Source organism: Convolutriloba macropyga, chromosome 12, assembly GCF_964194025.1.
Source record: "Convolutriloba macropyga chromosome 12, txConMacr16.3, whole genome shotgun sequence".
Classification (NCBI taxonomy): Eukaryota; Metazoa; Xenacoelomorpha; order Acoela; family Convolutidae; genus Convolutriloba; species Convolutriloba macropyga.
Window position 1 is genome coordinate 15216529 of NC_134479.1, and position 144179 is coordinate 15360707.

General features: G+C 35.7%; 4 protein-coding genes across 5 annotated transcripts in view; 1 reads left to right on the plus strand and 3 right to left on the minus strand.

Annotated features, from left to right (window-relative positions):
* The window catches only part of LOC142350341 (uncharacterized), a 16291-nt gene extending 633 nt beyond the window's left edge, over positions 1-15658 (minus strand). The window contains exons 1-3 of the mRNA XM_075402173.1: positions 15526-15658; positions 14130-14303; positions 528-728 (exon numbers count right to left, since the gene is read on the minus strand). Of these exons, the coding sequence (XP_075258288.1) occupies positions 528-728; positions 14130-14303; positions 15526-15547 (397 nt within the window). The 5' untranslated portion in view covers positions 15548-15658. The remainder of the gene's footprint in view (positions 1-527; positions 729-14129; positions 14304-15525) is intronic.
* Positions 15659-20068: 4410 nt separating this feature from the next.
* Positions 20069-66217, plus strand: LOC142350326 (uncharacterized). The gene is made up of 11 exons (XM_075402155.1): positions 20069-20703; positions 31576-31754; positions 32135-32397; positions 35428-35596; positions 36024-36277; positions 36894-37002; positions 38132-38341; positions 43849-44031; positions 44478-44570; positions 48677-48862; positions 65947-66217. Exons 2-11 carry the CDS (start codon positions 31591-31593, stop codon positions 66197-66199), a joined length of 1884 nt encoding a protein of 627 aa, XP_075258270.1. The 5' UTR covers positions 20069-20703; positions 31576-31590; the 3' UTR covers positions 66200-66217.
* A 28727-nt stretch (positions 66218-94944) lies between these two features.
* LOC142351071 (uncharacterized) lies at positions 94945-100859 on the minus strand. 2 transcript variants are annotated; one of them, XM_075403153.1, is made up of 2 exons: positions 99900-100859; positions 94945-96953 (listed from the first exon to the last, which is right to left on the minus strand). In XM_075403153.1, the coding sequence occupies exons 1-2, from the start codon at positions 100849-100851 to the stop codon at positions 96010-96012; spliced, it is 1896 nt and encodes a 631-aa protein (XP_075259268.1). In that variant the 5' UTR covers positions 100852-100859; the 3' UTR covers positions 94945-96009. The 2 variants fall into 2 exon arrangements, with proteins under 2 accessions (XP_075259268.1, XP_075259267.1); XM_075403152.1 differs by having other exon boundaries at positions 94945-96980.
* An 11772-nt stretch (positions 100860-112631) lies between these two features.
* Positions 112632-116606, minus strand: LOC142351182 (interferon-induced GTP-binding protein Mx1-like). The gene is given in 4 exon segments (XM_075403304.1): positions 112632-113105; positions 114530-115097; positions 115100-115568; positions 115570-116606. Coding segments are annotated over 4 exon segments (2049 nt in total). The 5' UTR covers positions 116263-116606; the 3' UTR covers positions 112632-112786.
* Between the last annotated feature and the right edge of the window lie 27573 nt (positions 116607-144179).

A 144179-nucleotide genomic window follows, 5' to 3' on the forward strand; every position in this document is an offset into this window, starting at 1 on the left:
AATTATATGGCTTGGGCGAGCTCAAGAACTTTTTGAGCCACTTGGGTCCTAACAGAGGTCACTACTGTCTGGGACATTAGCCTGTGTCTTGAGCAACAACAAGCTCTTCTTAGTAAGCAGCTCTTTTTATGTCTTAAAGTAGTGCAATTTTACATTCTTTGGTATTTCTTACTATTGACCCTGGTTGATCAATATCAATAATTCTAACAGTTCTCAAAAAATGTAATAAGCGGATCTCCTGCTTGCGTGGATTCCTATATAACGTACTTAAGACCATACAAAAGAGAAATAGGGCCTGAATTGATGTCTTATTCAGCTCAAGTAACTTTACTCTTAAATCAAACTTAGGATCATGTATTTCGTCTTTAAAGCGATTGCGATCTTGAAATAAATTTCCCTCAGTCACGATTTGAAACAGATAAGGTGTTTGATATGTTATGTAAGAAAAGACTACCCGGACATCATAGGTTTGGATAGCTTTGTATTTTCTAAATAAAAACGTAATAAGTAATCTCAAGAATACGTACCTCCTCCCCCTGCCCCACCCCCGCCTCCTGATTTCGAGTATAAATCGTTCAGCTTAGTCTCCTCCTGGTACTCGTTGTACTGAATGTGTCTTTGGTCTGATGATTTGTCAGTTGGTGCCCTCAAAGATCCACCTCCTCCTCCTCCTGTACCACCTGCGCTCTTTCCACCTCTAGAACTTCGACTAACTGACACAGGTGAACCTGGAATGGGTAACCCTAATTGTTAGGGAAAACAGTTCAGCCTTGTTGAGGAAAACGGAAGAACCAGGAGGAGTAGAATTTCTATGAGAGTTTTGAATTAACTCCCGGACTGAACTGCAAGTCAAGATCAGTACTGAGCCAGTCTGAATGCCAGCTTACATTCTCATATTAGTACTGTGCACGTCTGAAAACAAGTCAGCAAGTCTGACAAGTCTGCCAAGACTTGGATTACACTTGCAAGTTGATTCTCAAGTCAAACCAAATTTTCAAAAAGTTCGTGTGAAAATTTCGAATTCCAAAAAATTTTGTAACATGCCACGATTTTTGCATTAATTTGTATGCAGTTTCTTGGAGCGCCTGATAACTAATACCAACTGATACCAATTGATACAAAGGGGCCTGGGATGGTCAAATGAGCCCACATTTGATCGTTTTCAGGTGTTTCTGAGCCGTTTTCAGCCGTTTTTCAGCTGTTTGGAGCCAAACTTTAGCCGAAACAAAATATTTCTTGATTTTTCAGATTTACCAAATGTCGAGCATTCATATCAGAGCAAAAATTGTGAACAGGGGTAGCCTTTCCTCGCCCTTTCTGGCTATTGTTTTTTTCGGCTACTTTTGACGTTCAATCAGCAATTTTTGACGGGGTTTTTTTGCTATTTTTGACGTTTTTGTTTTGGCTATTTTTGAATATTTTATCGACCATTTATGGCGTTCTTTAGACGTGCCAAGTCTGGGCAAAGACTTGTATCTAGACTTCAACGTCTTGGCCAAGACTTGCATATAAAATTGCACGTCTTGGCCAAGACTTGCATTTAGACTTGCACGTCTTGGCCAAGACTTGCATTTAAACTGACAAGTGTGAAAAGCGTTATAATCATAGCTCTGAATTATTACTGAAATAAGACTTGCTGTTAGACGTGCGCTGTCTTGATTTTGACTTGCCGTTCAGTCCGGTCTTGCTTTTCATGGACTCTTCAGTATCAATGCTTTTAAGCGTGGATCACTATAATGCATGTATTGTACTGAGATGATCTATAAAATCACATGTTTCTGTAGTAAAGCTGAGGAAATTGGAAAAAAGTTTCCCCTTTGGGTTTTTGATAGTTAACGGAGATTGAAAGTCAAAGAAAGTTGTGAGTTCTTTATATTTTGATGAAAATAAAATTTGTAAGATCAGAATAAATCGACAATCCATTATTTTTGGCAACCCCTTATTTTAAGGATTGCTTATAACGCTTGTTAAAACAATTTAAAAACTTGAAAAACATTATCAAATACAAAATGCATATTTTTCCTAAACTCATGAGTTTATCTCTTGAAAACCTTACAGGATGATACCTAATCTTGCATGATTATGGCAAGAATCTTGCAAGATCTTTCAAGATCATCAACCGATTATGATTGGGGCGACTACGAAAATTGGAATATAATCAGATCATAGAAAATTTAATATAAAGACAATTTACTCTGATATTTTAAGAGAACTTTCGACAATTTTACTAGAAAAATTTTAACGCAGTGATATCCAAAATACAACTGCTTATACTCAAAATTTTCTCTAGCATCAGTGCAAAACTACCTATTTTCCAATCCTCACTTTCAAGATTTTATGTAAAAGTTTCAAAGCTAAATGTGCATTCTGCTTTCTTCTTGATAACGAGTGATGATCGAATCATATAGAGAGACAAATAAAACGAGAAAGTTCGCTTCTTCTGTCCGTGACAGAGAAAATTCCCACTTTCGCATCTGACAAATAAATTATATCATGTCAGTGTATCTGAAAGAACAAGGTAGAGCCGTTTTTCCAGCACCAAACAATGTTCCCATCAGGCTGCTCCGCGAAAGGCGAATTATTTTTAGCTTAATTTTGAAAAACATTAAAGAAATTATCAGTTTTTTGGAGGTAATAAAAAGCCTGATTAAACTTCTAATTACAGAAGAACGAATGTTTGCACCTAAAACATTCATAAAAAGGTTAGTAAGGTGTCCTGAAACGTGTTCGTACTAGACAAAAGCCATCTATGTTTCATGGTATTTTGCATTATTCAAGTGAAAAAAAAAATTTAAAAAAAATAGGTTGAAAATGACGAATTCCAACCAGAAGTTGTTCTTTAATTATAAGATTGACAAAACAGTTTTCCCAATTGCGTTTCTGACAGCTAACAGAGACTTAAACTGGAGAAGGGTAATATTTATTAAAATTTGTGAGAAAATTTGGTTTGTAAGATCGGGGTAAATAGTCTCTGCATCCCCAAGACTTGCATTTAGACTGACAAGTGTAAAAACTGACATGATCATAGCTCTGAATCATTTTTGATATAACACTTGCAGTTAAACGTGGGCAGTATTGATTTTGATTTGCCGTTGAGCCCGGGCTTGCTTTTCATGGACTCTTCAGCATCAATGCTTTTAAGCGTTGAGCACTATAATGCATGTATTGTACTGAGATGATCCATAAAATCAAATGTTTCTTGAGTAAAGCTGAATATATTGAAAACAAGTTTTTATGTTCACTAAGACTTCTCTAAGATTGCATTTTATTGTGTAGCTCATGAATTTCGATATATTCCAAAATTATTATAAAGTCTATTAAAAATTGTTTTTAGGGAAAAGAACAATTACAACCATGTTTTGAACTGTTTTTGATTGAATTGTTAGATTTATATAATAACTTTTAAGAAATAGTTATGTTAGACATTTTTCACCAAAATAACAGAAAAACATATTTTTGCTGAGATTATTGAAGACAAACACATGTTCGAGGAAATCAATTCAAAAAAATGAAAAATTTTTAGCTTCGAAAACAATGATTTCCGACCAAAAGGTGGTCCTTATTTTTACTATTGAAAAAATAGTTTTCCCCACTTAGTTTTCTGATAGCTAAAAGAGACTAAAAACCAGAGAAAGGAACGATTTTTTTCATATTTGTGAGAAATTTTTGCTTGTGTCATCTGGGTAAATAGTTTCTCTGCATCTCATTTATTGAGAATTTTTTAATAACGTTTATCAGAAAAACATTATCAAAAAATTCACAATGAACAGATTTTTTGTTAAACTTGTGAGTTTATCTAAAACAATTTCTTGCAGGATGATGCGCAACCTTACAAGATTCTAGTAACGTAATTTTGCAAGACTCTGGCAAGAATCTTGTAAGGTCTGTCAAGACTATTGAACAAATATGATTGGGGCGACTACCAAATTCGGAAAAAAAGTAGATCAAAGAAAATTTAAGATAAAGGCAATTTACTCTGACATCCGAGAGAATTTTCATTATTTCAAGTAATAAGAATTATGCATAGTGATATCCAAAGTGGAAATACTTGTAACAAAAAATGTCTCTAGCATCAGTGCCAAACTACCAATTTTCCCATTCTCACGTTCAAGATTTTTTTGTAAATGAAACAAAGATAAAGAGTGGCGATAAAAAGTGGTGATCAAATACATTTATAGAGAGATATGTGTTAGTAAGGTTCGCTTCTTGTTTCCGTTACAGGGAGGATTCCCAATTGCGCAATTAAAAACAAAAATTTTATCATATCAATGTATCTGAAATGATATGGTAGAAACGTTTGTTCTAGCACCAAACAATGTTGCCAACAAGCTGTTCCGCAAAAGGCTACTCATTTTTGGCGGATATTTGAAATAGAAGATAAAAAATATCGGAGTTTTTCGAGAAAATAAAATGCCTTATTGACCTTTTAATCACGGAAAGAATGAATGTTTGCCACTAAAATATTGATTAAAGTTTTTAAAAAGGTTCTCCATGAACGAGTTTTCACTAGACATAAGCCAACTATATTTCAAAATCTATTAATTTTTGACGGCTTTTTTATTCTTTCTTTACCTGGTTTTTGCCTAAAATTATTTGCAGAAAATGAAGATTTTTAGCAATTCCAAAGTTAATTTGTTGGCTTCGAGTCAAATAACAATTTTTCTCCAACTCTCCATTTTTTCATGTGGAAAACATTTGCAAATGTGGCGGCAACCTTTAAAAAACTTCTAAAAAATTAGACTTTAGAGAAACACCAGATTCAATTCACACTTCACCTTCATCCAGTGAAACCCTTCTGAGTCCGAATGTTTTGTAGCCATAAAGTTTCGCGGCAAAAAAACTACAATACAGTAAACAAACAATTTTTTCGTCTTACTTTTCATATAAATTTTCAATGAATTATTTCACTACTGATATGTCATAATTATTATTTCATAAGTGTTTTGTCATAAATAAAAATTAATTGTGATAATTTGATCTAGGAACAAACATTATGTGTGTATTCACTAGAAATTTGAAACGAAATGGCACGTAGAAATCAAATTGAAATTGGGAAAGTGAAACGAAGAATCACAAATGCAGATCAATCTCTTTGGCAGATTGTTAAACCTGCCTGACAAGTCCTTGAATTTAGTTCCACAAAAATATGCAACGAATCCACAAATATACAACTATTCTGTCAAACTGTTTTTCTATTACATTTCTGCTTTTTTATCGATAGAGCAAATGAGTTTACTCCATTCAGAGAAAAATTCCGGTGCAAAATACGAATCAGATCAAATCAACCAACCCACTTAAGGTGAAGAAAACTTTTGAACCACACACAACTTTCATCTTGCCATTAAAACATTGTTTCTGGGGAAAAAAAGCAAAAAATTTGGCTTTTCAAAACAGTTGTCAGCCGGCTCTCTCAAACAGAACCAATTGTTTACTGAGATTTTTTAAAAAATGAAAAGATACAAAGCATACAAGGAAACGTATGGGGTAATCTGTGATAGAGCAGCAGTCAGGATTTTCGGGTCAAGTAAAAAGGAGCTCAATTACCTTCTCCACATTTTGAGAAACGTTCTTTTTTATGGAAACAATGATTTATTGAGTTAGTTTTAGTAGACTCAGCACATTAAAAATAAACTTTTTGTGTTGCAAAGAAAAGCTGTTTTTATTTATTGCGTTTGTTTGTTTTTCATACTCCAAGAGACCATTTTTTTCTATCAGATAAGCACCCAACATCTGAAATTTACAATTGATTCCCTGAACATAAACTCCAGATTGACGGAGTTGCACGCTACGTAGAGCAAGCGTGAAAAAATTAGAAAGCAAATGAGATCTTTTATTTGTTTTTGTTTTGTGCAGAAGGACAATATCATCAATATCGGCAAGCAATTAAAATGTCCATTTTTTAGAATATTGTTGGCTTCAAAGAAGACGTAAAATTTATAAAGTTGAAATCCTTTTTTTTATTTGATGACAAACAAATAGAAAAGAATTGTTTGCAACCAGACGAAAGAAGAAAAAAATAGAGATTGCGGATCTGAATAAAACTGAAATTTTTTTTAAAAAAATTTTAAGCGCACAATTTCCATGATTAAAAATCAAATTACTCAACACTTTGCAAAATCTTGTATTAAAATACATATTGTCGTCATCACCAATAAATGGACAATATAAACATAAATAGAAGAACGGGAACACAAATATACCGAAAGTTCTTTCAAAACTTTTGTTTTAGTCGAGCAGATATCACAATAAAAAAACAATTAACACAAGTGAAACAAAAATTGATGTGGAAAACAGGATTATAGTAAAAGAAGCAGTAAATTTACTTTAGTTCACCAAAATCTCTCAAAAATACGTTTTCTTTCTCTATACAACATTTGTCATTCGCCCTCTTAAGCTAAATAGCTTTTGCTATTCATTCTGACTGAATATGATTACAATGATTCCACAGAAATGCCCGCCAAATTTTATAGTAAAGTTGTAAATAAGGTGTTGCTTAAAAGAGTTTTAACTTGACATAAGCCAACTTGCCAGATATCACAATAAAAAAACAATTAACACAAGTGAAACAAAAATTGATGTGGAAAACAGGATTATAGTAAAAGAAGCAGTAAATTTACTTTAGTTCACCAAAATCTCTCAAAAATACGTTTTCTTTCTCTATACAACATTTGTCATTCGCCCTCTTAAGCTAAATAGCTTTTGCTATTCATTCTGACTGAATATGATTACAATGATTCCACAGAAATGCCCGCCAAATTTTATAGTAAAGTTGTAAATAAGGTGTTGCTTAAAAGAGTTTTAACTTGACATAAGCCAACTAAGCTTCAATTATTTATTCATTTTTGACGGCTTTTATTATTCCTTTTTAATCTATGCCTATATCTTATTGTTGAAAATGAAAATTTTTAGTAATTCACATGTCAAATCGATGTCTTCCGAGCCGAAAACCAATTTACTTAAACTCTCAAATTTTTTGGAAGTCGAAAACATTACCAAATGTGGCTGCAGCCTTAAAAAACTTCTTGAAAACCTAACAAAAATTAGATATCCAGAGGCATTATAGAAACGGCAGACTCACTTTACTTGCATCCAGCAAAACCCTTCTGAATTCAAAATTTTAGGAGCCTTGAAATTTTGTTTGAAAATGTTACAACACAGGAAACAAACAATTTTTTGTCATAAGTTAATTCCAATTAACTATGTCCCTAATGATTTGTCAAAAATAATTTTGTCACAACTGCATTTTTATAACAAAAACCTGCCATAATCTGATCTATCAACAATATTTACTTGAGTATTCACTAGAAATTTGAAAGGAAATGACACGTAGAAGTCACTTTGAGTTTTAGAAAAAAAACGCAAAAGCAGATAAACTGAATCAATTACTTTGACAAATCGTTAAACCCTGGCTCGACAAGTCCTTGAGTACAGTTCCATAAAGCGAACAATTATACAACTATTCTGTCAACCTTGTTTTTCTATTACATTTTTGCTTTGTTATCGATAAAGCAAATGAATTTACACCATTTTGGGGAAAATTCCGGTGCGAAATACGAATCAGATCAAATCAACCAACCTAAGAGTTGGGGCGCATTTAAGGTTAAAACAGTTTCAAATCACAAATTAGTTTTCATTACAAAATTGTTGCTACAAAAAAAACTGGGACTGGAAATGAAGGGAAAAAGCAAAAAATTTGGCTTTTCAAATCAGTTGTCGGCCGGCTCCTATATTGAGAAAACACTTTGCAAAATCTTGTATTAAAATACATATTGTCGTCATCACCAATAAATGGACAATATAAACATAAATAGAAGAACGGGAACACAATTATGTCGAAAGTTCTTTCAAAACTTTTGTTTTAGTCGAGCAGATATCACAATAAAAAAACAATTAACACCAGTGAAACAAAAATTGATGTGGAAAACAGGATTATAGTAAAAGAAGCAGTAAATTTACTTTTAGTTGTTTTTGAAAAACATGAAATGATTTAAAGTATACAAGGAGACGTATGAGAGTAAGGCTAATGAAATTTCACCGTTGAGAGAAACTTTCCATAGAAAAATACAAATCTAATCAAATCAACCAGCCTACTTGCTAAGGCACACTTAAGGTTGAGAATACTACAATCACATATGAGTTGTCATTAAAAATTGTTGCAACAAAAAATTAATGGTACTGGAAATGAGGGACAAAAAGAAATGCTTTGGCATTTCAAAAACAGATGTCGCCTCACATTTTGAGAAACATGTAAAATTTGATTTTTTTAAAGAAATTAAAAAAGATATAAAGCTTACAAGAAAACGTATCAGAGTAATTTTGGAGCAGCAATGAGGATTTTCAGGTTCAAGTAAAAAAGAAGAGCTCAATTGCCTTCTTCACATTTTGAGAAACGATCTTTTGTGGAAACAATGCTTTATTAAGTTATCTTTAGTAGACTAAGCACATTTAAAAAGTAACTTTTTGTGTTGCAATGAAAACTAACCTTTTATTTCAATTGTTTTCCAGAACATAAGTTCCAGATTGATGGAATCAGAGGCTACCTAGAGTGAGCGTTAAAAAATTTAGAAATCTCATGAGTTCTTTTTAATTATTTTTGCCTTGTGCACAAAGACAATATAATCAATATCAGCAAGCAATCGAGAGATCCATCTTTGAAATACAGTTCTGATACTTGTTGGCTTAAAAGAAGACGTAAATTTTACAACAATAATTTTTTTGCAACCAGACGAAAGGAAAATAAAATAGAGATTGCTTTAGTGAATTTTTTTTTAAAATGATTCTTAAGCACAAAATTTACACTATTAAAAAATTACCTAATACAAAATCTTGTATTAAAATACATATTGCCATCATTAGCGATAAGTGGACAATCAACAAATTGAGACATATATAGAAGAGCGAGAACTCAAAATTATCAAAATTACTTTCGAAAATTTTTTTTAAGTCAAACAGATATCAGAACCAAAAGATGTAATTAACACCATTGAAACCAGCATCGATGTGGAAAACAGGATAATAGTAAAAGCCGCAGCAAAATTGCTGCAGTTCACCAAAATCTCTCAAAATATGTTTTCTTTCTCTATACATCATTGGTCTTTCGCTGTCTTCTGCTAATAAAATTTTACTTTTAATTCTGTCTCATTATGATTGAAATGGTACGACAGAATTGACCGCCAGTATTTTGAGTAAAGTTGTTAAAAGGCGTTGCTTAAACGTATTTTTACTTGACATAAGCCAACTAAGCTTCAAAATAAATATTTTATGCATTTCTGACGGCTTTTTTTTCTTCTTTAACATATGTCTAAATTCATTGAAGAAAGGGAAGATTTTTAGTAATTCAAGTGTCAAATTGTTGGCTTCCGAGCCAAAAACCAATCTCTTTAAACTCACAATTTTTCTCAAATCAAGGAATTTGCAAATGTGGCTGCAGACTTAAAAAACTTCTAGAAATCCTAAGAAAATTTAGATATCCGGAGGCTTTCGAGAAACAGTGGACTCACTCTACCTGCATCTAGCCAAACCCTACTGAATTCAAATTTTAGTAGCCATGAATTTTCGTTCCAAAAATGTACAATACCGGAAACAAGCATTTTTTTGTCTTAATTGTCATAAACTAATTCTAATTAATTATTTCACTACTGATTTGTCATAATCAATTTCGTCAAACCTGCCTTGTCATAAAAAAACTTACTACAGTTCCATAAAAAGAACAACTATACCACTATTCTGTCAATCTGGTTTTCTATTGCATTAGTGCTTTGTTATCGATAAGGCTAATGAAATTTCACCGTTGAGAAAAACTTTCCATAGAAAAAAAACAAATCTAATCAAATCAACCAGCCTACTTGCTAAGGCACACTTAAGGTTGAGAATACTACAATCACATATGAGTTGTCATTAAAAATTGTTGCAACAAAAAATTAATGGTACTGGAAATGAGGGACAAAAAGAAATGCTTTGGCATTTCAAAAACAGATGTCGCCTCACATTTTGAGAAACATGTAAAATTTGATTTTTTTAAAGAAATTAAAAAAGATATAAAGCTTACAAGAAAACGTATCAGAGTAATTTTGGAGCAGCAATGAGGATTTTCAGGTTCAAGTAATAAAGAGCTCAATTACCTTCTTCAAATTTTGAGAGACGTTCCTTTTTGTGGAAACAATCAATCATTGAGTTAGTTTTACTAATTTAAATTGATAGTTTTTTGTGTCGAAAAGAAAATACTGCTCTTGTTTATTGTGTTTTTTGTTTTTATAATCCAAGAGAATGTTTTTTGTTTTTTACTTTCAGATAAGCCGCCAACATATGAAATTTGCAACTATTTCTTTGAACATATAATTATCAGTGATCGAATAACACGCTACGTTTTGTGAGGGTAAAAAACTTTTAATTCGTTTTCAGAAAGCACATGAGTTCTTTAATTTAATTTTTTTTGTACACAAGGACAAGCTAATCAATATCAGAAAGCAGTTAAAAGATGCATTTTTTGAAACACAGTAGTAAATTTCATTGGCTTAAAGAAGACATAGTTTTTTTAAGTCGAAATCCTAAGTTTCTGATTTGGTGACAAAAAACAGAAAAAGATTTGTTGCTGTCGGCAACAGAAGAAGGAAAAGCAAATTAGTAAAAGCAGGTCTGAACAAAATTGAAAAAGTATATAATTTTTTAATAAATATTTTTAAGCACACAAATTCCATGAGACAAAACAATCTACCGCAAAATTTTCCAAACCCGTATTTCAAAACACATATTGTCATCATTACTGATAAGTGCGCAATCAACAGAATAAAAACACAAATAGAAGAACGAGAACTCAAAAATATCGAAGGTCTTTCAATACATTTATTTTGGCCAAAAAATCATCAGAATCTTAAGAATCATCATCAGAATCTCAAAAAATCATCTTAAAAAACAATGGACACCAGTGACACGAGCACTATGAAATTGTACTTGCTAATTTTTAGTGAAAATCGTTAAAAACCTGACGTGGAAAACAGGATAATAGTAAAAGCAGCAGTAAAATTACTGCAGTTCACCAAAAACTCTCAAAAATTTGTTTTCTTTCTCTCTGCAGCATTGGCTATTCGTTCTCTTAAGCTAAATAGTTTTTGCTATCTATTTTGACTCAATGTGAATACAACGATACCACAAAATTGGCTTTCAGTTTTTTTACTTCAAAATCATTAATCTTTTCAAAGTATTCTACATAAAAGACCTCACCCATATGAAATCTAAACTATATGAAATGAGAGTTTTTGTAATCGGCGTAGTACATGAAGCAGCTCCTAACAACTTTTGGCTATTTTACTACACTTGGCACAAATATGAAACTACTTTTTCGACAATGACATTAAATGCCATCAAAATTTTAATAACAATGAAAAAAATTTTGTGATTTCTTTTTGAAATCGCTACGTAGCGCAAAAAGTACTGCTATGCTGAAAAAATGAATGCTGGACAAGGTTTAATTAATTAAAAAGTTATACCTAGCCGATCTAATACCTTTCTCAGTTTTTCAAGTTCTCTATGAAATATCTTTGTATTTTTTTCTATTTTCCTTCAAAATTTTTATTCAACAAAAATCCAACTATAGATAGATCTCAAACGATTTATCCTTTGCTTCCCAACACTTTGACACAAACAACACTTTGCAAAACACTGAATATTCGATTGAAAAGTAGCAGATGACAACGGTGAGAATTGTGTGAAATAATATTTAAAACGCTAGACAGTAGCTGAAAATTTTTCTGAATTTTTTCCTCTAAAACCGCAATTATTTCGAGATGTATAAAATGACAAGTCAATAAACTATTTGTCATTATAACCTTAGATACAATCAAAAATTGCTAGTTTTTGAAACTGATTGAATGTTGACAATGATTTATCTATAATTAATTGAAAAAAATTGGGTTATATTGCTCTAAATTTTGGGTAAAAACTGGTGCCAATTTATTTTTTTTTAATATATGCACCTCTGTGATTCCCTCAAAGAAGACAAAAATTGTCTGAACTAAAAAATAGGCCATCATAAAAGTTCTACCATTTTATTTTCAAAATTTGAGGGAACATCAAGGTAGATCCAAATCTAAGTTTGAAAACTTTAAAATCAAAGATGACATTAATTTGACACTGAATATTGAGAACTCATATATTTCTGACTAGTTAAAAATCAGAATTGAACCGGTTTTGGCAATTGAAAAATTATCCGCTCACAATACCTGAAAGTTGTAGATTTAAACTGACCCAGATCTGATAAAATAAAAGACAAGTTTTGGTCCCGTTTTGAAAATTTCAGAACAAGAATTGATTCCTAAGTCTGGCGATTTTAAAATGAGAAATGACCAAGATTGTGGCAATTCTAAAACCATAATCGACGCAAGTCGGACAATTAAGAATTAATAATTCACCCATTTCTTACAAACTCAGACTATACTCAAGTCGGACCATTTTGAAATGAAATTCGCCCGGGTCGAGGTTTTTTGGTGAATTTTTGTAAGAAATGCGGTGAATGCGGTGAATTTTCGTAAGAAATGCGGTGTTTGCGGTGAATGCGGTGAAAAAAAATAATTCACCGCTTTTCACCGCATTTCTTACAAAAATTCACCACCAAATCAAATTCACCGCATTTCTTACAAAAATTCACCGCAAAGACTATTATGGCAAATTAATGTAAGAAATGCGGTGATTGCGTTGAATGTGGTGAAAAAAAATAATTCACCACATTTCACTGCATTTCTTACAAAAAATTCACCGCATATGATTTCCAAAAGTTACTCAATCTGATTTAAATTCACAAGAAATTGCTAAGATGTAAGTGACAGTTGGCGCAGTGGACTGAGCAGTGGAAGGCATGCAGGTGGTCATAGGTTCTAACCCGTCTGGGGAATCTTCTTTTTTGTAAGAATACTGAGAACGCGGTGAAAATAATTAATTCACCGCGATTCACCGCATTCACCGCAAAAAGATGTAAGAAATACGAGGTAAAAATTTTTTTTTTCACCACATTTCACCGCATTTCTTACGAAAATTCAACGCTAAACCTCGACCCGGGCGGCACCAAACTTGACCTTTCTAAAATTAGAACTGGCTAAAGCATGACAATTTTAAAGTCTAAATGGACCTATGTCTGACAAACTGGGGTGAGCTGGTCCCGGGTCGAGGTTTGAAAATAATGTAATATTAGCGGTGAATAGCGGTGAAAAAAAAACTTTTTTCACCGCAAAACGCCCGCATCTTCTAGCGTTGAATGCGCTGAAAGCGGTGAGTTTTTGTAAGATTTGCGTTGAATTTAGCGGTGATAAAATTTTTTTCACCGCATTCACCGGATTTCTTACAAAAAAGAAACTGCCGTAGAAGGGTTCGAACCTCTACCTCATTCGTGTCAACAACGAAATTAGCGCGGTGAATATTTGTAAGATTTGCGATTTTAGCGGTGAAAAAATTTTTTACCGCATTCTGCTGGTAACGGTGAAAAAATTTTTTTCATCGCATCCTGCTTGTAGCGGTGAAAAATTTTCTTTCACCGCTTAAGCGCTGAAAAAAAATTTTTTCACCGCTTAAAAGTTTTTTTTACCGCATTCATCGCATTGAACGCAAATCTTACACTTTTACTCGAATTCACCGCAAATCTTACATCTTTTAGAGATTTTTAGCGGTGACACCTCGACCCGGGGTAGAATATGATGACATTTTTTTGTCTGGGGGTACCCCCACTCAGACGATAAAAACACGGTTTAGAACATATTTTGGGTCACACTAGTTTAAAAGTTGAATCAAAATTAATCCAGGTCTGACTATTGTAAAGCCTGAATCAATACCTTTTTCGGAGAATTGCAGAATCGCAAGTTATCCATATCTGACAATCAATAAAAAAAGCTTAAGCAGTGTCTGATTACTCTAGGAATTAGTTTCGATTACTAAGTCGATGTCCACTTTCCCAGTGCTGATGTCGATGACTTCAATCTTGTACGCGGGATATCAGCAAAATTTAAAAATGCAAATTTTTAGAGATCAGACATTTCTGGCCGATATGATTGCGATTTTTTAAATTAGGCATTGATGATTACTCGGCTTTAATTTTGACTAAGAAAACTGATATTCCATGAACAAAAAAAGTAACGAATACAAACCTCCCCCTGTTGATCCACCAGAACCAGACGATTTTCCACTGGCTCCATTTAGAGCACTGATCTGTTGGTTCTCCTGTGCCTCGTTGTATTGCAGCTTATCATCAGAGGGTGATTTCTGGCCCGGTTTTCTCAGGGTGCTTGCTTCAATTAAGGCCACACAAATCCAAACAGAACCTGTTGGGAAAACGATTTAAAGTTCCGAAACGAACAAAAAATTCTGATAAGTTAAATTGATTCTTGGTAAGAAATGTTCAATGCGAGGCTACATGATCGAGACCAAAATTAACCTCTTTTCATGTCTTCTCAAACGCAATATCGGACGGTCGACTTTGGTGTGTTCATAAGTCGGCACACGGTTTTTTCATTGATCATCTGGTCCAACGTCTTCTTACGGGTCTTTTTTTAATCTAACATTTTTTTCAGACTAGGGAACGCTTTGAAGGTAAAATTTAGGCAACTAAGGATGAAAAAAAACATTATTTGCACCACAAGTATATACAACAAATTAATTTGATAAACCCAGTTGGCATTGAATGATTATCTAGCACGATCTTATTGATTAGGACAGAATCTTGCACGACGATATATTGTTCTCCAAGATCTTGCAGGAGAACCATTCGTCTCGAAAGAATCTTGCAAGATAATCATTCCTCTTGCAAATATGCATTCCTCCTAGCTAGGGAAATGAACTAAACTACAAGGTTTTTAGATTTTGAAAATTGTTAATTTAAAATTAATTCATACCATACCATTTGGTTGATTGACAGTTTGGGTTCAGAAAACCTAATTTTTGCACCAGAAATTTCTACTGACTTTCCAGGATAGTGGTTAACAAAGTTTCAATTGGTTAGAAAAAAAACCTAATTGAACAAATCCTGAACACGGTAGCGCAATGATTATGCAATCGTAGGTGTTGCTCTCTATTATCTATCAATAATGGATGGTTTTAAATGGACCATAACTTAATGGTCAGAAATAGTATAACCCTTTTACTAGTCATCTAATCTCCTACTGTATTGTCTAATGAAAAATCTCATTCGCTTGTAAGATATACCAAAAGTTTAAAATTTCAGATCTCACACCCACTGACCCACTCAGCCATCAGCTTACATAATACCAGGAAAAATATAACTGTGATCTTTGAACAAGGTCTTTCAATATTCATACAAAGACTAACGCCTACTGCCTAAGATACCAGACAGCAACGGTTATGTTCTAACGTTCTTGCAACTAGCACGATTATCTCGCAAAATTCTTGCAAATCGGACAATGTTAGTGCAGGATCTTGAAAGGATCTCTCGTTTGTGAGGTGGGGATGATGAGTATGGGAACAAAAACTGTATCACCAAACACGCACGAAACAATGAAAGGGCGAAAAATATTGGAAATAACCTACCTAAAGCTAAGAACAACTGCATTCTGTACTTGTCATCAAAATGTTATCAACCAACAACCAGAACTCAGCAACCAACTTTCCCACAAAAAGTTGATAAAATGAACAGTTTTCTTCGTAAACCGGAAATTTTTGAAAACCGTTGTTCCGGAACATTTTTGGCCACATCTGTTCTGACAGTTACACTTTACGCCTTTTTGTGTTCAATTTTTCTGCTCAAGTGGTGAGATCGTTTAATGTCCTCTTTGTCCCTTTGATGTTCCGCTGAAACGATTCAATTGGAACTACCGGCCTTTGATTCCTTCACGCGTATTGCCCGAGATTACTTTGAACAAGATCATATATCACAGGGTTAAATGACGGTACTGTGGTCAATTCAGTTTGTGGTAGATGTATGGCGGAAATTAGTTTAAGTTCTTAAGAACGGTTATCCAATTAGTAAGATATTTTTTAAAATTGGTTAGGTGTTTTTATTAAAAAGCAATTGCACTTCGACAAGTTTTGTCACTAATTTTGAACGTTCAGAGCGGAAAAGTTTGTTCGCATCTAAAGATGTCTTTTGAGTGTTAACTAATGTTTTGTTTTTAGCTGATCTTCACTTTCAAAAAAAATTCGAATGGCAATTCAAACAATTCCAGAATGCAGACCTGAAATGAATTTCCATTTGCTTTAGAAATTTTTCCAGTACAATACAAAAACTTAAGCTTTACGAAAGTTCTGGAGATAAAAATTGTATTTTTATGGGGGAAAATTGGATTTTGGTAATTTACAAGTGTTCGATGAAAAAAATACGAAGAAAATTCTAAGAAATATGTATGAAGTTCTAAGAATCTTGTCAGATAGGTTTCCGACTTTGAAATATAAAACAAATTCACAAGCACACTGGGGCATGATCAGCTGATTTAAAGCATTATTACTGATAAGATTTTTTGGGATTAAGTGGAAATTTATAGTGTGAAAATCGGATAAGGTGAAACTTACTCAAGAATATTTAAGTAGACACAAGCATTATCTTAAAAAATGCCTTTTAAGAGTTTGATCTTATTGATTATTATGCAAATTTTAATAAATGGGGGAAATTGGATTTTGGTATTTTACAAGTGTTCGATGAAAAAAATACGAAGAAAATTGTGTACGTTTCAATTTATGTTTCCCTTCTGCAAATTTTTTCACTTCAGCCAAAAATCAAAATAACAGTAAACTTTTTTTATGTATTTGATGTTTTCAATTATGCCTAGCCAATCTTCGCTGTTTTCAGGAGATGTCATAAGATATATAACGGCAATGAATCAAATTTTGAAAGTTTTATTCAAGTAAAAAATGGTTTCATGATATCTTTTCCGACATAATTTTAATCCCATGGCAGATCCAAAGATTACCGTATTCAGAAGAATTAACTACCAACAGTCGCAATAGACAAAATAGATTCCACCTTTTATGTTATCAAAAAACTTGCATACAATTGTTTTCAAAAAATGTTCAAAAGGGGCTTAATTTTTCATCTGCCAATCAGAAAAATAAGCGTTTGACCATGTAAAAATCTCTGTTCAGTATTATTAACGGTTAGGTTACCAATCTGGCAAAAAATAGTCGACGAGAATCGTAGTTTATGATTTAATGGGAAACCTTTCTATGTTTTCTACTGTTTTAAATTTTTGCTGAATGCTACTTGGTTGTTGCCAGTGAATTTTTTGTTATCAGTACGATTGAGCAATATATAGCTGAAAAATTACACTGAAACTATCGTACTCAAAAACTGCGATTGGTAGAAGCAGAAAAAAAATTAGGAGAAAGGAAAAAAGTTGCTCTTTGCAGTGTTTGGATCGTTGGACAAAAAAATCAGGCACATTAAAAATTTTTACGATAATCAAAATAAATCTCTTGAGCAAAAACTATTAAACTTTATTCTGAGAGCAATGTTTTTTCCATTGCGTCAGAGCTTGCTTCTTGACAAGTGATCGGTAAGCAAAAAAATGAAAGTTTTGTGAAAGAAATAATAGTGGCCTCTAACTGAAGCTTTGATGCATTTTAACTGGAAAATAATGTTGAAAAACGTTTTTTCAGTAGGTAAGAAGTTATTTCCAAACCTAGCTAGAGTTAGTTTCAAATACTTCAGAATTCAGTTTTAAAAGATAATGTCATTACCGGACGTACCAAATTAACGCAATAAATGAAGTCAACCAAACGATGTTTAGCTGAGAAGCTCGAAATCTTTCGCATGAGCTGTACTTAAATAGTTTTTAAAAGCTGTAATTTATCTGACGTTGAATTTTTCCTAATACAAATGCTCTTATGGTTAGATTTCATGCAGAAAAGGAAATTTTTTCAACAAATATTTGGTCAGATAAAACATTATTTTTCTTGTCTTAATTCACAATTTGTGTAAATAATGGGCATGGTTGTTTTTCATAATTTTTTTTGAAATTAAAATCAATTTTTTGATCTATTAAAGAGATCTCTCATATAACACTGTGTTTCAAATTGGGAATATATTTTGTGCTTTCCTTCTTCGGAAAATTGTTTTTCTAATTTACGTAAAAACTTTTTTTATACCGCCAGCGAACGACCGGAGCCCAGCACAACAAATTATTCTAAACAAAAATAATGATAACTGCGCACAAATTGTTTTTGAAAACAAAAAGGGGTAACTTGAGGCACACATTTGATTTCACATAAAATTTACCATTGTACAGAAATAACATGGAGTCCCAAGATTTTTGAAAAAAAACAGTTCTGTGACAAAAAAATGAGAAAAACTGTTGACTAAATTTAAAATATGCGCTCAAACTTTGCAAAATGCGCAAGAAAAGGTTCAGGTAATGTAGAAAAATTTTTGAAAAATCTAGAATTGGAGGTTAGTAAAAAGCTCAATGAGCAGAGATATGGCATGGGAAACGGAAAATTGCAGGGACACAAAAACAGCAAAAATAAGAGTAATTGTTTACAATCAAGCTGAAAGTATAAAATTTTTGCACTAAAATTTGCGAAGAGGTGAAAAGAGTATACAAAGCTAGTGAAACTGTAGAAAAGAAGTAAGAAAACTGTTGAAAAGTACTGAAAGTAAGAAAAGTTAGCAGAGAAATGCGCTTTAAGTCGGAAGAAATGTTGATATGAGTCCTCTACGCTTGTTTTCTTTTTGATTACGCAATATTATTGATGCTCATTTTTTTCATTTTCATTACGTGGCCAATATCTGGAAGGACAGAACTCAAAAAATTGTGGAAACGAATGATTGCATTTGTTCTCATTTTTTAGGTTTCTTATACTATTTACACCGATGGAATTTAGTGACACAAAACAAGGAAATAAATGTCCTATATCTAACAGAAAAGGCCTAATATTTGTATCTAATTTTCACAGATATCTTAACCCATTTCGATCATATTGAGCAGTTGATAGACCTATCAAGTTTTTTATCCCAACGTTTTTAGAAAATCAAGGAGACGAGTTTCAAAGACTTACTAGATCTGGTGAACAGTGATGTGTTTAATTGCAGAACTGCCTACTGTCCTTTTTATCCATTGAGAGTAACGAGAGAGAAAGAGAGACATTTCTGATTTTAATCTCCAATTCGGCTTTCATTCACTTCGGTAATTAAAATCTGTAGCCATGGTATTGGGGTAACGTGGAAAAGAGTTACTTACAGTGTTGAATTTAGTGAAAAAATGATGCTGCAATTTTTTTACGCGAACTCGAAAATACGCATCGTGAAAAAAAATGCACATTTCTCAAATTTGAAGCAAATTGAACTAATTTCGCTTATTTTAAATAGTTTCCACAGACGCTTACAACTCTATTCTTAAAATATGGGCCGTAAAAATACTTGAAAATGTTCAGTATATATAAATTTAAAGTTTTTGCACATTGGCCAGGTAATGCAGAAATGATCGGATTTTTATTAAACTTTTTTTTAAAAAAACAAACACTAGAGTCATGCCATTTTTTGCTGTTTTTACAATGTGCCTTCCTTTCTTGTTCATGAAATCAGAGTGTGTGGTCGCAGATTAAACTATATTTGATTACATTTAGAGTTCTAAAAACACAAAACAATTTGGTACCATCATAAATTTAGGTTCATTGCACGCTGGTTTCACATATGACTTACAACCCTCACAAAATCCTTTCAATAAAAGAGGGTCACCAAAATTAGAACAAAAAGGCATGAAAAGCATTGAATTAAGACATCGAAAAATGTTATAGGTTCAAATTTCTCTGTATTCCCATTTTTGTTCAAACAATGGACTGTTTACTGTTATTTATATAAAAGGATCAACAAAAAATGTCATAAAAGTCAGTCACACGAACCAAATTTTCCCTCCGTTAGCATACATAATATCTTCGAGTATATGTTCACTACAAACAACAAATCGTTGATCAAAACAAAATTTGATCATTGTTTAATTCCAAAAAGCAACAATAAATTATATTGCCATGTCCAAACTGCATGATATACCAGGTAATGCGAAGCCAAGCATCGTTTCAGTTGTAATTTAACACGCGTATCAAAATATTATGGTTAAAAAACGCCATAGAAATGAATCAGCAATACAAAAATATTTGCATTTTTATTATCAAAGGATATTTTTAAAGCACCATTTAAATTCATTGTTTGCGCAAAAAAGAAAACGTAATACAATTTGAACGGTTTTGAAGCAAAACTAATGAATTTCACCTTTGCTGGCACCTTTTTAGAAAGACTACATTATTAATAGCAAAAAATTTTAACAACAAAAACTGTTTCTAAACGATCACACTCAAGTATTTATAATCTTAAAACGTCATGAATTATGAAATAATTTACGTTTGCTCAGATTTCGCTCTTCAAATGTCATAAAGGAACCATTCAAGTTCAAGCTGATCAGTTAATGATTTATCTTTTGCATTCGATTTAATGTACATACAGTCTTGTTGTTTTTTTACTTTGAAATGAAATCAAATGGTGATTATCCGTAATTACTGGCACATCATTCATTGATCTCGAATAAAGCCGGCAGATTTCAGCTATCTATTTATTGTCTTAATTAGTTTAAAACAGTTATAAAAGTGGCGCCAGCGAGTAAATTACAGTCCTTACTCCCTCCACCCTCTAACACTAGCAACCCGAGTACACCAGGAGGCAGTTCGCCAGTGTTGTCTCTATCTCCGGCTCTGTCCCCAAAACGATGCTTCAAACGGGACCAGGTGGGTGAAGATTTAGTCCTGTGCAGACAATACTGCGCCAGAATTTGTCAATTTTAAACCCGAGTTGAGGAAGTTTTAGAAACCCGGGTTGAGGGGGATCTTGAACGAAGGAACCTTCTCGTAATCGCTGCAAAAATGCTGTTTTAGCGCTGAATATGTTGAAAGCAGTGAAAATAAAACTTTCTCCACATAAAACCGCGTGTCCTACGTAAAAATCTTTAGTGATGAATTTTTGGAGATTTGCGGTTTTTCTTCTAGCGGTGAAATAAGTTTAATTTTCTTCTGTTGTTAGAGATGATTACATGAGTCGAAAACAAAAGTTAATCTTGCAGGACCCTGCACGATTTTGCAAGATTCTTACAGGACATTGTTAAGTCATACAAGCTTCTTTCAAGATTCGCAAAAGATCTTAAAAGATTAATTTTTCCTGACAAGAATCTTACAAGATACTAACAAGACAAAATTTTTTCTTAGAAGATTCTTACAAGATTAGTTTTTTTACAAGATTCTTAGGAGAACTTCTTCTTGCAAAATGTTTTGCAAAAAAAATATCCTAGAACCCTATGTAAAAAGCGAACAAGAGTAGCCCAAAGTGAACTATCCTACGTTGTAGGAACACGTATAACGAAAACAACTGCTCTGCTACGTCCTATACTACTGCGTGAAAAAAATTGTTGGCAAGATTAGAGAATTAAATTTAAAGAAAACCAAAAAAGAATCACAAGAAAAACGAGGGCATCGTATTGTCAATTTATCACAACAAGAAAACCAGAGAAGGCCCTTCGCGCTGTTGCCTTTTTTCAAACTTTCTCCTTTTTCTTTTTTTTGCTTTTTTCTTTGTTTCTTAAATCTTTTCCGTGATCCCAGATGAACTCTCATCTTCATCGTTGTGTTGAATATCTTTAACACAAAAATGAAGCAAAAAAGAACAGCAAGGAAACTTTTATGCACAAAGGTATGTGGATATCTCTCCCAAAGCAAGCCTATAAAGCCAAAGCAGAAAAGGGCAACAGCAAAGCCCAGCGAAGCAACACCTAAGGCCTGTGTGAAAAACCTCATTGGCAGGAAAAATCTAAAGTTCGATTTAAAAGAAAAAAATCCTAAGTTGGAGCAGGCAAAATGGGGCATAGCCAGGCTCCTGACAGAAAACCTATCAGCTTATAGAGAGCACACCAGAAAAGAAACAGCGTGCACTATATTTGTCCAAAAAGATACAACCAACGAAAAAAAGCAGAGATAAAAAAACATGCGCAAAATGTCGTTTTCGGGAACGGTTGGGCTCACGAAAGCGTTCAGATCTTGTTTCTTGTTCTCTGATCAGGTTATACTCATCTCTGGTTATAGTTTAATGTACTCGTTTGTGCTAAACTCCGCCTGAAACTTTTTGAATACAGGTTTTGCTCTCTTTCTTTTAGAGTCAAACATAAAATAAGAGCAAGAATCTTGCAAGATCTTACGAGATAAACTTTTATTATCGACTCGGGTAATTGTTAACAGATCATGCCAAAAAAATAAAATTCTCCACCGAAACAGTCTGGTTTTCCAAAAAAATTACAGACAAAAACCACAATACCTGCAAAAATTTAACGAGTATGGTTTCTATAAAGCTAATTGCATCTGATTTAAAAACCAAAAAGAATGCATACTCGGGTTGAGACAGAATGGTTAACTCATAGGAATTTGCAAGTTTCTCACAAGTTCCCATAAATTTATGCATCGCCATATAAGTTTTTCCTACAACTTCTTATAAAATCTCCAACGACCTCATAAAATCTTACAATTTCTTAGAAACTATTAATAGTTTACTAATTAACCTTTCCAAGTTCCTACAAGTCAATCATCCAACTTATAAATTCTTAAAAGTTTACAAGTTATCCTTTTGTCTTACCTAATCTCTGGAAAAATATGAGAACCTCCAAAAAGAATGTACACATTTGTTTTTCATTGATACATATTCTTGATGTTTTTATCAGACGGATCAATGACATAACAAGATTTTCAAAAGCTTAATGAGATAAAAACCAATATTTCTACCCTTATAGTGAAAAACTCACAAGATAACTATCAACCTTGTGAATTCTTTCAAGTTACAGGTCTGACTTATAAGTTCTTATAATTAAAACATCTGCCTTGCAAGTTATTACAAGTTAACTTTCCTTCGCAAGAAACTCGTAAGTTATTGTAACTTAGCCATCTTGTCTGGACCCGGAAAAAACGTGGCAAGTAGCGCAGTCGAACAAAATGTGGCTAACTTGTCGTTTTTTGAACTCGAGAACTGATGTTTTTTGGTAAGATTTCCTGTGAATTTGGTGACATAAGAATGATCACCGCTCAAAACCTCAAATCATACCAAAATCACGGCTTCCACCGCAATCATTGCCGAATTTTTGTAGATTTTTTTTGTACCTTTATTTGCTCAAACTATCAGGTACATTACCTTTTCGATAAAACCTTGTATCGCAAAGTAGTCTGTTTATTTGGTTGGATTTAGACAAAAACATAACCCTGTTTTTTTCAATATCCGCGGTGATAAACAATTCCGACAATCTTTTGATCATTTTTGTTCAGTCCTCTATGCAAAAGCATAAATACCTACATAATGACAGCACTGAACTAAAGAATTCATTCGTGGGCCTCAAGATATGCAATTATGCACTGACCTCTTAAACTCCTTCGATTTTGTTGACGACTAGAAACGGGACAATACGAATAGAGACGTTGCTTTACAGAGATTGAAACTAAACGCATCTAACAAGAACCAGCCACAGTCAACAAAAAGTAAAAAACAGCTGAAACTATCTCTAGAAGACATGTCAACATGTCAACATGTGCGTACAGATAATTTCAATAGATAAGCAATTCCGCTTATAAAAAAATGTTTTATAAGCAAAAGAGGATTAACAAAAGATTTTTGGCGTAGTTAACCAGTAAAGAACGTCCAGCTATCGCTACAGGAAGATGGACGGTTGACTTTTGCTTTCTGTTTGGGTTCAGTCCATCTCAACTTTTTCCTATCGTATTTTGAGGAGGGACTATACACTCAAATGAGGTTTTTTTGTTCAGTCAATTTTGACCGATTGATATATCCATTGTAGAGAGTTGTGAGTGCTATCATTGAAAAGCCCGTCCAGCGTAGAAAACGTAATCAAAAAGATTTTTATTATTTTAGTTTTCTAGAGCGAGTTATCGAGTTTGAAATTTTTGTGATTCTTTGGACTTTTTATAGCTGAGAGTAGCTAATTGAATTGTATTAGTGTTACGAATACGTTGTCTTAAATTTACAGTGGAATCGCGGAGCTTTACTGAATTTACTAAATGGAATCGCAAGGCGAATCCAGGCTAGTTTACCTGTGTAAATGAAGAGCGATTGCAGAGACAACTTGAATTCAGAAGATTAATCGAGATTATGATTACAAACATAAAAATAGTGTGAACAATCTATGAAATAATTTAGTAGACTAGCGTGAATATTTTTATGTGTGAATAATAAAAGTCATCATAACCTTAGTTATAAAATGCATGGTATAGATAATAAAAATAGAGGTTAATTTATAATCTAGTACACATAAGAGTTTCGATATATAATTATGTATCCATAGGTATCACATTTCTCCCTGACAGGAAAAATTGAAATGTATTTATAAGTCTTAAAAGAACAACACAATTAAATTAAACGTATGTGAGAGAAAGAACATTACTAATGACATAATCATTAGGTGGAAAAGCGCCGCAAATGTTAAATTGAATAATCGAAAATGCATAATTTTATGGATATGGAAAGCAAATACAGATTGATAAATTTGAACACACAAACATCGGATATGCTGCTGAATACTGTAGTACTTGATTTGAGAAACAAATGCAACAATTTAAAATGGAAAACACAACTAAACCTGGATTTGCAGAACCAATACATGAAAGAATTATGAATGTGGAAATTAGGAACAAATGTAACAAATAAATTAAAACACACACACACTAAAATGGATTCGCAGAGCGAATACATGAAGTGAATTAAATGAAGCACTTCTTGACAGTTTGTAAAATTTTAACAGTTTTTCATTAAATTTCATTCTCGGCATCCCATACTGACATTTCTCTCTTGCTCATAATCATAATATTGGATTCGGGAATCGTGTGGTGATACTTGTCCGATCTGTATATCGGGCCTTGGTGGAGATGAAATTCGGGATTGCTCTGCATTCTGAAATATTGCTACTACCGATTCTTCGGTTGCCGTACTTTTCTTGTCTTGCTTTTTAGCTTTTCGCTTCTTTGTCTTTGATGAGCTAGAAGAGGCCAATGAGCTGGTTGGCGAAATGTCTGCCTCCGAAAAAGCGTAAAATTGGGTCCGTTTGCGCTTTCGGCCTTCATTCTGTGCTTGAGAGTCGGATACCAATGACAATCCAAGTTGTTCGTGAGGTGTTTGTACTAGAGTAGCGGGTACCAATGAGGGTCCAGGTTGTTCATGGGGTGTAGGTTCGCTAGGTCCGTTCAGGGAGGCTGTAGTTCGACGACGTTTAGGTTGAGGTTTTGAAGGTTTTCGAACTGTTAGGGCACTGGTGACATTTGAATTGACAGAAGAGACTACTGACGTGGTGTCTCGCTAACAGATTTTAACTTCTCCTCTCTTCTGTTTTTTCAATTCATTACTGTGTTTTTCTATCTTAGTTTCTGTAGTTTGTACATAGGGTGCTGGCCGACCTTGCGCATATGTCCAAAGATTTGTTGCTCCTTCAGCTTTAGTGCCAAATTTTGCAAGGTCGCTGTCCCTAACTTTGACCAGTGATTGTCCAGGTTCGTTTATGATAGTTGTTGTTGGAGAGGATCTGGTGACGTTTGATCCAGGTTGAAGGACTTTATACAAACGAGCTAGCTGTTTCTTCGCTCTTTTCTTGTTCGGCAGCTTTCGGGCAAGTTAAACTTTCAATGATTCCTCAGTACTGGGAATGGGATTGGAGATTTTTGGGTGGATTATGAAACGCGATTCCTTGAAATCAGAGTCAAGATAGCGACGGCCTGCAATCTTGTTGTGCCTGACACATAGTTGTCTCAATTTCCAGGTCACTTTTATCGGGATTGATTCACGCAGCATCGTCAAGGAAGGCGTCTGCCGGAACCGTATCAGCGTCTAAATAGTGGTTAATAATTTTTTCATAGGTTAAATTTAAACTTGATGGAACAGTACTAATATTCTTTAAACGAGTATTTGCGAGACGACCAAAATGAGCTTCAAACGGTGTTATCTTTCTAGTTTTCTGTTTTTTTTTAATCGGAGATCTGAAATAATTAGTTTAATCGCTTTGGAAGTAGAAAATGTTTCTTTCTGTTCAGCTTTCATACAGGATAGGCGCCGTCTTTTTGTTTGAATCATTCGCTCCACTACTCCAATAGCTCTATGATCGCCTACCAAGAATGTTAATATTGTTTTTTTTGCATTAATTTGTGACTTGTTTACCTACTAGACAGGTTGCTCAGTCTAAGCGTATTGCTCGTGGAATTCCATGATTATATTCATATTCACGTAGATAATTATTTACATTTGTCCCATTAGCTTTTTCGAAAATCTCAACTGTAGGATATTTTGAATAACGATTGATACATATGAGAAAGTAAATTTCTTTATCTTTTTCATTCAATATCGGACCCCCAAAGTCAATTTGAATTTCCTCATTAGGTTCCTGACATAGTTTATGCGGATGCCATTTAGATTTAGGAATAACAGGTTTGAGATTCTGGCCGGTTTCAGTACATGGGAACAACCAGTAGTTTTAGCAAGGACAACATGCATATTGGGATAAGGAGATCAACCCCCAGCTACCAGGGTGCGTCATGTTGATCGACTCGAGTACGGCATCTTTAATCGAATTCGGAATCGCGACGCGTTCGTCGACGCAATGACAGCCGGATTTCACGTGGAGGTCCTTCCAGAATGAGTGAATAAATGTGCTGACCTTTTTTCATCTGGCCTCGTCATCTTGGATTACACAATCCCGGATTTCCCTTAGTACAGCATCCTTGCTGGTGAGGACTGCGAGGAAGGACTTCGTGAAGAGCTGATTTAAGTTCTTTTCAAGAACTTAAATCAGCTCTTCACGAAGATTTTCGATACATAATTATGTATCCATAGGTATCACAGGACTGATTTGCGTTTTTTTCTCTCATATTCAGGAAGTTTGGCCTTAAATGTAGTCAATTTCAAAGTATATGAAAAATTTGTTAGCAAAAGTGCTGATGATTTGATTTTCAAAGACATGGAAGTTTCGTTGTCTTTTTTGTTATAATTTTGTTGCTAAATTTTTGGCTTAATATTTCAAATTTTAGGCTTTCTCATCAAAAATTGAACAACTAAAGGTTCTTTGGTCCACTTTGATTAAATTTGCCTGCAGCATACACCCAAAACCACTAATACAATCTTTATAAACTACAAGGGCGCTAATCCTACTTCCATTTCGATTGAAAGGTCTCACATTTAAAATCTAGCCGTTTTTTGCAAATTTTCTTGATGATTATCGAAAACGCAGATTTTATTTTTAATTTAATTTACTGAAATTTTGAAAGTTTTGTTGTCTTTTTTGTTATAATTTTGTTGCTAAATTTTTGGCTTAATACTTCAAAATTCAGGCTTTTTAATCAAAAATTGAACGAAGAAAGGTTCTTTGGTCCACTTTGGTTAAATTTGCCTGCAGCATACACCCAAAACCACTAATACAATCTTTATAAACTACAAGGGGGCTAGTCCTACTTCCATTTCGATTGAAAGGTCTCACATTTAAAATCTAGCCGTTTTTTGCAAATTTTCTTGATGATTATCGAAAAAGCAGATTTTATTTTTAATTTATTTACTAACAAATTAGCTATATCTGTAACATTCGAAACAAATAAGTGTTTTATTGGACAAACTGCAATAGCAAAGCAAGTTTCAGTTCAATCTTAGACTGCTGCATTCACGAAATAAGTCGGATTGTAATCTGTCGGTCTTTTTAAAAAACATCGATTTCTTATAAAGTTAGTAAAAGAACAGAATAATTAAAATCAAAGCTCCCTGCTGAAAGGTCCAAGTGGCTAAGCAGTTTCAAATTAAAAGGTCGAGTTATTTACTCGAAAGCTTGTGATCTTTTTCTTTTTAAAATTGTTTGTTTTTTTTACATAAACAGGGGCTTTTGAACTTTGCCATTATCATTAAAATAATTCGGGTTGTAATCAGTCTGTTCTTAAATTTAAAAAATTTCATCTTTTCATGTTAATTGAAGAACAGAACAATTCAAATGAAAGTGATGGGTCCTGGTGATAGGTCCAGTTGGTTTCCAAAGCAGTTCCAAACTAGTGCATCCAGTTTTTAGCTCGTAAACTTGTGGTCGTTTTGTCTTTTATATTTTTTTGATTTTTAAAAAATTTTGGTTTTCGAAATTTGCTCTTAATTTTCTCCTAATAGGGTCAAGTTTTAGCTGAGAGTCACAAAAAAAACAAAACTTCGTCTTTCAACTGAATTAAATTTGAGTTTTTGTTGTTGTTTTACACGTTATGTTACTGTTTTCTGGCTTTGATACTACCAGATTTCTCAAAATTTTCCACACTTTTTTATCAATTTTCTAGCTTTATCACATTATTGGCAGTTCACGTAACGCATAGCTGGCAATCTAGATAAGGTACAATAGAAAAAAATCTTTAAAGGTTTAGATTACTGTATTAACGGCTTCGATACCACTTTCTCGAAGAGTTTAGTTGAGTTTTTTTAAACTTTTGTCCTTAACTGTCGTTTTCACGTTGTTTTTTAGTCGTATGAATATGAATTTTCCTTGAGAACTACAGACCTCATTGGTGTAATATGGTGGAATAGATGAGCCTATCTTCTGATTTGCGTAGATAGCTGACGGCTTTCATGACTTTGAAAACAATAGTTTTAAAAAAGTAGTTTTTAACGACATCGTTTTGTTCTTTTTGTGTGTATTTTTAAATAGTCTCGCAATAAAAGATCACATTTGATATTCTTGACGTCCAGAGTTGGCCTAAGTATACGAAATCTAAGGAAATCAAAGACTTCCTTATGAACTTACTGGCTTCCACTCGGGTTTATTGCAAAAAAAAGAGTAAATTAATTTTTTTGATTTCTGTCTATATTTTACGTTGTTTTAGTAAACGTGAGACAAATTCTGAATAAATACAGTTCTCCAGGGCTTCATAAACGAAATTTTTTAAGTTATTTCGTTTTGAAGCTAATGACTTTGATGACTTTGAAAATAATTGTTTTCGAAAACTACAAAAGAGTTTCTTATTTTTACCACTTTTTTCTTTTTTCGTCAAACTTTTACCCAGTCTCGCTAATAAGAGGTCACAAGCCACAATTTTAGCTTTTGAAGAATGCATGAGCAAACATGTTTTGATGGGCAAAACATGGCTCAACGGCTTCGATAGCGTTTTCGCGCAAGTTTCATTTGAATTTTGGTTTGTTGTATCTATTTGTTTTTCTTTTTGTAACCGCATAGAAATTTGAAAAGGGACAGGTCTTGATGCCCTCCTATATAGGCATCGCTTATAAAGAACATTTGGAGTCAAAAAACATTTGGAAACATTTGGTGGATATCTAATGGGTTTTATTAGTTCCATATGAATTGTTTTCAAAAAAAAGCTTAATATAGGTTTAATAACATTTCTGTTTTTGTTCTTTTTGTCTTATTGTAACCATACCTTATTATGGACTGGCCACATATCTTTTTTGTTAATTAAAATTTATTTTTGTTTGGTGTCAGTTTTATCTGACACTATCTTGACTTTGTTTTTAAGTTTTTTTAAGCTTTTCTAATTAATCTTTTTTGTTGTTGTTTTTCGATTTTGTTGTTCGTCTAAATGTTCGCCTCGCTTTCTTAATAGTGGCAGATTTCATCAATCTAGTGTGGCAGTTTTCTCCACTGGAGTATTTGCGTTGGAGGCAATATTTTTGTTCATACACCAACTCTTGAGAATTATTTTTATTTTTAGTGGATTTTCTGTCTGTTCCTTATTTGGTAGACGATTTTGCCAAAAATGGGGATGAGCGGGTTCAGAACTTTATGTGCAAAGGCACGTTACCGAGCCTCCTTATCGGCAAATGCGCTCGGATGAAGATTCAATATGAATGAAGTCACATAAACATCCTTTCATGACCAAAGTGTCATCTAAAGAACTGTACAACCTGTGTTGGAAAGACTGTGGTCTTTGATTATAGGTTTTCTGTAGTTTTGTAACTATGAAGTTTTGTATCTATTTTGCAAGTTTCCCCAGCGAAAACAAGGGCCGGGATTTCTATTAAAATAGACGTTATCCGCTAGATTATTGAAAAATCGTACACTATAGGCGTCGTAATTTGATACCGTTAGTACCATGAATTATTGTCTTAAAAAATTGTGTCAGCTCTTAAATGATTAAAATGCTGCCCGATGTGAAAAGGCTAGTTGACTGCCCGGGCGAAGTGCCAAGGTTAGAAATTGCTAAAAGATGTAAGATTTGCGGTGAATTTGAGTAAAAAAGGTAAGATTTGCGCTCAATTCGATCAATGCTGTGAAAAAAAATTAAGTGGCGAAAAAACTTTGCCGCTAAATTCACCGCTAATTTTACAAAACTTCATCATCGGAAAAGTTGTATTAAAAGCATGCAAGAATAGTGCTGAATTATCAGCAACCTCGTAATATTAAAAAGCTATAATACTATAATGTATGGTGAACATGCTGTCGATAGAGGATCAATTTCTGGATAGATAATAAAACAAAAAAAATATAGGGCATAGTTGGCCTCCGAAAAAAAGAAAAGGTTGTCATACGAAAATTTTTAAATTCGAATAAGTAATTTTTAAATTGTAATTTTTGCAAAAACGTTGAATAATCAAACTGTTAGTTCATTAAAAAACAAATCGAAATATTAGAACATGTCTACAGCTGTCTGGACTGTCATTGACAAAAAACCAGCGTGGGCGGTAGTCCAGGTAATAAAAAAAATTTATGTTGCTTTGAAGACCCCTAGTCGCAGATCATTAACGAACTAAGACGTTGAATAAGCAAAAAGTTTGGGTCATAAAATAAGTAAGACTGAAAGCATAGCAAATTTCTCTGTAGCTGTTTGAATAGTGGTTGACAAAAAACCACATGGGGGCTGGTTCAGGTAAAGTAAATATATGTTGCGGTGAATTTTCGTACGATCAGCGTTGAATTTTTCACCGCATTTGTTGATAGCTCTGATTTATTTTTTCACCGCATTCTGACGGTAGCACTGAAAAATTTTTTCTCGCCGCATTCTCAAGGTAGCGCTGAAAACTTATTTCACTGCATTCTGCTGGTAAGCGGTGAAAGAAAATTTTTCAACGCTACCAGCAGAATGCAGTGAAAAAGTTTTCAGCGCTACCACGAAAAAAAATTTTTTTACCGCTAAAGTCACAAATCTTACAAATATTCACCGCTAAATTCAGCGCTAATTTTACAAAAAATCACCGCTATCAAAAGATGCGGGCGCTTTGCGCTGAAAAAAGTTTTTTCACCGCTATTCACCGCTAATCTTACATTATTTTTTGACCGAACCTCGACCCGCCCGGGTGTTAATATCTCAATTTATAAGTTTCTTTTTTGCCAATTATTATTTTAGTTCATTGAAGAAAATATCAGGAACTGGAGCAGTCTCGCGAGAACTGTCATCTAGTCCCATTTATGTTTTTTCCGACAAATTATTCAAACTTTTAGAGATCTATTGTGTTGGGCCCACCCCTATTGGGTATTATACTCTTGCAATAATGACTTGGATGCTAAACTCAATTAATGGACTTATAATTTAATTTGGAAGCGTGTCAGTGATTGACCATGCCAGAGAAACTCAAAAAAGCTATAATGTTTCTCTTTTAATCTCTAGAACGCAATTGAGCCTATGTTCTGGTGGCAAGAGCCAATCCGTAGTTCGCAGTTCGTGACGTCACTGATGGGTAGCAAACAGGAAGATGGAAACAGTAGCACTAACAACTCTCAAATGCAACAGATACAGGTGCCAGACAGCAGCTGTGTTGCCTGCACAATGTTCTACAAGGCTCTCAGGTTAACCTCACAAGCAGATTCCAGATTTTTTATGTTTGTAAGAGCACCAAAACTCGTATGCTTTCACCTATTTGTTTCGTATGCAGCGAGCTGAACCTGCGATGAATTCTGATTAAAGAGCTAGTTAGCTGGTTAACTGCATTTTAGCACGCTCAGAGCTTTTTAAAGGCATTATGTATCTATTGTACCTCGCCCATGCACCAATTTTTTTAAATTTTTATCTGCCCACACAGCGCGATGGAGGGATGGGGGTAAACCGGAATAGAACCGGAAATATTCAGTTCATTGGACTTAATTTCCAAAATCATGTACCGAAATGCGCCTCATTAAAAAAAACTGGCGTTCTAGCAGTTAATTAAAGAAAACTTTACGGCTTTTAGGAAACCGGAAGAACCTACAACAGTCCAAAATAACCAAACGAGCCAACCAGCTGCCAGTTTAACCAGTCAAAACTCGTTACAAAATTCTCTGTCTCAACTTCTAGTTACACAAAACTGCCAACCTAACAACACATGTGCTTACAATGGAAATAGTGGAAACCTACATTCTGGCAACAGGAGTCCCAATTCCCTGTCACCTAGTCCATCTTTGCATTCTCTCGTCTTTACGAGAGGTTCTCCTTTAAGGAACAGCAAAAACACAGGTATAAGCGGTAGCCATATTTATTTTTTCTTGGGTCCAGGACTCTCAAAATTAAAATTATTTTGAAATAAATGCTTTTAATTGCGCTGCCTCTTCAGAACATTTAAGTTTCGTAATTTTTAAATGTCACACTTGAGAATGTCCTTTAAAAAGTTTTGGACAACCGTATGAGACGTGAACTTTTTTTATTGGTTGTTTAGATAGAAAAGTTTTGACCGCTAATTCCGGAGGTAAGTATTTGATCGGCAAAAACGCTCAAGTTTTTGAGGTTTTGTAGCACAGTTTAGTCAACTTTGTCCCATTTTATTAATAAGAGAACTTCGGACGACAAAAAACGCACCTGAAAATAATTATCACGGGCAAAATTGCCCGAACTGCGTATCTCTTGTTCGTTTTTCCAATGTTCATACAGTAAAAATGCAACAAAAATGCGAAAAATTGGTACTTTGGCAATAACAGGCAAAACTGAAGGGAAATGCGCAACCCGTGTTTGCAAAAGTGTCTAAAATTTAACCTCGAGTTTGAGATACAAGCCATGTATCCTAATTTTTGCCCGCTACACATCACGAATCTTCTCGATTTATGTATCTCTTTTCGCACGCAATGTAACTCTATTTTGCACCGAATGTATCTAAATTTCGCACTGAATGTATCAATAATCCGAAATTTAAGACTAATTCATTGCGCGTTTATTAATTGATAGGAGTTAAGTGATTAAAAGTGGTTTAAAAAAATAATAATATACCATATAGGGCTCAATTTTACCTCAACGTTTTTATTTGATGCTTTCAGTCGAGTTTTCAGAACATTTGACAAAATAATTAATTTCTGAAAAATACCCGTATCTTTTCAGGATGATGGAAAATGAAAATAGGATCAGCTGATAATCTTTATTGTCGCCAAAATATTTCTTCAAGCTTTTTCAGGCTTTTATTTGTATTCAAGCTTCATTATTTTGAGATAATTTAATTAAATTTTGACAATGAAGTTAATTTTTGAAAAAGACTCAATTTCAATTTTTTTTTTGTGTTCAATGGTTGATTTGGCTGTTTTGTCAAAAAACCTAGCATTTAAGTAAATTTTTTCATCCATAAAACGACGTTTTTTCCTGTAACAATTTCTGAACTGCTCATTGTTGTCCATAACAAAACAAAACTGGACAGAGAAAATTTCGGCAAAAAAACACATGTGAATTGATTACTTTCTTGTTCGTTTTTCCAATGTTAATAGAGTAAATGTGCAACAAAATTGACAGGAGTTAAGTGATTGAAAATTAATTTATAGGAGCTAAGTGACTAAAAGTGGTTTCAAAGGTTAATAATATACCATATAGGGCTCAATCTTACCTCAACGTTTTTATTTGATGTTTTCAGTCGAGTTTTCAGAACATTTGACAAATTAATTTCTTTCTGAAAAATACCCTTATCTTTTCAGAGTTATAGAAAATGAAAACAGGATCAGCTGATATTCTTTATTGTCGCCAAACTATTTCTTCAAGCTTTTTCAGCCTTTTATTTGTATTCAAGCATCACTATTTTGAGATAATTTAAGTAAAATTTGACATTTAAGTTAATTTTTGAAAAACCCCCAATTTCAATTTTTTTGTGTTCAATGGTTGATTTGGCTGTTTTGTCAAACAAAACCTGGCATTTAAGTAAATTTTTTTATCCATAAAACGAAGGTTTTTCCGGTAACAACTTCTGAACTGCTCAATGTTGTCCATAACAAAACAAAACTGGACAGAGAAGATTTCGGTAAAAAAACACATGTGAATTGATTACCATGTTTTACTTGCTTGATTTGTCTTATGAATGAATTGCATCTGAATTCAGCAAATGAATTGTTGAATTGAGTTCTTTTTGGAAATTTTTGCGCCTATTTACAGGTTCACAGGTGTCCGGCATTTTTATCCGAATTTCTACTTCTTTTTTGGATGTCCATTTTTTTTGAAGCAACATTTTTTGCGGTTTCTCACAGGTTTATAGGTGTCTATTAATTTTAAAGATTCCTTCCTGGTGATATATCTGCTGCAATGGTACTGGAAAGGAAACCAAAATTCTGAGCAAATGGATTTTTTTGTCGCGTCATTAATTTCATCATTAAATTGTTTCAAAGGTTTCAAATCACTTTTGCATGCTCAAATAATAAAGGTTTAAATCACCTTCGCATGCTCTAAAACTCGCTTTTAATTAGGCTTAAGTGCGAATTAGAGACAAATTTAATGCAAAAAATCGGTACCTAAAAAGAGCTGAAACGTGCTACAAGACCTGTCACCTATTTTACAAAATTTTTTAGCCCCATAAATTAAATTACTCGTATAGAGAGAAATAGATGAATATGAGCTGAAATGAAAACTAATGCTTAGTTCCAGGTTTTATATGATTTTCGAACTTTCAATCACCTCAATCTGATGGGACAGACTATACTTCATTTTATCAATTCAGTGCAGACCCAGGTTGAGCCCAAACCAAAAGTTGATATTTTAAGACCGTCCCAGACGAAACATGTCTATGTTCAGACCGTCAAGATTTTCGAGCGTATAAAAGAAAATATTCGTGCGTTCATCATGCGTTCAAAAGACCCTATGATCGTACCTTCTTGCGTTGAAAAATGCCTACTTAAAGAATTTTTTACGTACAAAAGACTCTGTGTCCAGAGTTTCGTGCGTTCAAATGAGGCTATGTCCAGATTGCGTGCATCAATTCTTGTTTCCAGACTACAAAATTTTGAACGAATTACTCCCGCTGTTGATTTTATTTCGGTCTGGACATAGCTAGGCATTGTCGGTCTGGAGCCTCAAACTGTGTTGTCTTAAAGCGGCTATTTGACGGGTATTGTTAATAGAAGTCATATAACCTTAAGGATCTGATCCCTCCTGGTATCATGCGCATAGCCTGTGGGAACGCTAAAATACGTCAATAGCTGAGATATTTACCGGCACGTTTCATAGAGTGAAGGCTCTTCCATCTCCGTTAGATTTGACCATTGAGTTACGCTGACACTGCATAACTTCTATGACCGATGATTTCAGCTCAGAACCATTGGCGCAAATCCATAGTGAACAATGGAGGCTACGTGTCTCTAACAGTTGAGGAGGATCTCTTCCCTCCGGAGTTAGACTGCACTCCAGAGAGACAGGCAGTGGCAGATCTGTTGCAGGTCAGTCTGGCTGAAGACGAGAGCAACTACTTGGAGATAAGGTCAGTTTTAGCTTTCTTTCAAACCTAATGGTCCTTAATTCAACGTTAATGTGGGCTTTTTCCCGGCGGTTGGGTGGTTCCGCGATGTGCTTATTTCCAATAAGAATCAGACTCTTTTTTTCTTGTGGGTTTATTTCCTTAACCCGGGGAACGATCATTAAACATAACGAGTTGCGTAAACCTAAGCGCATTTTGATGCCGTCCGAGGGGTCGTGGACAACGCTTACGAAAAAAATTCAAAAGAGTATTAATTAATTAACTTAATTTTTAGAAATCTGGTTAAATAACAGCTATAAATATCAAAGGCATTTACAAAAGCGTCACGCAAGAGGTATGCATCAGCTGCGTAACGATTCTTTTTTGCGCACAGTTTTGAAATCACGCAAGTAAACGTGGAAATCAAATCGGTAATTAATCAAATTTTTAGGGAGGAAATAGCGCTGGACAAGCAGTTTCACACGAAGTTATCCCTTTCCATGCTAATTGGGGAAAAGAAGAAAGAGAACATGGTCAACATGCACCTCAAGATTCAAAAAGAGCTCAATGAGTTGAAATTTACCCGAATCAATGCGAAAGATTCGGCTCTGAGTTCGGGCAAAGAGGACAAAACAGGTGGGAAGCCTCAAACTGGTCGAAAAATGAGCAACAGGGCGAACAGTTTAGACGAGTACAGTTTCATAGGTAAAGGATTTTTTTCTCTGTATCATACCTCAACTTTAAGGGTATTCTCCCTAGCTATAGGCTTAGATATTGTTTACGAGAAATTGTAATTTTCATTTGGGGGTTGCAAGTAATTGGTTATCAATGCATATACAAGGAAAATCATTCGCTAAGTTCTTGTTAAAATCTAATCAATATCGTTTACTATATATTATTGATCAGGATTACTGGAGCGAGATAATAGAGGGAAGCAAGGACTGATCGGAATTTAGTAGCCGAAATTGCAACAATTTCGGAATCTTGTCCAGAACATGAATTCAAAGCAAAACTATATAGATATCTGAACACGACGCTGACGTATCCTTGATCGTATTCTGTCTATCTAATTTGGTTCAAGCTTAACTTGTTGTTTTCCGCCCGCGTTTTAGTTTTAGGTTACAAACAAACATCCGCTTTTCATTATAGCTTTACAACCAAGTGATTATAAATCAATCAAAAATGGTGACATAGATGTTTCAAAACAAAACCAAAATCAGAAAAAGCGTTCTAAAGAATATGGAAATTACACTATAAAAACTTGATGACAGATTTAGACCCAAAAGGCAATGCTCATGGTATGTTGGCATTGATTTTTTAGGATCAGCGGATGCTCCTGCATTGCAATATCTGAAACACTTGGAGGATCAAAAAGACCTAAGTCTGTTAGATGCACACAAGTTCAACATGCTTCTTCAGTCATCTTTGAGGTACAACAGATTTTTCTAATTTAACACAATAATTTTAATGGTTATTGAGAGTGGCTAAACAAATTTTAAACTCCAAAATATTTATGAGTAGACTCCATATAGCAATTTTACACAGGCTGAGGACCCCTCCCGAAAAAAAACGCACTACACTCTTGAACTTTCTCATGCAAGATCACAAAAAATGTGTGCTGACACTCGAATTTTCGAGGAAAAGAGGCGAGAAAGTTCCATATTAGATGATTTTTCATACATAAAACTGTCTGGTTGGGCAACACATTTTTTATGTGATTCATATAATTTCTCATGTAAACTCACACGAAAAATTGTTTGTTTGCACATGTTATTTTTTATTACAATTCAAAGAATTTGAATTGTATTGGGGCGCTGTCTTTTTTTTAAGATCTGTTCACATTTTCATGATTTTTTAAGTCAAATTGGAGTAGTGATTTTGGTCACGCCGAAACAGGAAGTGGAGCGAAAAAGTGAGCGGTTTTGCGGCGTGATTTTTTGTTGCTCTAAATTTAAAGTGGAGTGAGAAAATGGTGTTTGAACAAAAATTCGCTTTCTCGCTACTGTTTTTTTGTTCACATGCGGCAATTTCACTTTGATTTTTGCTGTTTTTTTATTTTTTGGAGTGAATTTTTTCAAAATGGTTCTCCCAAATCATTCCTAGTCCGTTCTAGGTCTAGTTTTCTGCTTAGTCAATGAAAATTCTTTGGATTGTACGTCAGGACTTGTCGTGCTATGTTTTGTTCTTAGTATGAGGAATCATCTGAACACGTAAGATTTTTGTATTATTTCAGATGAACAATCACGCCAAATCTTCATGTGAAAAATTAGAAATACCATGTGCAAATAAACAAATTTTCGTTTGGCTTTCCATGAGAAAGTACATGAAATCCCAGGTAAATTGCACGAAAAATCGTGATACCCAAACCGAGAAATTGATGTAATTCTACATGAAAAAAAGTATATTGTAATTTTCTCGTCTGTCATTTTCTTCCCAAAAACTCGGGTGTCAACACATAATTTTTTGTGATCTCATAAGAGAATAAGATATAAGGGTGTGGTGTCCACGCACGATTTGTATTGCGACCTCACACACTAATAATCATGAAATTATTTCAAGCCAGAGAGATCGAGAAGTCAACCCAATAGTAATCCCAACTTGTGATGATGACTCACTGGCTACTAACTCGACAGATGGATCGCACAGATTAGATACAAACATCAACATGAGCAGTCAACCTAACACACCTTTTACTCCTGGCAGCTCCAGAAAAAGCAGTTGCAGCACCCATTTGTCAACAAGAAGGGCTCTGGAAGACTCACAAGAAAAGTAATTTTAAACCAACCTAAATTTAGTTAACATTATTGAAATAAGCTGAACCAAAGATAGCGCGCCTTTTTTTGGAGTGCAATATTTGACTATAGTGATGTTGGCAATAGAAAATCAACGCTCTTGAGCAAAAAAAAAGTTTTGTGGCCTGGTTGACACTTGACAATCATTCTGTGGTGATATGAGGGATACATGTCACCGAATAATTCTTTTCTCTGCCATTTGGTTATAGGAGTGTTTAATTTAGACTTGCCGAGTCCTGGCCAAAAATTTCAGAAGAATGACAGGTCTAAAATGTGTTATGATCACATCTCTGAGTCAAAGCTGATACCTATACTTGCAATGAAACTTGCCCAGTACTGATATTGACTTGCCGTTAAGAACGGCTCAGTCTCTTATAAGGCAATACAATCAATTTTCGTTGCCAAAAAAACGCAAAAGCTGCTTCGTATCATTTTTTGAAAACATAGATTCACTAAAAAACCATTTGTCATCTTGAATTGTTTTATATATTAGAACGACTACAGAAATATATGATTTCTTTGGCAACAAATTTTTGTCAGTACATCTAATAAATGACTTATTTTGCACACAACCCAGATTAAAACTTGAAAAGCAAACGTGGAATCTGATCAGATTGGTGCTGTTTATACAATTGCTTTTTCCTGTTATCAAAATTCTTAAGATAGTGCTCAATTTCAAAATTTTTGTGTTGATTTTTTTTGTTGAACAATGGATAAGAAACAAAGTAACCGTTCTCTCGAGCTCTCCCTTCTTTGCTATTTTACGCTAAATAGCTCACAAGTAAACGTTGTTAAGAGGAAGATAACTCGAAAACTTTTATGGTGCGAAAATTATTGGTTGACGCTGCTTGGTTTGGCCTAAAACTATTAAACTGCATTTTGCTTAGGATTGTCTTCTAAAAAGAAGTTTCTCATTTTTTTGAATCCAACCGGTGAGCATCATATCACAATGTAAGGAATTGGAATTAACTTTAATCCAAAAGATCTTGCCCAATCTTTCAAAGTTTTCAAACACGCCAAAAGCAGCTTAAGAGTCTAAATTTTACTTGGGCAACATACCAAGGGCAAACAACAGCGCAAACAACAGATCTCCCAGTTCCCAGAGACTTTGGTTAGGTGGTTCGTCTTCTTTTGAACACTATAATACAAGTGCTGGTGGTAAAAACAATTTAATTGAAATTCAAAATCGCTAAATAACAGGCATCAGTAAAAAAATTATAGCCCCAAAATTAAATAACTGTTAAAGTAACTTGGTCTAGCACAAGTTTGGAACACAGATAATAACTGACTGATGAACCACAGTCCAACAACGACAATAACTCAGAGTTTTTTGCTGGATCAATCAGGTTAACTCTGCCAAATTGAACTTCATAGCTTCAAGCTCAATGGCTTCTGAAAATAGCATATCGACGTTTAAAACAATTACCATAGCTTCTCGTACTTCAATAACCGAAAACTAAGCCCACCAACCAGTTAGTAACTCGCTTACGGTTAGAAATTTCTGCAGTGCGCGAAAAATTAAAACCACTTTTATAGTGAGCCAAGCAAATAAATTGTTTGCGCAAAAGAAAAACGTGAAAGTAACGAATTAATCAGGGTTCTCTAATCCTATGGGTTGATTGGTGAAACGCTAAGATTACACGTAACGCTGAACCGCTACGTACTGAATGCCATCACCAGTTTTCGTAAATGTCATGATAGCCGTAAACTCGATATATATCTAGTTCTATGCCGTTTATGCGTTTCCGGGACATTTGATTACATAGGGCGGTTTCGATGTACGGGTCGTTTCTTGGCTAATCATGCATGCGGCAAGGGATTTCATACACAATAAAACGAATGGCGTTAATAAGAACTCAAAGTTAGAGATTTTGGCTTTTATCCCTGTTTTAGCCTCATAAGTGTTAATAGCTACCCATCCGTTAAAGTTGTCATAGGTGCCATCTACGGGTATGGCTCATGTTTTCTTGATACACTCATTAGTGAGCCCAGTCAAGTGGATAGCTCTATTTCGGGTCAACAGTCTTTTATGTTTCTAGAGCTTTTATAATATGCTCACATCTAATATGTTGTCACCAATTTGATTGACTATTTCTCAGTTAGTCTCAAAATTATATAATGCATAAACTATCAATCGATGTGGTTCCAGATTGTAAGTTACGTCTTAACAAACTGGATTAATTTTTCTTCTCGGAATACATGTTTCACCTCCTCGCTTTAGTCCGCAATTACAAATCAGCCCTAATTATGACAAAACTCAGCAAAGAGTTGTTGTGACAGCTAAAAGCAAAAATGATGAAATTACAGAAAATTGTTTCCCACTCTCGGCTCCGCTAATTGCTAAGCATTCACCAAGTCAGTGCTCAAGGAAAATTTGTGCTCGTCAAAGCAAGTAAAAATATTGAACTGTGATATTTGCTTTTTTCCATTAAACCGGCAAATTATTTTTTTTTGCAAAATTAAGGAAGTAATAATAAAAATAATATTGTTTTCAGTACCAAATATTCAACCTGCGAATAATTAAACCAAATTAGAGTATAAAGCGTCGTACTGAACGAATGCTAAGAGGCAATCTGCCTGTTTCAGCGCCGTTATAGAGCTATTCAAAATTAAATTATATGTTTGAAATTCATTTAGTTACTTATACTGAGACCACTCAATAGGAACAAGGAAAAAAGGGGATTTGATAAACCAATTTTACAAACCAACTGTCTAATTTTGTTTAACATAAAAAATTTTTTTTATTTTCTTCTTTTTAAAAGAAAACACGTTCTTTTTATCGAGCGTACTACCAATACAAGTTTCCAAAAAAAATCGGAATCAATTATGTAATGCTCCAGAAAGGAGTGTAGTAGTCTTTTAAAATTCTTTTCTTTGCAGATTCTCAAACTTTTTATTATATCAAAGTCAAGAGTGGATAGGCTATTGTAGAGTATTCTCAATCGGCCTGAGATTAATTTTCGTTCCTTGCGTGTTAATTTTTCTATGATAGGTACTGTTTTGATTCTCCGTTCAGTGTTGAATGATTTGTCGATTTTTTTTTTCAGTTATAAACGAGTTAATAGGTTCACTAGGATGCTCTCTTCTGATAACTTTTGATAAAAGTTTCAGAAGTTCGTACACGTGTAGCACAAATATTGATGGAATTTTGTTTTTTGGTCTACAACTACGAACTTCTTTAATTTTTGGGAACCCAGAAACTATTCTGATTAGGAAGTTTTGTTGATGATGTATTTTTTTATGAACACTTTTATTTGCCGTGCCATATGTTAGAACTCTGGATTGATACTGTGGTTGAACGTATTGTTAATATATTTTCAGAAGTAATTTTCTTCGCAGATATTTCTTTGTTTGAAATAAAATCGAGATGTATTGGTTAAATTCATTTGAACATAGTCTATGTGCTCTTCAAATGTGAGTTTTTTGTAAATTTTAACACCTAAGTATTCAACAAATTTGCTCTCCTGTACTTCTTCCCCTTTCCAAATAAGTTTTTTGTCTGACAAATTGTTGGGTCCTAGCAGAAGTAGTTGCGTTTTATTTAAAAAATTGGTGTCAGATGTTACTCTCTAGCCAGCTGGAAATCAATTTCATATCAGTTTTATGTTCAGTTTGCTCATATTTGCCGAATATGTTTGTGTAATCTGCGTATAAAAGAATATTGTTCTGCTTTTGTATGTCTACGATATCGTGTATGTATATTAGATACAGAATTAGCCCCAAAACTGAACCGTGAGGGACTCCGCACTCATTTTTTTAGTTGAGGACGATTCTCTTTTATATCGAGGAAATTTGTTGCAATCTTTGAGACAAGACTTGAGTAACTCTTCTATTTTGCCTCTCAGACCATATCCGCAACATTTGTCTAGCAATATGCTGTGGTCAACAGTATCAAATGCTTTTGAGAGGTCAAGCAAGGTACAATGAGTCAGAACATTTTTCTTCCTCAATCTTTGATTATTTTCCAGCAGTTCTGTTGGGGCATCAACCGTTGATCTCTTACTCAGGAAAACAAATTGTTTTCTGGAGAGAATTTTGTTTTTCAGCAGAAATACACCAGTCTTCATTTAATAATTTGTTTTTAAACGTGGTACTAAAGAACTGGTCTGTAATTTTTAGGATCATTTGTATCTCTATCCTTCAAAATTGGCACCATTTTTGAAAATTTTAAGCTTTCGGGATAATGTGATACATCTATGATTTTTTAAAAAATATCTGTGAGGTATCCACTAATGACTGGATTAATTGTTCTTAGAAGATGGTTCGTTAAACCCATATAATCAGAACTATTTTTCCCAACAAATTGCTTTTTCGAACTTCACTTCGTCGTTTTGGACCGGCTTCAAAACAAAAGAATCAACAACGGGATTAGTCATATTCCTGTTATATGGTTTCCCAATTTTCTTTGCAAGTGAGGGTCTAATATTTACAAAGAAATTATTGAGTGTTGCGGAGTCAATTGTGTTTGTGATTTCTATTTTTCTTTTTGTATTCGGATGGCAAATTTGATTCAGATACCTATAAAAACTCTTGCCCTTTGAATAATTTTGTTTATCAAAAATTTTTTTGTAGTAGTTCTTTTAGGCGTTTTTTACTGGTGTTTTTGTTTTGTTGTTCTCTAAGTTGTTTTGTTTTTTAACTTCTTGTGATTTGGACTTTAAAAAATTATTCCAAAAACGTTGTTTCTTGGAACAAACATTTTAAACTTTGTTGGTAATCCAGTTTCGTCTTTTTTGTTTTTGTTGATTTTTTGGAGTTATAAGATCCAGAGTTTTATTTATAATTTTCTCGAGATTGCGAATTCTTTCATCCGCTGTGCATAACTGAAAAAATATCATCTTTTTACTTAAGTTCTATTGACAGTTCAACATTTAACTCCAGAACGTTAGTAAACCTGTTGAGAGCATTCCAGTTTCTCTGTTTTTCTTGTTCATCTTCTCCTTTGGTGTTGGTTTGATTTTGGTTCAGGTCACTTACTTTCAAATAGACTCCATAATGGTCTGACACCTTTGTTTTTAGAACCTCTGTTTTAATTTCAAAATTTGAGAAGATAACATCTAGAGTTGAGTTGCTTCTGATCGTTTCTCTTGTGTGCTCGTTTTTCTTTGATTTTAGGTATAGATAATTATAGTTTTTTTGTCAGATAAAAAATAAAAATTACTTCTTACGTCCAAATGACTACGTGTTATGATTTCCTCACTGCTGAACATTGATTGCCGCCCTTTGTATTAAACCTATGATGTTTTTGCCATAAATTTTCCTTTTCTTATGTGTTATCTCTCTCCAAAACGTGTTTTTCCGATTCTTGAAGTCTGTTAAAATGGGACTACAAAACTTTTTGCTTAACATGCTGATAAACTTTAGTTTATTTAAGAAAAGCAAAAGCTCTCATTTTGAGGTCTAATTGTTAAAAAGTACTATACATGTTACTGTAGATAAACCTACCAGCTGCCTCTGGTTTATATTGCTATGTTTGTATATTAGGCTCTTTGCCAGTTCCAACAAAGTGATGCAAGCGAAACGAGAGGCCGAAGAGAGAACGAGACTGATAATAGAAAAATTGGAGCGGAAGATTGAAGACTTACAGAGTAACGAACAGAGAAGACTCAATTTGGCACCAGCTATCGCTACTAGTTACTTAAACAGTTCTGGGCCACATACTAACAGGTTGGGTATCAGGGTTTTCAGAAAACAACCCTAATGATCAAAAACTTGGAATCAACCTAGAATTGCGGGCCAAACCTCCAGATAATACGCACTACTTGCAAAATTTTGAATGATCTTTTGAAAAATGTCGCACGAATTGAATCCACTCACTAGAATAATTATATATTCAATTGTAGCATTGCTCATTTCTATGGCTTCAGATAAAAAAGAACACTTGAATTTGCAAGACAGATGAAAACTATTTTGTTGTAAGCAGTTATTGGTTATATTAATGGCGACTATTTTAGACCGAAAAACATGTGGCAACTAAAATTTCTCAGCAACGTTTTTCATCAGACGGCGTTTTATGATCCAACAACTGCAAAAAATGTCTTCATAAATACTATTCAAAATAGTATACATTCACATTTGTTTTTACAAATAAATTTAGAAACCATATATTTTAGGTTGTGGACAAATCGGAAAAGTACTAAACTTAGACATGCAGACTTCAATGGTGCAACATCTGGTCATTACAGTGGCGGTTTATCAAATTCCAGGTGACTAACCGAAAAAAAAAATGATGTGATGCGCATATATTAAAAACTATTTGCGGGTTTTGTGCATTGCTGCCCGGGTTGCTCATCATACAAAATTCCCAGTAGTCATACTAGGTCATATATGATTCCTAGTATTCATGCAAGGTCATATATGATTTGTATGATTTCTTAGTAGTCATACAAGGATCATATATGATTTCCTAGAAATCATACAGGGATCATACAAAAAAATTCAAAGCCTAAAAACTGTATATTTTTCATTTTCTTTTGATGTTGAAAAATTTCTTGGAAATCATACAAGGTCATATATGACAAATAAAACATTGAGTGGTTCCACGTTAACTTTCCACGTTAAATATATCCAAAAAACGAATTTGAGGTTATCTGCGAAAATTTTTTTCAAATATTCTTTTGAATAAATGATCATTTATACGTATAAGCTGGCTTCAGAGAATATCATAACTTTATTTATCCATTTGGACTTACTCTTTAATTGAGCGCCCAACTTTGCAAATGATATTGTACGTTTGGGTCTTTTGGCGGATCACAAATTGATGCCGGGGAATCACATAAGTGAGTCGTTGCCGAATGAAATTTTTAAGACATAAATGGTTAAAAATTTATGAAAAATAGATGTATGATTCTTAGTATTCATACAAGGTTCATATATGATCTCCTAGTAGTCATATATGATTTCTTAGTAGTCGTTCAATGATCGTACTAGGAAATACGCTATGATTTGTATGATATCATATATGATCCTTGTATGACTACTAAGAAGTGGTGACCCGGGTGACCCATATGCTGAAACCGAGTATGAATTCCGAAGTTTGGTGATCAAAAAATTGATTTACTTTTGCTGCAAACGGTACACTTGAAAACTGTGAGGATTTGGGGGCTTTTCCTATACTAAAATGATAATACTTCGCTATATATCTTCATTTTGCGTAGCTGTTGTCCACAATCAAAAAACGATAGGTTAACTGTGGACAACAATGCCAAGAAAGTATGAAAAACTATCGCCCAAGATTTTGACTTCTTAATTTATCACAAACCTCTTAATTTGAACCTGAAGTTTCTTTGATAACTTTTATTTAATAACTACTTGAGACCAGAATCGGATACTTAATTTTTCTTGCAACGGGATTTACTAAAAAAAATCAACAATTACGTTTTCTGTAATTTCGTTCTTACTGGAACATCATTAACTATTGCGGAAAAGATACGTTAGTTATTAATTTATTTATATATTACTAATATATTATATAAAAATATACGTTAAAATACAAAATTGATGGCATGGACAGCTGAAAGTTTGAACGTGGGTAGTACCATCTATAAATTCGCGTCTGATCAAATGCTGTTCGCGCTTGATCAAAACAGGTACCGTGGACAAAAGCCAGAGATTTTCCGAATTACTTCGGCCTACTCTCAATGTGCCAAAGTATTCAACACACGCTTACATGTTCACTTTTAAAATATTGTCATAAACAAAAGTGACTAAGTCTTGTAAGTCTACCGGATCAAATATACCATTGTAGAGTTTCCACTATTCCCTGCCAATCGCCTTGTATTTCCTCTTTATTTAGTGTTTTGCTCATTTTGCAAGTTTTCCTCATTTTGCTTAATAAAAAGTTTTGCAAACTATGAATTTTGGCATTCGCTTTAAGTTGAGGCGGCCACTTCATGGAAATTTTTAGAACATTTTCATTAAAGCTCAGATTTTTTCAGAACAACGTTATTCGTCTGATTTTTGCATTTCTGCTATGTTAAAAACCTTTGAAACCAACTAATCTCATGAAGACTAGCAGCGTAATGAGAAGTTGAACCAAGATTTTAACCAAGCAGTTTTGAATTCTCAATCTAAAAATCTGAATGAAGAAAAAGCAATGAACGGCAGTTTTGAAACCTTTTTTAAAAAAAAAACGAGTGCTGCTGTGTTTTATATTGCAATTTTTAGTGAACTAACAAAAAAATGACTGGATTGAAGATAATTGAAATATTTGTTTGCAACATTTAACATGCTTGCATTAAAACCAAACTCTCCAGAATTGAGACATGTAAGACATCACCTTTGCTTAAGGCCATAGTAAAAGCCATATGCAGAACTGAAACAAAAATTGGCAAAATGAAATCAAAATTAAATTTGTTATTGAGAATCTAGAAAAGTAATGTAATTAATCAAGTTAGTCTTTGTTTATGATTTTTTTCAATTTGTTGCTATTGATAAGCTATGAACAAAGAAAACAATTGCTTAAGGTTCTTGAAACATCCAATGAGAAAGATTTGTCTAAATAACGAAAAAAGTTGCACATGTATGATGAATATCAATTTGATGAAGTGAATTATAAAATGAATTGCCGATATTCATTTTACTCTTTTGACAAAAAAGTAAACTATTTCTAAATGAAGTAAAAGGTTACAAGATGCAGCTTTTTCTTGTTTTGCTTTGCTTACGAGATTTTCCACTTCTACTTCCGCAACCTGCGTTTCTGTGTCATCGCAGGATCAGAAAATTAAAAAGATTGAAAAAATATGGACAATGCCATTTAAAGATAAATCTTTGTCTCACGTTAATGATCTAGATATAAATCAAATTTAAATTTAAATCAACTTGAGTTTTTTGTGCACTACTTTTGTAGTGCGACTGTCTGAGAGCTCATAAACTCCATTTAAAAGTATTTCATTATTTTAAAAATTGTTCAGCAACCTAAAACTTACATATATCGATCTATATATGTATATTGATATATGTATATTGAAGAAACAGATATTGTATATATAGATATAAGTATTCAATAAATTGTACATCAAATTATAAACTTGTTGATCCAAATCGAAAAAAAATTCAAGCGATCTAAATTATCTGTTTTTCCGACTGAATTTTTCAGTAGAGATTTCTTTTTGAAACTTTGTTCAATTGGTATTTGACGGCAACTCTCGAAACTATTATTATATTTTAATAAAAAAATTATGTATTTTGTATTTAGCGTCAAAATTTCTGACATTGGTAACTGAAACAATCATTTCATTTTTTGTTTTCATCATCGTGTAAAAACGCTTCAGATTCACTGTTTAAACCCGATTACTTTTGATTTTGAGAAACGAAATAAAGCTAAGGATTCTCCTGTGCTTAAAGCTTTTAAAATACTTCTGCAGCTATTTTTGATTATCTCAGGTTTCTTTAATTGCCAAAGTAACCCAAATCTAGAGCTCTACTTATGAAAAACTCATGAAATTTTTAGCGATGAGGGTTGTTACGGACTAATGTTTCTGGTCAATTTTCCCGCCTACAGTAGAGGAAAAATGCATCATGGTTCGAGCAAAGGTTTTTTTCAGGATTTTGAGTCGAGTTTGGTCTTTTTATATGTCAAGAAAAAATATTTCATTAGACCTGTTTTTAAGTCAACTGATTGATCGTGAATGGTCTTTTCTTTCGGTTGAGAAAATATCTTTTCATAGGACTGCTGTTTTTCAAATTCGGACGAAAACAGTTTGTTTTGTTACAATCAGTACATACTGAAGCAGCAACGGAGCAAGGCCAAACAGCATTGCACCAGAGCCGTGATTAGTTGGAAATATGTCCAAATACTTAATTCGTTTTCGGATTCCTAAGATGATTAAGTTACCGTAGCTGGGTTATATTGTCACAATACTCGACTGAAATAAAATAGATAGATTGATTAGAATTGTCTTCTTCCCAATAGCCAACATGAAATTATGGCGTTTTTCAGTTGTTTTCCCTTTCTTTCCTGGCTTAAATTCATGTTTGAATGCCAAAGTTGAAGTTAAGCGATATTATATGTTTTCATACCATGATTCAGGGTACTTAACCATGATTCCGGGTTCTAAACCTGTGAAGAAAATAATTTGTTTTAAAAACTTTTCATTTCAATTTGAAGTGTGAAAAAATTTGTGCCCTTAAAAATTATTCAGCGTCTTATCAGACCTCGAAGAGAATGTCATCCACACTAAGATGCGATCATGCCTTCTCTAGACCATTTAAACTGGTCGCTTTGAAAGCCGTTATGCAACCAAAGTTGCTCTGGTCCATAAATTAAGAAAAATTAAGTCTGCTTTTTTTTTGATCGAAGTGCTGTTTAAAGGTGCAACTCGAACAGTATCGCCGTGCTGCCTACTCACACGTGGACCCCAAATGTACTGGAAGTGTCAGCTGCCACTGGACTAGGGGGAGGGGGAGGGTCAGGGTCACTTGGAGGGGGAGGTGTTCTAGGGTCATCGGTTGCAGGAGGGGTCAGCCACTCCTGCAGCAACATCAGCGAATCATACAAGTAAGAGTTAACGCAATTTTCTAACCCGTGCAATCAAATTTCTAGTGTTGAAAATGTGGAAACTCAAAATGGAGGAGGGGAGCATTTGTAAATTTGGAGGGGAAGGACTTATGGTCCAGATGTTCCATAATAAAAACATGAGCACGCTATGACACTGTTCTCAGGTTTTGTGTTGTTTCATGAACAGACGACTGAGGTGATTATCTAGCAATAGTCTAGCAAGGAAACAGTAGTAGTATATAATACCTACGTAAAGAAAGGGGGGTTATCATTCGACTCTTAACCATAGGATAATAGGTAGTGGCGGTTAAGTGGGAATAGGCTAGGCGGGATAAAATCTTTCCGCCTGCTGTTTATTGCCGTTTGGATTGTTCTATTCCGCCATTCTTGCTGGTTCTTTCTGGTCGTTTGAATTTAACGCTAAATGTAAAAAGTAGTCTCATTACCCTAATAGAGGGGAGGGGCTTATTATGTGATATTTAGACGTGCGATTAAGTGGTTTTGGTCAGTTGTTAGCAAAAATTGATCATTATTGGGAGAATGTGTGCATAGATCAAATGGCAACTATAGCAACGCTTGAGTTGAAAAGTATTCACGAAACTTACAAGGATATCGAAAAAGAATATTCACAATACGGTAAACGATTTTTATACTTTTTAGCCACTTGTTTGCATTTGGATCCGGATCTTGATTTGGATATTGCGTTGAAGTTGCGGCCGTACGGAGGTTTGATTGGTATTGATAATTCTTCGTTAGACAAATATTTCAAAAATTTAAAAATTTTGAGATTACATGCCATACTCCACGACGCTTCCGGTTTTGTTTATGAATATAGTGAAAAGGGTCCAGGCTATTCTTACGTATTACCTTGTTCAGTGACAAATGAGTACCTTGGTCATGTGACTGGAATTGCTTTTTGTTTATACGTAAAATCTTTCAAAAATAATTTATTCAATTTGCTGGAATGTTGAAAACCGGAGCGGTTGTTCTTGATTTTGAAGGCTCTCGAAGTAAAAAATCTGGATTTATAATAAAAGAACTTGCGGTATCTACCGAAAATTACAACGATATAATTTCGTTTTTACCTCCAAAATCATTTAACATACTTTGTTCGAGTGAGCAAAGATCTTTCCTGTGGGTATCTAAATTCCTTCATGGTCTCTCGTGGGAGACAGGAGAGTACCCTTATCATTATTTGCAACAGATTTTTCAAAGTATAGTTCTTCGATTTCCCTTTTCTGATTTTTACGCAAAAGGATTAGAAAAAACGGAAACTTTACGACAGCTGTTACAGAGGAACGTTATCAACTTGGAGACTTTGTTCTGCCCAAAAATTGAACACTTGAAGTTGTATCGGGAGACACCGGTTTGTAAATTACATGCATTGAGTTTCCCAAAACGATAGAGAACCAAGCATTGTAACAATAAGAAGGCAAAACTCTTTTAGCAGTGGCTGACGAATGAATCGTCGGTTAGAGAAACCAGCTCCGTCTCTACTACAAGTGAATTTGTCTCCAAATTTGACAGTTTACAGTTGGATAACGCCTGAAAATCAGTTAACGGTTACTCTTATCAAGGAAGAAAAAATTGACACAAGAGGCCAAACAGTTTTGAGAAAACAGCAGATTGTGTGTGTTGGTGCTGAAATAGAAGCTTTCAAGAAGTATCTTTCTCTACTGGAGTACTTTCAATTGTACCATGTCTTTACAAGAGAAAATGAAAAGGTTGAAACTAACCCCTTTACCTACGCCCAAGCGTGCAGTACCAGTTCTGATGTCTCTGGACGATGAGACTCTTCCCGATGACATCAATTGATTAAAGAGAACAATGTAGAGTCAATTGTTTTTAGAGATAAACAAGATTCGATGAATGCAAACTATACAATCACTTACAAACAAGGAGACGAAGACTCTGGATATGTTTCTTATGAATTTTTTATAGCTAAATAATTATGTAAAAATTCCTGGAAAGCAATTCATTTTTTTGAACAATTTTATTTCACAATGAGTCAAACCGAAGATCAATTAGATTCGGGTGGAGGCATAACTGACTTGGTTTTTGACGCCGAGCACCGAGAAAGACAATCTTGGAGGTTTTGCAATTCGAGATTGCCTCGATCAGAGGTTGTATACTTTACACAAATCATTATAATAATTTTTCTTATAACTGTATCTCTCACCAAGTTGGTTTTTTTCAGTCTTGACTGTGAAGAATCCACATTTTGGTTTTCACTTCTTTCTTGTACCGTTGGATACGCTCTTCCAAATCCAAAGTTATGAATAAAGTTATTTCTAACAATGACCGGTTGTTCATGGCTGTTTGCGGGCCGTCTTGCTGCGGGAAAACTGAGCTCATTTTCAAAATGTTATTAGTTGGCACATTTTTCCCAGAGTTTCAAACAATTTATTATTTTTATCAGCATGATCAGCCAAAATTCCAATCGTTAGAGAAGAAACTGAACATACATTTTAAAAAATTCTCCAATTTTGAGCTCATTTCAGAGTTAGAGAACTGCCTTCTTGTGTTCGATGATTCATGTGAAGAAATTTTTAATGACAAAGAATTTTCCAAATTAGCAACCGCAGGGCGACATAGAAACATCAGCGTAATTCATGTTAAACACAATTTGTTCCAGCAAAGCAGATGGTCCAGAACAATTGATCTAAACACAACACATATCATATTGTTCAAATCACCCCGTGACACACAACAGATTAGTTTTATTGGTCGACAGTTGAATAATGCACAATTTTTAAAAGAAAGCTATGAGCTCGCAACCAAAGAACCGTTTGGTCATTTATTAATTGATTTGGATCCAAAAACATCAGACGTCTTGAGCTACTGTTCAAATATTGTTCCTCCAGGACCATCAATTTTTTATCTGCCATCAGCTAAAGCCGTTATCACAAATTTGAGCGATGAGAGAGAAAGAAGTTTGTATGCTGGGGCGGCTGCTAGACATATCGGATACAAAACTAAAAGAGAAGATCGAGAGAGCTCCAAATAAATTCATTAAATTCCTTTGCGAATGTTTGCTCAACATTGTCAATGGTAATGTTCCAATAAGAAAAAGTGTTGTAGAAGGTTATGAAAAATCATTCAGAAAGCTATTGTCTAGACAAACAAGTTTGAAAGAAACGAGGCAACTTTTTGCTAGAGAAAAGGATTTGGTCAAAATTGTTGGTTTCGCTTGTTATCGATATTTGACAAAATCATAATGCGCACCGAAGATTTCATTTTAATTCCAAAACGAATGTTTGCTTCACATCAACCGGTAAAAAAAAGAAGTTTTCGACAATCCCCTTTATAAACAGAAAGCTGCACAGCTGTCTCTTTTGCAAAGAAACCAGTCCAACTCAATGGAAAAACCAGAGAAATCATTTGAACCAGTTGAGACTGCAAACTAACTGATGATTGAAACAGCAGAAGAGGAGAAAACAGAACCCATGAGCGAAGACAGCGAGATTGAACCGGTAGTGAAAAAACAAAGAAAAAGCGACGATTTCACCTCTATAATGATAGAGCTAGAAGTTATGAATAAAAACCAAATCAACAGATCAAAAATCATACTTGACTTGATTAACCAATCTGAAACAGTCACCATAGAGTCGAACGACGTTCTTCACGTTAATAAAGAAACACTGGGCATCAAAGCTTCAACATTTCTGTACAATCTACAGCAACCAACTAAAAAAATTGACATTGAAAAATACTCAAAAATTTTTTTTGCTCTTAATATCTCACCTCATCTTGTTGCAAATACACATGCCAAGCAAATCTTGGAAGCCTCGTCTGAAAGTGAACAAGAATTTTTCCCAAGTAGAGAACAACCCAGTCAACAAGAGTTCTCCTCTACTGGAGAACGACTCAGTGGCTCAAAACCAACCCGAAAAAATATAAAGAAGAAACGGACCAAACGCCAGACAAAGAAGAGACCAGTCAGAAGATGTGGTCTTTCTTTTCCTGAAGTAAAAAAATTGGATCAGTTGTATTTAAAAGGACCAGCTTCGTATGAAAGCATAAAACGACTACAGACTCAAAGCAAGCTCCCTATAGGCAAAGTCTTGTCCTATTTGGAGACAAAGCCGTCTTTCACAAAGTACCGTTCAATTCGATTAAAATTTCCTAGGCTTAAAGTTTTTGTAAAAGACATTAACGAAATTTGGTCTCTAGATTTGGCACACGTTGATAAATTAGCAAAGTATAACAGCAACATCAAGTATCTCCTAGTAGCGGTTGATTGTTTGTCAAGATATTTACGAGTGGAACCATTAAAAACAAAGTACGCAACAGAAGCAGCTGAAGCATTCAAAAAGATGATCAAAAACAAACAGCCCGAAAAAGTATGGGTTGACGATGGCACAGAATTTCTGGGAGAATTCAAACAATTGTGCAACAAACGCGGAATTCAGTTATATAGTACTTTCAGTGAAAAAAAGTCAGCTTTTGCAGAGAGGAACATTAGATCTCTCAAAAAGATAATTCATCGGTATCTCGAAGAAAAGTGGACCTATAGCTACATTGACCAATTAGACCAATTTGTGAAAACAATCAATTCAAGAGTCAATCGAGTAACTAAAATTGCTCCCAACAAAGTTACAAAAAAAGATGTGCCACGACTAGTTTCATTGACAGTCCAAACAAGCTCAAATCAGAAGCCCAAGTTTTACATTGGAGACTTTGTGAGAATAGTTAAAAAAGATAAAGCATTCAGGAAAAGTTACAAGCAATCGTTCACAGACGAAGTCTTTGAAATAACGGGAATACCGACATTAAGCCCACCAACATACTCCTTAGTCGACACAGACAAAGAACCAATTCAAGGAAAACTTTATCAACCAGAATTACAACTTGTCAGGCTCCCTTTCGTTGAAAATGTCCAACAACCGGTTTGAAGACGAGTTTACAGTTCACGTTGTTTCATCCGCTTCAATGGAAATATTTGATTCAAACACACTTGCATCATTTCGAAATTTTTTTAATGACAAAATCCAACTTGCAGGTGATTGGAGAGTGGCGTTAAGTGAAATCATATTCCCAACAAAAATAGAAAACATAGTAAACGGAAATCTAATTGTGTACAACTTAAAAGACTATGAAGATTCCCAAAAGATGTCTTCAGGAGCTAATGTTATTTCTAGACCTTATAGTGGACAACAATTTAGTTTTATGCCAGGCACCTTTGATACAGTGGCAAAACTTCTTGCTACAATTAAGCGAACAATTGGACTGCCCAATTTTTCTTTCAGAGAGTTGAAGAGCTCTGGAAAATATGAAATTTTATTTGGCAAGTATGAGGGAATTACATTTCCCAGCGAGGAAATTCCGAGCATTATTGGATTTAAGGGTATTCCTGACGGTAATGGAATACATATTGGGTACAAAATGATTCCCAATGCGAACAAGTTTATGAAAAGTGATGATACGAAAGCTTATTATGGGGAGTTCCCAGCTGATCTTTGTGCTGGAAAGCATCTAATTTTCATCTACACTAACATAATTGAATATCAATACGTTGGTGACACTAAGGCTCCTCTTTTGCGAGTCATTGATTCAAAACAACGTCTGAAAAACGGTAGTGTTTGTGAGCTTGAGCCAACGCATTGGATAGTTTTTACAAATTTAGACTATAAGAAGCTCCTAACCAACACAATTCAATCGATTTCAATTGAACTGAGAACGGAAACAGGACAATTAGTTCCCTTTTCTGGAACTGGAAAAGTTATTCTAACACTACAATTCAAAAAATTTTCCTCCTAAAATGGATTCTTATTATGCGAATCAAGCAACGTCTTTGCCTCATTTCTCTGGACATTATCGTCAAAGAGGAAGTGGTTTTGGAGCCCTAGCTGCAGGCATTGGACGTGTTGCGCTGCCTTTAGCACGTCGTTTCATTTTGCCTACAGCGAAGCGTATCGGGAAAGAGCTTTCGAAACAAAGTGTTCCAGAGATTTTGGATGTAGTCGGAAGCAAAAAATCTCCTAAACAGGCGTTTAAAAATACAATCGCAAAAACTGTTAAAAAACAGACTGGGGGATCTCGACGAAATACTTCACGTCGGAGGAAGTCAAGTCGAGTCAAGCCACAGAAAGCGATCAACAAACAAAAAAAAACATTTCAACGCACAGAGCTCCAAAAAGAAGTCGGTCAGATTTTTTTGCCAGAGTGAACGATGATCGCTAATTTGTTACCATCAGAAGCAACTCACAGTTCTTTGGATTTATTCGAAAAACCTTCTCTTTTAGTATTTTTCGATGGTAGTTTTTGTCAAAAGTTGGGCCCAGTCTACAGTCCAAATGGACCCATGTTAGAATTTGAAGTCGCCGTTGACCGAAATAATTATAATGACTTACAGAAAATTTTCTTGGAAGTAAAATGTAAAATTGTCCAGTCATCAGAAGCTGATTTGAGATATGACGCAGGAGCAGCAACAGATGTTACGAAGACAGATGCTCCCTATTTTTGCAATAATGTGTTACATTCACTCTTCTCTGACTGTACAGTGTCTGCTAATGAACTAAAAATTTCAAACGCTAACGGAAACTATGCTCATAAAAGTTTTATTGAAACAGAATTTTCACATAACAAAGATGCAATAAACACCTGGTTGGCATGTCAAGGTTACTCCTACGAAGAAAATCCAGGAGCGCTGTCAACTGCGGAAGTGAACAGAAGGAAAGCCTTAGTGAGGCAATCAGCTGAGTGCACATTCTACGGTAAAGTTGCAGTCGACTTTTTCACCTGTGACAGACATTTGCTAAGTGGTGTGACACTTCGCATTGCATTTAGACGGTCAATAGATGATTTTGTTATAATGTCTGACGATGCTGCCAATGACTACAAAGTAAAAATTGTCGAAGCTAATTTGTATGTGCGCAAGATGACATTGAACGATGATGTTGTATCGGCTTTTGAAAAATCTTTATTAACAAGTCCAGCTTCGTATCCCTACCTGGAAACTCTAACAAAAACGTTTCTGGCGTCAACAGGTCTCCACAGTTGGAAACAAGAAGATATTTTTGCCAGAGAACCGATTCGTAGACTAGCAATTTGTCTGAACACTAACGAAGCGTTTCTTGGTAACAACAGACAAAATCCATTTAATTTCCGCAAATTCGACCTTGAGCAGATTTATATTTATCGAAACGGTTTACCTGTGGCAGACAGTCCGATATCAACAAGTGATGACAAACGTCTTTACTTTAACACAATATCCGATTTAGCTTACATCGACAATGGTCATGGAATAAGTTTGACAGATTACCCAAACCATTTCATAATGGTTTTTGATTTGACCAGCACCCAACAAGCATCCCACGATTTTATTCATCCTGAGCTTACAAATTCGTCAATTTCTATTGAGTTGAAATTTTCTGCGGCCTTACCGAACAATATAGAAATATTCATTATTGGCGAAAAAGCTAGCACAATATTTGTTGATAGTGCAAGAAGAGTATCAAAGAATCACATTCTGACAAATTAATGATGGATGAAGATGATATTAATGGTTTAATCCAAGGTTGCAAGACTCTTAAGTATAAATTCCATGGTGTGTTTGCGGCCAACAACTTTCCGGAAAAAATGAACAGAAACAGCTTCCTTATTGTTAATGCAGCAACTGCTGAAAATATTGGCAGCCACTGGTTACTATTATGCAGAAACAACAATCAACTTTTGTTTGCCGATCCCCTTGGTCAGCCCATTTCATCGTACAAACACCTAAATCAAAGAATCGTTTCCGTTGGCAGCAATCACAACATCTATCAACTCTTGGAGAATCAACCAATTCAAAGAGCAAACTCTAAACTTTGTGGACTTTTTTGTATTTATATTGCTCATTTTGTTTTCAATGCTCAAAAACTTGTAAATATTAGCGATAATGAATTGATTCGTTTCGCTTTTCATATGATGTTCTAACCTTACTAACTTGAGAAATTTATTTTTTTTTCAAAACTTTACTTTTTCTTCATACACAAAGCGAACACTCAATAAATCAGAATCAATATTCAATTTTCCATATCCACTCATAAAAATATCCATAATTTGACAAAAAGCGCCAGAATGAGGACCATACAAAATTGTTTCAACTCTTCGTAAAGTTTCACTATTAACAAAATCAGTTTGAACTTGTTTCGATGGAGGCCGGGCATTGTAGATAGTTTTTTGAGCAACTACTGGCATCTTGGCACTCGGTTTGAGATTGACATTTGTTTGTTTTGCAGAGCTGCTTTTCGATAAATTGTTGTGGTTAGCAAAAGCTGGCAGTCGTTTGCGCACTGACTGTGAATCGGTTTTTCTCCCGAACCGTTGAATTCGATTGCCAATTTGAGTTTTGTAAAAACGTCTCCATTAGTCTCCAAGTTTGGTGCAGTCCAAAACAAGAATTTGAAAGCTGTATAAACACAAGGCACAGGAAAGCTCTGATATCGTTTCACTGTTTCGTTTTCAAAAGTAGTTGTATCAATCAGAACGTGATAATGACTGTTTACTAAATTGCAAAATTCGGAATCAAAATGTGCACACACTGCATAAAAATTTCCAATAGAAAAGCTAGGTTTTTCTTCAAGAATGAGAAATTTGAACTGTTTCTGAAATTGTTTAAAGTAATTTGGAGAACGCTCAAACATCGCCTCAACCATCGTTGTTGGCAACTTCTTTTTGAATTTTTGGTTTCTTCGCTAGTGGTGGTTTTGTTGTTGACAGCTGGTCAGCCACTGAGTTCTGTATTTTGCTAGCTGAGCTGACCAAATTTTCAAATTCTCCAAGAGTTAGAGAAATTCTCTGTTCAAACTCGTAATCGTCTGTTGCTTTTTTGAACAATTTCAGAAATATATATGTCCCTGTCCTTTCATAGGTTTTCAGCGTTGCTCTGATTAAGCGCTTATCAGTTTTGGAAATATCGAAATAACAATCTCCAAACTCTGTGTCTTTAGTGGACGTGAAAGGCATAGTGTGCAACTTGTTTTATTACTTTCAAGTGTTATAATGTGTAAAACTCCAACTCAATGGGGCGGCAAGTTGGGTTTAAACAAATGTCGTCAAACTGCCTAATTAAATCCAAATGATTTGTGAATACAGGCTCAAGTACGCCAATGGCGTACTTGAGTCTGTCTGTTGTTCACATATTGCATAATTAATTTCAGCTGTGACCTTAGATAAGACAAAAAACATATGTGAACCTAGGTGTGTACTTGGACCAGCAGTGCACTGTACACTTTTTATTGGAATTATATGCTTACCATATGTTTTGAGAACACAAATGTGACCCACCCTGGGTGGGCATTTGAACAAGCAGTGCAGTGTACACTGTTTATTGATACTATATGCGGATCACATGTTTTGGTTCTATAGAGAAAACAGATGTGACCCTAGGTGTGTATTTGGACCAGCAGTGCAGTGTACACTGTTTATTGGAAATATATGCGGACCATATTTTTATAATTTGGAACAGATGTGACCCTGGGTGTGTGATATAATTAGAAGCACAAGTGAACCTACAGCAGTAAGGAAATTCTGATAAGAATAAACATGCACCAGCGTACAATGAAATGCTAATAATAAAATAAGCTCTGGATAAGAACTGAGTTAGTACACACTATAAAGTGTATCGACCCATGTATAATAACAAAATTTAGAGCATATATCAGAGCACATACACTACCAAAATTAAAACCATATTTGACCCCAGATATAATTTGTTGAATTACACGTTGTGCAATATTACTTTAAAAATAGTTATTCATTTTCTTTAAACCTTGCGTTCAGTGCACTTTGCTTTCTTTCAACAGTTCGTTACCAGACAAACACCTACCAACAGTCTTCTATGAAATTGGTTTTAATTTCTTTCTCAAAATTTGTACAAAAATTATGTCCGTTCAAATACTTGCTGAATCTGTAATTTCCTTGGAGCGAACATTGGTTTATCAGACAGTGTTCGAAAACTTTGTTGTGCTTATTCAACAGAAGAGACAAGGCGATGTTTGGCAAACTTACCAGCACTGCTTGATACCCAAGCTTTTCATTAACGCAATTGCTTCTTTACCAGAGAAGACGGAACCAGCAGATTGCAGTGTTATTACATCAGGAGGACATTTACCTCCAAAAACTTTGCCAACATTTCAACATCTTGGCATGGAGTCATTACCTGACGACGTTAAACGAATTTTGTTTCGTTACGATTGCGACTGTGTGCCTCTGTTTGAAAACCAGCTAGGGGCTTATCAGGCTTGCGAAAACTTAGCTGACATGTGGGGCATAAAGTCATCACCTTGCTCCCCAGAAAATCAATCGCAATTGGATTCAGCCAGCTTGCCAGAAACACCAGCAGTTGATCCGAGTCCCAGTTTGACACCGACATCTAGTCCATCTCTCTTTGCGGGAATTCAGAAGAACAATTCTACGGCTCTGTTCAGTGACAACCAGTTTGATACAACGTTACTGTCAGCTACACAATTTCAAACAGCAGAACCAGCACGTGTTTTTGGTGTCACAGACACGCCAAAGATTTGCAATGCACCAAAGAAACGGCTACCTGAGAATACTTTAATGGACTTATTTGATTAACTTGAAAACTAAACTTAATGGATCACCACAAAACTCTTTTATATAGTGAGATGCTAACTTGATTTTGTTTCAAGAATGTGTGATTTCAACTTTTTAAAAGCTGAATTTAACTTTTTAAATCTGTTTTATAGCTTTAAATCTGCTGAGTCAAAGAAATTAAAACATTGCTACTGATCAAATTCGAACATGTTCAGAAAAGATTTTCATTATGACGTAAACATTTGTTTCCTAACAAACACTCAATTATTACAACTACTATGACGTGGTGAGATTTTTCAATATTATATCCAGAAATACTTTTCCCAATCTGCAAAATTTTTGTTATTATTATATATATTAAGCATAAAGTTTAGAGATATAGCCATATGTGAGAGTATGCGGTATTGACGCTAATGACATGTTAACTCCATGCCACAGCTGTAGCATGGATTGAATTCCAAATTCAATTCATAAGTCGAAGAACTGTTCAAAAAATAAAAAATAATCAAAGAAAATATTTCGAAAAAATGCATTTCAAACGTCAAATTTTGACACTTAATTCAGTAGATGCCCTCTTCAGCTTACACTAGAATAAACTCTCATTTGTTACTTGGGGATCAATTGAAAAAAAAGAGCATGTTAGTTTAAAAAAAAACGAAAAAAACTCAAAAAAAAAATTTTTTTAACACATGACCTCTGACCTTTGACCCCAAAAAAGAGGGTTCCAAAAAATACTTGGGATGAAACTGATTGTTCAGTAAGACTCAGCATACTCTAAAGTACAAAACAACTCATCACACTCGTCAAATTTTACTCATCCGTTATGGAGATAATTAGCCTCTAATTAGCGACTAATTAAGGTTAATTAACCTAATTACTAATTACTGAAAAAAAAATTCAAATTTTTGCAACGGTTTTGTACTCACTGCTTGATGCCCGACATTATTGCTCATAAGCCTCATCATCAAAAAAACGGCTCCTTCACCGATTTTCGAAACATCTGGCAATTAATATCACATTAACATCTGGCATTAATTAGCATATGAAGTACCCTAAGGAAAGATGTTAGATCGGTTTTCTATAAATTTTTGGACTTATTGGGCCCTCAGTGTAAATTTATCTCATAACAGCTGTGATCAAAAAAGGCCTCAGAAAAAAGACACATGTTTATGTCATGTAATTGTCATGTAATTGTTAATTAATGACTTGATTGACAGAAAAACAAACTTTTTTTCTGTTTATTTTTGGGCAATTTTTTTATATGGGTCCTATGTTTTTCGGCACGGGGAGCATTTTTGCTCATCACACTTAAGAACGTAGGACAACTCTAACCATTCGTAATTGAAAATGCATAAAATAGCGCTTTTTATTACAATTTTGAATATTAGCATGTTTTTCCAGGTTCTCAAAAAAAGTTTTTTGACACAAACGATGATCAGCAATACTCGGTAGGGTTCCCTGTGGTGGTATATTTTGGCATACGATTGCAATGGAGAGTTGAAAACACATCTTTTTTCTCTCAAAAGTAACAAAATTTCGAAATAAAGGTATGCGCCAAAACCGACCAATCAGAAAACAGCATTTCAAAACTTCGAATTTGGCGCCTATGCAGTACTGTAGTCTCTAATACTGTAAACCCGAGAAGCCATTTCTTGTTCAATCGTTTCTACTGTTCGTACTCGAGTTCAACAATTCTTTCTTACTAAAGTTAGACAATTCAAAAATGGGTTTCCAGTGTCGTTATTGTGATTCTATTCTGAGTACAAAAGGAAATCGCTCCAGGCATGAGCATAAATTCCATCCTGATGAGATTGTTTTACCCGTATATCAATGCTCATTATGTGAGTTTATTTGTCGGAAGATTTCTTTGCTCGAAGAACACATGAAAACTGCACACCAACGATTCACCAATTGCTGTCAAAGCTGCCTACTCGGATTCAACGATTGCCATCTTTACGTACAGCATATGACTTCCGTTCATCACTTACCCGTCCTAGGTGAACAATTTCAGCCTCGAGACACTCCGTTGGAAAGTGCATTCCATGGAGTACAGAGATCGTTCGAGTCAACAGCGGCCGAAGAGTCCAATTATCTCGAAAACTTTATGCGGATACAAAAACCCAAAATAGACACTCTAATAAGTGAGCAGTTGACCCAGGGTCCTCAAAAAGTTCAACTGTGTGCAAAATTGCGGCTTGTCAAAGTTATGTATGATGAGCCAGATATGCCTGAAGATGACCGTATTGAAATATACGCAAACTCTCTGATGACTCCTGTCTATGCAAACGGACTGTCGGATGAAGCGTATTGGCAAATGGTGGAGAAGATGATGAGCGTATTGACAACATTCAACTCTTTGGGGAGTGGTTGGACACTCGAAAAAGTTCTCAAAGTTGACGTCAAATTCGCACGTTTCAGACCAATTCTTGGTTCATCATACATCGCGTTACCGTCAAAAATTGCAAACTGCAGAGGATTGCTCAACGTTAGGAACCACGAAGATCGAGATTGCTTCAGGTATTGTTTTGTGGCCGCTTATCACATGTATCATCAGATAAGTTTAGATAGAATTGATCGAAACTATCAAACCGACAAAACTTCACCAACTACATACAATCAACCAGGACTGCATCAACCTCTGGGCGATTTTACTATGCCCATGGGCTTTGCAGACATTCCTCAATTTGAAACACTCAACAACGTTCAGGTAAACGTGTTTGGATACGATAACGGCCAGTTTTTAGATCACCACTCATCAAAGCCAATCTTTCATCATGTAGACAGTTCTCCTGCTTGCATGACAAATTTTGTCAAAATGCTTCACAAACTAGCCAGAGATATTTATCAGCAGAAAAGGAAGCACCCTTTCTTCAAAGGCGATAGACGAAACTTGGGAAAGTCTAACGCTACGCACTGTTGGATTTGTGAAAAATCGTTTTCAGAAACGGAAGACCCAGAGAACACAATTGACCTGGACCATTGTCACTACAGTGGTAAATTCTTGGGATGGGCACATGAGAAATGCAATCGCTTGAGACGAAATATCAATTTCACCCCTGTTGTGGGTCATAATATTCAAAATTATGACCTACATCACATTTGCTTGGCACTGAACAACTGCGAGCCAACCACAACCATCAGCGTCATACCAGCCACCGACGAAAAATACATATCAATGACATTTGGTGTCCTTATTGACACTTTCGTAACGGAAAAGGGAAAAACAGTGAAAGTTTACGAATATCTTCGATTCATAGACTCCTTCAAGATGATGAACAGTTCTTTAGAGAAACTTGTTGAAATTTTACACGATGACCGTTTCGAAATAATGAGGGCAATGTTTTCTACATTATCTGATGCTAACCTTCAGCTACTCAAACAGAAAGGCTACTACCCTTACTCTTATGTGACTGGTCGGTCCAAGTTCAGTGACACCAGTCTCCCACCACTGAGCAAGTGGGGTAACACTCTGGACGGAGGGGCAGTGAAGGTAACGGAGACTAATTTACAACATGCACGCAGGATGTGGGAAATTCTGGAATGTGGAACACTGCAGGATTATCATGTCTCATACTTGAAGCTCGACTGTGCACTACTCGCATGTGTTTGCGAATTCCATCGACAGTTGAGTTTCGATACGTATAAACTGGACTGTATGCACTTCTTCACCCTACCCAATATGGCTAAGGAAGCATCACTTAGAATCTGCAAAGCCAATGTCGAGTTACTGACTGAGCGCGAATACTTGGACATGATTGAACCCGCAATTCGCGGTGGAGTCACATCTGTCTTTGAAAGCGCTTCACTGCAAATAACTCCTATATTCCCAACCGCGATAGCACGGAGGAATCCTGTTTTGGTTTCTGTGTCGACGCTAATAACCTTTATGGTGGCGTAATGCAATTAGACAAACTACCGCTCGCCGACTTTGCGTTCAACACAGATATTCAACTTCAAGAGATTTTGGACACCGCCGATGACGCTAGCATTGGATACTTTGTAGAGGTCGATATCTCTTACCAGCCGAGCCTTCATGATGAGCATCGCGATTTTCCGTTGGCGCCCGCAAAAGACGTGGTGGAAGATGAGTGGTTGAGCGACTACCAGATCGAATTAAAAGAACAACACAATCTCCCATCTTCCAAAGTAAAGAAACTCCTGCAAACGTTCTTTGATAAAGAGAGATACGTGGTCCACTACAAACTGCTGAAACTCTATGTCCAACTCGGCTTGGTAATCAGGAAAGTTCACAGAGTGCTTCAATTTCGACAAGAAAACTGGCTGTCGCCATACATTACACTAAATAGTGAAAAGCGGCAAGTTGCGTCAAACAAGTTTGAAGAGAACTTTTATAAACTGATGAATAATGCAGTTTATGGTAAAAACTGCGAATCGAAAAGGCGCAGAAATAAAATAACAATCTCACGAGATGCCGAGCATGCGCTGAAGATAATATCCAGATTTGAGTTTGATCGCTATATGATCTTTGGGGAGAATTTAGCAGCCTTGACCACACGGCCGAAGTCCATTTATTGGAACACTCCCACTATTGTTGGAGCGACTATATTAGATCTTGCAAAATTCCACATGTACTCATTCCAATACAATGTCATGCGCCCCAACTTTAATTGTCGCCTTCTTTACAGCGATACAGATAGTCTCCTTTATGCGAAAAAAAGCGACGATTTTTATACAGAGTTATCGCAGAAGCCTCAGTCAGTATTAAGTCATTTTGATTTCTCAAATTACCCACCCAATCACTTTCTTTACGATACCACTAACAAAAGAGTCGTCCTCAAATACAAGGACGAATTCGCTGGCGACTATATTACTGACTTTATCTGTTTGAAGCCGAAGCTGTACTCCATCCTGTCAAAAAGTAAGTTTATTCTCTCATAAAACAAAATTGTTAGTTGTTGTATAAAAATTCGTATTGGGTTAATAGGCATCTGGAAGGTGTTAAATCGTATTATATTTACATAGGGGGTTAGTAATTATAATAGCACCTAATTTTTCTCATTTCTTTCTTTCTTTCTTTTAGGTTGTCGAAAACTTTCAGCAAAAGGGGTGACGAGGGCCGCACAACAACATCTTCGCCACGTCGACTTCTTAAACACTCTCAGCACTGGAAACCACCTGCGCTCAGAGAACACCAGGATTGTGTCCGACCACCACAGGTTGCAGACAGTTACTACAAACAAAATTTGTCTGTCAGCTTTTGACAACAAGCGCTATATACTACCCGATGGCATAAAAACCCTCCCGTTTGGCCATTATGAAATTGTCGATTATGCTATCGATGAAATTGATTGGAATAACGACGATGTGGAATGGGATTATGACGGTTTTAGCGACTTACTTTTGAGCTCTAGCCCAGAGTGGGATAACAGTTTTGTTGTACCACATTCCTCTCCAGATACCACCCAAAGCTCCAACACATGGCAACCACCAGACCCCGGTTTTGCCGCTGCTCAGAATATAAATGATTCGGATATTGAAAGTAGCGATATCGTTGATTTCGATGCCAGTTTTGAAGAAAACTCTACGCCCGATAATCCATTCATTAATTTTGAGGCAGAAGAAATAAGTGAAAGCGAGTCAGAGGGCCCAGTGTGCAAAACTGCAAGGCGATATTAGAGTGCATAATTAAATTTAATTCCCCAGAGAAAGACACGCAAAACTGAACCAGTATTGATTTTGCATTCAGTGTGAAATTTGGTTTTAATTTAATTTGTTTGAGTGTTTTGAAATCAAAAGCAAGCGGCGAGACAGAAAGCAAAGTTAAAGGGAAACAAAAGCGGCAAGACTCAAAAAGGAAAGATTGAATAGGAGAGGGATATAAACAGCGGCGGAAAGATTTTATCCCGCCTATCCTATTCCCACTTAACCGCCACTACCTATTATCCTATGGTTAAGAGTCGAATGATAACCCCCCTTTCTTTACGTAGGTATTATATACTACTAACAGTTAACTTGAAAGATGTTACATGAGCTCTTACAAGACTATACACTACCTCATAAGACTATTGAACGATAGCGCAAAATTGTTGCAAGATAACCGTCGATAATTGACTAGGGTGTATAATGATACTGACTTTCAATTTATATTGCGTACTATGGAATTCTTTATATAGGATTATGCAAGACATCCCCAGTTTTCGGATAAGGGCATAGCATTGGAATAAAAAGCGACTGCAAAAAAGACCCCTGGACAATTAAATGGACATACTCTGATCATGATAAATTCTCTGCAGAGATAAATTCTAGCTCCCTTCAAACGCAAAAACACTTCAATCGAGTACGCAAAAGTCTGACCAGAGGACACTTTGTCACGAGACATTCTGAGCCGTATTCATTTTGGCCTGCAGACCTGGGTGATAAAGTTGAATTCAATATTTGCTAGTTGACTATATTTAATTCTTTTTGTTTCACTGTCACAAACGGGTTTCTGTTATCCGATTATTGGACGAAAATTTGCTGCCAAAGTATCTGAAAATTTGATGCCCAATTTTTGAAAGTCATTACCAATTGCTTTTACTTAGGTTTCACCCGCGTACTAAAAAACTAGTTCACCATCGTGGAGATGACATTCTGATGTATTCGAATCTTCTAACCAACGCAACCTGTTTCAATATTCCACCATATACAATGCCATTGGCTTCATCTGGCAACAGTGCATTCTACAACAGAAGCAACCTGGTGTCCAACTCAACAGACAGAGTCCTGAAAAATGTCGAATATACAAGTTCTATCAGCTCCAGTGGAATTAAATTGTCTAAATCATATAATTGTTGAATTGAGTTTGCAGTTGAATTGGTATTGTATGAATTTATATTTTTAAGGACCTGAGAGCGAAAGCAATGGCATGAACATAGTTATGAATTTTCCCTAATTCAGAGAAGATCCGGCACTGACTCAGAGCCTGATTCAGAGTCTGAATCAGAGAAAAATCAAAGTCTGAATCAGAGTCTGATTCAGGATCTATATCATGCTCTCAATCAGAGGAATTCGGAGCGAAATGTGACCTGAATCAGAGCCTGAATCAGTACCGACAATTTCTGAATTTTACTCTGATTCAGTACTGAATTTGCTTTTGAGTTAGGCAGGGGAATACTTCAGCTTTTGAAGACAGTCTACATGGGAGTTTTGTTTGAAGCGAATCTACAAGTAACGGATATGTTTTAGACAGATTGAGAATGATGATTCAATGCCTGTAGAGATTTGAAGTCCCAGGTCTAGACTTCAACTTATGTCATTTTTACTAATGATATCAGGTTACTTTAAACTTCAAGACAGAGGGGTATGACTAAAAATGACTAAAAAATGCGGTCGAGCCTCCTTTTTGAAGTCAGTCAAACGTTTTTTCTTGGACAATAAGTCAGGGCCTAACCAGGGTTATATTAAGCTATTCCAATACTTGCCAATGAATTTAAGGACAATAAGTATTATCGAACTCTCAGAAATAAGTCGCAAAATTTAGTCTGATCAATCTGGGGTCACAAGTGGTTTTCGACAAATTTTATTGATTTACAGAAACGGAGCTCATTGCTCTCCCTTCCTCAAAGTTCAGCTCAGTAGGCTCATTTCTTCTTGTTATTGTTCCGTCCCTCAACTTAGTGCCGGGAGGGGGAGAACTATATGCTCAGCTGGTCTTTGTTCAATCAATTTTCGCCGGTCGATTTTCTCATTATTCCACTGCGTCTCAATCTATTGGTATTACAGACATAGAAACTGATGACAAATTATTTTGTTTCACATATGAGGGATACTTTTACATCTGGTACCTGTGAAAGTGTTCCGAACTAATATTTTGCCGAGCTTTCCCCCCTTTAGCTCGATTTTTTTGCAAAATGAACTAATTATTTTTAATGTTTCATTTTTTCCGTCAGATTTTCTATTACAAAAATATCTGGAACAAGTACGATTTCTAACAGCTGCGCAGCAATAACAATGCCATTTTTGGTCTCTTTGTGGATTTTACAGTCAAAAGTGATTCAGATTTTATTGGGGGCACTGTCCTTTTAATAATCCCTTTGCACACTGTTTTCATCCCCATTACAAACAAGACTGTTTTCAATAACGTTTAATTACTTAAAAATCACAGGTAAGTTCAAATGAGGTTCAATGAGCAAAAAACTGCCATCACAGCAAATCTCAAGCTTTTTATGGCTCCCTCAAAATGTTTTCGGTAAACGTTATATGAACTCTTGAGTTTTACTAGCACTTGATGTTTTTAGTCGTTTGACTTAATATATAAATTCCAATTAGCTATCTATTGAGAGTCTAATGAACTTATCTGATGTTTTAAATTTATTCTTAATGGTTCATAAGAATTTGGAAGTACTTTTTTAAAAATTAACAATGAAATTTGTAAAATTGCCATATTTATCTTTATTCCTGTCAAATTGTAGCTTATTCACATTAAGGAAGGGACTGCTCTTCTGTGCATTATAGAAAATCTAATGTGTATTAGCTAATGGCCATTAGCTATTGAATATTTTGATTGAAAAAATTATTTGTGAATTTTTAAAGCTTCTCACCTTCTTAAACTTAATTCTGTCAACATGGTGATTATTCTTAATGAGGAGTTTTTTAAAGCAATAGTTGATCTTCTAGTGATTCAAGTTTCTACTAACGGATTGAAGACTTTGATACAAAGAAGTGTCGATCAATTTTTTGGTTTTTTTATATTTGTTTGTCTTTATGGGTTACTTAGTCTTTTGTGACAATATCATTTCAACGAGAGGTTTAATTGCTCTTGAAAGTGGCGCATTTGAACACATATTATTTTCCAGTGCACATGATAATGGCGTTTGAAGAAAGATTTCTCGGAAAATTAAAATAAAATTTCACAGAAAATCAAGTCGATACTTGATTTTCTTCTTGTTGTCACAGGACATTCTGTGTAATGAAAGATTTCATTGGCTTTTTGCTGTCGTACGACTGCAATTATTTAACAACTTCAGTGGTTAAATACAGACCAAGGGATGGAAATGAGAAAATAATTGTGAAATTTTCAATTGTTCTTCAGATATTCAACTTGTAAATTTGTCGCATTCATGGAAGTTCTCATATTTTTCCCGAAAAAATAACGCTAGTTTTCACTGTTTTATGTTTTGATTGATGTTTTTTTGAGTTCGAAACTTTTCATAACAAAAAATTGATCTTTTTATACTGATCAACATTTGGGCGCATTTGTTGTTGTTGCCCTTTCAAAAAAATGATGTTTAATTTAGGGAAGGTTGTCATAAGCAATTTTTCTGTTAATAGTTGATGCTTTTAACGTTTAAAAGTTTTTGTGTCTTCGTAACTTATTTGTGAATCTTTTTAGTCGTACCTGTACTTGTTGTTATTTTGAAGGCTTATGAGAAACAATGCTTCTGCTTCAAAACAATTTGTTGAGTTTAAGTTTGAATTGATTCTTGTTTTGACAAATTGTTACAAATTATTTTTCTTGCTAACTGTTTTTGCAACCGATTGAACTGTGTCCGTAAGAGATATTATTTTTTCTTTCCAGTTTCGAGTTTTTCTTGCCTCTTAGTCTCCCTGTTCGCACGTATCAACAGTCTTCTAATAAGAAAATTCATAGAGTCATTTAGTGGCTTGAGTTTGTTGCTTTTTTGTTAATCGTACGCCAATTTCTTTCAAACAGCATGGGAATTTGTTTTTTTTCATATCTGTTCCTCTTAGGTTCCCTCAATATCATCACTTTAGAAATAAAAAAGGCAAGAAAACATCATTATGTTTGGTTTGAAAGGAAAGAAAAATGTCGGTGCGTTTAGTTTAAAACATTTGAAATCGTCGGTTTGTTCTGTTTCCAAAGTCTTAAAATAAATGATCTTAGCCAACCTTACTTCTTTGGACAGCTTCCTCAAACCTATTCGCTGCAGGCGAAAAATCATAGAACTCATTGAAAGTAGGATTTGATTCAATTCAATTCAATTATCAGCAATTGACACCTACCCAAATGATAGTCGCAAATTCTCTTGTCGAGCTAAAATCTGTTATTCGCATCCGTCCAGTTTGTTGTTTGATGTTTACGTTCTGGTGCGACAAAAGCTCGTGGTCATTTTTTTAAGCGTAGGTAATGTTTATTTGGTATAAGTGTAGGTATATCCTACAAGATACTAATTTTCAGAGAGAAGTAAGAAAGGACTTTTTGTGAATTTCATTACTGTTACCATCTGGAATGGTTCTGAGATGCATAATTGTGTCCTTTAGCCTCTTAAAATTTTTGTGTCTATAGTTTTTCCAAGTCATCCAGACGAGAAGGAGGAACTTTTTTGTTAACAAAATCTTGGTTTCTGTCTTTAAATAGGTCGAAAGCCGAGGCAGGAATTATTATCAGCAATTTCGGTTATATTTCTCCGAGAAAATTACTTTAATCGAGGAAGACAATTATTTAACTTTTGTTCCTCGCATTCTGACAAATATAATTGAACAAATATACAACTTATGAACTGAGGTTTCTCAAGCATTTGGCATATTTGCGGGAAAATCAGTTCAATAATCCACTCTCAGGGAGTATGATATGAACGTTTGGAAACGATAAAACTCAAACACATCGATTCTTTTCTCAGCTCCAAATCAAAAATGCCCACAAAATCCTGCGTTTGAAAATGGACGTCTATGATTTCCTACGCTTGAAAAGCGAAGACTCGAAAATGTGTTTGCGGTTGAAAACTGAACATGCCGATGATACGGAAAAGAAATTTGGGGAGGGCTGTAGTAGTTTTTCTCAAACTAAAATCGAACATCCCAACGATTTTCCTGCGTTTGATATCGAAAGTTTTTGTAGTCGGTATTTCATTTTAGGAGTTGCAGAAGAGAAACAGTGTGATCCCATTTCCTGTAATCAAAGTGTCATCGTCCAATTCTGACAAGTCCACAGTCGCATAGCTCCTCTGCCATTACATTTCAGTAACAGAAACCAAACTATATGAGGTTTCATTTCTGCAATCCATCGAAATCAGAAAGGTATTATATATATTCCAAGACAGAGAAAAGCTATACAATTGCTAAACTTATCACAACGTTTTTAATTTCACAGGTGTAAATCTACTGTGAAATGACTTCTGTTGAATTCCAAAACTACCAACCTTTTCTTCAAAATAAACAAAAGCTGCACTACCCAGCCACTTGACCATTAATGGATTGCGCTTAATTAAGAGTGAGAAATATGCCCGGGCCGAGGAATGTGGCCAAAATTATGTAAGATCAGCGGCAACTAGCGTTGACAATTCGGAAAATTCACCGCAATTTTCTTACATAATTTTGCGTTGAATGCGTTGAATTTAAAGACAAAAATTCAACGCATTAAACGCAAAATTATGTAAGAAATGGCGGTGAATTTTCAGACTTGTCAACGCTAGTTGCCGCTGATCTTACATATTTAGCGTTGAATTTAGCGTAGATCTTACATATTTAGCGTAGAATTTAGCGTAGATCTTACATAATTAGCGTTGAATTTAGCGTAGATCTTACATAATTAGCGTTGAATTTAGCGTAGATCTTACATAACTAGCGTTGATTTTAGCGTAGATCTTACATAATTAGCGTTGAATTTAGCGTAGATCTTACATAATTAGCGTTGAATTTAGCGTAGATCTTACATATTTTTGCGTTGAATTTAGCGTTGATCTTACATAAAATCAACGCGTAGAAGTCTGGGTATGGGACTCGAACCACTGACCTCCTGTTTACTTGTCGCCTCTACTACCATTGCGCCACCGTACCTTGGTTATCGTAAGAGCCGCAATCCTTATAAAGCGTAGATCTTACATATTTTGCGTTGAACTTAGCGTAGATCTTACATATTTTGCGTTGATTTTAGCGTAGATCTTACATATTTTGCATTGAATTTAGCCTAGATCTTACATAATTTCAACGTATTCGACGCATTATTATGTGAGAAGTACAGGTAAAAAACTTAAATTTTTTTTAAGTTTTGGAAAAAATTTGAATTCTTAAAACGGTCTGAAATGGTTTTTGCACCGTAAGAGAGCAATTGGTTATTTTTTGCTGACTTCATTTTTCTCAATTGTGCAGTATAGGGGTCAAAACAGTTAAAAAATTAATTTTTCGAAAAAAAATTGAAATCACCAAATGGTCTGAATTGGATTTTGCACTGTAAAAGAGCACTAAAAAAGATTTTTTCTGACTTCTTGTTACTCACTTTTTGAGTATAGGCTTCGAAATAGTGAAAAAATTAATTTTTCGGAAAATTAATTTCCGAAAAGCGTAGATCTTACATAAATTCTACGCATTCAACGCCAATCTTACATAATTTTGCGTTTTTTAGCGTTGACACCTCGGCCCGGGTGGTAACGGTTCTCCTAAAATCAGAATTAAAGCTCTCCTGTGTTCTAAACCCAAGAGACTGACGGGGTCGAGGCTGAATGGTTAACTTGTAAGAACTTGCAAGTTTGTTGCAAGTTCTTACAAGGCGATGCATTTTACAAGTTAAACATTCAACTTACAAGGCTCTAAAAAGTTAACCATTAGACAAGTTACTTACAAGTTAACCATTCGCAAACACACACACCAACACCACACACACACGCACACACGTTCACGCACACGCACACACACACATGCACACACACATACATACACACACACACACACACACACACACACACACAAACAAACACACACGCAATTAACCGTAAAAAAAACGTCGCAAGACATGGATGTAACCGGATGTTTGGAAAAATATAGATTCTGGAAAATTGTGACTTGAAATTATGAAAAAGGGTGTAAAAATAAAGGTTCACTAAGTAATTTTGAGAAAATGCTTATATTCGGATATGAAAATTCAATCAAGGTCAAAACTTTAGGAACATTGTTTAAAAAACAAACGCGAAGAAGTTAATCGAGATCTACTATTTTTTGATAGAATTGCAAAAAGATCTTTCTTGAATTGATAAAATTCAAAAAGTAAACATTTCGTCTACTTAGGTCGAGTTTTATTATGTTATCCAAACAGAGAAACTAACACCAACGCGTTTTCTACACTAAATGACTGAATGCTAATTTGAATTAAACAATAGGAGTTGTGCTCGACGAGTTAGCCATTCTTCCTGCAATTTCTTACAAGTTAACCATTCGACTTACAAGTTTATACAAGTTAACCATTCGACTTGCAAGTTCTTACAAGTTCACCATCTTTTGCAAGAATCCCGCAAAATCTTACAAGTTAACCATATTTTGCAAGAAATTTGAAGTTCTTAAAAGTTAACCATTCGATCTCAACCCGACATCAGTCTTTCAATGCAAAAAATATTCAAGAGTTGTAACAAAGCAGTTCACCATTGAATTTCGCCGAGCAATCAAACTTTTTTATTTTTTAGTCTCTATTTGTTTTTGCACGCATGAATTCTTAGATATATTGTTGTTGCATCTAACTCTTGATGTATTTTTTAAACTAGAAATTTTATAATGCGGCATTGCATGTTAACGATCACTTCATTTTTAATTGTTCAATAATGTGGAGCTTTTTAGATAAATCGATTCCAGGAAAAATGTTCAACAGCACTAAGAAAGCGGCTGACAAAAAAATACGGCTTTATATATGAACTAAAAACATATTAATTGCCTCATTTTACCCCTATTAATTAGAAAAATTGACCGCTATCTTGACAACACAGTAGAGAAATTATTTTTTTTACCTCGCTAAAAACGTTTTTATTCCGCGAGCTAATATCATAACCCAAAAGATTACGAGCCGAGCAGTTTTCTAAGTCATAAAACTAGTAGCAAAAACAAAACTAATTTGCTGTTGACAGTCACAATGCTATATGCTCTTTAGCTTTTCTTTTCACAACTGTTTTGCCTGTTCACTGTATGATGGAACATCAACTAGTGAAGCTGCTCAACTGGGAATCAGAAGGTGCGAATGGATGCAAATGAGAAGGTTTCTTCATCAAGGAGAAACGAATCGCTAAGTGGTGCGATCTGGCACTGACTCTAGATGCAAAAACCCTCATGACGATGAGACATGAGTGTGTGAAAATTGATGACATAGGAGATTGAGCAAAGGCTTGTAAGTTTATGCAAGAGAGATTTCAAATTCTGAAGATGCCGTCATCAGTGATTTTTGGTGGCCCAGCTGGCACGATTGAAGCTTCAGGACTCTGCGAATATAGACAACTTTTTGTCAGAGCACAGGAGCTTCTCTATGGGCTACAAGAAGCAGGAGAAGCAGTCGCAGTGACCCTCTTTAATGCCTTGGTCATCAACGGACTGCCAATGAGCTATGAAAGTTTTGTTATGCAGAAAAACTTCAAATTGGCAACAAGCTTCAAAAAGTTGGGGAAAAGGTTGAAGAATTTCCAAGAGTGCAGAGAACAAGCAAAAGGGACAAAGTTGATCAGTGATATCAGCAAACATTTTAAAATGGACCCACAAAGGAAACTGTTTTGTGTGTGATCCCTGGCTACTTTACCAAGGATTGCACGACAAAAGAACACAGACAAAGCAGCAAGTTTGGTGAAAAGGGTCACCTAGACAGGGCATGCAAGAGACAAGGAGACGCGGGCATGCATGAGTCTGTTTCGATTTGTTCAACATTGGCTACATCAAACGGAGAATTCTGTGCGGCTCTTAAACAGTGGAAAACAGCCAGTTTGCTGGTGAGCCTTGGTTGTGAAGATCACATAGTGACATACATCCATGCGTTTCTGAACCTTGTGTCCATTCAAACAGCGGTCAGAAATTTCAGGGAACCCGAGTGGTGGAAAGAGGCTGAATGAAGATCAACATACACTCAAACAGGGGGAATTTCCAATGCAAACTCAGGAAAATTTTGTGACTATTCTTCAAACTTCCTATCAGTCTCAAAATGCACGGATTGGATCAATAGCTTCAATTTCGACAAAGTAAACAGCAGCATGAAACTCAAGAAGAGAACCAGGGTGAAATGAAATCAAGAAAAAATGTTCTTTTACCTACACTGCAGCGTTCTAGGATTCCAGACGACTTCCATCAGCGAAAAACTTGGCAGATGAAAGAAATGGCATAAACTGTTGGGCAATTTGGATCCAACGGATGTGGCCAGGATGCACGAGAGACAGTGCGGGAACTCGAAGATGCAGTGATTGCGCATTGTCCAAAGTCGCAAAGACTCCAATACTAAGAGTGACGGTAACCCCATCCAAGCAGAGGAGACACTGGAGAGATTGTTTACAGACTTGATAGGTCAGTGTATTGTTTGTAGACCAATTGACAAAAATTGTTATTCTCAACCTGCTTAGGACAAAGAAAAAAACACTGGTCTGCCCGGAGAAATTTGCTCTGAGTGTGGGGACGCCAATTAGGAAGAGAAAAGACAATGCACAAAATTTGCTCTCAGAGCACTTCAAGAGGTACTGCTTAGACGCAGTTGTTCTACAAGAATAGATCATACCGGATACGCCACGACAAAACGGGTTATATGACAGGTGCAACACGACGTTGCTGAAGATGGCAGAACGTTAGCTCATTGACTCAGAACTTCCCAAGATGATGCGTGTAGCAACAATTCACCACGCAGCGAGAATGAAAAATTTGATTGTCAGACAAGAAGACCGATGCCCAGCAGAGCAGATGCGAGCTGTGAAACCTAAGCTTTCAATTAGTGAACTATCATTGTTTGAATGCACAGTCTTCGTGAGGAGGAGAAAGTGAGAAAGAGAAGCAGCAAACTTGAACCCAAAGGACTAGTAGGAAAGATTGTGGGTTGCACTGAGGGTGACAAAAACTATCTCGTGTTCATAACTCACACAAGTTGGTAGCAGCCCGAGATGTGATCTCTCGCTCAATTCTTGTCAACTCAGAGATACCTAGCCCACTAGGTGTGGGGTCACAGCATCTCGTTTTCTGGCAGCCAAATATTGGTCACCAAATTGATGACAATAAACAGGGACGGAGCAGGAAAGGTCACTGAAAAACAAACCTCGGATGTTGAGGAAGCAGCATTAGATGAAAACTCTGCTGCATCAGGAGGGAAACTGAGAGACTGAAAGTCACTAGAAGACAGTGACACGTAATACTTCTTACTTCTCACAGTAGGAAACGGTTGGCCTAAATGATGATGCTCTGAAGCAAACGGACAGAGCAAAGCCCAGAAAAGGAACACGAGCAATGGATGATCTGCAATTTTTGAGCAGTCAGAACCCTTCTTGTTCCATCTGAGGATGAAAATGTAGAACCCAAGGGAGTTCGACGCCAAGCAAGCTGATGGTTGCATCCAGTGGTAGCGGGTAAAGAAGGACGAGGTAAAGGTACTCCAAGACAACGAGACTTGTGCTTTAGCAAGACCAACCACAGACAAGGTCGTAACACCGAGCAAAGGGTCTACAAATGAAATTTGGACCCAATGGTCAAGTCGATAAAAGCAAAGCACGCTATGTGGCGAAAGGTTTCAATTAAATGAAAGGACTGGACAGCTTTGAAACTTCTCGCTTACCTGTAAGCCAGAGGCATTCAGGATCCTAGTTCAGCTATCAGCAAGTTAGGTCCAAGTGATACACTAGTTTGATTTCAAGGGGGCCTCTTGCACTCACAACTAGAGGAAAAAGCGCATCAAGACCAGCCACATAAGTTTGAGAATCTGATGGATCAGATGAAGATAACTTAGCATGTTGACTGAATCAAGCAATTTCTGGTATGAAATAGGCTGATAACAACTAATACAATGAGTTTAGGAGCTATCTACTGAGACGGCGGTTCAACAGAAGCTTGAATGATCATTGCTTTTTTGCGACAACAGAGACAAATGGTCACAGATTCATTTTGATTTAATTTTACGACATCATAGCAGCACTTTGAAGCGTGACAGTAGTCTCCGATGTCAAGAAAACAGTTGAAGCAAAATTCCTCATCGAAGGTAGAAGAACTCTGCACTGGTTTTTCGGCCTCGCAAATTAACAAGAGGAGGTCAAAACACGGTGGTCCAAAAGCGCAAAATATAAACAATGCCTGAAGGCTTTCAAGTGGATCAATCAATACCCTCAAGAACTCCAACTGACTTGGTCTTGAATATCGGCCAGCACAGAACGGAGACGAAGAAGTGGGTTAACAGATTCAAAGACGCTTAGTTCGATCACTTTTTATATGGCAAAAATAACAAAGCCGGATATCATGTTCACAGTTAATAGTCTTTCAAGACAAGTGAATGCAACCCACCAATCAACACTGGCTTTGCGGAAAAATATCTTCAAGCTTCAGGAGGTTTCAAACTCTCTTACATAAAAAGAGGTTAGTTATGATTTAGCGTAGAAAAGTTATGCAGACTGGTCTGGCAATGAGAACGACGGAAAATCAAGGACGGGCTACTACTTCATACTAAGCCGACTCATGCTATGCAAACTGCAATTGCTTTTTCCTCCTCAGTTGCAAAATACCAGGGTATGGCGGCAGTAGTTCAAGAAGCACTGCATTGGAAGCAACTTCTAAAGGATTTTTGTGTCCAACAGAAACAGCCGATAGCAGTTGTAGAGGACAATCAGAGTTGAATCAGACTTTACCGAAACTCATTCAAGCACAAAAAGTGCAAATATTTTGATACACAAAAAAAAACATTTCGTTCGAGAAAAGACAGAAGATGGGATTTTTCATTTCACTGCAATCCTTATGACAAAATGGCACTGGACATCTTTAGAAAATCCTTAACCGTATCGAAGACGGAAACATTCAGAACGGTTTTGAACAGAGCAAACTCTACGCAGTCAGCTCAAGTGTGAGTGGGGGGTGTTAGAATTTGGACACAAACTATGGTTTTAAGCTTAGTTAGAAAAATTAGAGAGTTTAACTTAATAGTTAATCAAACAAGAGTAAATTGATTCAAGTCAACAAACCGACAATGATATGAATCTCCAGGAAATAGTGCTGTGAATCAATACTCAATTCAAACTGATAATTGTAGATAGTTATTGTTAGAGTTAGATTATATGACGTAAATTCTTCCCAGCATGTATTGAATGGTTTTTATACCACGCGAAGTGCTATTGGTTCTTTAGAAAAGACCAAATGCTTTCTAGATATGGTATCCTTTTCGGCTGATTTCTGGGAAATTTGCAAAAGCAAGCCAAATTGGTACTATTAATCTTGGTGTTAACATTAGTTTTGTATGACTTTTTCGCACTGATAATGGATATAAATACAGCTGATTTTTAAGTCATTTTTCATCTCCGATATCAAATCACCTTCTTGATCTATTTATCAGATCTCTCCTGTAAATCCCTAAATTCTACTGTAAAATACCATTTGGTTATTCCGTAAATTTTGAGAAATTGATTTTTTTTACTTCTTTTTTAACGCTTTTATTCCTCTTTAAAGTCGTGAACCCAACACAATGGAAGAAGAAGATATTGTTGCTGACGATCAGACTGCGTCTAACAACAGATTCGGAAATTAACTTTGTAAGTGTATAGTTCCTTTGGATCTGGACCTCAATCTGGGTTATTACAGTCCGTTTTTCAACGGTGTCAACCTTAAGAATTATTTTACCGCAGTTTTGTTTGCATTTTTCCTATATTATTTTGTGATGTAACCTTTAACGGGGCAATAAAATTGCATTGTCAACATTTGTTAAATCTAAGCTCAGAAAATAGCTGTCACTCTTTAGTTACTTAGACAACAACTTAAAGTTTAAACTTGATGGTAAAATGTTAAGATCATTGGTAATGATGTGTATTCTCAAAATAGCATAACCTGTGATTTTAAAGACATAAACAGGAAATGCATTTTAATTTATTATTTGTTCACATACAACATCAAGGTTAAATAAACATTTTGTAAAGTTGTCCTGTCGTACACAGCAAGAGTTCGCTGTAGCTAAAATGCTAAACTGCTATATTATAACCTGATATCATAAACTGAAATTTACTCAGATCTCACCAAAAAAGGAAAACGAGAAAAAATGGGTTCCGTAGTTTCTGATTTGCATGCGAATCAAAACAAAGAAAGCGATCCTTCGAAACAACTAATTTCGCAAAAATTAGAAGAGATAAAAGATGAATTATTCGCAAAAATTGACAACGGCGCAAAATTTATTAGTTCTTTCGATTATAGTTTAACAAAATCTCCCGACGAAGTGGTCGAAGAAAATCATGTCGATGTTGATTTTGAAGTGTTCGAAATTTTGGCGAACAAATTTAAAGAAGACGCGATAGAACTTTTTGAAACCAAACCTGACCTGAACCTTACGGAACTAATATCAGCTTTGTGTAGCGAGTTCTATTGCTCTGATCATAAAGTAACAGTTAAAGATTCAAAACTGGTGATCGAACAAATGAAAAAAGATGACGCAGATCTCGAATATCAAGAAGTTCTGTCTCAACCATTCGATGACAACGTCTTGTCTTTATTCATCATAAAGGGGGGATTGATTCTAATTTGCAAAAAGGCAACTTATGTGTTCCCTATTCAACAGGAAGACTCGAAAGTTAAAGGAAAATTGATTCAAGTTTTCAGACCCTATCATGAAAACTTTATTTGCCCGTATTCCTTTGACGACGATGTTTGCTGGTGTTACTGGGAAAGCGAAAAAAAGGTGATCAAATTCAGCCACGATTCAAAGTTTGAAATTCCGTGCCAAAATCCACCCAAAGCGATGACCACACATCATTCCAATATATTCTGCGTTGCCGGCGATTGCGGCGGAATTTGGTGCATAAACGCATCGAACAACACCTTCGAAAATTTGACATCAAAAATGTTATTTTTGGCAACAATTGATCACGTGACTGTTGTGAGCCATGTTAAACTTCTTCTGTGGTCGATAGCTTCTAATCGAGTCGTGGTTCTGACGGAAGCTTCAGGTGGAAAGTGGAAAGCATCCTCCAAAATGGAGTGGAAGTTTCCGACTAAGGTCCTGAAAACGTCCGAGGAATCGAATCTCGGAGACGCTTATTTGGTTCCGGCGGTCAAGAAAGAAAATGGCGGTGAAAACGAAGAGGGCGAAGAAAAGTTTGTGTTCCTATATATCAAAAAAGACACAGCATTTCGTAGACAAAGTTCTATGACGTAAAACGCAACAAAAAAATGACGAACTCGAAAAACATAAAAAGAAAAAATCAATCTTGGAAAATGAAGGCATAAGACATTGCTGATTGCTGATCTTTTAAAAGCTTTTGTTGATCATAATTTTTTGTTCACATTATGGTTCTAGCCATTTCGTGAAAAAAATAAACAATAATAATTAAATGTGTTATTAACAATTTTTGCTGCATGTGCGGAAGAGTAATTATTTGCGAATTTTGTTGCAAATCGGACAGTCTTCTAGTTTAAGAACTCATAAAAAACCACAAGGAAAGAACTACAAAAGCCGAACGCTTGCAAATATGGGATGCATGTGCAAAAAAATGATGTATCCTTCAGATAAAAACTATTTATATAAAAAAAGAGCCTCTGGGCCTAATTTTTAGTCAAAACTGGACAAGTCTATCAGAAAGATTTATTCATTTTCAAGTACTGAATAAGTATAAATACAAGCCCTACGAGTCTGTCAAAAAGTTGTCTAAGATCTGGGGAACAATTGCAAGCTGAGATGGCCAATCGCTGGATTCAGGCACCGAGTGTAAAATATGATCATAGTTCTCAATCCGTTATATTAGACTTCCTATTAGATTTGCCCATTACTGATATTTATTAGCATTAGATCCCGGAGATGACAGACTTAATTGGTTTTGTGAAAGAAGCAATTATTTGAATCAGAAAAAAGCAACGTAAATCAAAAGAAAAATAACTTTCGAATTTAAAAGTCAGTTTGTCAAACAGCTCCGCAAAATCGATTTTTGTGATAGGAATTGCAAAAAGTACAGAACTAGAAATCGATTTGTCGATTCGTTTGAGAAAAAGTACAGTAGTCAACGTCAATTCTTAATCAGTGGTGATTCAATAAAATTGTATGTTTTAGGTTAGTTGTGTAACAGAGTTCTTATGATGTCACTTTATACCCCGGGTCGAGGTGTCACCGCTAAAAATCGTTAAAAGATGTAAGATCTGCGGTGAATTTGAATAAAAAGTGTAAGATTTGCGCTCATTGAGATGAATGCGGTGAAAGAGTCTTTTAAGCGATGAAAAAATTCTATTCACCGCTTGTACGGTGAAAAAAAATCGCGGCTAAAATTTCTTAAGCGGTGAAAGAAAATTTTTCATCGCTACCAGCAGATTGCGGTGAAAAAACGGTTGCGGTGAAAAAAACTTTCAGCGTAACCAGTATGCGGTGAAAAAAATTTCACTGGTAAAATTGAAAATCTTGCAAATAATAAACGCTAAATTCAACTCTTATCCTAAACTCACATGAAATAACATTGGAGTAAGTGACATATGGCGCAGTGGAATAAAAAAATTTTGACATGGAGTTGGTGAGAGGTCCAAACCCGTAAACGGCGGTTTCTTTTTTGTAAGAAGTCCAGTGAAGGCGGTGAAAAAAATTTCACCGCTATAAACCGCAAATCTTACAAAAATTCACCACATTCAATGCTAAAAGATGCGGGCGCTTTGCGGTAAATTTTTTTTCACCTCTATTCACAGCTATTCTGGCATTACTTTTTGACCAAACCTTGACCCGGAAGAACAGCTCTAAACAACTTTTTCAGTAGTCTTGGCCGAGAAATGGGCATTTCGTGAAATAGTTTTGGCCAAGAAATTGCAGGTCTTGCCAACATTTGATAAGACTTTAATTGATTGTTTTAATTTTTTAATCGTTGTTTTCTTTGATTCTGATTTGAATTCATTCGCCACTAATTGATAATGCATATCTCCACCCGGACTTAACGTCAAGTTGTTATCAGTATTGGATTAGTGAAATTGCAAGTCTTGAATCAGTACTGTATCAAATTTCTGATCATGTTACTTTTTCGACTTGGCACGTCTCAAATCACGTTTTAGGTTTTGGAAGGTCTCGAATCAAGTCTTGGCTAAGACAAGACAAGGATCGCGCAATTCTTGGCCAAGACATGACCAGTCTTGAAAACTCTTGGCCAAGACTTGAGAAGTCTTGGGTCAGGTATTGAGCACAGATTTTAATTTTGGTTTAATTTTGTTTCGTAATGAAAGAAAAAGGTCGCAATTTACGATGGCTGGGCACCAAAACTCTCCAAAGTGAAAAAAGAAGCACAAGAAAGCACGAGCACTTCCACAAAGTTCGATTGATAGAGAATGACAAAAATTCTGACACCGCCCAAAGATACCAGTCATGATCACTTTTTCCCGCCCATTGTAAAACTTTGATTTTAAGGTAAATATATGATAATAGCAATGATATAGCAAATTTCTCGTAATTTTTTAAAAAATTTCCTGCAAATTTTGATGAGCATTTTTTATAAATAATTTTGTCTTAATACTCTACTTTGTCTACCTGCTCTGTAATCAAGACATGACTCAAGACTTTTCACGTCTTGGCCTAGAATTGACTCAAGGCTTGCCAAGTCTTGGCCGAGACTTGATTTAGACTTGACACGTCTTGAACAAGTCTTAACATGTCTTCACGTGTATTTCACTGGAGAAATACTGATCACGACCTGAAAGTCGTTCCGGGCAAATATCTCCATCGTGAATACATGAAGGATACCCGAGCACTTCGCAAACTTCACCAGAAGAGATTTAAAAGAGCTCAAGGATTGCCCAAATTTAAAATCTACAAGCGCTCGCGCTGTTGTTACTAGAAAACAAAATAGTAAAAACCTCTCCAAAGTTGTTGCATGGCATTTTAGATTGTGGCATTAGAATGATTAATCCTACAACCCATTTTGCAATCAAGTTTTGGCTAGTTTAGAAACGAATCAATTGTTCACTTTGCTTTGTTACACTCTATATTTTATATTAATTGTATATAACTCGCGATCTAGCATGCCTTGCCAAGGATGGGTCAAGTGCTGGTCAAATTTCAGCATGAAGTATAAAAGTTTTTGGATGGCTTGAGCGTTGTTTTTGACTTTGATTCAAAGAGTCTAAAACATACCACGTGAAATTGCTAATCTCCGAAAATTCCTATAAACACCAAATGAAGTGTTAGGATATTTGAGCTCAGACAGCTCACTTGATGAGAGTGAAAAAAAACTCAAATATTGCCCAGATTTGAGATTAAAAAGAACCCGCATTGTTGTTCATTGAGAAAATGGAAAAGCCGCTTGAAAGTGAATGTATGACATTTTAAGTTTCAATACTATGGTATTTTGTATGCTATATTATAGATTAGTGAAATTCACAGAAAGCAAAAACCCACAAAGTTTGGCTAATTAGAAAAGATTTAACTTTTCCTTTCGTTTCCAACAAACTCATCTTTTGTTGAGTACACATTTTTTGATACTTGCAATTCTTGGCAATGATAGGTATCGTCTTGGTAAAAACTTCAAAATTTTAAAAATTTGCAGAAATTGTTGACAATTTTTGCGGATCATAACACGTGAAAAAGACCTAAAAATCCATCATGGCTAACTTTATCCTTAGTTAAAGCAGCTAAATTAAGCGATAGTTAGGGATAAATTAAATTCAGAGGGAATTGAAGAGTTCATGAAATACTAATTGTCTGTTAAAACGTCGTATTGATTTTGCAGGTTTTTTTGTATTCATAAAATAACATGGAAAACAATTTTTTGCACAATTTTCATAATTTTTCGTTTGTTTCGCCAAAGAACATCCACTTTAACCTTTTTTTAAAAAAGTTACTATCAATTGAATACATTTAAAACTGAAAAAAACCGCCGCCGGAAACCAAATTATCACTTTCAAGGCAATAGAGCTTTGGTAGATGCATCTAATCATTTTTGTATAAAAATGCCATTTGTGTATTTTGATCGCTTGCATTTTTTTAGATTTTAATCAGCTGAAATAACTGTTGATAAAAGTGTTGCACAGCAAGAATTTTCATATTACCGTTAGACTTTGAGGGACAGTTATTTGAGATAAAAAGTGTTTCTGTGAAAGAAAACTTAATGTGTGAACTCGGTGGTCTGATTTTTGTGAAAAGCCTATCCATAATCGATTGTCAACAACTAAATCAGTTTATGTAAATAACAGATAATATAAAACAATAAAAGCACGCCAGGAAAGATCAGTGGTTAAACTAAAGGCCCCAACTTTATATAAAATTATAATTCTCGATAGCCAACCTCATTCATGTAAAAGTTTTTTTTGAGAACAGCTCGTGTTTAGGTTAAATTATGGCGAGAAATGAAAGCGTGAGTTGTGATGTCTGATATCAGTTTATTGAATTCAATTGTAGCAAAAATCTCTGTTTAGTTTTGAAAACAGTTTCATTTGCTTTCATATGACGAGACAATAAGAATAATTGTGTAAATTTATAGAAATGAACACAAACTTCCTTGTGAACAATTGTTCTTGCGTAATTTGTACCTGCTTTTATTCGACTTTGTACAAAATTTTGGAGAATTTTTATGAGAAACTAATTACACATTCTATCATAATGTGTACTAATCTAAACAAACCTTCACTTTTTTATTTTTGCCGCCAGATTGACTATTGCAAAAATTTGTCCCATTATAGGGCTGCGTTATATGAGAACTAAATGCAACATATGGTAGATAACCAGGCCTAAATTTTATTATAAAATATAAGTAATATTTCATCGTTCTGATTCAATTTCATTTTTTTTTTCGAAAAGCGTTAAAAAAGTCTTAACGTTTTTATTTGTGATTTCTTTGGCTGGCTCAAACTTCTGATGCAAATGCACCGTTTAGCTCCTTTTTAACGAATCGTTGTAGCACTAAAGTATTTTGCAGAAAAATTTAACAGTTACGTTTCACAGGAACAGTAAAATTTCGCGTTACGGAAAAATCCGATTAGACCATAACTTGGATTGTTATCAAACGAAGCTACATAAAAAAAATAAATTCTAAAATACATAATTAGAACAATAAAAATGTTGCCCGCATAAATATGTAAAATCTGCAGTAAAAAATAATCATTCAATTTTTCACCTGTTAACTACGGATACAAAATTTTAACAGGTCGGTAAAATTTTGTCATTATGATGAACATTGCGTAGAAATTGTATTTAGTGTTGCCTTCAAGATATAACTCAATTAACGACAAAACTCAGATAAGTTAACATAGTTTAATTTAACCGAAACCTGTCTAACCTTGTTAATAAATAATCTAAAAGATCATTAATCTTGCCAAGATTTGACGTGTTACAGGAAAAGATAATACCAAGAATTGTCAAAACTTGCAAGAGGATTGTATGGATATCAAGAAACAAGATTTTTGGCAAGTAAACCAAGAACTAATTACCATGTCATGGTTAGATATGCAAAGTTGTAAATATTAAAAAACACACATTTAAACAAGATATAGCACGAACTCAGGAATTTATCAAGAAGTAACGAAAAAACTCTGAAAAATTTAAAACTCTTCAGTTTACTGACCACAAATGAACCTATTTTTTTCCAGTAAAACGACGTTTTATATATCTGAGACCGATTTTAATTCTGTAATTATTATGAAACACTTTTGTTTTTGCAAGAGATAGAATGTTTCCCCTTACCAACTTACCTTTTTTTCTAGTTTAATGTTGAGATACAATGGCTGTTTTTCTGCTCTGGGGACGAGATCACTCTTCCTAAAATTTCGGTGATCGTTAATGCAATGATTCTTCGGCTTCCAGTTTTAGTTTTGTCCTTGGCGCCTCAAATTACGACTTATTCGAAGTTTCCACAACTGCTTTTGATTCACTTTGCCACGTTTTCAACTGTAATTTTGACTTTGAAAATTTCTTTCAAATCTTACCTGCTTCAGAAAATGGTTTTTGATGGTGCCAAAGTTTATCAAAAGGCTTATCTTAGCAAGGTGCAGCAAGAAACATAGTTCACGTCTCTTGTTAAGATCTTGCCAAGGTGTTTCACGAAATATTTACGTATTAAGCTCCTAGCAAAATGCTCTCAGTTTTTGCAAAGTTATCAGTACCTTGTACGATGTGGCAAGGTGTATCAAGTTTTGATCCACTTGAAACATACTATACTTGCAGCAAATAAATATTTTGGTGACATATTAACAAATAGGCGGACCAAAATGTAGAAGTTTCAATGAATGTGGTTGGTGGAGAAATTTAAAACACTGTACTTTTATGCGTTCAATTAGCCTAAATTGGACATAGCCTAATGCTAGATTATATTTTTTTACCGCATCTGGCCATGCCTCGTGGGCCATGGCCATGTCTCAGCGGCCCGTCGGACTTGATATGAAATGAATCTCTCACAACCGAACGTGAGAACCGTTTCCCCCAAAAAAGTATAATTTTTCTATTTCGGCTTATTGCGATTTCTGATCAATTTTACGTTAACACGCATATCCTGTTTTAAAACATGGAAAATTTGTTGAGCAATCAGCCAGTCAGAAAACAATGTTCCTATTTTCTCAATTGTGATTGGCCAGCAGTAAAGTTTCTATATTTTTGTAGGTCTGTCATATTCACTAGCGCCAAACAATTTGTATGCGTCACTAATGGAATGCGGTGACGTTCCACTATGCCGACATATTACTATGCCGATTATAAGTGACGAAAATTTATTCAATTTTTATCTTGATAAGTTTCTTAACCAATCACGTCATTTTTACGGAGATGACGCAAAAAATTATCGGCCAATCACAATCGAGAACCAATTTCGGCATTCTTATAAAACTTATTGTTTATTAGTAAGAGAAAGCTGCAGAAAGACAAACATTAAGAAAACAAAAGTAATTGCGGGCAATGGCCATGCCTCAGCGGCCCGTGGGACCTGATATGAATCTATCGCAACCGAACATGTGATCAGCGTACCCTGAAAGTTTTTTAAATTTACTTTAGATGCTCTTGAATTCACATAAAGACTCTTTTCATGTTTTCGGCACTGTTGAAATAAGTTTCAATTTCGGCACTCTTAAACGTCGGCAAAGTATTACGTCGGCATAGTTGTACGTAATCATGGAATGTTAACCAAAGAATTAAAGAAAATATTTATCCCGCTTAGCGTTCCACAAAGCTTGCGATACATAAACAAACGAAAATTAAGACCCGCAGCTATACTAGAAACCATATTAGGAACTCTTGAAAGAAAGTTTGATAGTGCTGCTATTTATAACGTCACTGATATAATGTCAAAAATGACAGATTATGTTGCCATAACATCTATTCAAATGATGTGGCCATTTGTAATCTCTCAATAAATATTTGCTTATATCTTTACGTCAAACAAGTTCTTAGGGTTTTGTCGATCATTTATTTAACACTGAGTTCTGAAATTAGGCTGGTTGATCAAACAGTGCGTGTAAACTAAGTGACATAAAAACTAAGATGGGGTCGTCAGATTCAAAATTTTTTACCAAAGATACCCCAAATCCAAATCCGGATCCGATTCCGGGGGCAGAGTTCTATTGTGCAGATTACAAAATATCCACCAAAGACTCGAAATTAACAATTGAAAAGATGAAAATAACGGATGACAAGCTCGAATTCGAACAAATATTTTCCGAAGATTTTGATGGTGAAATTTTATCGGTACACCTGATTAAAGAAACGCTTATTTTGATTGGCAAACAATCAACCTACTCAATTGACATGAGCGAAAGCGGCGCAGAATCGAAAAAGCTTATGCACAATTTCCGACCGTCATATCAACATTTTGTATGTCCGTATTCATATCGTGGTGCAATTTGCTGGTGTTACTGGAATAGCGACCGAAATGCAATCGAATTCAGCCACAGTCCAACTTTTTCAACTGAGTCCAAAAATTGCCCGGTAGTTAAAACTACCCAACATTCGGATACGTTCTGTTTATCTATTGACGATGGTTCCGTTTGGTGTATGAAAGCTTTCGAAGCGACGTTTGAGAATCTAACAACCAGAATGTTGCCGGTAGCTAGCATTGACCACGTTTCTGTAATCAGTCCGGTGAAATTGCTACTATGGTCTACCCAATCGAAACGAGCGGTTGTCTTGACAAAACCCTCAAATGGCAACTGGACAAGCTCAGCCAAAATTGACTGGGAAGATCCGTCCGAAGTTATAAAGGCCACCGAGGAATCTGGATTGGGAAATGCTTATTTAGTTCCAGCCATCAAAATTCTGCGGGATGAATGTTGTGAGGTATACGAAACGAAGTACATATTTTTGTTGAAAGCTGCTTGACGAACAGAGTTACAAAAAATATTTCGGTTTTTTTTCTTTTCTGGTGCAGTACTAATTATAATAAATTTTAATTTGGACACAGAATTGATGTTATCATGCAGCATAACTAGGATAATCACACATTCTCATATGCAAACCTTTTTAAATAAATTTGAAGTTGTTTGACTTGTTTCAGAGACAGAAGAGAGAAAAAGGAGTGAAAGAAAATGTCGAAATCATGTTTCAATACAAAAATGAAACAGAGCTTCAGAGCTTAACATTTACTTATGATGTCTTTTAAATCAGAAATTTACCTGGATTTCTCTCAATTTCAAACTTTTAAATGTAAAAAATGTCAACGCGAGCCCAAAAGAAAAGGGATTTCAACTCATTTTCAAACTGCAAAAATATATTACTCACAACTGATTTTCTCCTTGGTTTAGCCTCGACTAATGAAATGACAATGGTATAAAATCGACCCAAAATGGTATAAAATCCATGATCGACTCAGATAGTGCATGCAAATTAAGACCAAAGTTCAGCTGCAAAAAACTTAGCACACACCAAAATTTTTACGCTCATTCGAAGAACTTCAAGCACTTAGTAAATCGGTTGGTGCATTTAAAGTCGTTTAAATGTTTCACTGTTCAAGAAGTGTCATTGAAAATAAGAGCTACGCTGTCATATCAAATTTTAGACATTTTTGAAATCGGAATGACTAAAAAACAACACAATTAAATTATTGCCGATGAAAAGACAATTGTCAGAGATATGTTAATTAGACCCATTTAGCTGAGTGAATCCGCAAGACACGCTAATTGCGACAACTAATTTATCTTGAGAAGCCCAATTTCCTGATAGTTTTTGGCACAATTCCAACTGTTCCCGGATGTGATCTGCCGGTTGCAATGCCAGTTTGTAGTTGCGCGTGGATCGCGCATCAATGAAAACAAAAAATCACAATAGTTCAGTCCAGTAAAACACTAAGTGAGGATCAATTTGTTCAATCGGAGGATATATACAATATTGTTTTTGATATATATACCAGGCTATGTGCCATAGAGTTTTTTCTTTGTGCGTGCACTGTGTCGAGGACAGTTGCTCAAGCTCTCGTTTGTCAATTTCTCATTAAATCTAAGGTCGTTATCTTTTCTCTTCAGTAAAAAAGAAACAAGCCTGTCTTTTTGAACAATTTTGATGAGTTGGTCATCAGGTAAAGGGTTTTCTTTTTTTTCTGTTGACAGTGTCGTATCGTTGGTGTGAGATAGAAAATTAATATTCCCTCATTTTTCACAAAAAAAAGACTCTTTGGCTGAAAATTGTTTGAAGATAATCCTATTAGGATCAGGAACCTCTAAATATTTACTCTTGTTCCAGTTAATATGAAATTTTGGAAAATTTATCCTTTAATTGGTAAGCAATAGAAAACTTCCACTAGTCGGAACCTATTCTTTTCAAGTCCGACGAAAAGAGCAAGACGGTTCCTGCATTTTTATTGTCACAAAGGGCTCGAACCCATCTTTCATACAGACCAAAAACTCAGTTCGGGCTGATCTAGTGAGCGGAAATCAGATAACCAGACCTGATAACCAGGACAGTGTTAATACTAAACCAGCACTAGAGGAGGTCACATCGCAATCAGAACAAGAAGTTAGGAACACATATATGGTATTTTTACATCACAAAGAAGCTTTTGCAGCAACATCAGTGTAGAGCAACCAACAACGGAATCCTCAGAAATTTTACTAACATCAACACGAAACATAAAACCAGCCTATGGATTCTGATAATCTATATCCACATAGGTACTTAAAATGGAGGCAGGCTGTGATGGTTTGGAATGGCTATCAAGAGACTTAGAAGCAGTTTTTTTGTAAAAATTCAGAAAACAAAAGAAACGTTACTTGATGATTTCTTTTGCTGCAAAAATGAATTGTATTATAATTCTAATTTGGTCTTGGCCTACCATTATCTTATTCTATCTATCATTCAGATGTCAGTAGGTATATCTTCTCACCTACAGAAATCTGAATCTAATTTTCACTAAACACAAACTGATGAACTCGACTCGAAACCAAAATCTTTCCGAACCAAATTTTATTCACATAGCAATCATGCACAATTTCTTTTGATTAATCTAATTGTTCTCGGTATGTTTCTGAATAAATTATTTGCAAAAAAAAATAAAAGATTAATTTTCCTATATTTTTGTTCAAAGTTTGATTTGAATTCAACTTATTGAACTCTTTGACCCCTGCTACCGATCACGACATTACCAATGTACTCGGTTGAAAACTTTGTTGATGGCACTTTTCTAAATCACCTAGTTGATCAACGATTTATATAGTGTTGTTTGGACCAAATATTTTTCGCCGGGGCAAGGAGATTCCTGTTTGTTTGGAGATATTGTAAAAAAAATAAAATGTGGCTTTGTGATCCTATTATAATTAAATGATTTTCAGAGCCAGACTAAATCCAATGAAAAAGTTTTTGTAATGACGTTGGTAAACATTTCAATATGGATCAAAACTTTCGGGAGAAATCTATTGAGTAAGGCGGATTAATTGTATAATATGTCCATTTTTTTCCCTCCATTTTTTTCTCACTTTTGTCACTTTCTTTTCTCACGTTGTTTTCTCACTTTCTTTTCTCACTCTTTTTCACCATTTTTTTCGCTTTCTTTTCTCACGTTGTTTTCTCACTTTGTTTTCTCATATTGTTTTCTCACTTTGTCTTCACACTTTTTCCCTTCCTTTCTTCTCTCACTTTCTTTTCTTCAATTTCATTTCTCACTCTCTTTCCTCACTTTCTTTTCTCACTTTTCTGTTCAATTTCTTTTGTCACTTCGCTTTTTTTCTCACTTTTTTCTCTTGTACCCTTTTTTGTTTCTTTTCTCTCTTTTCTCTTTTGCATGTTGTAGCTCCTTAACTTCGCATATTTTACCACACCTTAAACATGTAGATTAATGTTTTGTATGAGTTACGCTTTGATTAAACAAAAATTGGTTTTACTTGGTAATATACTAAACCAAACGCATCTGGAACGTAACGTAATACCTCTGGCTGTTGAACGAGGGGCATGGCTCACAGCCCGAGCTGATACAAAAAAAATTCTCAATTTTAAACCTATTTTTTTAAATGATTTTCTTGTGATGCTTTTGCGGGCCTGTTAGTATAGCTTAAAAAAACTACGTACAAAGAGAACAAAAAAATACAAAAAAACGAAAACTGAGAAAAGCTGGAAAACGAACGCTTTCGAAAAAATTCCCAAAATTCTGGCTTCGTTAAGATGTATCTCTTTTTCCATCGTTTGAATAATTTCAGTTTTCGACAGTCCTAATTGATCAAAGGATAACATTATGCAAAAAAATAATTAGGTAATTAGTTCTAGGAGTGTTGCTCTTTTTTAACGAAAGGTACAAACCAAAACAATTAACAGGGCTTCTTCTATCTTAACGAAAACCGCAAGTGTGCTTCAAATAATTCGAAAGGCAAACAAATCATATAAAGTGTTGGAAAATTATGATATTTCTACTAGTTGGTAGCAGGCGTGCAAAAACAACACAAATCATGTTGGCCGAAAACACTTTTTATGTTTTCGGTTAACGATGGATACAAAGTGTCAAGAAATAACACAATTGTGGAAACAAGGTTATCGGAGAGAGAACAAAAAATCTTGACGCATATTCAACTAATCTCAAACAGTTTTGCCTGTGCAATTGCAAAACAAAGTAATTGTTTGTGAAACCAAATCAGCTTTTCGATAAGTTTTCTAGGTAGTTTTTAATTAAAAATGCCATAAAGATCATATAAAACAAAGATCATATAAAAACACCATATAAAACACATAAAGATCAATAACACAAAATAAACTCGCAGAAAGACAATATCAGATAAACATTTTTGATAGAGCTGTTTCAAATTTTTGCTCACTTACTCGAACATTTCACGCTTTTATGTGGCCATGATACATTTTCTACTTTTTTGAGGTCATGTTTTATACCTTAGAGAGTTATTATGAATTCTTAATACTTCGAACACTGCATTTGATCAATTCGTTTTTTTGAAAGTCGAAAGGCGATCAAAGTTTTTTTTTTAATTTTGAATGTTTAAACCTATACAATTTTTTGAGAATTCAGAAACCAGAGAGTGTCTGATAAACAACCGATTGAGTATTTTGGGATGTTTATCATTGTGAAATAATTTAAACTGTCCGCATAAAATATTGGCTTTAAATAAAGTCGGGCTGATGCTAAGGTTCTAAACAACATTTCACGGAGAGTCCGACCGTATCCAAATTTTCTACTTCTGTTGTGATTTATTTTTCTGAGAGAGATTAAATTTTTTGTCTCACTTTTGATTCAAGTTCGGATCCTTTAGTCGCAAATGTTTTTTAATCGATATAAAGCTTTGATTGTTGCAAGCCTTCGCCCCTTACCGAATCGATTGCCGTTACAAGCGTAAAAGTGGACGCAGCTTATACTTGATCTTTCTGACAAATTTTTTAAATGACAAAAATGTGACTATGAAGAGTGATTGAAAGTTTCTAAAATATTCACCTGTGACATTCAAAGAATATACAACAATGCCCTCGCAGTACTGATAAAAAACTCACAAGCTAATAAATAAAACTAGGAGGCTCGGTGATGTGCGTACGCACAAAGGTTTCCGACCCCACTCATTCACATTCTTGAGTTAATTGGCTGCCAAATGACAAAAAGATAGAAATCTTTCAACAACATACATATCGTTCCATAAACAACCAATGGAATATGATAATGCCACCTTAGAGGGCCGATGAACGTTGTTGAAAATGGAACTAAGAGAAGAGACAAGAATAAATGTCAAAAAAGAAACATTATTTACGACCAAATCACGATGTCTTTGATAAATAAAAAATCAAAACAAAATCAAACTCGCATAAGACAAAACCCAAACGAAGCAATTTATCCTACAGCCCATTAGAAAAAAAAATGAGACCTGTCCTCAATGCGACTGGCTAACAGGTCAACAAAAAAGAGCAAAGAGGTGCGAAGTTCAAAAATACGTTTCCATTTCTGAAAACAATTAATTTTACCGTTATTAGTGTCACTAGATATCAACTGAAATCCCAAAAATGCTCTTCTATATCCCCATAGGAAGCAATTGAGACCTGTTATTATGCCACATTCAATTTCGCAAGAACCAACGGAACCTACGATTATTCTTTTAAGATAAAAAGAAAACAAAAATCCTTTAAAAAAGTCTCAAATATTTTGTGAAACCTCGTAGTAACAGTACTAACAAAGCCGTGAAACAGATGTTTGAAGCTAAAGCTGTTAGAGAGATCAAACCATACTTCACAGGAAACGAGTTTTGACCTGTGTTCACAGCGACTGGACTACAAACCGACCGAAAAACTATTTAAAAAATTGACGAAGCTCAAAAACCCAAATATGATTTTAAAAACAAATATTTTCAAAAGTCATAGCAGAATTAAAATCTCAACAAACAGCAATGGATTTTGTTGCAATACCTCGGGAAATCAAATGGGCTTGTTAGTAATGAGACTAAGTCACGAACCCACAAAATAGCAACAAATATTTAAAAAAGCCAAAACTTCAAACAATTTTACGAGATCACACTGTTCAAGGCACTATAATAATAAGATGATACCTGCAAGAACTGTAAATTGTCACCTTCTCTTCATTTTGACATCGAGGACCCTTCTTTATTAGAGGATTACGAGGAGATGACAAAAAACCCCAAAAATTTTAACAGAATAGAAATCTTGAAAACTTTTTGTGAAATCTCGAAAACTTTTTGTGAAATGAATGGTCGAAGCAATAGATCACAACGTATAACCACGCGCAAAAAAATGTTTGAGTCAACAAAAGTAATTGAGTCTTCTACTTAGTGAGGTTGAGTGACTTAGTTACGAATATGAAAGCAAAAATGATTCAGTTAAAAAATTCTCTCATTTCAATTTTAAAGTCATCAAAACTAACAGCTATAAACTGAAATCTTTAATTATTTTGAATTGTACATCCTGGGGAATCATTGAGAGCTATCGCTATCAGGTACATGGAGCACAACAACAACGAAAAGACAAACATAGGCAAAAACAAAACAAATTCAATTAAATTTTGCGAGATAATATGATAATTTGACAAGGAAACAAAATGAACTCATAAAATATGCAATTTAGCTCAATAATATAAAAAATGAAAACGTGTAGTAATAAAACAAAGAGACCATTATTTGAACATAAAAGCATTACCATTACGAAAAATAATTTATAGCCACGGGAAATGGTTTTATAGTTTTCTGCTTCCTTTTACTAAGACTGCGCCCGAAGTTGAGAGAAATAAGATAAAATATTGGCAAATTTCAAAAAATAACCGAAATTTTTTTATATCAATTAGGTTCAAAGTCATAACAGACTTTAGATAACAACTGAAAGATTTGTCTAGATTCATTAATACCTCCTAAAAAATAACTGGATCCTTGACTGGGGACAATAAGTCATTAGCCTCCATAAAAGTCAACAAATGAAATCCAAATTCAAGAAGTACACCAACAAATTTTAAATGGAAACAATTGGTCAGAGCCACAAAACAATGAGCTTATTCTGAAACCTTAATATAGTCTCGTTGGGCCTTGTCTTTTGTTAATAGTGTCTGTCGTTCATTGAGCCCTGATTTGAATTTCTTGTAAGTAAAAAAGTTACGCCCTAACAAAATCTTAAAAAGTTACGCTCTGACAAAATCTTGCGCTCTAACAATAGTTTTCTCGTAAGGATCCATGGCGAGATCAAGATCAGCCCAGATGTTACTGCGCGTCTAACAAAATATTCATTTGTTCGAAAAAATACTCATCAGTTTGTCAAAAAAATTCATTTTGTATAATTTACGAGTTTTAATTTGCAAAAAACTGGCGAAAATTCAATTCCAGAATACTCTCAAAGCCAGCGGTTGTTGATCTAATTTTTCAGCTGAAAAAGAAAATGGCCGCAGTTTTAAGATATCTATTTGGTCCCCAATTTGGTCCCGAAAAAAGTCGAACTTTGAAAAATTCAGCAAAAATTCTAGCCAAAAAACTCGGATCGAAGAATTCAGCAACCCTGCTCTATCTCTAGAAATAAAATCAATAACACTACCGTAAAATATTTGAACAAATTTTAGCAAAATTGACGAAAATTAGGTCAAAAATACCGAAAATGTGAATAAAAACAGCTGAATTACGTCAAATATTCACAAAACTTCAAACCTCGATAACTGCCTATAAAAAGCGAATATTGAAAAAATCTTTTTAATTCCATATTCTACGCTGAACGGGCTTTTTAATGATACCACTCACAACTCTCTACGATGATTATATCGATCAGCGAAAATTGTTTGAACAAAAAATAACCCATTTGAGTATATAGTTCCTCCCCCACTAAAGTGGGTCGGAACAAAAAGTTTTCGTGATTACTTTTTGATTCTTTCATTGTTATATAATAGAAAATAAACTGAGAATATGTACTGAATACCAACTAATGGATAGAAATTTGTCTGAACACTAAACGTCATGAAAGTTTCTATAACAACTGGTTTCACAAATGTTGGCTTGTTAATAAAATCTGACGCAATAAACATTAACCAAGCTATCCTCTTCCACAGTTCCCTGCTTCATTTGCACTGCAGGGTAACATATTATATTGATTCTGAGAAACTCTTCAAACGTCACAATTTTTAGTTTGGGATTAGTCCACTTTGCTCTATCGACAACACCCCACAATCCAGATAACCTTCGCACAAAAACAACGCAACGCGATTGTAACGACCAAACACACAAAAAGTCTTCTCGAATTCTTTTCACACACTCCACAGATTTTATTCCAAGATTCGACAAAGGAATCATATCGCAGTTTCTCCCCGAAATATTGATGTACAAAATTTGTTCTGCTTGAGGATCGTACAAACAGAAACGATCGAAATCAATCTCGGATATCAGTTTCGGAAGTTGACGACAACCTACCTGAAATTGTACCTCATGTTCAAAACGAATTTTGTTGTTGATTTTGTGGAAATGACACCAGTTTATATTATCGCCGACAAAATAAGGACAAACGGGAACAGCCTGTCTGGCATCGCATGAAATTGGACCGCTCATTTCACTTTCGGCCTCTCCCTTGCTTAGATTTGTAACCATATAGTACTGACCAGAAGCTTCAATTATCACATTAGCTGCCCAGAATTTTGACCGCAAGACACATACCGAAGAAATTTGTTCGTTGAACTCTCTCCGCAATTTAACTTCAAAAAAAGGCTCTCTCTCATTCAAGTGTTTAAGTTCGCGAACTGTTAATTTTTTCATTGTGCACTCTACCTCATATGGATATCTGGAAAACTTTGCTTTCTTCGCTCCTCCTCCAACTTTTTATCTGCTAACTCGTCTTTTATTTTTAGGTCACTCTTCTCTTCAGTTTTAAATGGCGATGCCGTTTCTGATCTGCACATTTCCGAACTCCAAGTTTTTGTTTCTGCGGTGTCCTACTCTTTCTTTTCTACCTCATTTGGATATCTGAAAAACATTTGCTTTTCTCGCTCCTCCTCCAACTCTTTATCTGCTAACTCGTCTTTTACTTTATGGTCACTCTTTTCTTCAGTTTTAAATGGCGATGCTGTTTCTGATCTGCACATTTCCGAACTCCAAGTTTTTGTTTCTGAGGTGTCCTTCTCTTTCTTTTCTACCTCATATGGATATCTGAAAAACTTTTGCTTTTCTCGCTCCACCTCCAACTCTTTATCTGCTAACTCGTCTTTTACTTTATGGTCACTCTTTTCTTCAGTTTTAAATGGCGATGCTGTTTCTGATCTGCACATTTCCGAACTCCAAGTTTTTGTTTCTGAGGTGTCCTTCTCTTTCTTTTCTACCTCATATGGATATCTGAAAAACTTTTGCTTTTCTCGCTCCTCCTCCAACTCTTTATCTGCTAACTCGTCTTTTACTTTATGGTCACTCTTTTCTTCAGTTTTAAATGGCGATGCTGTTTCTGATCTGCACATTTCCGAACTCCAAGTTTTTGTTTCTGAGGTGTCCTTCTCTTTCTTTTCTACCTCATATGGATATCTGAAAAACTTTTGCTTTTCTCGCTCCACCTCCAACTCTTTATCTGCTAACTCGTCTTTTACTTTATGGTCACTCTTTTCTTCAGTTTTAAATGGCGATGCTGTTTCTGATCTGCACATTTCCGAAATCCAAGTTTTTGTTTCTGAGGTGTCCTTCTCTTTCTTTTCTATCTCATATGGATATCTGAAAAACTTTTGCTTTTCTCGTTCCTCCTCCAACATTTTATCTGTTAACTCGTCTTTTACTTTTTGATCAATCTTCTCGTCAGCTTTAGAAGACAATGCTACTTCTGATCTGCCGATTTCCGCACTCCAAGTTTCTAATTCTGAGTTGTCTTTCTTTCTCTTCTCATTTTCGATTTTGACTAAACATGGTTTATGCTCTCCAATGCCTGTTAAATGTATGCTAGAAGTCTTTAAGCCTTGATCTTAAGGAGGCTCGGTAATGTGCGTTCGCACATAAAGTTCAGACCCCGCTCATCCATATTTTTGGCATATATATTTCTACAAAATTAGGAACAGTCATTTTCAAAAAAAAAATGTGTATGAACAAAAAGACCACCTGCAACACAAAAAACTCAGTGGAGTAAAAATGACGCATACGATTGATGAGATCAACCATTATTAAGAACGCAAGTCAATAAGAACAACAAAATCAAACAACAATAACAACAAACAATAATTACATCCAAAACTTTATGTAAATTTAAAAATAAAAGTTTATTGAAAAGTCAAAATAATGTCAGATAAAACTGAAACTAAACAAAATAAATTGTACTTCACTAGAAAAGATATTGTATTACTCCATAATAAGGCTCGGTAACTATTAGACATATAATTGATATATACCAAAAAAAACAGCAATAAGAATTGGCTTATATTTCAAAAAACAATTAATTTCGAAGTAATGAACACCATTAGAGGGCAATTGAAAGCGTCCAACATGCTTATGATTACGTACACCTCTATAGGTGGGCATTAAGATCTGTTACTATTCATTATTTTATGAGGTTACAAAAAAAACAACAAATAGAGACATTAAACAAAAACTCAATTAAAACTTGCGAGAAAACGCTGTCCGAGCCGTAAAGCCAGATTTGGCCCCACAAAATATGTTCAATTTTGCCTTCCCCAAATGCCAATAATAAAGTATGCGACCTCTTATTAACGAGATTAGGAAAGAAGTAGACAAAAAACACAAGAACAGCAAAACTGAGTAATTTTTTTGTTTTTGTTTACAAGTCATGAAAGCGGTTAGCTAATAAAAGAAAAAATTAAATAGATTCGCTTGTTTGTCCAAAGGAAGCACTAGAGACCTGTAACTTTTCAGAATAGGTCTTAAGTTTAAAAAAAGAAAGTCAAATAAAGACAAAAATCAAAAATCTTTTTTTTTAGAAAAAACCGTTTCGAAGGCAGTAAAATTATAACAAACTGTTATTTAAAAGCATTAGATTTTTTAAACTTGCTTCCTTTTTGAGGACAATAAGGCCATATGTAACCTGTAATTAGCGAGACTAGGTAACAAATTGACAAAAAAGAGCAAAAATGCTAAGTTAGAAAACCTTTTTTCAAAATTTTAAAAACATTCGTTTTCTAAGCCATTAAAGCTATCTACTCAAATCAGAATATTGGCTCAATTTTTCTTGCTTAAAAAGCCAACCAAAACTCATTATTCAGAAAATTTCTTATAACTAAAAATACAAAGTAAAAACAACAGTTAAAGGCAATTGTGAAAAATTGAGTTAAATTCTTCAAAAAGGGGCGTCGAAGCCGTTAAAATCGTAATTTATGCCTTTAAAGACTTTCAAATGTTCAATTATGTCTTATTTTGAACGTCAATGTTGTAATATACGAACTGTCAAAAATGTGATAATGTGACAAAACAAGAAAAGAACGTGAAAACCTAGTATTATCAAAGCCAGAAAACAAAAAATCTAACGCGTAAAACGGCAAAGGTTTTGAGTTTTAAATCAATTGGAAAAAGAGGAAGAAGAATCAATCTTTCTTTGCTGACACTAAGCTACAAGTTGGCCAAATTAAAAGAAATATACTGTCACGGTTCAATAAGGCATTTTTTATTTGAAAATCAAACATTTTGAAAAGTCAAAACGACCATAATTTTTCGAGTAAAGAAACTAGATACAACTATTTGGAACGGTTAGGAAGCCAATTAGACGTATCAACAGTGAGATTTGATTTGAACTGTTCTGTCCTTTGATTAACCTAGAAAGGATTAATTTTTTTCAAAAAATGATCAAGTGATTACAATCTGAATCATTTTTGGACCAAAGAGTCCAAGATTGGACCAAAACTAGCCTTGCGAGCGCCTTTCTTTCATATATAACACTCAATTGTTTCAAATGTTTTAGGTCCAGATAATTTGTAAAGGTAGCACAAACGGCGCAATTTCAATTCCTGACTCCTCTCAATGAAAATGAAAGTAGTACTAGTTACCCTTGTAGTTCATAAAAATTGTGTTAGTTGTCTTCGGGCGTGTACTTGCGGCAAATTTAATCAAAGTTGACTAAAAAAGCATATTTCGGGCAATTTTGACGAAAAGGATGATTTTTGAAATATTTAGCCAAATTTTTAACCAAAATATTAAATCAAAATAGTCAACAAGACATTTTTGTCTCAAAAGTTCTGGAAAATTTGAATAAAAATAACGCAAATTGCTCTAATATTCACAAAATTTTAAAGCAAAATAACTCAATCTAGTAAACGAAATTCAAAAACTTCGTTTTAGTTTCATAATCTACGCTGGGCGCGCTTTCTAATGATACCACTCACAACTGTCTACGATGAATATATCGGTCGGTCAGAATTGTCTGAACAAAAAAACCAGTTGAGTATATAGTTCCTCCCCCCTCAAGAGGGGTCGGAACATTATTTACCGTTTCCAAGCTTTTAAAAAGCTAAAATCGTAAAATTATCTACGTTTAGAAACGCCTCAAAACTGTAAAATCAACACTTAATAAAAATTATGAAATATGTTTGATCTAGACTTAAAAACGGATATGTGATATCTACAATTAGAAATTCAGAAATTGTGTAAAATATTGCTGAGAAATGTTGAAATTACGTAACAGCTACGCTCAGAAATGCATACTTATTTAAGATATACGGTTATCAATTCCACAGAAATGTAAGATCTACGACTAGAAATGCCAAAATTAAGAGTTATATACTCATAGAAACGCAAAATTATTTAAGATCTCCGTTTAGACATGCAAATTTTATTTAAGATAAGCTCTTACTGCGTTTACAGCGCAAAAATATTAGAAAAATTTATCGGAGAGAAATTGCCATACCTCCGCCAACGTCGCACTCCTCTGTCTTCTGGCCTTCCTTAATGTCAGCTTTAGAGAATGATGTTGTTTCTGTTCCGTAGGGTTCCTCAGACGCAAGTTTATGGCATTTTATGTTAGTGTGCTCATTTTCCAAATGACCATTTTCAGGTGATGTTCGATTTTGAGAACCCGAGAATTCTACTCCTGCAAACAATTCCAAAATTGATGTTGCTTTCTCTTTTAATTTCTTAAAATTGTCCTCAAGTTCTCCGAAGTTCTCGGTTTCGCGCAATTGTTCAGACATATTTTTGTTTTCCAATTTTTCGCATTGTTTTTTGAAGTCTTCAACTTTTTTCTTCAAGCTACGATGCTCTGTTATCATCGAACAATGAGGAAGTCCTAAAATATTTCTCGAATCTTGTTGCAGCTTGAAAGTATTCTCAATCAGGCTCGTTAAGGTCTCTCCTTCTTGTTCAATGTTCGCAATACTGATATCAATTGATTTAAACAAATTTTGTTTAATCTCTTCCCATTTTTCTTCTAATATTTTTCTCAATTCTTCCCGATATTTTTTATGTTTTTCTTCCATTTCAGCCAAACACTGTTTCGTTCTTCGCAGAGGTTTCTCTTGCATTTCCAACTGGTTTAGAAACTCGGAAACATCTTTTTTCGCTTCCTTTGCCCGATTTTGCGCTATTCCCATCTCATGCCGGCTATGTTCATGTAAGCATAGCGGACAGAACGTAACATCGCAAGTTTTGCAATAGTTGATGTGCAGCCTCCTGTGGGTTTTGCAAATGACGGGAATATGATCGCTTAAAAACTTGATTTCGTGACATTTTTTCACATGAACACTGACACAGGTTTCGCATAACAACCCTTTTGTTTTGACATTTGAAGACTCATTGCGCTCGCAATCTCTGCAATAATAAAGATCGCATTCTGAGTCGTCACACGATGAACAACAATCCATTGTTTCGAGAAATTGAACTGATGAATAAATATTTTGTTTGAGTAAATTTACCAATCAAAACGCGCACAAATGAAGCCAAATAAAAAGGTGTTTATTAATAATCGTTTGTTTTCCGTTAACTGGGTAAGAGAGTTTTGATCGTAATAACATCAACTTATTGAAATTGTTAGAATTTCGATGCCAACTGTAACTTAAATTTAGTTAGAAATATTAGAAAGTTCAACTTATCAGTTTAATCAGACAGGAGCAAATTGATTGCCGTGAATCAATACCTGGTTCAAACTGATGATTCCAGATATTTATTACTTATAGATAGATTATTTGTTGTAAAATTTTCCCAGCATGTATTGAATAATTATGATACCACTGGAAGTGCGAATGAAATCTTAGAAAAATGCAAACGCATTCTATTTATGGTATCACTTGTGACTGATTTCTAGGATTTTTGCAGAAGCAACACATATTGGGTAAGCCTTGCGACCCCTAATATAATTCTTAGTGCTAAGATTAGTGTTGTATCTTGACTTATTCGCACTGATATTGGGTATATTATTTTCTAAAAGAAAAGTAATTTGTTGATGACAGTTTATGCTTAGCACCTATTCTTTTAACAACTGTTTTGCTCATTCATTCTACGATGGATCAACAAACAATGAAGTTGCTGACCTACACAGGAAAGGCACATGACTTCCCAATCTGGAGCACGGGATTTGTGGCTACGATGCAGACGAAGAGGCCATACAAATCACTACTGGGAACAGAGGAGCAACCTAATGAGACTGTATCATTAAACAATAGGGCAAGTAAAGATGAAAAAATCCATAAGGTGCTAAAGGATGCAAATGAGAAGGAAGTTACAGGCTTCAAGAAGAAACAATGAGTGGTGCCATCTGGCACTGGCTCTAGATGTAATAACCTTCATGCTGATGAGGCATATCTGTGTGGGAGATGACGGCATAGGAGATGAAGCAAAGGTTAGAAAAATTTTTCAAGGGAGATTTCAGTTGAAGGAGACGCCAACAGAGTTGATTTAGGAGGCAGAGCTGACTCAATTGCAGATCGAGAATTCAAATAATTGGGACAGCTTCTTCATCAGAGGACTAGAGCTGCTCATAGGGCTTCAAGAAGCAGTCTCGGAGACCCTGTTGAACAGTTTGGGATCCGCGGGCCACTTAACAAGGACTGCAGGAGGAAGGAAATTTTGTTGTGGTGAATTAGGATCACCTATGCAGAGCATGGAGAAGACAAAGAAATGGAGGCAAACATCAGTCAGTGGCCCTGGATCCAACATTGGCTACACAAGACGAGGAATACTCAGCGGCTCTATACCATTGGAAAACAGCAGCCATGCCAGTGGACAGTGGTTGTACAGATCATATAGTGAAAAACATTGATTTGTTACTGGACTTTGTGCCCATTTAATCAGCGGTCAGAAATCTCAACAAAGAGGCTTCCAGAGTGGTGAGCAGAGGCTGTGTGAGGATCGAAATACCCTCAAACAAAACGTGAATTCAAGTGCCAAACAAACAAACTTTCAATCTGTCTGACTTTTCTTCAAACCTCCTATCAATCTCAAGATGCACTGAGTTGGGATATAGTTCCACTTTATAGAAAAAAAATGCTGCTTGAAATTTCTCTTTGACTCAATAGTTCCAGAAATCATGGGAGTATCCATTTTCCACGATGCTTGGATCAGAAACATGGCTCTGAGACAAGGATTAGGCAAATGCCCAGCAGAGCTTATGCGAGGCCGCTCAATCTTCATGAAAAAGAGATACAGAGACCTCAGCACTTTTTAATCCCAGTCACTGAAAGATAAATTTAGGAGTTACACTGAGTGTGTAATAGATACCTCGCGTCGTACCCAACTAACACATATTAATGGCAGTTCGAGATCTGATGATCAAGGAGTCGTAATTGGGCTCAGTCCATAAGAACATTGACACGGCCCACCTACTAGATCGGGGTTTTAGAAACTGGTGATCAAGCACACAGATGATTGTCATCAAAACGATGGCAACAAAGAGAGACAGGGCTTATCTAATGAAATAAAAGAGGAGTGGCATGACAAGGAGAGTGGGTGATGATTGGGACGAGTAGCAGCGGGCAAAGAATGACGGGGTAAAGGCACTCCAAGACTTGTGATATTGTGAGATTGCCGGCAAAAGGGAAGTCATGCCGGGCTAATGTGCTTACAAAGTAAAATCGGGACCCATTGATCGGTTCGGCAAACAAAGGTACGCTATATGGCAAAATTTTCAAACGGAAGGACGGATAATTGTATGCAATCTGAATTAGTGCATTTATGGTTTTAAACAGGCTGCTTACAATTGGTTTAAGGAGCTGGTTAACACCTATATGATACAAGACGTTCACTACGTATCACGTTTCACTAGACGTATAAACAATAACTGCTTTTTAGCGAGAGCAAGAAGAGATGATCATGTCTGCATATTTTTTTCTGGGTGACTTCATTCTATGATCAGGATGCATGACAGTGATATCCGATTCATGAAGGCTCTCGAAAGAAAATTCCACATGGAAGGCAGAGGAAAACTGCACTGGTTTATATGCCTCAGAGTCCGACGACAAGAGGGCAAAGTCACAGCTGACCGAGAGCACTAAATAAAAACAATGATTGAGTAGTGTCGAATTGATCATTGCAAACCCTCAAGAACTGCAGGCAACTTCAATTTGAAACCTCAGACAGCACAAAACGGAGACGGAGAAGTGGTTTCAAAAATCAAAAGAAGCTTGTTTGGATCACGTGATTATTTGACCGAGCATACGAGACCGGACATAATGTCATGTTCGCAGCCAAAATTTAGTCCAGACAGTTGAATGCAAATACCAATCAACACTGGCTATGCGAAAAATGACTCTTACTCCAACTTTGAGGTTCAAAGTGTTTATAACTTAATTAGACAAAAGAAGCTAGTTATTATATAAGTGGGGAAAAAAATGCAGACTGGCCTGGTAATGTAATCATAAAAAAATCCACGACGGGCTACAAATTCAAGCTCAACGGACGTGGTGGAGCACTCAGCTTGCGTGACAAGAAGCAGGCCACACTTGATCTTTCTTCATCAGACGCAGACCATCAGGGCATGGCAGCAGCAGTTTTTTGTATTGAAGTAACTTCTAGAAAATTTTGGCATGCGGCAGATAAATTCAAAGCCAATTGGAGAAGACAACCAGAGTTATTTTAGCTTTTGCCAAAATTCATTCGGTCACAAAAAGGAGCAAGTATTTTAGGACAAAATCTCACTTCACTCTGGACAAGACGGAAGATATTTTTTCTTCACCAAGTCCCTGCTGACAAAATGGCAGCCGACAACTTCTCTAAATCCTTACCAATGTTCAGAACATTTTTGATGGGAGAAGACTCTACAAATGAGCTCAAATCTGAGGGTTGTTAGAAAATCGATTCAAACTGTAGTCTTAAACTTAGTTACAAATTATTATAAAGTTTAACTTAATTTATTAATCTTCAAGTAAATCACAAAAATCGTGCTGTAAATCATTACTCGGTTCAAACTGATAATACGGGATAAAAATTATTAGAGTTAGATCATTTGATAAAAAATCTTCCCAGCCTGTTTTGATTGATTATGATATTACTGTAAATGAGAATAAATTCATAGAGTGCAAATGCATTCTATAGGTATCCTTTGCGACTGATTTTTAGACATATCACAAAAGCAAGCCCTATTGGGAATCCTTTGCGACCACAACTATAAATCCCATTGGTTTGGTATCTTGAATTATCTGCTCCGATATTGGATATATATACAGCTGATATTTGATTCCTTTTCAACCCCAAATCCGCATTATTATCTTAATCTATTGATGAGATCTCTCCTGAAAACCTTTAAGTTCTGCTGTAAAATAGTAATTTGGTGTTATCTCAGTTTTGAGAAATTAATTCTTTTTACATAGTTAAAAACGCTCTTATTCCACTTGCGAAAGTCCTTACCTCAACAACTAAACAATTTTCATTATTATTTGTACCTGAAATCGGGTACGTTTGCACTGACTGGGTAAAAGATTAATGATAGTAGTAGGCATAAACATCTTGAAAAATTCAAGTTTTAATGCTTTTAGCAGCTCAATTTACATTTACCTCAAAACTACTGCCATGTTGAGTCGTTGGAGCCTCTCTTTATTAACATAAGCAATTATGAAGATAGCAAGGTGTAATGGAACAAGAATTCGATATTGTTTCTGGCGCGAGAAGAAAACCTGTTAATCTTGAAAAAAATTCTTGAAGAATTTTTTTAAAATTTATCAACAATTGCACAGAAAAGCAAATAACGTTGTTCTCAACTTCGATATTTCCGAAAATCGTTATTTTCGAAATCATTTATGATTTTCCAAAATTTTTCATCCACAAACCATCAGAAAAAAAAGATTTGACTCAAGGTAGGAAAACTGACGTCTGATGAGTTTTAATTGGACAAAATATTCACAAGTATTTTGAAAAGTTTCGAAATTTTAGCTTTTCAGTTTTTTCGATGATATCGGGGCCAGTTTACCTTTTGAATACTAATTTCAAACATCAGTAACTTGTCGCGTGTTGCCAATATAGACCTATCCAACGCAAAATTTTGTTTTTACTCAAAAACTTTCATCGCATGAAGTTTTGACTGGAATTTGTCAGATATAGTCAGTAAACATTTAATTGCTAGACAGAAAATAATCATGCAGACAATTTTAACGAAATTTTTTCGGTCATCGTGTTCATAATACAAAAAATCAGTTAAGCAAATAATGGGAAAAATAATCAAAACAAATAGCCAAACAAAAGGATTTGAAAAATCTTGAACTACTCGCTAACTTTTATGTTAACCAGCAACAGTTGACCCAAGCTGATAACTTTGCTGATGACATAATTTAAAATTGAGATAAGCTATTCTGTTCCTTGATCAAAAGTTATGATTTTCTTCTCTAAAAACAAAAAATCAAATTTTTATTTGTTTGCGGCTGTAAGGATGCTTGTTTGTCCAAACAAAAACTTTTGGAAAACTTGATACTCTTTTTCAAATGTTCATGAAATTCCTTTAAAATTGTTTTTTCTATTTTTTAAATGATGTGACTCCCTCTTCTATAAACTTTCTTGATAGCTTTCTGCATTAAATTATTTTCCAATGCTTAAATAACCTGAAAAAAACTTTGCTGATAACAATTTGACTGACGATATTTGTGATATTGTGCTCCATTTAGAACATTTGGATGTTTTTTTCAGGAAAGCATACCAGATCTCCTTGACCCAATTTGTTCAATCTAAGATTTGAGAATTTTCAATACAAACTACCAAAAAGAAATTGCGTCCACGAAAAATCAGAACAGATTTTAAGAAAGACAGTGGCTATGCAATTTCTTTCAACTTTTTTTTCTGTTTTCAAAATCTGTTTTGACAGTAAGGGTAAATAAAGACAAAAAAATTCGAAACTTGGCATTTGCTGTAATATCTGGAAAATTAGCTGAACAGTATCACATTATTTCACTTGCTTGACGTTTGCAAAGTTGTCTCACACTGGTCGTCAAACTCGGAAGAAATAGCAAAGATGTTTTTTGTGAACTGATTTTTAGAACGGACATAAGTTTAAAAAAAACTCCAAAATGCCGAGAAAAGCTGGGTCAAGCCATTCAATAATTTTTCTCATGTTCATAAGGCCAATATGGTAAACAACCATCCACTGAAAACTATATCAAATACCTCCCAAAAAACTCTATATGGCCCAGAATTATTTCATTTTAAAATTTTTAACAAAAACTGCAATCAGTTGCAGTAATGAAAATGGTAATGCAGCCACCTTTTGATGGCACATTTTTCTTCAGGAGTCAGCAGAAGAACGTGCACAATTCACAATCGACAAGTTCTCCAAAAAAGAGCATGGAATGCGAAAACTTTGATCGGATATAAAAGTTACCTCAAATGTCGTCTTTGATGTTGTTGTTTGCGCTTCCCTGTTGATCTTATCCTAGTTTTTAGTTTCCTGAGATTTCAACTCAGGTGAAAGTTTTATCTTAAAATCTACAGTATTAGGACAAACAACTATAAGCCGAGTTTCTGAAGACTTAACCTATTTTCGCAAAACAAGTAACACCATATTTTTTTCATGCGAATTCTAGGTCTCGTGGTTTTTGGAAGCGCTTTTAGAGTTTTTAGACCTATTTAGCTTTTATCAAAATTAGCTACCAAACGATGCAAAATTGTTTTTTTAAGAAGTCATATCCGAGCAAAACCAGCAATTTTATTTCCTCATAAAGAGAAAAAATTCATGTATAAAAAAAACTTTTCCCAAAAACGTTTTTAGAGGAAATTTAGGGCTCAGCTAGCATGAAAATGAAAGATTCTTGCCGGTAAAAAAAAACCTTTTTGAGTTTCCCTCGAAATGGTTGAATCAATTCTGTCATGGTCGATAACACGGGTCAAAGAATTCAATAAGTTGAATTTTAAATTTAATTTTGAACTGAAAATATACAAAAATTAGCTTGTATTTATAGTAGTTATATATGCGAAAATATACAGAGAAAATTTAGATTAGCTAAAAATAATTTACATGATTGGCATGTGAATAGATCTTAACTCCGAATCCCGGAGGTGATTTTCTATTTTCATCAACATTTCATGAGAATCATATATGGCTTGGGTACAATCGAGTTCATTAGTTGGAGGTCGGTGGATGTAAGAATCAGGTTTCTGTTGGTGGGAGAATTTACTTCTGACATATGATTGATAGGTCAATAAGATAATGATAGCGCCAAAACAAATTTAGAATTGAGTTTTGTTTTGTGGCCATTACTTATCGACACAGCAATAAAGTTCGTCAGGTAAGCTCTTCTTTCGTTCTTTGAAACTTTAATAAAGAAAACTTCTAAGATTCTTGATGTTTCTTTGAAACCATCACATCCTCCCTCTTTTCTTAAGCAAGTTTGTGGGTATAGGTTCTCCAAATCTCTCGGGTTGTTTTCTGTTTCTTGTTGATGTTTGTGAAGGCTCTGTGGTTTCGGGTTGTTGGTGCTCTGAAGATGATGTGGCTGCAGAAGCTTCATCTTGAAGTGAAGGTCCCACATCTGTGCTCTGAAGTTGTTGTTCTGATTGAGATATGGTCTCCTCCACTGCTGGTTCAGTTTTCACATTGTCCTCGTCTAGTCTCACAATTTGGTTGTCGCTCACTGTAATAGTTCGTGCTGAGTTTTCGGGCTATATGAAAGATGTGTTCAAGCCCTTCCTGATGATGAAGGTAGCAGGAACTGTCTTTTTCTTTTCGTTGGCCTTGAATAGAATTGGTTCGCACAAGTCGGAATCTGCTATTGCTGGTAGTCTCACTCTGCGTCACAACAAGAGTTCAACTGGAGTTTTTCTCCTCGTCTTTGAAGTGTTGCGATGTGTCATCAGTGCCCTTTGCAGCAATGCTCCAAATGACACATTAAGGTTGGGACTCCACGCCTGAAGTGCCCGCTTCACTGTCTGAACTGCTCTTTCAGCTAGTCCATTAGCTCTTGGATGATAGACGGGTGATTCCATTTTCTTAATTCCCAGTGATTCACACCACTGTTTAAAGTCACCACTTACAAATTCAGGACCATTGTCAGATACTAAAGTTTTTGGTATTCCAAATCTTGCAAAGATTTGACTAAGATATATTTTAACTGTTTCTGATGTTCTATTTTCCTCATGGAAGGCTTCTATCCAACCAGAACCTGAGTCAACAATTACTAAGATATTGCCTTGATCCTTAACATAACCCCAGTCCATGTGGAGCCGTTCCCAAACGTCGGCTTCTGGCCACGTAAAGACTGTTTTTGCCAGGCTAGGCCTGTTCATTTGACAATTCTTACATTTACTAACAATAACAAAGTGTTGAACGTCCTGGGTAATACCAGGCCACCATGCTTTCATTCTGACTGATGCCTCAGTTGCATTTTTTCAGGGATGTGTCTCATGCGCTTTTGCCAAAACCAAGTGTCGTAGTTTGGGTGGAATGAAAGGAACAACACCTGTGAAGATGATTCCATTATGTAAAGTAAGTGCATCTTTCTTTTGTTCGGATCCATTTTCCGCTTCTGAACATTGTTTTCAATTGCCGCTTTTGATTCGTTTCATTATGTCCTGGAAGAGTCTGTTTGTTCCAAGTTCAGTTTTGAGTTCTGCTTGGGTCACCAATTCACTCTGGGCGAAGTAGATGTTATTGATTTCAAAGCACACTCGATCGTTGTCCGATTCCACGTCGTCAAAATCCATTCTGCTCAAAGCATCTGCATGGGGTATCTGCTCTCCTGGCGTGTACTTCAACTCATAGTCAAAACCCATTAGAGCTGTTGCCCATCTTGTGATCCTCGCTGATGCTGTCATGGGGATCTCCTCGTCTGGTGCAAAGACATATTTGAGTGGTTTGTGGTCAGTCTGTAGTGTAAATCGTCTTCCAATAAGGAATTGTTTTAGTCTTGTGACCACAAACACAAATGCCAGTGCTTCCCGCTCTATGTTCGAGTAGTTTTGCTCCGCTGGAGTCAATTTTCTCGATACATATATGACTGGATGTCCTTCTTGCGAAAGAACCCCGCCAATGGCTTTTTCAGAGGCGTCAGTAGTAACTGTTGCTTCTTTTTGTAGACTATACGGCTGTACTAGTGGGTTAGCACATAATTCATTTTTTATGTCTTCAAAGGCTTTTTGTTGCATTTTGCCTCATGAGAAATCGCTATTTCTCATGTTATTTAAGGGTAGCATTTTTGTTGCAAAATCAGGAACCATTCTTCCGTAAAAATTAGCTAGCCCAACAAACGATTCGAGTTGTTTGTTGTTAGTTGGTGCTTTTGCATTTTTTATTTTTTCAACATGTTTGGGATCTGGTGCTATTCCCTCCTTTGAAAAGGAGTATCCCAAAAAACTAACACTATCGACTGGTTTTGAGTTAGATTTTTTCTCATTAATAGTAAACATTTTTTCACGTAGTCGACTCTTGACTGCAAGCGTTCTCTTATCGAACTGCTCCATGGTAGTTCCATACACCAATACCTCGTCTTGAAAGATCACAACACCTTTGATTCCTTTGAGTATTGATTCGATGCAATTCTGGAAGATTGAAGAAGAGTTTTTCAATCCCTGAGGTAGTCGGCACATTTTGAACAGTCCCTGAGATGTGTTGATTGTGCATATATCTTTTGCTTCTTTGTCAAGTTCAATTTGATAGTAGGCATCTGAGAGGTCAATTTTGCCGAAGTGTGAGGCTCCATGTAGGTTGTGGAAGATCGTCTCCCTGTCTGGTATTGGGTAGTCCTCATCCATGACCTTGCCATTGATGTGCACTTTTAAGTCCACGCAAAGTCTCAGTTCTCCACTCTTCTTTCTCTGCGACACCACTGGAGATGCATTAGTGACTCTTCCTGGGTGTACCGGTTCAAGGATGCCTTGTCTGGCCATTTGTTCCAGCTTCTCTGTGACCTTATCTTGAAAAGGTAGAGATATTTTTCTGGCTTTGCAGAACATTGGCAGTGATCCTGGTATCAGCTTCACATGAGCTTTGTAACACTTCACAGCAGGTAGGTGCTCAGCTGCGATGTTGTTTACACCGTGCTTAGGTAGAAGGTCTCTACCAAGTAGTCCAAATTCTTTGTCAGACTGCACAACTGCTAGCTGTTTTTGCGTGAGCTTGCTTCCGTTCCACTCAACGTCACAAGTGAGTGATCCCAGAAGCGTTAATTGATGACCATCATAAGCTTCAAGATGTCTTATCTTACCATACAACTGAGGTTTACCAAGCTCAGTCCATATTTTTGATGATATCACTGTGCTATCTGCACCTGTGTCTACCTGCATTTTTACTTTGTAGTTTTTTATTGAGATATATTCCCATGTCACAGACATGCTAAAAATTTGTTCTTTAGCATAAAACATTCCCATATCCGATGCTGGAGATGCTTGCTCTGAGGAAACATTTTCTTCTGCGCAAAAGTTATTTTGTCTATTGTACTTCCCTGAATGTGGTTGGGGTTTGCTTCTACACATTTTTGAGAAGTGTCCCAACTTTTCACAGGTGTTGCATATTTTACATAGCGCTGGACATGGTCTACTAGAGTGTGGCTTACCTCCACACCTAGTGCACATGTTGTTGCTTCTATTAGCCGTACTTTTTTCATTTGGTTTTCAAAAATTCTTTTTGAAGTTAAACCCAACTTCTTCTTCCACATTAAAGGGCTTATTACTTGATGAAGAACTTGCAAAAGCCATTGCTTGATTTCTGAACTGTAAGCTCTCGGTCATTTCAGTAACCGACATTGCTGATTTTGCTCTAATACCGTCTAGTAGTCTAAATTTTGCTTCAGGGTCCCTCAAGCCTGAGATAAACTTCATTTTTACCAACTCCTGTTCGGGGTTGGCCGCTGTTTTCAGTTTTTCAAAGTCACAATAGCGTGCTTCTTCTCTAAGACGTGCTAGGAAGTCGTCGTCTGTCTTCCCTATACCTTGTTTTACGGACAGAAATTTAACCTTTTCTGCCGTTACTACTCTCTTTTTAGGAGAAATTTAATTTTGAATCGCCAATCTGATGTCTTTATACGGAGTGTCTATCAAACTCCTAGGACTCATTAGGCTCCTAAGTTTAATAATTGCATCTTGCCCGCACATACTAAGGAAGAGATTGGTTACCTGTAGGTCCTGTACAGTACCATCGTTGTTGACCTTGTCCTCTTTCTTCTCTGCGCGACATTTCGCCACAAAAGACAGAACCCACGCAGTAGCTGATTCTGCATTCTTTAGATCCAAAATTTGTCTGGCTGTAGCTGGTCTGGACACCATTGTCGTGGTTGATAACACGGGTCAAAGAATTCAATAAGTTGAATTTTAAATTAAATTTTGAACTGGAAATATTCAAAAATTAGCTTGTATTTATAGTAGCTATCTATGCGAAAATATACAGAGAAAATTTAGATTAGCTAAAAATATTTTACATGATTGGCATGTGAATAGATTTTAACTCCGAATCCCGGAGGTGCTTTCTATTTTCATCAACATTTCATGAGATTCATATATGGCTTGGGTACAATCGAGTTCATTAGTTGGAGGTCGGTGGATGTAAGAATCAGGTTTCTGTTGGTGGGAGAATTTACTTCTGACATATGATTGATAGGTCAATAAGATAATGATAGCGCCAAAACAAATTTAGAATTGAGTTTAGTTTTGTGGCCATTACTTATCGACACAGCAATAAAGTTCGTCAGGTAAGTTCTTCTTTCGTTCTTTGAAACTTTAATAAAGAAAACTTCTAAGTTTCTTGATGTTTCTTTGAAACCATCACAAATTCAAAGCAAGCCTAAAATATCACTCAGAAAAACAAACTTGTAAAAGATACGGACAGAATTTCTTGCAAAATTTATAAGCCAAACTCGTTACTCTGGATGCATGCAGCAGAGAGGAATCTGTTCTGCAAATTCTCCCGGAATCAAAAACCGATGAGACTCTATTCTCTTCTATATAGCGCATGATATTTTACCACAGCCAGTCTTCTGGATTTCGGTGCAATTGCTGACACTGACGTTTTATATTTTAGATTTTAGATATAGATATTAGAAATTTGATATTATATATCAGATTTATTATACGAGTTAGGTAAATCTACTTCGCACGCAAAAATAGGTGGGCCTATATCATTACACCTTTAGGAAAGAAAAGAGGGCCCAAAACAGGATTGCTCTAGAATTCCATTGCCTGGTAGCTACTTTCAGAAATGTTTTCATAGATTTTTTTGAAATTTAGCAATTGAAATCACACGAGAAATCAGCAATCGATGAATTTGGAAATGGTTATTGCAATTAGTTGTGAAGTTTTAGTGCAGCATATATGAACAGTGAAGTCGGAAAAAATGATCAAAAGAGTCAAAAGCGTAGGTAGAAGTCACATCTTGATGGAATTATTTATTGAATATCTTCATGCCGTATATGTAACAGTAGTTATTATTTGCTTTTCAACTCTGACAAAATCATCTCTCCATTTTCTGATCAGAGCTTCCTGCCTGTCAATTTCCGCTTTTCTCAGCTGATCATTTGTGGTCACCCACGGTAGTTGACAAAATTCGCGGTAATGTCGATCGATTAATTGTATCTGCCTTTGAACTTCTTCGTTCATAGCCTGTAGAATCTGCGCCGGAACCACAACACATAGTCTGTCCAATGCCATTTCTTGCATTATTTTCAAGGCCACAAAGTACGTCACCTTTTTGTTCACGTTATGTCTGGAATCTTTTGTCGTCTGGTAATGGGGAACAGTTTCCTTCAAAAGTTTCATACCTTCGCAATGCTAAATTTAATGGCTTAACGCACTTCACATAAAGCATACACATTGTTTTATTGCATCTCTGTCTAAAAGAAGCACAAAAAGTTATATTTTCACTCGACGCTAATATGCATCGAAGTCGGATTTGCTATTTTGTGGAATCTGGCGACAAAACAATTTTTTGAGGCAAATCACTCTTTTACCGCCCTATTCCACACTATAAAGCCTTTTTACCTGTATTGGCATAAAATTTTGTAAATTTGATTTAAAAATGGATCAAATGGTCCATTTTACTTGATAGGGGAGCCGGCTCGTGTTGTTTTCTTCGAATATTCGAAAAACACATGACGAGCCCGCTCCCCTATCAATTAAAATGGACCAGTTGATCCTTTTTTAATCAAATTTAACAAATCTTATGTCAATACAAGTAAAAGGGAATGGAAAGTAAATGGAATATGGCAACAAAAGAATTGTTTGCCTCAAAAAAAAATTTGTCACCAGATTCCACAAAATTACAAATACGTCTTTGTTGCATCGAGTGACAAACTTTTGTCATTCAGATTCCACAGCGTAAAAATGTCCTAATTAGCAATCAAGGGAGTTTAATCCCATGCCCCCCCCCCCAATTTCCTGTACAATCTAGAGTTAATGAGGTTATTTCTCACTTGAGCATAAAATTGCTTTTCAGAATTAGAAACTGATTATTTTTTATTGTCGACAGAAAATCCGGCTTCAAGGACGCTTAGAAAGCAAAAACTTACCGACAGCGAAAACTATAGGCAATCTGTGTTCTAATTTCTTTAAACATAGTTCAATGCTATTAGGGGTGTTTTTCAGAAATTTTTTTGAAATTGCCTAGAATGGATATATATTTTAAGATCAATGTGTACTCCATGTGTTAAATTTTTCAATGTAGTACAATGCAAATATATTAAGTATGAATATGCCTTTTTTATTTAACTCTATTTGCTCCGCACTAATTTGCGTCGAAGTGGTAGTAACATGCGGCGCCGGCCTGCTGAAAATGTGAAATGAAATAAAGGTTGCATGCTGAAAGCGCATGCTTTAGTATTGTGGAATTAGGCCACTTAAATTGTGGACCCGGATGTGCACTCTTACACAATATGCCGAAAGCCCAGGATGACCCTTCTTAGATACCATATATGGTTCCATCCAAGTCGAGGCCAAATTTCTTGTATGATCTTACTTTGGTTTCTAAGAAGCCATATATGATCTTGGACTTGTTTTTCAAGATATTACATAAAACCGGTAGTTTACGAAAGACGTTCCGCGGATTCGGGTGGACAATGAATGTTACCTAAATTTCACGAAGTGAGCCCCCCCCCCCCCCCCCTCGCTGACTAAAAAGAACAAATGGACCGGTGAAAAGGAAACAATTCCTGGTAATGAGCCTCTAGTCCATTGTGGATGCTTCCCATTTCCGCTTCCGAGTATTCCACGTCTTCGTTTAGAGACGCCTTTTCCTCAGATATGGACATTGTATCAAAATCATCTCCACTCCTGGACAATGTCAAAGTTGGCGCTCTAAGCTTCTTTCCAAGGCTTTTTTTCGTCTTTTTAGACTCAAGAGAAGTCGAGGCTGGATCTGTTGTAGTTGGAATTACTGGTGCAGGCGACTCGCTAGGGAGAGATCCGTTTGGATACTTTTCAAGTAGCTTTTCGTACAAGTCATCGTCAGTATAAAAATACTTCTCATATTCGAACATTTGATGCAAACGCTCATTTAATACGTGCTCTTGACTTTCGAAGATAGCATTAACTCTGTCAATCAGAAAGTTTGCGTGGGCGTCCTGTCCAGTGAACATTTCCCAAATCAAATCTATGATTGCTTCTTTATTGATATTCCGTATAGCATTGTGACACTTGATTGCAGGGTTCAGAAATGAAGTGATGATAGGAACAGCGTAGCATTTGAAGTTGGCCCAGTTATGAAAGTTGACCATTCCTGGTGTCGCCATCGAATGGCAACATCGTCCATATTGGTTGATTGTGCAACTTCGTACATCTTTTGGTTGTATTCGGATTTGAAGCTTCGGAAGAATTGACGATACCTTGAAAAAAGGTCACTAGATGGAGTACGACCACTGTAGTTACCCTTTAGAAGTTCCCGACTTGTGTCGATGAAATCAGTCAATTTGTCGTTGGCCATCACTTCAGGATCAGCCAAGCTCCTAGGTAGACGATTCCTTTCCTCGATAAGTTTATTTCTGAAGAGCTCAACTCGGTTCCAGGACGTTCGGAACTCGTTCAAAACTGGTTTCAGAAGCATGCCGCACACTTTGGAATAGAGACTTTTATATGTGCAGTTTGCAACGTCGATCTGAAAATTCTCGCTAACGTTCTGGAAAAATTTTGCTTCTTCGTCGTCATTCATCAAGCTGTTGACAAATACGTGATGTTTGAAAGTGTGATAATCTGTGCGACTGAATTTGGCTCAAAAAATGAGCAATCCTCGATTTGTCTTGAAGACATTTGTCGATTTTAGTGAAGACCACAATTGTTCGATTCCCTTCTGGATCTACTTTATTAACTAGTTGAAAGATTTTATTCAGCGCCAGGTCACGTGTGGAATCAATGACACAAAGAATAATTGTCTGCTGGTTTTGAATATGGCGGGCGACCATGTTCTTCACGTTTTCGACCACATCTTCATCTTGGGTTTTGGTTGCTGAATGAATGATTCCAGGCAGGTCCACAACTGTCAAGTTCCTGGCTTCCGGGTTCTCAATTCGTATCCGTGGCATGGCATCAAATATGAAACCTCCTTTTTGAGGCATCAATTTCTGTTGTGTGTTCTGGACAACAGTGCATATTTCAGATATATCCCCGATTTCCTTGACTTCCGGATCTATCATGCGGATTACTTTCTGTGTACTTCTCCGCAATGCCAGTTGAGTGGCACATAGGGTCACAGTTCCATCCCCGGTTGGCAATGGAACTCCTGAGAGTTTTCCCAAAACACTACTCTTGCCAGATGTCTGGTCTCCAGCCGCGACCACGCTGGGTATTGTCAAAATTTTTTCAAGGATCTTTGAATGTTCAATCTCGTCAATGAGATCGAATAGTTGATGATTGTAGTGATCATATTGCTCCAACACCACAGAATCCATTTCAATGTCTGGTCTCTTCAAATCTGTTCTCCAGTTCAATTCTACTTGAAACTTCCCCTATTAAAAGACAAAAGAACTTCTTGTGTCCTTGGCGCTTTAATATTTTTCAGCTAATGATGATATGATCCAAATTAAAGGAACGCGTCTTCTCAAATAATTTAACTCCGCAACAAAACAAAATCAAATCTAATTATCGGACTATTAAAAAAGCGTGAACAGCGCTGTCAACGGCTATTTAACTTCGAACATTTTTCAACAATAGTTTCTAACTTCAGAACTGAACAATTTACAAGAGCTGTGGCAACTGCTCTCTAGCCTTGTTTCTGTTATTTACTCTCTATTTGTTTCTCTTTCTCGAATCGCCAGCATCAAAAACTTTTTGCAGATTAAGTTAAACAATAGATCGCAGTTTATGCCACTTGCAAAATGTTGTCTGCAACTTAGCAACTAACTAATATTAGTTACTAAATCTTGATTGCCATACAAAGTTTATTTATTTACGAGTCTTTTGTGGTCAACTCTTATACTCTGGTCAATACGTTGCCACAGGTGATTGCACAGCTTTGTTTCGCTTTTGCGTTCATAACTTATTCATAAACTACCTGAAATTGAACATGCATTTTGCGATATATGAGAAAACAAAAAAGAGCAGTCGTTTTTCACCGCAGGGAGGTTTTAGTCAACAATTACAGCGCATTCAAACTCAAAAACCATCGCGCGATTTGTTCATTGTTTTACAGTCCAACAATCTATGAAAATTAAACAGTTTTTGTGTATCAAAGTAATTGTTCACTTTTACGATAATTACCCATTCTATCTAAATTGAAAGCATGCTCTATGATTTTAGCAATAAACGTAAAGACAGCAAGCCAATAACGAAAACTTCGGGAATAAAACCCTTGATATTTTAAGTATAATTTGTTCAGGCACACTTTCCTTTTTTTCTGAAACAGCCTACTAAAAAAGCTGAGCAAATATCATAGGCTAGTAGAATAATAGTTGGTCAAATAACAAATAAACGGATAACAAGAAAATTTTGAAAAGAAATTGAGAAATAAAGCTAAAATAAAACCCATTAACAAATTTTATAGGACGCCCATTGAGCAAAAAAAACAGCTATAACAAATTTTTGGAAAATTTGAAAAAAAAGCGCACATTACTATATATTTTTTTAAAAATAATAATGATTAGTACATGCAACTCCAAAAACCTATAGCTTAAAACCTCTTCGAACAAACAAGATCTATCTGAACTATGGTTGTCATCATTGAGCAGAGCGGTGTTTTCAAAAAAATGAAAAAAAATTGTTGTTGGTAGCAGTGGTGGTAGTGTATTGATGCCGTGAAAAAGACAGAGAGAGAGAGAGAGAGAGAGAGAGAGAGAGAGAGAACATTATCACTTCGTTACATTATCGTGACAACAGGATATATTTTTTCTTAATTTTCTCTTTATCATTATGTAACATTGAAAATGAATTCTTCCTGCTGACTATGTCCTCGTTTTCATCACTGAAATATAAAATCATGGAAGAAATAGATGAAAATATGAAGTGCGAGTACAAATGGCCAAATTTTCTGAGCTTTAAACAAGCAAAAAGTCTCTTTATTAAAAGGAAAAAACTTATCTTCAGCACAATTTCCTTTTTCTCCATCAAATGCTCTGCAATTTAATTAGGTAATGAATCAGATGACATGTGTAATCTACCTAATGTCCAAGGACTTGAATTGGGGAAAACAGACTTTTTTTATATACAAAAAACTGGGAACAATTTCAGATTGCAGATAAAAAATTACCTGCAAAACAAAATTTCGAAGTACCTCAGTTTTAGTTTCTTTTATCTGAAATTTTATTTTAATCAATTAAGATCTTGTTCTCTAGATAAAAGGACTTCATTTTGACTTAACATTGTATCTTATTTTTTAGCAAGAACTACGAAAATTAACAAAAGTTTACGAAATGTTAAACTAGTTTTAAGACATAACTTTTTAAAACCTAAACCTCTAAGAAAAGATTTTCCCTAGCGTAGTTGTTTAATTAAAAACATATGCTAAATTTGTTTCGAGGGCTTTTTATCAAATTGTTTTTACTAAACCATTTCTTTTACCTCAACATAGTTGAATCCATCTCAAAAAATGCTGCTCAAAAAATTCACTTCCTTTACTACGGTTTTTTAAAACTCAATAGATTGTTTCTCATCATAAAAACTTTTTCACAGCTTGAAAGTTAATTGGTAGATTTGATATTCAGTTTAACATTTTGATTTGTATAGATGAATACGTGTTTTTGAGATCTATCCGAAAATTTCGTTTGATTTTTTATCAAAACTTTCGCGTATAAAACAGAGGGCACCTTTTTAGAAAAAAAATATCTAACATAAATACAAAGAAAGAAAAACAGCAGGCTGCTACATTGTTGCAAAATGCAAAAAAAAATGGACGGAAAATCAAAAGCTGTAAAAACTAGCCTATATAGAGGGATACTGAGAGTGAAAGTTTTTTTAAACTTTGTAATAGATGAACCGTATGATGCAATCTATTGTTGTTATTGGGACCAGGAAGAACAAGCAATTAAGTTCAGTCATAACAAAAAGTTCGAAATCCCTTCCGAAAGTTAAAACGATCATATTTTCTGATTATCTTGTCTTGTGCGTAGAAAATGATGTAAAATTGCACGTCAACTGCAACAGCATTTATGGCAGTGATCACATCAGTTACAGCAACATTACTCCATCTTCAATACCACCAAAAACAAAAGACTACGTTTCTTTTGTTGATAACTGCGGAACATTTTGGTCCATTAATTCTCAATGTGTTCTCATACAGACGCATTATGACTGTTCTTACAGCTATAGTGAAGAACCATGTCGTCCCGAATATCAGAAAGAGTCATGACAGGTTCCAACCAAATCTTTCACATTAAAAATATATACAAAAGACGGACATTTTCTATTCATTCCAGCAGTGCAAACAGTTCCAAAATAGGGTACAATGAAGCCTCACTCCGATAAGAAATACAGTTTTTTTGCAGATAAGACTGATTATTCTGATAATGATTACTATGATGATGATGATGATGATGATGATGATGATGATGATGATGATGATGATGATGATGATGATGATGATGATGATGATGATGATGATGATGATGATGATGATGATGGTGATGATGATGCTCCTTATCCGGTTGACAGATTTGGGTTCCGCATTCAAAACCTACGAAGATAAATTTGACACAAAAAATTTTTACCCGTGAATTAAACTTCAAACATGAATTAATCTTTCTTTACTACGTTTTATACGTGAATCACATACAATGACAGACATAAACTAAGTCCTATGGTAGAATGTTTATTGTACTAGGGTTAAAGTAGTGTGTTTAGATCAATGAGAAGACCGCAACAATCAATCATGCAGCAGACTTAAAAAATTACATAAATTTAAGTAAATTTAAGATGAAACTTACAAACCTTGTCGAAACTAACAGGTTACAGGTTTCTGAAGTGTTCAATACTTGATGTACGTGCTGCAATGGCGCCATCAAATAATCATGACGACCCCGTTGGTGTAGAGGTGCAAAACAACAATTCCGCTTTGAAGATTCAATTCATCTTCCAAATCGATACAGTCAGTCTATTCAAACGATACAAAGCAACGTTATAATGTTGTTATATTAGGCAACGTTTAAGCTTTAGTACGTCCATAGCAGCAAGAGATTTTTAGATGGCCATTTTTGGATGCTCATTTGACCGATACTTCATCGGAGCACAAATCAGTTCAACGCAGGTCGTCATTTTGTACCCTTGAATCCAAAAAAAACCGAAAAATATAGAGCCGAATCTCGTCTTCTTTGATAGCTTTTATGATTAGACTTAAAGAAATTATGTTATTTGAACTTTTTCCCAGCTTTATACGGAAATTGGAACAATTTCTATGCGTATTTTTATCATTTGAATCAGTATTCAAATACTCGATTCTCATTGGCTAATAATCTCGCTTATTTACTCAGTAACATCCTCCGGCCCAGAAAATGGTGATGGGTGAGTGGGTCATAATTTTATAAGTGGGCGGACGAGCATTCCGGTAGACGTGCGCAAGACGGCGGAGCGCAGGACGCTCTCGGAACCGTAACGGAGTTTGGTGATCCGATCAGTAGGGTAGTAACCCCTTGGGTTGAGATCTTCATCTACCCAAACCAAGTAAGCAGTCTTTAGTTGTCCCACAGGGTGTTGTCCCGCAGACCTCCTGTCACTTAGAACGTCGATTCAGTGGCAGGACGTACTCTTTGATCCAACCAGACTAAATAGCGTTAGCGTAAAACTGTTCGCGGGCGTAATGCTTCCGGTAAATGAACTCGTCCACCACAACGACTGACGGAGTTGCGTTTGCTTCGTTGCCAATAAACAGAAAATGGTTAGATGTTGTTGCGCCTAGGTCTTACGGGTCCGCGCTTACGGGCGTTAACGCGCGCGCGTTAAGTGCGTATTCCACGAGACAAAAAGTAATGTTCAAAATTTCACCAGTGAAGCGACCAGTACCAATGATGCTGTAAAGTATTCGCCTAAAATTACATACTAGCCTCTCCCAGATGCCACCTTGCTGCGGCGCGCTCAGCGGGTTGAACCTCCACCTAGTGCCTTTATGCGTATGTTCCGTTGTAATATTCATAGTAACTCACTTTTCGATACTCTCACGTAGTTCTGTTTCCGTGTCAACGAAGTTGGTACTATTGTCTGATCAAATAGTTGCAGGTGTACCCCGACGAGAGACAAACCGATTCACTCCCATTACGCAAGAACTGGCGTCCATTTACGGAACAATTTCAACATGAACAGCACAAGTCGTTAAGCATGTGAAGAGGAAACCCCAACTTTTCTCGGTAGTCCTGCGCAGAGTTGCTTAAAGTGGGCCGAAGTAGTCGACCCCCGTGTTCGTGAAGGGAGGAGACGAGTGTGCGAGTCTTTCAACTGGGAGGTCAGCTTTGATGGGTTGAATAGTGGCAGCGCGGAACATTCTGCACGTGAGGCTGTTGCATTTATTCGAACGCAGTGAAGTTCTTATTTTAAGGATGATGTAACGTTCCTGTATTTTAGCCCGCAGATAGTCAACGCCTTGATGATGGTTTTTCAAGTGCGTATGCCGCAGAAACAGATTTACAATTATATGGCGTGCGTCCAGAAGAAAGGATGTTTTAGATCAAAATGAACCTCGACCAACCGTTTGATGCGGCCAGCCAAACGGATTAACTCCTTTGGTCCAAAGAAAGGGCAAAACGGGGCAATACGGCTATTCCGTTTAACCAATCTGTTTTCCAGGAGTTCTTTTCTTTCGGAATTTGAAGCCTCTCCTTGAAAGATATACTGAAGATGACGCTCGGCTTCGTCAAGCTCTTTAGGATCCATTATACTACAATCGACATTACGGTGGCATTAATGTGAGGGTAACAGCTGTAGCATTTATGCTGTTATTCGCAGCAATTTTTGATAAGAATTGAATTTGTCTCAGGGGGGGATTATTTGCTGGGGCCGTTCCCTGGTTGACTCTGTTGCGTATGCGGCCAGTGATGTGTTAATAACATCAGTTTACTTGGTTGCTATACCGAGTTTGATGTTACTAACTAATTCAGCACTCGATTCGAACGGGAATTGCTTGATTCTTAGGAGTTCCGGACCCCCAGCCAGGGACTTGATTGCAAAACCTCAGGGGACATACCACGAATAGCGGCATATGTCGGGTTATCGCTCAAGGCAACGTGGTTCCACTCATCAATGCTAGTGTGTTCTAAGATCTCACAAACACAGTTTACAATAAATATTGGTTGCTTCGTTGCGGAGATAATCCCCTGCGAGACAGTAGTGCTGTCGGTCCACATGAGAACCCTGGTGACTTTCACTGTGAGAGCTCGACAGTTATCCTTTTTCAATCGAGCGGCCAGTAGCGCTGCCTATAATTCGGGCTTTGAGACAGTCATCACCTTCATGGGTGCTACACGAGTTTTATCCAGGACAAGCTCCGTTTGGAGCCCAAAAGGATTTACTCGAGCTCCGAAACTAAACGAAATGAAACCTTCTTGGAAACTACCGCCAAACATATGCAATGCCATGTGTTCGAAGTTTCCCGAAAATCAGATACTCAGTATTGTGATTTCGGCAAGCTTGGGTAGTTCTACACTCCATTCGAGGAACCTATAAGAGTGTCTTTGTGTAGCTATTCATCCCAATGCTGCCCGCTGGCAAGCCAGATGTTCTTTAGTTCCAATCAAGCACCAACGCCAAATGGTGCTACTACAACGATGGGATCAAATACCTTAGACACTAGGCTCAGTACTAAGCGTTGTGTTGAAGACTTAGTTACTGCAATGGAGTTACCTCAACTCACAACTAGAATATCATTTTTATCACTTTTCAACTCTAGCACGTGCGAAAATTCGTCCTTAGATGACGCAATTACGTTGGGCTCGGCAGATTGAGGAGATATCATATCTAAAAAAGTACAAGTTTCTCTTTGTTAGTGCTATCAGATGTTTTTTGGACTTTGTCATTAGGTTTGTTTTCTTTTAAAAAATACTTTGAATTTTTGTAGTAATTAATGCTTGTTTTTTATATTTGTTTTTGTTATTTGTCTTCTCTCGCAGTCTTTTTAATGACAGGTCCCGTAGGTCCTCTAATAGATCAATCATTGTATTTATTTAGTGATTTGAGTTTAAAGCATTTATTTACACCAGTTATTTTATTGGAACAATATGTAAAATTTTGAGTTTTGTCATTCTGTTCCTCATTTGGTAGACAATTAAGCTAAAGGTGTGGATGAACGCGGTCGGAACATCACGAGCGAATGCCCATCACCGAACCTCCTTGTTGTTATCTAAAATTTTATTTTAATCAATTAAGATCTTGATCTTTAGATAAATGGACTTCATTTTGACTTTAAATTGCATCTAATATTATAGAAGAAAAAAAGAAAATTAATAAAAGTCAACGAAATGTAAAACTATTTTTAAGACCTGACTGTTTAAAACCTAAACCTGCAAGAAAATGTTTTAAATATATTTTGATATGTTATGTTAAATTTGTTTCGTAGGCTTCTTACCAAATTGTTTTTACTGAACCGTTTTTTTTATCTCAGCGTAGTTGACTTCATCTCAAAAGTTGCTGCTCACAAAATTCACTTCTTCTTTTACAGCTTGAAAAATGATTTTCAGTTTAACATATTGATTTGTATAGATGAATACGCGTTTTTGAGATCTATCCAAAAATTTCGTTTAATTGTTTATCATAACTTTTGCGTATAAAACATAGGGCTCCTTTTTAGAAAGTAATATCTAACATAAAAACAAAGAGAGAAAAAAAGCAGGCTTCTACATTGTTGCAAAATGCAAAAAAAAATTGACTGAAAATCAAATACTGTAAAAACTTGCCTACTGAGAGTGAAAATTTTTTTACAAGTTATTCTGCTAATACGACAGTATGAAATTTTATTACACTTACCAGCGCCAGGAAGTTGTGTTGACTTTTTTCTCAACAACTGGAATTTTGCCCAAAGTCATCAAATTCTACGGTTTTTTTTTAATTTTCAAAAATTTTGGCTTTCAACAGCCTAGTAAATTTTCTGCAGTATAATAAATGGCTTTGAATAAGAGACAATTTTTTTAATTGTTTTTTATTATGAAAAAAATTTTCAGAAATTGAACACCCTCACGAAATATACTGAGATATTCCCTTATAAATGCCAAGAGAATTGTTTTTGTGTGAAATTTATGCAAAAGGTAAAATATTTATCAAACTGTTTCGAAAGAATCGATTCAAATAATTTCATAATAAAGAAAAAAACAGCTGGTTCTCTGAAGAAAAAATTTGTAAGCAAGCCTTGGAAAGTTTAGGCGTTCAGTGCTAAGTGCAAAGTCCCTAGAGCCGTTTTTTAAATCACTTAGTTCTCTTTTTTTAAAAATTTTACATCATAAAAATCATACCTTGGGAAAAAAAGGATCTTGAATTATGTGCCAATTTTGTTTTCTAATAGCCCAGTTTACCGTGATACAAATTTTTTTGGTCTGCGCAGTTCCATAAACAGGTCCATTTCTATAAGTTAATTTCTGATGAGTTCCTGATTAGAAATAGCTAAATCACTGGTCGCGTCTGTTAATGCGGACCCGGAGAGTGCTCTCCTTATTGCCTTACGGTTCATAGAGACAGACTACTTAACTTCCGATTATAATAGTCTTCTTTTTTAACGACAAAGTTATACAGTTTTGCAGGATTTTTGCATCGCATAAACATAGTAGTGAATAATATAAGACAGATCAAAGTATTTGAGCATTCTGTATAAAAGAGAATAGAGTCTCCTCAGTCTTTGATTGGCGGGGAATTCACACACTAGATTTCTGTCTGCTGTAGATCATATCTAGCCACAGAAAAATCTGAAAATCAAGCAACAGGAAATTGTCTAAATTTTTGTGACTATGTGCTGGTTAGAGGTCCTAATATACTGATAAGTTGTGTATTGATGTGAGAGAGAGAGAGAAGTATTAATCAATGTTTCAATTGGCGGCAAGATTTGTTACAAATCAGTCGGTTTATATAGCATTATGTTCCCGCAATCATAGCTTAATGGTTGTGACATTCTCAACTCGAACTGTAACTTTTAAATCAAAAATCGGAAAGTATCGGAAGTCATTCTTGACTTCCTTCACCCCTCCTTTCGGGTTGGGTGTCACCTAAGCGAGCCACGCAAAACCTAGCGTGTTTTGTTTTCCCTAACCCTTGGTGAGGACAACTGCGATCATAAGGTCAGTTTGCAAGTATTTCAATTCTAGCTCTCCCCTTTCTACAAGCTCCCTTATGAAATGAAGTTTAAGTGCAAAGTGTTTTGTTTTTCCATAGTGAGTGGACTGCTTGCTGAGCGCTATGCATGCCTGGTTGTCAACGAAAATCTCAATAGGTTTTTGCACCTCAACGCTTAACCTCCTGAAGCAGATCTCTCAAGTGAATGGCCTCCTTTGTTGCCTCTACTAAGGAATTCATTTCGACTTCTGCCGTTGATGTAGCAACACATCTTTGAACTTTTGTTGAACAGCTGACAACGGCTGAGGTACTACTAAGTTTGAAACAATATCCTGAAGTGCTTTTCCTATGGTCTAAATTTCCCGCCCAATCGGCATCGGAGAAACACTCTAAGGTAAACTTGTCTCCCCTCCTAAAAACTAAACTTTGACTTAAAACCTTTGAGGTATCTAAAAACTCTTTTTCCGGCCTTCCAGTGCTTTTCCCCTGGGTTCTCAACAAATGAACTTAAGAAATTTGCTGCATAAGCAATGTCTGGTCTACTTGAGCAAGCTAAATAATTCAAGCAACCCACTAATTTTCTAAAATCAAAATTTCTCATGCGCTCTTGCTCTTCACTCCCCTCCTGAGGGCAGTCTTCTTTTGTTAGTTTTATTTCTGCAAGTGGTGTCTCTACTGATTTGCCATTTTCTAGTCCAAATCTCTCTAACAGCTTTTCAATATACTGTTCTTGGTTGATTTCAATTGAATTTTCCTTTTTCAAAATTTTCATTCCAAGAAACCAACAAAGATCCCTACAATCACTTATTTTGAAATCCTTACACAGCTCACTCTCAAACCAAGCCGAGAAGTTTTACTGAAATTCACATCTGATTATATCATCTACCCACAAAAAAACTGCGCCTTGAAGTTGTCTTTCACTTTTCTTTATGAACAAACAATTATCATGATCAGAAGATTCAAAAGATTTAGCTACCAAAAAGTTCCCTAATGTCTGATACCAGTTCCTTCTTGACTGCTTAAGACCGTAAAGACTTTTCTTCATTAAACAAATAAGAGGTTTTCCTTTGTTGTCTAATGCTCAAACCCTTCTGGTTGTTTCATGTAAATTTCTTGAGCTATAGGTGCATTAATATATGCCTTTTTTATATCCATTTGTCTTATTTTCGACCCTTTTTGAACAGATAAGCGAATTGTTGACAACCTAGTCGTTGGTGAGTATGTCTCATGAAAATCCTTCCCTAAGACTTGACTGTAACCTTTGGCCACGAACCTTGCTTTGAATCTACTTATCTCCCCCGTCGGACCATATTTAACTCCAAAATGCCATCTACTACCCACTACTTTTGGTCCATTACTCTCAACTAGATCCCAAACTTTATTTTCGGTCAGTGAGTTATATTTGTCCTGCATTGCCTTCCTCCAGTTTTCAATCTTGAGCGCCACTTTTGCGTTTTTAGGTAACAAATTTTGATCAACAATTTCACTTAAAAAAACCATTTCACTCATCTCTTTGTTTACCTCATGTTCTAGATTTGCCTGTTCATTCACTCCGAAGTAATAGTTGTTCTCGTCGAAACTTGCATTCCTTGTTTTCTGAACCTTAAGCTCACCGCGATCGTTCTCTTTTCCTATCAGAAAAGATCTACTATCGAGTGCATGACCTAAGAAAATTCCCTTCTTCGCTTTTCTGTCTATTTTGTTTCTGAACTGTTTCTCTATGAAAGGGTAAGCAACACAACCGAACACTTTTATGAAACTAAGATTTGATGTCTCGCCATACATGGCTTCATGAGGGGTTTTTTTATTGCCGAATGATAGCAAAAATTTTTCAAATAGAACGCCACGTTGAGCGAATAAGTCCAATACTTTTTCTCTAAAGAAGCCTGATCTCCTAAACATCTAGCAGTTCCTACAGTGACGTCCCAAAGTTTTTCAATTTTACCATTTTCTTGTGGCGTGTACGCCGCAGAATTCTCAAGCCTGATTCCTTTTAGCCGGGCAAATTTTTTAAAGTCGCTTCTAGAGTCTCGTCCCTTGAGTTCATAAAGTGAACCCTACAATATCTTCTGAAGCTATCAACACAATCTATCGCGTACTTGTGGCCATCTACAGCCTCGGGGGTAATGGGCCCTAAAATTTCTGTGTGCACAATGTCCAACACTGCTTGTGCTCTTGTCGTGCAATCTTTTGCTATTGGTTGTTTCTTAGCTTTATTCAACTCGCAAATCTCACATACATCTACCGCACTGTCGCTGATACGCATTCCTTCAACGTGTTCAACTAGTTTGCTAAGGTCCGTAAAATCGTCATGACCCAATCTTTTGTGCCACATTTTTAAGCTACTGGACAGTAGGCAATTTTCTTTGCAAGTTTTATCAATCTCACTAAAGTCCCAAATGAACAAATTTTTCTCCTGCCTAAATGGGTAATCTAGACCGTTTTTGTCAATTATGCTTAGTTCTGGTCCTATCAAAACTTCAGCTCTTGCTTCTCTAAGTTTACTAATTGACACTAGATTGTGTGATTTTCAGGTATAAACAAGGCGTTCTCTAAGATAATTTTTCTATTAACCTGATTACTATCCTTAACTAAAAATGCAACTGTACCTCGGCCAAAAATCTCAGACTCTGTTTTGTTTGCGTTCAGTACTTTGCCCGAGAAACTATCATCGATATCGATAAACACTTCCATGTTGTTTATCTTTTGACTTGTTGCCCCCGAATCTAGCACTAGTCCTACTCCCTCATCATCAACTGGGCATAAAACGAAACTGAAGTATTCTTCATCTTTTGCTAAATTCTGTTTCTCATTTCTAACGCTTCGCCTGGCATGACTCTCAAACTTTTTATTCCTACACTCTGTAGCTTTGTGTCCAAACTTATAGCAATTGTAGCATTGAATTACTTTGCTGGTATTAGGCTGTGGGTTATGAGGCTTATTATTTGAGCGACAAATTTTTGCAATATGTCCAAACTTGTTACAGTTATGGTACCTCTTCTGCTTTGTTAGGAAGACACTTTCACTTTCGTTTTTCCTATCACTCTCTATTCTCCGCTCAGTGTCGAAGTTGATCAGATCTCGCTTCAACTCATCAAGTGATTTATACTCACTACCGTACTTAACAAGTGTGACAAAATTATCCAATTCGTTCGGCAGACCTTTCAGTAGAATTGATGTAAACATTTTTTCACTCAAACCCTCGTTGATTTGGTTAGGGTTAAATTGTAGTTCCTCTGCTCTTGTTATATACTCGATTAGACTTTCGTCGTCTCTTTTAACAAGGCTAGTGAGTTTGCTTACTAACTTTTGTAATCTAGGTCTCTCAAAGCTACGGAATCTCTTAGTTAGCACATCCCGTGCTTGAGCCCCATCTCCTTTATATGGCCTAAGATAAAAAACTGACTGCTTGTCTAGCGCCGAAACAAGCTCATACCATATTTGCATTTGTTTTTCTTTAAAAATTTCTCTCCCTTTATCTATAGCTAAGTCTTTTTCGGCTCGTGAAGCGTTAGGGCGTGTAGAAGGGACATAATCTTCAAACGTGCTACTACCATCAAGTACCTTGTACAACTTAAAGACAAAAATGCGAGCTTCAAATTGCTCCGAAACTACAAAAAGTCTTCCTCTTTCCCGCTGAATCGGACTCGTTTGTTCTTATCACTCATCTCTTGTCTTACCAGTCTATCAGTTCAAAGCAAAAATTAGTCTGTAATCAATTTATCAATTCAAAACTTTTTCACTCGTTACTTTCATACAAAAACCAACCCTTGGAGAACTAGGATTAAAAGGTCGGCAAACAAAAGGTCCTACACGCACACACTACCCTCTTGTCTATGTCATTACTGGTCACTGAGAAACGGCCAGGCCACGTCCTTACAAGGTTTGACTGTAAAAGGATCCTCTAGGTCGGGTGTTATCCTTAGCGGAACCCAGGTTGCAATAACTTCACAGACTCAAGGGCAGTCTCTACATGTATCGCCACTTATTAGCGTGATTATTTCTCCAAAGTTATTATCCTTTTTCAATCAAGTTCAACCATATTTGAAGAGTGTTTAAGTTTTGCGCTGCTCTACAGGTTTATTACAATGTTTTAAAATCAAAATCTGAACGATGTTCAGCAAATCAGCGCTTTTTCAAAAATTGAAAGGTGTTCGATTAGGTTGCGTTTTTTTCAAAAAAAAATGTCCGAACGTTATTCGGAAATGCACGCGCGTCACAACCAATAAGCTACCTTTTAGTAAAGTAACTTTTTACAAATTTACAACAATTAATGTTTTCAATCTTGGTTTGGCACTTTGCCGGCACTCAAACAGACTCCTTCAAAACTAGGGCCTAGAACTTCACCCTGTTGACCTTTGCTAGCTACTCTTTTTGGACTCTTTGCTCTCTCTCTTTTGCTCTCTCTTTTTGGCTTTGCTCTCTCTTTTTGCTCTCTTTTTGCTCTCTTTTTGGACTCTCCTTTGCTCTCTCGTTTTGGCTTTCGTCTCTTTGGCCCTTCCTGGTCTCTTTGGCAGTGTCTTGTCCCTTTGCTGTTGTGACTTTGTTTTTGTTTGGCCGCCTTGCAGAAAAATTTTGTGTGCCTTTCAGTGTGCAGCTGTGCGTTTGGCTGCGCACAGTAACCTGATAAGTTGTGTATTGATGTGAGAGAGAGAAGTATTAATCAATGTTTCAATTGACGGCAAGATTTGTTACAAATCAGTCGGTTTATATAGCATTATGTTCCCGCAATCATAGCTTAATGGTTGTGACATTCTCAACTCGAACTGTAACTTTTAAATCAAAAATCGGAAAGTATCGGAAGTCATTCTTGACTTCCTTCATGATAAGTTGTGTATTTATGTGAGAGAGAGAAGTATTAATCAATGTTTCAATTGGCGGCAAGATTTGTTACAAATCAGTCGGTTTATATAGCATTATGTTCACGCAATCATAGTTTAATGGTTAAGACATTCTCAACTCGAACTGTAACTTTTAAATCAAAAATCGGAAAGTATCGGAAGTCATTCTTGACTTCCTTCACCCCTCCTTTCGGGTTGGGTGTCACCTAAGAGAGCCACGCAAAACCTAGCGTGTTTTGTTTTCCCTAACCCCTTGGTGGGGACATCTGCGATCATAAGGTCAGTTTGCAAGTATTTCAATTCTAGCTCTCCCCTTTCTACAAGCTCCCTTATGAAATGAAGTTTAAGTGAAAAGTGTTTTGTTTTCCCATAGTGAGTGGACTGCTTGCTGAGCGCTATGCATGCCTGGTTTTCAACGAAAATCTCAATAGGTTTTTGCACCTCAACGCTTAAGTCCTGAAGCAGATCTCTCAAGTGAATGGCCTCCATTGTTGCCTCTACTAAGTAATTCATTTCAGCTTCTGCCGTTGATAAAGCAACACATCTTTGAAATTTTGTTGACCAGCTGACAACGGCTGAGGTACTACTAAGTTTGAAACAATATCCTGAAGTGCTTTTCCTATGGTCTAAATTTCCCGCCCAATCGGCATCGGAGAAACACTCTAAGGTTAACTTGCCTCCTGATAAGTTGTGTATTGATGTGAGAGAGAGAAGTATTAATCAATGATTCAATTGGCCGCAAGATTTGTTACAAATCAGTCGGTTTATATAGCAATATGTTCCCGCAATCATAGCTTAATATATCATCTACCCACAAAAAAACTGCGCCTTGAAGTTGTCTTTCACTTTTCTTTATGAAAGAACAACTATCATGAACCGAAGATTCAAAACCTTTAGCCGCCAAAAAGTTCCTAAATGTCTGATACCAATTCCTTCCTGACTGCTTAAGATCGTAAAGACTTTTCTTCATTAAACAAATAAGAGGTTTTCCTTTGTGGTCTAATTGCTCAAAACCTTCTAGTTGTTTCATGTAAATTTTTTCAGCTATAGGTGCATTAAGATATGCCGTTTTTATATCCATTTGTCTTATTTTCTACCCTTTTTGAACAGACAAGCTCACAATTAAACGAAATGTCGACAACCTAGTCGTTGGTGAGTATGTATCATGAAAATCATTCCCTAAGACTTGACTGTAACCTTTGGCCACGAACCTTGCTTTGAATCTCCCCCGTCGGACCATATTTAACTCCAAAATGCCATCTACTGCCCACTAATTTTGCTCCATTATCCTCAACTAGATCCCAAACTTTATTTTCGCTCAGTGAGTTATATTCGTCCTGCATTGCCTTCCTACAGTTTTCATTCTAAAGCGCCTCTTTTGCGTTTTTAGGTAACAAATTTTGATCAACAATTTCACTTAAAAAAACTATTTCACTCATCTCTTTGTTTACCTCATGTTCTAGAATTGCCTGAATCATTCACTCCGAAGTAATAGTTGTTCTAGTCGAACCTTGCATTCCTTGTTTTCTGAAGCTTAAGCTCACCGCGATCGTTTTCTATTCCTATCAGAAAAGAGCTACTATCGAGTGCATGACCTAAGAAAATTCCCTTCTTCGCTTTTCTGTCTATTTTGTTTCTGAACTGTTTCTCTATGAAAGGGTAAGCAACACAACCGAACACTTTCATGAAACTAAGATTTGATTTCTCGCCATACATGGCTTCATGGGGGGTTTTTTTATTGCCGAATGATAGCAAAAATTTTTCAAATAGAACGCCACGTTGAGCGAATAAGTCCAATACTTTTTCTCTAAAGAAGCCTGATCTCCTAAACATCTAGCAGTTCCTACAGTGACGTCCCAAAGTTTTTCAATTTTACCATTTTCTTGTGGCGTGTACGCCGCAGAATTCTCAAGCCTGATTCCTTTTAGCCGGGAAAACTTTTTAAAGTCGCTAGATATGTACTCTTTTGCACCGTCTGATACTAAAGTTAAAGGTTGGCCTACATCTGCACAAAATTTTTGAAATTTCTCTAGAGTCTTGTTCCTTGACTTCATAAAGTAAACCCTACAATATCTACTGAAGCTATCAACAAAACCTATCGCGTACTTGTGGCCATATACAGCCTCGGGGGTAATGGGCCCTAAGATGTCTGTGTGCAATCTTTTGCTATTGGTTGTTTCTTAGCTTTATTCAACTCGCAAATCTCACATACATCTACCGCACTGTCGCTGATACGCATTCCTTCAACGTGTTCAACTAGTTTGCTAAGGTCCGTAAAATCGTTATGACCCAATCTTTTGTGCCACATTTTTAAGCTACTGGACAGTAGGCAATTTTCTTTGCAAGTTTTATCAATCTCACTAAAGTCCCAAATGAACAAATTTTTCTCCTGCCTAAATGGGTAATCTAGACCGTTTTTGTCAATTATGCTTAGTTCTGGTCCTATCAAAACTTCAGCTCCTGCTTCTCTAAGTTTACTAATTGACACTAGATTGTGTGATTTTCAGGTATAAACAAGGCGTTCTCTAAGATAATTTTTTTATTAACCTGATTACTATCCTTAACTAAAAATGCAACTGTACCTCGGCCACAAATCTCAGACTCTGTTTTGTTTGCTTTCAGTACTTTGCCCGAGAAACTATCATCGATATCGATAAACATTTCCCTGATGTCTATCATGTGACTTGTTGCCCCCGAATCAAGCACTAGTCCTACTCCCTCATCATCAACTGGGCATAAAAAGAAACTGAAGTATTCTTCATCGTTTGCTAAATTCTGTTTCCCATTTCTAACGCTTCACCTTGCATGACTCTCAAACTTTTTATTCCTACACTCTGTAGCTTTGTGTCCAAACTTAGTGCAATTGTAGCATTGAATTATTTTGCTTGTATTAGGCTGTGGGTTATGAGGCTTATTATTTGACCGACGAAATTTTGCAGTATGTCCAAACTTGTTACAGTTATGGCACCTCTTCTGCTTTGTTAGGAAGAAACTTTCACTTGCGTTTTTCCTATCACTCTCTACTCTTCGCTCAGTGTCGAAGTTGATCAGATCTCGCTTCAACTCATCAAGTGATTTATCCCCACTACCGTACTTAACAAGTGTGACAAAATTATCAAATTCGTTCGGCAAACATTTCAGTAGAATTGATGTAAATATTTTTTCACTCAAACCCTCGTTAACTTGGTTAAGGTTAAATTGCAGTTCCTCTGCTCTTGTTATATACCCGATTGGACTTTCGTCGTCTCTTTTAACAAGGCTAGTGAGTTCGCTTACTAACTTTTGTAATCTAGGTCTCTCAAAGCAACAGAATATCTTAGTTAACACATCCCATGCTTGAGCCCCATCTCCTTTATATGGCCTAAGATAAAAAACTGACTGCTTGTCGAGCGCCGAAACAAGCTCATACCATATTTGCATTTGTTTTTCTTTAAAAATTTCTCTCCCTTTATCTATAGCTGCGTCTTTTTCAGCTCGTGAAGCGTTAGGGCGTGTAGAAGGGACATAATCTTCAAACGTGCTACTACCATCAAGTACCTTGTACAACTTAAGGACAAAAATGCGATCTTCAAATTGCTCCGAAACTACAAAAAAAACTTCCTCTTTCCCGCTGAATCGGACACGTTCGTTCTTATCACTCATCTCTTGTCTAACCAGTCTATCAATTCAAAGCAAAAATTAGTCTCTAATCAATTTATCAATTCAAAATTTCTTCACTCGTTACTTTCATACAAAAACCAACCCTTGGAGAACTAGGATTAAAAGGTCGGCAAACAAAAGGTCCAACACGCACACACTACCCTCTTGTCTATGTCATTACTGTTCACTGAGAAACGGCCAGGCCACATCCTTACAAGGTTCGACTGTAAAAGGATCCTCTAGGTCGGGTGTTATCCTTAGCGGAACCCAGGTTGCAATAACTTCACAGACTCAAGGGCAGTCTCTACATGTGTCGCCCCTTATTAGCATGATTATTTCTCCAAAGTTATTATCATTTTTCAATCAAGTTCAACCATATTTGTAGAGTGTTTAAGTTTTGCGCTGCTCTACAGGTTTATTACAATGTTTTAAAATCAAAATCTGAACGATGTTCAGCAAATCAGCGCTTTTTCAAAAATTGAACGGTGAATAGTAGTGAATAATATAGTAGTGAATAATATAAGACTGATCAAAGTATTTGAGCATTCTATACAAAAGAGAATAGAGTCTCCTCAGTCTTTGATTGGCGGGGAATTCACACACTAGATTTCTGTCTGCTGTAGATCATATCTAGCCACAGAAAGTTCTGAACATCAAGCAACAGGAAATTGTTTAAATTTTTGTGACTATGTGCTGGTTAGAGGTCCTAATATACAAACTGAGTTTCAATCGCTTTTTCTTGACTCAAAATGTGTCCCTTTCTGGTATCCTACTTTCCCAGTTCTGGCGGTTGAAAAGCGCTAAATTGCGATGATTTTTCAAAAAATTCAGCGCAAAAATCTTACATAATAATGCGCTGAAATGTGGTGAACTGAACTGAAACCTTGTAAAAAATGCGGTAAAATGCGTTGATTTTTCAAAAAGTTCAGCGCAAAAACCTTAAATAATAATGCGCTGAAATGTGCTAAAATGCGCTGAAACTTTGTAGGAATTGCGCTACAAATTCAGCGCAATTCTTACAAAGTTTCAACGCTTTTCAGAACATTTCAGCGCATTATTATGTAACGTTTTTGCGCTGAACTTTTGGAAAAATCAGCGCATTTCAGCGCATTTGTTTCATAATTTTCGGAAAATTTCTCAACTCGGGCACCCATTTTACAGACCTCGACCGAAGCTCAAAAGCACACATCAGGATTTGATCTCTAACACTTGTTTTTGGGTGTGTGAAAAATGATGTGAGAAATAGCTGGGCAATGTTTAACTTCTAAACTTTCTAGATTATGTAATTCCATGAAACTCTTATGCAACGATATACCGCTGAATTGCTTTATTCATTTCATTTGAAAGCAAATAGTAAATTTAATCAAGACTAATAATATAAACATACAGAATGATTATGAACATAACAAAACAAAGGAAACCTAGCCCATCCCTACAACGTGAACTACAATATAAGGTTGCATGTATAGTCAAATATCATGTTAGATGATTAATATTGGTTTATAACTTGAACCGATTTTCTTTATACTTATCATTGACCATATTAGCTTAATTGAAAGAGTAAATTATCAAAGGTTTCTTTAAACTAGAATTTAAATATTTGTCTTTGAGAGTGTTTCTAACTTTGCGCTGGAGAACAAAGACTAACAAAACATTTCATACCTTCAAAATTTGATTTATTTTCTTCAACTTGTTGAAACGTTGAGATACAAAATGGATTCATGCACTTCATGTAACGATTTTGGAACCGATCTTTACTACTGCTCAGGTTGTCCAGACTATAAAGTCCCCGATGATCAAACAAGGTCAATACTATGCGACACGTGCGTAGGTGCTCACATTAAAAAAGGCCACATTGTGAAAACGTTGAAAGATCAAGACCCCGTCATTTGCAGGACGCACAAAAAACTGCACACAGTTTACTGCAAAACGTGCAAAATTACGTTCTGCCCAAATTGCTTAAATAATCACAGGTCTCACTCGGTAGAATCTTGTGACATTGAGGCAAAATCTGCGCGGAATTTCGTCTTCAAAGCATTGGGTGAGCTCGAAATAGCTGAAAAACCTTTGAGAGCCAAGCAAGAAACAATCAAGAAATTTCACGAAAAGGTTGAAGAAGAGAAAAAGCAATCGAAAGAGATTTTTTCGAAACGAGTCGACAAAATTAAAGGGAACGTGATAAAACATATTGAATCAGAAATACATGAAGGGAGCAATGAACTTGAAGACTTTGCAGCTCTATTAGACAAAGTTTCTCAACTTGAAGAAGATTTGCGCAATCTGCTGGCGCTTCCTCAGAGTCTTTTGTTAAAAGAAAGTGAACTTGTTCAGGTGCAACTTGAACAAATAAACAAACAAATAGTGGACACAATTGCCCAAGAATCTAATGCCAAGCCGCGCGCAGTCGAATTATTATCAAAGACGTTACACATTGCTGCAGAAAAGTTTGAAAACAAAATTGGAAAACTTTTTGAAGAGGCGGATTTTCCATTAGAAACGAAGGATGAAATAGTCCCGGATAATAATGAATTTTACTGCAGTGAGTTTAGAATTTCAACTGAGTCATCTAACTTAGTTCTTGATGAACTAAACAGCAGCGAAGTTGAGTTCAAAAAAGTTTTTTCTGTGCCTTTGGTGCAAAAATTTCATCCGTTTACGTAATAACTAAAAAGGAGATGGGACCAATAATTATGATTATGAGCAAAAACAGTGTTTTCACGATTAAATCGGATTGTTATGGCAAACTTAAACTCGAACAGTTTTTTACGCCAGTTTACGAGCACTTTATTTGTCCATACGCAATAGATGAACCGTATTGTACAATCTATTGTTGTTATTGGGACCGGCAAGAATAAGCAATTAAGTTCAGTCATAACAAAAACTTCGAAATTTCTTGCAGAATTCTTCCGAAAGTTAAAACTAACATATTTTCTGATTATCTTGTCTTGTGCACGTCAACTGCAACAAAATTAGGGGTAGTGATCATATCAGTTACAGCAACATTACTGCATCATTAATACCACTGAAAACAATAGACTACGTTTCTTTCGTTGATAACTGCGAAACATTTTGGTCCATTAATTCTCAATGTGTGGTCATACGGACCCATTATGACTGTTCTCACAGCTATAGTGAAGAACCATGTCCCAAATATCAGAAAGAGTCCTAGCAGAATCCAACCAAATCTTTCACATTAAAAATATATACAAAAGACGGACCATATTTTCTATTCATTCCAGCAGTGCAAACAGTTCCAAAATCGGGTACAATGAAGCCTCACTCCGATCTGAAATACATCTTTTTGCAGAAAAGACTGATTATGATTATAATGATTACTATCATGATGATGATTATGATGCTCCTTTTTCGGTTGACAGATTTGGGGTCCACATTCGAAACCTACGAAGATAGCTTTAACACAAAAACTTTTACCCGGGAATAATTTCCAACATGAATTAATCTTTCTTTACTACATTTTATACGTGAATCACATACATTGACAGACATGAACTCAGTCCTATGGTAGAATGTCTAGTGTACTAGTGTCAAGGTAGTGTGTCCTGATCGATGAGAAGACCGCAGCAATCACTCAAACAGCAGGCTTTAAAATTTACATAAATTTAAGTAAACTTAAGGTGAAAGTTTATACAAACGATAAAACGCAACGTTATAATGTTGATATATTATTCAACGTATAAGTTTTAGTACGTCCATAGCAACAAGTGGTTTTTTAGATGGCATTTTTTTGATGCTCATTTGACCGGTACTTTGTCGAAGCACAATTCTGTTAACTGCAGGTCGCCATTTTGTACCCTTGAATCCAAAACACCGAAAAATATAGAGCTGAATCTCGTCTTGTTTGATAGTTTTTATGATTAGACTTAATGTAATTTTGTCATTTGAACTTTTTCCCAGCTTTATACGTAAATTGGAACAATTTCTATGCGTATTTTTTTCATTTGAATCAGTATTCAAATACTCGTTTCTCATTGGCTTAAAATCTCGCTTATTTACTCAGTAACATCCTCCGGTCCAGAAAATGATGTTGGAAGTTATAACTTTATAAGTGGGCGGACGAGCAATCCGGTACAAGTGCGCAAGATGGCAGAGCGCGCGACGCTGTCGGAAACGTAACGGAGTTCGGTGATCCGAGCAGTAGGGTAGTAACCATTGGGTTGGGATCTTCATCTACCCAAACCAAGTCAGCAGTTTTTAGGTGTTGCTCCGCAGACCTATGCCACTTAGAACGTCGATTCAGTGTCGGGACGTACTTTTCGATCCAACCAGACCAAATAGCGTTTGCGTAAAACTGTGCGCGGGCGTAACGCTTCTGGTAAATGAATTCGTCCACCCCAACGACTGACGGAACTGCGTTTGCTTCGTTACCAATAAACAGAAAATTGTTATGTGATGTTGCATCTAGGTCGGACGGGTCGGTGCTTACGGGCGATGACGCGCGCGCGTTAGTTGCGTATTCCACAAGACAAAAAGTAGGGTTCAAAACTTCACCAGTGAAGCGACGAGTACCAATGATGGTGTAAAGTATTCGCTTAAATTTACATACTAGCCTTTCCCAGATACCACCTTCTCGTGGCGCGCTGGGCGGGTTTAACCTCCACTTAATGCCTTTATGCGTAAGTTCCGTTGCAATATTCATAGTATTTCACTTTTCGATATACTCACTTAGTTCTCCTTCTGCACCTACGAAGTTGGTACCATTGTCTGATCAAATAAATGCATGTGTACACCGACGGGAGGCAAACCGCTCCACTTCCATTACGCACAAACAGGCTTCCATTGACGGAACAACTTCAACATGAACGGTACGAGTAGTTAAGCATGTGTTGAGGAAACCCCAACTCTTCTCGGTAGTCCTGCGCACAGTTACGTAAAATGCGCTGAAGTAGTCAACACCCGTGTTCGTGAAGACAGGAGACTGGTGTGCGAGTCTTTCAACTGTGAGGTAAGCCTTGAAGGGTTGATTAGTTCCAGCGCGGAACATTCTGCACGCGACGCCATTGAACGCAGTGAAGATCTTAACCTAAAAATGGTGTGAAGTTCCTGTACTATAGCCCGCAGATAGTCGACGCTTTGATAAAAGTTTTTTACGTGGGTACGCCACAGAAACAGATTTGCAAATATATGGCGTGCGTCAAGAAGATAGAGTGTTTTAGATCAAAATGAACCTCGACCAACCGTTTGATGCGGCCAGCCAAACGAATCAAACCCTTTGGTCCAACGAAGGAGCAAAACGGGGAAATACGGCTACACTTTAACCATTTTGTTTTCCAGTAGTTCTTTTCTTTCGGAATTTCAAGACTCTCCTTGAAAGAGATACTGAAGATGACGCTCGGCTTCGTCAAGCTCATTAGGATCCATTGAACTACCATTGACATTACGGTGGAATTCATGTGAGGGTAACAGCCGTAGTATCTATGCTGTTATTCGCAGCAACTTTTGATAAGAACTGAACTTATCGATGGAGAATAATTGCGGGGCGGTTCCCTGGTTGACTTTTTTGCGTATGCTGCCAATGATGTTTTAGTATCATAAGTTTATTTTGTTGTTATACCGAGTTTAATGTTACTAACTATTTCAGCGCTCGATTCGAACGGGAATTGCTTGATTCTTAGGAATTCCGGGCCCAATAACCAGCTATTTGATTGCAAAACCTCGACGGATATACCGCGAGTAGCGGCATCTGTCGGGTTATCACTTGAGGCAACGTGGTTCCACTCGTCAACGCTAGTGTGTTCTAAAATCTCACAGACACAGTTTGAAATAAATATTGGGTGCTTGGTTGTAGAGTTAAGCCATTGCAAGACAGTAGTGCTGTCAGTCCACGTGAAAAACTTGTTGACATTCACTGTGAGAGCTCGACAGGTATCCTGTTTGAGTCGAACGGCAAATAGCGCTGCCTGTAATTCGAGATTTGAAACTGTCATCACCTTCATGGGTGCTACACGAGTTTTATCCTGGACAATCTCAAGCTCCGTTTGGGGCCCACAAGTAGTTACTCGAGCTCGGAGGAACGCTACGGAACTGAAATCCTCTTGCGAACTACCGCCAAACATATGCAATGCCAGGTTTTCAAACTTCCCGACAATCAGATACACAGTATAGTGATTTCGGCAAGCTTTGGTAGTTCTACACTCCATTAAAGGAACACTTCAACAGTGTCTTTTGGTAGCTCTTCATCCCAATGCTGCCCGCTGGCACGCCAGATATCCTTTAGATCCAATCGAGCACGAACGCCAATTGGTGTTACAAGACCGGTGGGATCAATACCTTAGACACTAGGCTCAGTACCAAGCGTTGTGTTGAAGACTTGGTTACCGCAAGGGTGTTACCTCGACTTCCAATTAGGGTATCATTCTTTTGATCTCTTTCCAACCCAAGCACGTGCGAAGATTCCTCCTTAGATGACGCGATAGTTTCTTCGTTAGTGCTATCAGATGATTTTTGGACTTTGTCATTAGGTTTGTTTTTTTAAAGAATTTTTTTAGTAATTATTGCTTGTTGTTTATATTTGATTTTGTTATTTGTATTCTCTCGTAGTCTTTTTAATGACAGGTCCCGTAGGTCCTCTAAAAGATCAATTATTGTATTTATTTATTGATTTGAGTTTGATGCATTTATTTACACCAGTTATTTTATTGGAACCATATCGGAAGGTTTGAGTTTTGTCATTCTGTTTCTCATTTGGTAGACAATTAAGCTATAAGTGTGGATGAGCGTGGTCGAAACATCCTGTGCGAACACACATCACCGAGCCTCCTTGTTATTATGTAAAATTTTAATTTAATCAATGAAGATCTTGATCTTTAGATATATGGACTTCATTTTGACTTTAAGTTGCATCTAATAATGCAGAAAAAAATAAAACTAATAATAAAAGTTAACGAAATGTAAAACTATTTTTAAGACCTAACCGTTTAAAACATAAACCTGCAAGAAAATATTTTTCCTAGCATAGTTGTTTAATTAAAAACATGTTATGCTAAATTTGTTTCGTTGGCTTTTTATCAAATTGTTTTTTCTAAACCATTTCTTTTAACTCAGCGTAGTTGACTCCATCTCAAAAGTTGCTGCTCATAAAATTCACTTCCTTTTTTTACAGCTTGGAAGTTGATTATCAGTTAAACATATTGATTAGTATAGATGAATACGCGTTTTTGAGATCTATCCAAAAATTTCTTTTGATTGTTTATCAAAAACTTTTGATTGTTTATTTTGATTGTTTATCAAAAAACGGCGTATAAAACACAGGGCTCATTTTCCGAAAATAATATATAACATTAATACAAAGAAAGAAAAAAAGCAGGCTTCTACATTGTTGCAAAATGCAACAAAATTGACTGAAAATCAAATACTGTAAAAACTAGCCTACATAGAGGGATACTGAGAGTGATTTTTGCTAATACGAGAGTCCGAAAATTTATTACTCTTACCAGCGCCAGGAAATCTTGTTGACTTTTTTCTCAGCAACTGGAATTTTACCCAAATTCAACAAAATACGGTTTTTTCTTTTGATTTTCAAAATTTTTGGCCTTGAACAGCATAGTAAATTTTCTGCAGAATAATAAATGGCTTTGAATAAGAGACAATTTTTTTAATTGTTTTTTATTTTTAAAAATATTTTCAGAAATTGAACACCCCCGCGAAATATACTGAGATGTTCCCTTATAAATGCCAAGGGAATCGTTTTTTGTGTGAATTTTATACAAAAGATAAAAATATTTATCAAACTGTTTCGAAAGAATCGATTCAAAATCCTTTGATAATAAAGAGAAAATACAGCTGGTTCTGTGAAGAAAAAATTTGTAAGAAAGCCTTGGAAATTTTAGGCGTTCAGTGCTAAATGCAAAGTCGCTAGAGCCGTTTTTGAAATCACTTAGTGCTCATACCTTGGGCGAAAAAGGATCTTGAATTATGTGCAATTTTTGTTTTCTAATGGCTGAGTTTACCGTGATACAATTTTTTTTTGGTCTGCGCAGTTCCATAAACGGGTCCATTTCTATAAGTTAACTTCTGATGAGTTCCTGATTAGAAATAGCTAAATCACTGGTCGCGTCAGTTAATGCGGACCCGGAGAGTGCTCTCTTTATTGCCTTACGGTTCATAGATAAAGACTACTTAACTTCCGATTATAATAATCTTCATTTTTTACGACAAAGTTATACAGTTTTGGAGTAGTTAATCATATTCGTATAAACATAGTAGTGAATAATATAAGACTGACTAAAGTATTTGAGCATGCTATATAAAAGAGAATAGAGTCTCCTCAGTCTTTGATTGGCGGGGAATCCACAGACTAGATTTCTGTCTACTGTAGATCATATCTAGACACAGATAGTCCTGAACAACAAACAACAGGAAATTGCCTAAATTTTTGTGACTATGTGCAGGTTAGATGTCCTAATATACAAACTAAGTTTCAATCGCTCTTTCTTGACTCAAAATGTTTCCCTTTCAGGTATCCTACTTTCCCAGTTCTGGCTGTTAAAAAGCGCTGAATTGCGCTGATTTTTCAAAAAGTTCAGCGCAAAAACCGTACATAATAATGCGCTGATGTGTGCTGATTTTTCAAAGGGTTCGGCGCAAGAACCTTACGTAATAAAGCGCTGAATTATGCTAAAATGCGCTGAAACTTTGGAAGAATTGCGCTAGAAATTCAGCGCAATTCTTACAAGGTTCCAGCGGCGACGTCTTAACAAGTAGACGTACCAAAATGTAGAAATTTCAACGAATGTGATTGGATGAGAAATTTGAAACACTGTCTTTATGCGTTCAATTAGCCTAAATTTGACATAGCCTAATGCCAGATTATAGACTTTTTACCGCATCTGGCCATGCCTCGCGGGCCATGGCCATGCCTCAGCGGCCCGTGGGACTTGATATGAATCTATCACAACCGAACGTGAGTCCAGTTTCCCCCAAAATTATAAAAAATTTTATCTTTCGGCTTATCGCGATTTCTGAGAAATTTTACGCTAACATTCATATCGTATTTTAAAACATGGAGAATTTGTTGACCAATCAGCCAATCAGAAATCAATATTGCCATTTTCTCAATTGTGATTGGCCAGCAATAAAATTTCTATATTTTGGTACGTCTGCCATTTTCACTAGCGCCGGTTCCAGCACATTTCAGCGCATTATTACGTAAGGTTTTTCCGCTGAGCTTTCGGAAAAATCAGCGCATTTCTTTCATAATTTACGGAAAATTTCTCGACCCGGGTACCGATTTTCAAGACTCCGACCGGATTTCAAAAGCACCCATCAGGACTTGATCTCTGACGCTTGTTTTTGGGTGTGTGAAAAATGATGTGAGAAATAGCTGGGCAATGTTTAACTTCTAAACTTTCTAGATTATGTAATTCCATGAAACTCTTATGCAACGATATACCGCTGAATTGCTTTATTCATTTCATTTGAAAGCAAATAGTAAATTTAATCAAGACTAATAATATAAACATACAGAATGATTATGAACATAACAAAACAAAGGAAACCTAGCCCATCCCTACAACGTGAACTACAATATAAGGTTGCATGTATAGTCAAATATCATGTTAGATGATTAATATTGGTTTATAACTTGAACCGATTTTCTTTATACTTATCATTGACCATATTAGCTTAATTGAAAGAGTAAATTATCAAAGGTTTCTTTAAACTAGAATTTAAATATTTGTCTTTGAGAGTGTTTCTAACTTTGCGCTGGAGAACAAAGACTAACAAAACATTTCATACCTTCAAAATTTGATTTATTTTCTTCAACTTGTTGAAACGTTGAGATACAAAATGGATTCATGCACTTCATGTAACGATTTTGGAACCGATCTTTACTACTGCTCAGGTTGTCCAGACTATAAAGTCCCCGATAATCAAACAAGGTCAATACTATGCGACACGTGCGTAGGTGCTCACATTAAAAAAGGCCACATTGTGAAAACGTTGAAAGATCAAGACCCCGTCATTTGCAGGACGCACAAAAAACTGCACACAGTTTACTGCAAAACGTGCAAAATTACGTTCTGCCCAAATTGCTTAAATAATCACAGGTCTCACTCGGTAGAATCTTGTGACATTGAGGCAAAATCTGCGCGGAATTTCGTCTTCAAAGCATTGGGTGAGCTCGAAATAGCTGAAAAACCTTTGAGAGCCAAGCAAGAAACAATCAAGAAATTTCACGAAAAGGTTGAAGAAGAGAAAAAGCAATTGAAAGAGATTTTTTCGAAACGAGTCGACGAAATTAAAGGGAACGTGATAAAACATATTGAATCAGAAATAGATGAAGGGAGCAATGAACTTGAAGACTTTGCAGCTCTATTGGACAAAGTTTCTCAACTTGAAGAAGATTTGCGCAATCTGCTGGCGCTTCCTCAGAGTCTTTTATTAAAAGAAAGTGAACTTGTTCAGGTGCGAGTTGAACAAATAAACAAACAAATAGTGGACACAATTGCCCAAGAATCTAATGCCAAGTCGCGCGTAGTCGAATTATTATCAAGGACGTTAAACATTGCTGCAGAAAACTTTGAAAACAAAATTGGAAAACTTCTTAAAGAGAAGGCGGAGGCGGATATTCCATCAGAAACGAAGGATGAAATAGTCCCGGATAATAGTGAATTTTACTGCGGTGAGTTTAGAATTTC

Coding starts and splice junctions, on each gene's coding strand:
- LOC142351071 (XM_075403152.1), bottom strand. CDS start 100,851: ATGGATTGTTGTTCATCGTGTGACGACTCAGAATGCGATCTTTATTAT. Junction 96,981..99,899: donor GGAGTGCGACGTTGGCGGAG/GTATGGCAATTT, acceptor TACATTTAACAG/GCATTGGAGAGCATAAACCA.
- LOC142350326 (XM_075402155.1), top strand. CDS start 31,591: ATGTTCTGGTGGCAAGAGCCAATCCGTAGTTCGCAGTTCGTGACGTCA. Junction 35,597..36,023: donor AGCAACTACTTGGAGATAAG/GTCAGTTTTAGC, acceptor TCAAATTTTTAG/GGAGGAAATAGCGCTGGACA. Junction 44,571..48,676: donor GGCGGTTTATCAAATTCCAG/GTGACTAACCGA, acceptor TGCTGTTTAAAG/GTGCAACTCGAACAGTATCG.